The sequence below is a fragment of the Schistocerca gregaria genome, chromosome 3, assembly GCF_023897955.1.
Source record: "Schistocerca gregaria isolate iqSchGreg1 chromosome 3, iqSchGreg1.2, whole genome shotgun sequence".
Classification (NCBI taxonomy): domain Eukaryota; kingdom Metazoa; phylum Arthropoda; class Insecta; order Orthoptera; family Acrididae; genus Schistocerca; species Schistocerca gregaria.
In genome coordinates this window covers 78,886,819-79,030,997 of record NC_064922.1, presented here as the reverse complement: position 1 = coordinate 79,030,997, position 144,179 = coordinate 78,886,819, and the positions used below count along the sequence as shown (strand labels likewise).

At 43.1% G+C, this 144,179-nt stretch overlaps 1 protein-coding gene across 1 annotated transcript; it reads left to right on the top strand.

The window, feature by feature from the left end:
- The first annotated feature begins 62,880 nt into the window (after positions 1-62,880).
- LOC126354205 (trypsin-4-like) lies at positions 62,881-138,037 on the top strand. Its single transcript, XM_050003662.1, has 3 exons — positions 62,881-62,973; positions 63,076-63,369; positions 136,090-138,037. Exons 1-3 carry the CDS (start codon positions 62,881-62,883, stop codon positions 136,465-136,467), a joined length of 765 nt encoding a protein of 254 aa, XP_049859619.1. The 3' UTR covers positions 136,468-138,037.
- The last annotated feature ends 6,142 nt before the right edge of the window (positions 138,038-144,179 follow it).

Here is a 144,179-nt window from a genome sequence, read left to right as displayed (position 1 = left end):
TGATTACGTTTGTGTTGAACGCTCAGGAGGAACGATTACGTTTGTGTGGAATGCACAGGAGGAATGATTACGCTTCTGTTGAATGGTCAAGAGGAACGATTAAATTTGTGTTGAACGCTATGGAGGAACGTTTGGATTTGTATTGAACACTCAAGACGAACGATTATGTTTGTGTTGAACGTTGAAAAGGAACTATTACGTGTGTGATGATCGCTCAAGAATTAGGTTTACGCTTGTGTTGAATGCTCAAGTGAAACAATTACGTTTGTGTTGAATGCTCAGGAGGAACGATTACGTGTGTGATGAATGCCCAAGATGAATATTTATGTTTGTGTGGAATGCTCAAGAGGAACTATTACGTTTGTCTAGAACTCTCAGGAGCTACGGTTACGCTTGTGTTGAATGCTCAAGATCAACGATTACGTTTGTGTAGAACGCTCAAAATGAACGATTGTGTTTGTGTTGAACGCTCAAGAAGAAGGTGTACGCTTGTGTTCAACGCTCAAGAGGAACGATTACGTTTGTGTTGGACACTCAAGAGTAACGATCACTTTTGTGTTGAAAGCTCAAGAGAAAGGTTTACCCTTTTGTTGAACGCTCATAGGGAACAATTACGTTTGTGTTGAACGCTCTACAGGAATGATTACGTTAGTCTTGAACGCTCAGGCAGAATGATTATGCTTGTGTTGAATGCTCAAGAGGAGTGAATACGTTTGTGTTGAATGCCCAAGAGGAAGGTTTATGCTTGTATTGAATGCTCAAGAGGAACTATTACATTTGTGTTGAACGCACTGGCGGAACGATTACTTTTGTATTGAACACTCAATTGGAATGATTACGTATGTGTTGAACGCTCAAGAGGAAGATTTACGGATGTGTTGAATGCTCAAGAGAAACGATTACGTTTGTCTTGAATGCTCAGGAGCAACTGTTACACTTGTGTTGAATGCTCAAGAGGAACGATTACGTATGTGTTGAATGCTCAAGAGGAAGGTTTACGCTTGTGTTGAACGCTTAAGAGGAAGCGTTACGATGTGTTGAACGCTTAGGAGGAACGATTACGTTTGTGTTGAACACTCAAGAGGAAGGTTTGCGCTTGTATTGAACGATCAAGAGGAGCGATTGCGTTTGTGTTGAATACTCAAGGGGAACGATGACATTTGTGTTGAAAGATCAAAAGGTACGATTTCGTTTGTGTTAAACGCTCAAGAGGAAGGTTTACGGTTGTGTTGAATGCTTAAGAGGAACCATTACGTTTCTATTGAACACTGAAGAGGAACGATTATGTATGTGTTGAGCGCTCAAGCGGAAGATGTAGGCTTCTGTTGAATGCTCAAGAGAGACGAATACAATGTGTTGAACGCTCAGGAAGAACGATTACGTTTGTGTTGAAAGTTCAAGAGGAAGGTTTACACTAGTGTTGAACGCTCAAGAGGAAAGTTTACGCTTGTGCTGAATGCTCAAGAGTAACGATTAAGTTTATATTGAACACCCAAGGGGAACGATTACAATTATGTTGATCGTTTAAGAGGAAGGTTTTCGTTTGTGTTGAATGCTCAAGACGAACGATTACGGTTGTGTTGAACACTCATGAAGAACGATAACTTTGTGTGGAATGCTCAAGAGGAACTATTACGATTGTGTTGATCGCTCAAGGGGGAGGTTTACGCTTGTGTTCCACCCCCAAGAGGAACAATTGCGTTTCTGCTGAATGCTCAAGAGTAACGATTACGTTTGTGTTGAAAGCACAAAAGGAAGGTTTACACCTATGTTCAATGGTGCAGAGGAAAGATTACGTTGGTGTACAACGCTCAAGAGGAACGTTTGCGCTTGTGTTGATTGCTCCAGAGGCATGATTACGTTTGTGTTGGATGCTCAGCAGGAACGACTACGTTTGTGTTGAACGCTCAAGAGGAACAATTATGTTTGTATTGAATACTCAAGAGTAACGATTATGTTTGTGTTGAATGCTCAAATAGAACGATTATGTGTGTGTTGAACGCTCAAGAGGAAGATTTACGCTTGTGTTGAATGCTCAAGAGGAACGATTACGTTTCTCTTGAACGCTCAGGAGGAACGTTTACGCTTGTGTTGAATGCTCAAGAGGAGCGATTACGTTTGTGTTGAACCCTCAAGAGGAAGTATTATGCTTGTGTTCAGTGCTCAAGAGGAACGATTACGGTTGTATTGAATGTTTACGTGGAACGACTACGTTTGTGTTGAACGCTCAAGAGAAACCTTTATGCTTGTGTTGAATGTTTAAGAGGAACGATTACGTTTGTGTTGAAAGCTCAAGAGGAACGTTTGCGCTTGTGTTGAACGCCCAGGAGGAAGGATTGTGCTTGTGTTCAGTGCTCTAGAGGAACGATAACGCTTCTGTTGAACACTTAAGAGGAACGATTATATATGTGTTGAATGCTCAAGAAAAACGATTACGTTTGTGTTGAATGCTCAAAACGAACGATTATTTTTGTGTTGAATTCTCGAGAGGAGCGATTACGTTTGTGCTGAACGCTCAATAGGAAGGATTATGCTTGTGTTCAGTGCTCAAGAGGAACGATTACGCTTGTGTTGAACACTAAGGAGGAAAGACTACGTTTGTATTGAACACTCAAGAGGAAGCTTTACACTTTTGTTGAATGCTCAAGAGGAACGATTACGTTTGTGTTGAAACTCAGGAGGAACAATTACATTTGTGTTCATTGCTCAAGAGGAAGGTGTACGCTTGTGTTGAATGCTCAAGGGGAACGATTACATTTGTCTTGAATGCTCAGGAGGAACAGTTATGCTTGTGTTGCATGCTCAAGGAGAACAATTATGTTTGTGTTAAACGCACTGGAGGAGCGCTTACGATTGTATTGAACGCTCAAGAGGAAGGATTACGTTTGTTTTGAACGCTCAGGAGGTTCTATTTAATTTGTGTCGAGCCCCCAATAGGAACGTTTACGTTTGTGTTGAATGCTCAAGAGGAACAATTACGTTTGTATTGAACACTCAATAGGAACGGTTATGTTTGTGTTGAATGCTCAAAAGGAAAAATTACGTTCGTGTTGAATGCTCAGGAGGAACGATTACTTTTGTGTTAAACGCTCAAGAGAAACGATTACTTTTGTGTTGAACGCTCAGGAGGAACTATTACATTTGTGTTGAACCCTCAAGAGGACGGTTTGCGCTAGTGTTGATTGCTCAAGAGGTACGATTACGTTTGTTTTGAACGCACAGGAAGAACGATTACGTTTGTGTTGAACGCTCAATGAAAACAATTATGATTGTATTGAACACTCAAGAGTAACGATTACGATTGTTTGAATGCTCAAAAATAACGGTTACGTTTGTGTTGAACGCTCATGAAGAAGGTTTGCGCTTGTGTTGAACACTCACGAGGAAGGTTTGCACTTGTGTTGAACGCACAAGAGGAGCGATTACGATTGTGTTGAATGCTCAGGAGAAACGATTACGTTTGTAATGAACGCTTAAGAGGAAGGTTTAAGCTTGTGTTGATAGCTAAAGAGGAACAATTACGTTTGTATTGAACACTCAAGAGGAATGTTTACGTTTGTGTTAAATGCTCAAAAGGATCGATTACGTTTGTGTAGAAGGCTCATTATGAATGATAACACTTGTGTTGAACACTCAAGAGAGCCATTACATTCGTGTTGAACGCTCGAAAGGAACGATTACGTTTGTAATGAACGCTCAAGAAAAACGATTACGTTTGTGTTGAACGCTCAAGGGAAAGGTTTACGCTTGTGTTGAATTCTCAAGAGGAACGATCACGTTTGTATTGAATGCTCAATAGGAAAGATTACTTTTGTGTTGTATGCTTAGGTGGAACTATTACTTTTGTGATGACTGCTTAAGAGGAAGGTTTATGCGTGTGTTGAATGCTCAAGAGGAACAATTTCCTTTGTATTGGACACTCGAGAGTAATAATTACGTTTCTGTTGAATGCTAAAAGGAACGATTATACTTGTGATGAACGCTGAAGTGGAAGATTAACGCTTGTGCTGAATGCCCAAGAGGAACGATTACGTTTGTGTTGAATGCTCAAGAGGAACGATTACGTTTGTGTTGAACGCTCAAAAGGAACGATTACGTGTGTTTTGAACACTCAAGAGGAAGATTTGCGCGTGTGTTGAATGCTCAAGAGTAACGATTATGTTTGTATTGAACACTCAAGAGGAAGGATAACGTTTGTGAAGAAAGCTCAAGAGGAACGATTACGTGTGTGTTGAACGCTCAAGAGGAAGATTTACTCTTCTGTTGAATGCTCAACGAGAACGATTACGTTCGTCTTGAACGCTCAGGAGGAACGGTTATGCTTGTGTTGCATGCTCAAGAAGAATGATTATGTTTGTATTGAACATTCAAGAGGAACAATCACGTTTGTGTTGAACGCTCAAGAGGAAGGTTTGCGCTTGTGTTGAACGCTCAAGAGGAACGATTACGTTTATTTTGAACGCTCAGGAGGAACGATTTAGTTTGCGTTGAGCCACCAATAGGAACGATAACGCTTGTGTTGAACACTTAAGAGAACGATTACGTTTGTCTTGACGCTCAAAAAGAACGATTACGTTTGTGTTGATAGCTCATGTGTAAGGTTTACGCTTGTCCTGAATGCTTAGGTGAAACGATAAGGTTTGTATTGCATGGTCAAAAAGAACGATTACGTGTGTGTTGAACTCTCAGGAAGAAGGTTTACACTTGTGCTGAATGCTCAAGAGCAAGGATTACGTTTATGTTGAACGCTCAGGAGGAAAGATTACGTTTGTGTTGAACGCTCAAGGGGAAGGTTTAAGTTTGTGTTGAATGCTCATTAGGAACGGTTACGTTTGTGTTGAACATTAAAGATGAACAATTACTTTTGTATTGAAAGCTCAGGAGGAACGATTACGCTTGTGTTGTATTGAACACTTAAGAGGAACGATTACATTTCTGTTGAACGCTCAGGAGGATGATTTACACTTGTGTTGAATGCTCAAGAGGAACGATTACGTTCGTGTTGAATGAGAGGAACGATTACGTTTGTATTGAACACTCAAGAGGAACGATTTTGTTTTCATTGAATGCTCAAGAGAAAGTATTACACTTGTGTTGAATGCTCAAGAGGAACATTTACGTTTGTGTTGAATGCTCAAGTGGAACGATTACGTTTGTGTTGAATGCACAAGGAGAAGGATTACGCTTTTGTTAAAAGCTCAAGGGGAAAGATTTCATTTATGTTGAACGCTCAAGAGGAACAAATACGTTTGTGTTGAATGGTCAAGGGATACGATTATGTTTGTGTTGACGCTAGTGAGGAATGAATAGAGTTGTGTTGAACGCTTTGGAGAAACGATTACAGTTTTGTTGAACGCTCAGGAGGAACGATTATGTTTGTGTTGAACGCTCAAGAGGAAGGTTAACGATAGTGTTGAATGCTCAAGAGGAACGATTACGATTGTGTTGACGCTCAAGGGGAACGATTACGTATGTGTTGAACGCTAGTGAGGAATGATTAGGTTTGTGTTGAACGCTTTGGAGGAACGATTACGTCTGGTTGAATGCTCAAGAGGAATGATTACATTTGTGCTGAACGCTCAAGAGGAACATTTTCGTTTTATGTTGCACGCTCAAGAGGAAGGAGTACGCTATGTTGAATGCTCATAAGGAACGATTACGTTTGTATTGAACACTCAAGAGAAACGATTACGTTCGCGTTGAATACTAAAGAGGAACGATTATTTTTGTTTTGAATGCTCAAGAGAAACGATTACCTTTGTGCTGAACGCTCAAGAGGAACGATTACGTTTGTGTTGAACGTTCAAGAGGAAGGCTTACGCCTGTTTTGACCGCTACAGAAGAACGGTTATGTGTGTGTTGAAGGTCCAAGAGGAACGATTACGACTGTGTTGAATGCTCAGGAGGAAAGATTACACTTGTGTTGAATGCTCAAGAGGAACGATTACGTTTGATTGATTGCTCAGGAGGAACTATTACGTTTGTATTGAACACTAAATAGGACTGATTACGTTAGTATTGAACGCTCAAGAGGAAGATTTATGCTTGTGTTAAATGCTCAAGAGGAACGATTACGTTTGTGTTGGATACTCATCCGAAACTATTACGTTTGTGTTGAACGCTAAAGAGGAGACACTAAGTTGGCCTTGAACGCTGAAAAGGAAGCTTTATGGTTGTGTTGAATGATCAAGTGGAATGACTACGTTTGTGTTGAACTCTCGGGAGGAACGATTACGTTTTCGTTGAGCACTCAAGACTAACGATTACATTTGTATTGAACGCTCAAGAGGAACGATTACATTTGTGTTGAACGCTGAAGAGGAACGACTATGTACGTGTAGATTGCTCAGGAGGAACCATTACGTTTGTATTGAACACTCAACAGGAACGATTACGTTATTGTTGAACTCTTCAGAGGAAGGTTATACTTGTGTTGAATGCTCAAGTTTGACGATTACGTTTGTATAGAATACTCAAGAGGAGCGATTACACTTGTGTTGAATGCCCAAGTGGAAGTCAGGAGGATCGATTCTGTTTGTTATGAACACTCAAGAGCAACAATTACGTTTGTGTTGACGCACAAGAGGAAGGATTGCGCTTGTGTTGAATGCTCAAGAGGAACGATTACATTTGTGTTGAACGCTCACCAGGAGCGATTACGTTTGGTTTGAACGCTCAGTAGGATTGATAACGTTTGTGTTGAACGCTCAGGAGGAACGATTACACTTGTGTTGAATACTCAAGAGGAACGGTTACGTTTGTGTTGATTGCTCAGGAGTAAGATTACGTTTGTGTTGAACACTTGTGAGGAATGATTAGGGTTGTGTTGAACGCTTTGGAGGAACGACTAAATTTTTGTTGAACGCTCAGGAAGAACGATTATGATTCTGTTGAATGCTGAAGAGGAACGATTACTCTTGTGTTGACGCTCAAGAGAAACGATTATGTATGTGTTGAATGCTCATGTTTAACGAATACGTTTGTATTGAACAATGAAGAGGAACTATTACGTTTGTGTTGAATGCTCAAGAGGAACATTTACGTTTGTGTTGAACGCTCAAGAGGAACGATTACGTTTGTGTTGAATGCACTAGAGGAAGGATTACACTTGTGTTGAACGCTCAAGGGGAAGGATTTAATTTATGTTGAACAATCAATAGGAACGAATATGTTTGTGTTGAACGCTCAATAGGTATGATTACGTTTGTGTTAAACGCTCGTGAGGAATGATTAGGGTTGTGTTGAACGCTTTGGAGGAACGATTATGTATGTGTTGAACGCTCATGAGGAACGATTACATTTGTGTTGAACGCTCAAGAGGAAGGTTTACGCCTGTGTTGAATGCTAAAGAGGAACGATTATGTTAGTGTTAAACGCTCAAGAGGAACGATTACATTTGAGTTGAACCTTCAAGAGGAACAATTACGGTTGTGTTGAATGCTCAAGAGGAACGATTACGTACGAGTTCAGTGCTCAAGGGGAACGACTCTTTTGTGCTGAATGCACAAGAGGAACTATTGCGTTTGTGTTGAAGGCTCAAGAGGAACGATTATGTTTATCTTGAACGCTCAAGGGGAAGGACTAGGCTTCTGTTGAATGCTCAAGAGGAACGATTACGTATGTGTTGAATGCTCAGGAGGAACGATTACACTTGTATTAAATAATCAAGAGTAAGGTTTACGTTTGTGTTGAACGCTCAAGAGGAAGTATTACAATTGTGTTGAATGCTCAAGAGGAGCATTTACGTTTGTGTTGAAAGCTCAAGAGGAACGACTACGTTTGTGTTGAATCCACAAGAAGAAGGATTTCGCTTGTGTTGAAAGCTCAAGGGGAACGATTTCATTTATGTTGAACGCTCAAGAGGAACGAATACGTTTGTGTTGAACGCTCAATAGGTACGATTACGTTTGTGCTAAACGCTCGTGAAGAATGATTAGGGTTGTGTTGAACGCTTTGAAGGATCTTTACGTATGTGTTGAACGCTCAGGAGGAACGATTACGTTTGTGTTAAATGCTCAATAAGAATGATTACGTTTGTGTTGAACCTTTAAGAGGAACGATTACGGTTGTGCTGAATGCTCAAGAGGAACGATTACATTTGTGTTGAACGCTCAATAGGTACGATTACGTTTGTGCTAAACGCTCATGAAGAATGATTAGGGTTGTGTTGAACGCTTTGAAGGATCGCTACGTATGTGTTGAACGCTCAGGAGGAACGATTACGTTTGTGTTAAATGCCCAATAAGAACGATTACATTTCTGTTGAACTTTTAAGAGGAACGATTACGGTTGTGCTGAATGCTCAAGAGGAACGATTACGTTTGAGTTCAATGCTCAAGGTCAACGATTACATTTGTGTTGAACGCTCAAGGGGCACGATTCCATTTATATTGAACACTCAAGAGGAACGAATACATTTGTGTTGAACGCTCAATAGGTACGATTACTTTTGTGTTGAACGCTCGTGAGGAATGATTTGGGTTGTGTTGAACACTTTGGAGGAACGATTACGTATGTGTTGAACGCTCAGGAGGAACGATTACATTTGTGTTGAACGCTCAAGACGAAGGTGTATGCTTGTCTTGAATGCTCAAGAGGAACGATTACGTTTGTGTTGAATGCTCAAGAGGAACGATTCCATTTGTTTTAAACGCTCAAGACGAACGATTACGTTTCTGTTGAACCTTAAAGAGGAACGATTATGCTTGTGTTGAATGCTCAAGGTGAACGATTACATTTGTGTTGAACGCTCAAGTGGCCCGATTCCATTTATATCGAACGCTCAAGAGAAACGAATACATTTGCGTTGAACGCTCAATAGGTACGATTACTTTTGTGTTGAACGCTTGTGAGGAATGATTTGGGTTGTGTTGAACGCTTTGGAGGAACGATTACGTATGTGTTGAACGCTCATGAGGAACGATTACGTTTGTGTTGAACGCTCAAGAGGAAGGTTTACGCCTGTGTTGAATGCTAAAGAGGAACGATTATGTTTGTGTTAAACGCTCAAGAGGAATGATTACATTTGTGTTGAACCTTCAAGAGGAACGATTACAGTTGTGTTGAATGCCCAAGAGGAACGATTACGTTTGAGTTCAGTGCTCAAGGGGAACGACTCTTTTGTGCTGAATGCACAAGAGGAACGATTGCGTTTGTGTTGAAGGCTCAAGAGGAACGATTATGTTTGTCTTGAATGCTCATGGGGAAGGACTAGGCTTCTGTTGAATGCTCAAGAGGAACGATTACGTTTGTGTTGAATGCTCGGGAGGAACGATTACACTTGTATTAAATAATCAAGAGTAAGGTTAAGTTTGTGTTGAACGCTCAAGAGGAAGTATTACAATTGTGTTGAATGCTCAAGAGGAGCATTTACGTTTGTGTTGAAAGCTCAAGAGGAACGATTACGTTTGTGTTGAATCCACAAGAAGAAGGATTTCGCTTGTGTTGAAAGCTCAAGGGGAACAATTTCATTTATGTTGAACACTCAAGAGGAATGAATACGTTTGTGTTGAACGCTCAATAGGTACGATTACGTTTGTGCTAAACGCTCGTGAGGAATGATTAGGGTTGTGTTGAACGCTTTGGAATATCGCTACGTATATGTTGAACGCTCAGGAGGAACGATTACGTTTGTGTTAAACGCTCAATAAGAACGATTACGTTTCTGTTGAACCTTTAAGAGGAACGATTACGGTTGTGCTGAATGCTCAAGAGGAACGATTACGTTTGAGTTCAATGCTCAAGGGGAACGATTAGGTTTGTGTTGAACGCTCAGGAGGAACGATTACGTTTGTGCTGAATGCTCAAGAGGAAGGTATATGCTTGTGTTGAATGCTAAAGAGGAACGATTACGTTTGTGTTGAATGCTCAAGAGGAAAGATTACGTTTGACTTGAACCTTCAAGAGGATTGATTACGCTTGTGTTGAATGCTCTAGAGGAACTATTACGTTTGTGTTGAATGCTCAAGAGGAAAGATTACATTCATGTTGAATGCACAAGATAAACGATTATGTTTGTGATGAACGCTCAAGAGGAAGGATTACGCTTGTGTTGAACACTCAAGAGGAACGATTACGTTTTTTTTTGAACGTTAAGACTAAGGTTTACGCTTGTGTTGAATGCTCAAGAGGAACGATTTCGTTTATGTTGAACGCACAAAAGGAACGAATACATTTCTGTTGAACACTCAAGGGGAATGATTACGTTTATGTTCAACGCTCAAGAGGATCGATTTCGTTTGCGTTGAACGCTGAAGCAGGAGGTTGACACGTGTTGAATGATCAAGAGGAATGATTACGTTTGTGTTGATTGCTCAGAAGGAACGATTACGTTTGTATTGAACAGTCAAGAGGAACGATTACATTTGTGTTGAATGCTCAAGAGGAACGATTACATTTGTGGTGAATGCTGAAGAGGAACGGTTACGAATGTGTTGATTGCTCAGAAGGGACGTTTACGTTTGTATTAACACGCGAGAGGAACGATTACGTTTGTGTTGAACACTCAAGAGGAACTATTACGTTTGTGTTGAATGCACAAGAAGAAGGATTCCACTTGTGTTGAAAGCTCAAGGGGAACGATTTCATTTATGTTGAACGCTCAAGAGGAACGAATATGTTTGTGTTGAATGCTCAATAGGTATGATTACATTTGTGTTAAACAGTCATGAGGAATTATCAGGGTTGTGTTGAACGCTTTGGAGGAAGGATTACATATGTGTTGATCGCTCAATGGGAACGATTACGTTTGTGTTGAACGCTCAAGAGGAAGGTTTACGCTTGTGTTGAATGCTCAAGAGGAATGTTTATGTTTGTGTTAAATGATCAAGAGGAACGATTACGTTGGTGTTGAACCTTCAAGAGGAACGATTACGGTTGTGTTGAATGCTCAAGATGAACGATTATGTTAGTGTTCAGTGCTCAAGGGGAACGATTACGTTTGTGTTGAATGCTCAAGAGGAACGATTAAGTTTGTGTTTAAGGCTCTAGAAGAACGATTATGTTTGTCTTGAGCGCTCAAGATGAAGGATTAGTCTTGTGTTGAATGCTCAAGAGGAACGATTATGTTTGTGTTGAATGCTCAAGAGAAACTATTACGTTTGTATTGAACACTCAAGAGGAACCATTACGTTTCTGTTGAACGCTCAAGAGGAACGATTATGTTTGTCTTCAATGCTCAAGAGGAAGGAATACGCTTGTGTTGAACCTTCAAGAGGAAAGATTACTTTTGTGTTGAATGCTCAAGAGGAATTTTTACGTTTGTGTTCAATGCTCAAGAGGAACCATTACGTTTATGTTGAATGCTCAAGAGGAATGGTTATGTTCTTGGTGAACATTCAAGAGGAACGACTATAATTCTCTTGAACGCTCAAGAGTAAGTTTTATGCTTGTTTTGAATGCTCAATAGGAACGATTATGTTTGTGTTGAATGTGCAGGTAGAACGATTACGTTTGTGTTGATTGCTCAGGAGGAACGATTACGTTTGTATTAGACAGTCAAGAGGAACGATTATGATTGTATTGAAAGCTGAAGAGGAAGTTTCACACTTGTGTTGAATGCTCAGTAGGAACGATTATGTTTCTGTTGAACGCTCAGGAGGAACGATTACGTTTGTGTTGAACGCTCTGGAGGAACGATTACACTTGTATTAAATAATCTAGGGGAAGGATTACGTTTGTGTTGATTGCTCAGGAGGAACGATTACGTTTGCATTGAACACTCAAGACGAACGATTACGTTTGTGTTGAAAGCTCAAGAGGAAGGATTATGCTTGTGTTGAATGCTCAAGAGGAACGGTTACATTTGTATTGAACACTCAAGAGGAACGAGTACGTTTGTGTTGAACTCTCGGGAGGAAAGATTACATTTGTGTTTAACACTCAAGAGGAAGGTTTACGCTTGTGTTGAAGGCTCAAGAGGAATGTTTATGTTTGTGTTAAATGATCAAGAGGAACGATTACGTTGGTGTTGAACCTTCAAGAGGAACAATTACGGTTGTGTTGAATGCTCAAGAGGAACGATTATGTTAGTTTTCAGTGATCAAGGGGAACGATTACGTTTGTGTTCAATGCTCAAGAGGAACGATTTAGTTTGTGTATAAGTCTCTAGAAGAACGATTATGTTTGTCTTGAGCGCTCAAGAGGAAGGATTAGGCTTTTGTTGAATGCTCAAGAGGAACGATTACGTTTGTGCTGAATGCTCAAGAGAAACTATTACGTTTGTATTGAACACTCAAGGGGAACCATAACGTTTCTGTTGAACGCTCAAGAGTAACGATTATGTTTGTCTTCAATGCTCAAGAGGAAGGAATACGCTTGTGTTGAACCTTCAAGAGGAAAGATTACGTTTGTGTTGAATGCTCAAGAGGAATTTTTACGTTTGTGTTCGATGCTCAAGAGGAACCATTACGTTTATGTTGAATGCTCAAGAGGAATGGTTATGTTCATGTTGAACGCTCAAGAGGAACGAGTATAATTCTCTTGAACGCTCAAGAGGAAGTTTTACGCTTGTTTTGAATGCTCAATAGGAACGATTATGTTGTGTTGAATGCGCAGGTAGAATGATTACGTTTGTGTTGATTGCTCAGGAGGAACGATTACGTTTGTATTGGACAGTCAAGAGGAACGTTTATGATTGCATTGAAAGCTCAAGAGGAAGTTTCACACTTGTCTTGAATGCTCAGTAGGAACGATTATGTTTCTGTTGAACGCTCAGGAGGAACGATTACGTTTGTGTTTAACGCTCAGGAGGAATTATTACGTTTGTGTTGAACGCTCAAGAAGACCGATTACGTTTGTGTTGGACGCTCAAGAGGAAGGTTTAAGCTTGTGTTGAATGCTCAAGACTAATAACTACGTTTGTATTGAACGTTCAAGGGGAACGATTACGTTTGTGTTGAATGCTCGGGAGGAACGATTACACTTGTATTAAATAATCAAGAGTAAGGTTAAGTTTGTGTTGAACGCTCAAGAGGAAGTATTACAATTGTGTTGAATGCTCAAGAGGAGCATTTACGTTTGTGTTGAAAGCTCAAGAGGAACGACTACGTTTGTGTTGAATCCACAAGAAGAAGGATTTCGCTTGTGTTGAAAGCTCAAGGGGAACGATTTCATTTATGTTGAACACTCAAGAGGAACGAATACGTTTGTGTTGAACGCTCAATAGGTACGATTACGTTTGTGCTAAACGCTCGTGAGGAATGATTAGGGTTGTGTTGAACGCTTTGGAATATCGCTACGTATATGTTGAACGCTCAGGAGGAACGATTACGTTTGTGTTAAACGCTCAATAAGAACGATTACGTTTCTGTTGAACCTTTAAGAGTAACGATTACGGTTGTGCTGAATGCTCAAGAGGAACGATTACGTTTGAGTTCAATGCTCAAGGGGAACGATTAGGTTTGTGTTGAACGCTCAGGAGGAACGATTACGTTTGTGCTGAATGCTCAAGAGGAAGGTATATGCTTGTGTTGAATGCTAAAGAGGAACGATTACGTTTGTGTTGAATGCTCAAGAGGAAAGATTACGTTTGACTTGAACCTTCAAGAGGATTGATTACGCTTGTGTTGAATGCTCTAGAGGAACTATTACGTTTGTGTTGAATGCTCAAGAGGAAAGATTACATTCATGTTGAATGCACAAGATAAACGATTATGTTTGTGATGAACGCTCAAGAGGAAGGATTACGCTTGTGTTGAACACTCAAGAGGAACGATTACGTTTTTTTTTGAACGTTAAGACTAAGGTTTACGCTTGTGTTGAATGCTCAAGAGGAACGATTTCGTTTATGTTGAACGCACAAAAGGAACGAATACATTTCTGTTGAACACTCAAGGGGAATGATTACGTTTGTGTTCAACGCTCAAGAGGATCGATTTCGTTTGCGTTGAACGCTGAAGCAGGAGGTTGACACGTGTTGAATGATCAAGAGGAATGATTACGTTTGTGTTGATTGCTCAGAAGGAACGATTACGTTTGTATTGAACAGTCAAGAGGAACGATTACATTTGTGTTGAATGCTCAAGAGGAACGATTACATTTGTGGTGAATGCTGAAGAGGAACGGTTACGAATGTGTTGATTGCTCAGAAGGGACGTTTACGTTTGTATTAACACGCGAGAGGAACGATTACGTTTGTGTTGAACACTCAAGAGGAACTATTATGTTTGTGTTGAATGCACAAGAAGAAGGATTCCGCTTGTGTTGAAAGCTCAAGGGGAACGATTTCATTTATGTTGAATGCTCAATAGGTATGATTACATTTGTGTTAAACAGTCATGAGGAATTATCAGGGTTGTGTTGAACGCTTTGGAGGAAGGATTACGTATCTGTTGATCGCTCAATGGGAACGATTACGTTTGTGTTGAACGCTCAAGAGGAAGGTTTACGCTTGTGTTGAATGCTCAAGAGGAATGTTTATGTTTGTGTTAAATGATCAAGAGGAACGATTACGTTGGTGTTGAACCTTCAAGAGGAACGATTACGGTTGTGTTGAATGCTCAAGATGAACGATTATGTTAGTGTTCAGTGCTCAAGGGGAACGATTACGTTAGTGTTGAATGCTCAAGAGGAACGATTAAGTTTGTGTTTAAGGCTCTAGAAGAACGATTATGTTTGTCTTGAGCGCTCAAGATGAAGGATTAGTCTTGTGTTGAATGCTCAAGAGGAACGATTATGTTTGTGTTGAATGCTCAAGAGAAACTATTACGTTTGTATTGAACACTCAAGAGGAACCATTACGTTTCTGTTGAACGCTCAAGAGGAACGATTATGTTTGTCTTCAATGCTCAAGAGGAAGGAATACGCTTGTGTTGAACCTTCAAGAGGAAAGATTACTTTTGTGTTGAATGCTCAAGAGGAATTTTTACGTTTGTGTTCAATGCTCAAGAGGAACCATTACGTTTATGTTGAATGCTCAAGAGGAATGGTTATGTTCTTGGTGAACATTCAAGAGGAACGACTATAATTCTCTTGAACGCTCAATAGTAAGTTTTATGCTTGTTTTGAATGCTCAATAGGAACGATTATGTTTGTGTTGAATGTGCAGGTAGAACGATTACGTTTGTGTTGATTGCTCAGGAGGAACGATTACGTTTGTATTGGACACTTAAGAGGAACGATTATGTTTGTATTCAACGCTCAAGAGGATGTTTCACGCTTGTGTTGAATGCCCAATAAAAACGATTATGTTTGTGTTGAACGCTCAGAAGGAACAATTACGTTTGTGTTGATTGCTCAGGAGGAACGATTACGTTTGTATTAGACAGTCAAGAGGAACGATTATGATTGTATTGAAAGCTGAAGAGGAAGTTTCACACTTGTGTTGAATGCTCAGTAGGAACGATTATGTTTCTGTTGAACGCTCAGGAGGAACGATTACGTTTGTGTTGAACGCTCTGGAGGAACGATTACACTTGTATTAAATAATCTAGGGGAAGGATTACGTTTGTGTTGATTGCTCAGGAGGAACGATTACGTTTGCATTGAACACTCAAGACGAACGATTACGTTTGTGTTGAAAGCTCAAGAGGAAGGATTATGCTTGTGTTGAATGCTCAAGAGGAACGGTTACATTTGTATTGAACACTCAAGAGGAACGAGTACGTTTGTGTTGAACTCTCTGGAGGAAAGATTACATTTGTGTTTAACACTCAAGAGGAAGGTTTACACTTGTGTTGAAGGCTCAAGAGGAATGTTTATGTTTGTGTTAAATGATCAAGAGGAACGATTACGTTGGTGTTGAACCTTCAAGAGGAACGATTACGGTTGTGTTGAATGCTCAAGAGGAACGATTATGTTAGTTTTCAGTGATCAAGGGGAACGATTACGTTTGTGTTCAATGCTCAAGAGGAACGATTTAGTTTGTGTATAAGTCTCTAGAAGAACGATTATGTTTGTCTTGAGCGCTCAAGAGGAAGGATTAGGCTTTTGTTGAATGCTCAAGAGGAACGATTACGTTTGTGTTGAATGCTCAAGAGAAACTATTACGTTTGTATTGAACACTCAAGGGGAACCATTACATTTCTGTTGAACGCTCAAGAGTAACGATTATGTTTGTCTTCAATGCTCAAGAGGAAGGAATACGCTTGTGTTGAACCTTCAAGAGGAAAGATTACGTTTGTGTTGAATGCTCAAGAGGAATTTTTACGTTTGTGTTCGATGCTCAAGAGGAACCATTACGTTTATGTTGAATGCTCAAGAGGAATGGTTACGTTCATGTTGAACGCTCAAGAGGAACGAGTATAATTCTCTTGAACGCTCAAGAGGAAGTTTTACGCTTGTTTTAGAATGCTCAATAGGAACGATTATGTTGTGTTGAATGCGCAGGTAGAATGATTACGTTTGTGTTGATTGCTCAGGAGGAACGATTACGTTTGTATTGGACAGTCAAGAGGAACATTTATGATTGCATTGAAAGCTCAAGAGGAAGTTTCACACTTGTCTTGAATGCTCAGTAGGAACGATTATGTTTCTGTTGAACGCTCAGGAGGAACGATTACGTTTGTGTTTAACGCTCAGGAGGAATTATTACGTTTGTGTTGAACGCTCAAGAAGACCGATTACGTTTGTGTTGGACGCTCAAGAGGAAGGTTTAAGCTTGTGTTGAATGCTCAAGACTAATAACTACGTTTGTATTGAACGTTCAAGGGGAACAATTACGTTTGTGTTCAATGCTCTGAAGGAACGATTACATTTGTATTAAATAATCTAGGGGAAGGATTACATTTGTGTTGATTGCTCAGGAGGAACTATTACGTTTGCATTGAACACTCAAGACGAACGATTACGTTTGTGTTGAAAGCTCAAGAGGAAGGATTATGCTTGTGTTGAATGCTCAAGAGGAACGGTTACATTTGTATCGAACACTCAAGAGGAACGAGTACGTTTGTGTTGAACTCTCGGGAGGTACGATTACGTTTGTGTTTAACACTCAAGATGAAGGTTTACGCTTGTACTAAATGTTCAAGAGGAACGATTACATTTGTATTGAACACTCAAGAGGAACGATTACGTTTGTGTTGAACGCTGAAGAGGAAGGGTTACGCTTGTGTTGAAGGTGCAAGAGGAACGATTATGTTTGTATTGAACGCACACAAGAAGGATTACCTTTGTATTGAACGCTCAAGGGGAACAATTCCATTCATGTTTAACGCTCAAAAGGAACGAATACGTTTGTGTTGCACGCTCAAGGGGAACTATTACATTTGCATTGTATGCTCAAGAGGAATGATTAGGGTTGTGTTGAACGATTTGGAGGAATGGTTACATATGTGTTGAACGCTGAAGAGGAACGATTATGTTTGTGTTGAACACTCAAGAGGAAGGGTTACGCTTGTGATGAATGCTCAAGAGGAACGATTATGTTTGTATTGTACACTCAAGAGGAACGATGTTGTTTGCGTTGTACGCTCAAGAGGAAGTATTACGCTTGTGGTGAATGCTCAAGAGGAACGATTACGTTTGTGTTGAATGCTCAAGAGGAACGATTCCGTTTGTGTTAAACGCTCAAGAGGAACGAATACATTTGCGTTGAACGCTCAATAGGTACGATTACTTTTGTGTTGAACGCTCGTGAGGAATGATTTGGGTTGTGTTGAACGCTTTGGAGGAACGATTACGTATGTGTAGAACACTCAGGAGGAACGATTACATTTGTGTTGAACGCTCAAGACGAAGGTGTATGCTTGTGTTGAATGCTCAAGAGGAACGATTATGTTTGTGTTGAACGCTCAAGAGGAACAATTTTTTTGTTCATCGTTTATGTTCATAATAAAATTTAATTAGGTGCGTATTCTAGACGTACGTTAATCGAAATGATAACAACCGCATTTATCTGGACCGCATGTAGCATCATCATCAGACTGTATGCAGTTGTTGTAATGTCCACCAACATTTTTTTACTTTTTCGTATTTTTCAAGTAATCAAGAGCTTTTTTAAATTCACTTATGTGTTGTGGTCAAACATCGTCTAGGTGGTCTAATAAATATGCAATTTTATTTCATTTAATACATTAAAATTTAATAAAATGCTGCATTATGTTTCTGAACTTGCAATCGTTCGGTTTCCTAGTCATATCTATTGTAAAAAATAAGAAGTCATCATTCCAGCATGTACTGCATATTTCTTTAAACTCATCAAACTTCAAATCACCACCAACGAACTCGCGATAAATGTGATTTATTTGTGTCATCCTGTCTGAAAACATGTCGAAAATTGAGGTTGTCTCTGACTGACTGTTTCGGTATTTTTGAACACGTTTTAGATAAGTAAAAACAGTTTATTCCTGTATGTCTGCCTCTCCTAACGATATCTGGGTTTTTCAAGAATGTAGTCGTCGAAAACAACAACCGAATTGCATTGACACTGATCCAGTGGAAGGATGTCGTCGTTATTCTCGACAATTGTAGATATTTTTTCGGACTGCTGTCGTCTGTCTTCATTTTTTGGCACATTTTTATAAATTGTGAAAATTTTGGCTGATCTAAATTTTTTGAATATGCATACAAATGATTAATTTTTTCAGTTCAGCCATCCTGGAGCTAGAATATAATTCTCGATCAATAACGTAGTCTTTCTATATCTGCTCGGACCAAATATTCCACGTCAAATAGAATTTGGTAAAAGTTTACCATGTTTATTTTTCGACTTCTTTTGAGGATTTCTTACTTTTGCCTCCCAATCAATTTTGCATTAACTCATGTATTTAAAAAATTGATAATAAATGGTTGAATTATTTCAACTGAGCGGTAAGTCATCTGTCCTCAAAAAAAGATTGACTGTATCAATACGAGACAGTCTTATTAAAGTTGCACTGATTGCTTTTTACTCAATTTTTCTAACTCGAGAAATAATAAACTTTACTGCGATGGAGAAACGATAAAAATTACAACTAGTCAGTATAGTTTGAAAAACTTAGAAAAATTTATTCATTCGAAGAAGCCAAATATTCACATCACAGCAGATGTAATTTTAAACAGAGTTATTATCGACAGTGATGTAAAATTGTACATGAGCATAAAAGACAGCATGGAGGTATGCCTGATTTTAATAAGCAAGTTGTTGAAGCTAAACAAAAGGCTGTGGCTAAAGATGGCCCCAAAATTATTCCGTCTGAACTGATCAATATAAATTTGAATCTTGCTGATGGGATGTTTGTAAAGCATACTGATCATTTTCACAGAGATACTAATATTATCGGCTCATTCAAGTCTAATGCAGAATTTGGTGGGCCAGTAATTCACGAACCACGTTTTCCTGTTCATGTTCCAATTTTTGATCCAATTCAGGATTTAGAAATCACTATAACTGATGAAGATGGTAATTTGATTGACTTTAATGGAGGTACTATGACAGATCATTTTGAAATTCTTAAAATATTTCCTTAATAACTCAGAAGCTGCATCATGAATAAAATCGGAAGTTATCAACTCTTCTCATTCCCTGTGAATGAGAAGACTAAAAGTAATTTAAATGTGCCAAATAAAGATACATAAATTGAAATAAATATTGGCTATGGGTAGCTTCATCCGAATCATGCACAACATTATATGAATTTCAGTGATATCGGAACTGATGGCACAGACTACTCAACTTACGGTGGAAAGTACAATGAAAAGTTGATTGACAACTATGTGGCAAAACTGTTTGACTTCGTAACTATAAGGAAGAGGAATAATATTTTGTCCAGAACTGAACATCCTTTCATTTCCTCATCAGTTTTACTGCACCTAACTTCATCTGTTAGTGACAAAATAAGCTTAGGACATTTTTCGAACACTGGAAAAATGGAAAGTAAGAGAAATGAAGCCCTTTATCCGTTGTCAATGCTTGGCGGATTTTTTTTAAAGACTACAACGAAATTATGTGGGAAGGAGATTTAACTGTAATTTTTACGCGTAGCTCAGCTCCCGAAGAAGCAATTCTCCGATAGGCTGACTATAATGAAGCTGGAATTTAAATAAAAGACACTCTTCTAAAAGAAGGAAAAATCGTCTTAGAATCGATGGGAAGTCGTGTTCCTATTGTCAAATACGAACCAAATAACGAGCTCCAACTGCGAGAAAACATTCTGAAAAACTCGAAAGGTCCTTTTTTTTAATGAGATTCAAACTGTCAAAGTCGTTGGCTTATCTGGCAAGAAAAATTTTGAACTTGATATCACAAATTACTGTAGCTCGGTGGAATTCGACATGCCTTACTTCGTTTTCGTCACATTCCAGACAAATCGAAAAAATAATCAGTTAGCTGACTCTTCGTTATTCGATCACGTTAAACTTCAGAGTATATATTTCAAAAATGATCGAAATGAAGTTTTTCCGCATTAGATGTGGAACATGAACCCCCAAATAACTTCCTCAAAGCATGTTAAACTCTACTAAAATCAGATACCGATCTTAGCCCATTTTGTTTTATAACGAATTATCCGATTTATGTCATTAACATGATGCATAGAAGGAACATTGTCACTTCACAGAAGACTACCATGAAAATTTGTGCAACTTTCATCGATAAGCTTCCTAATGACATACTCGTATATGTCGTGATGTGCGTTTTGTTCTTGTGTGTTTTTCGTGTGCGGTGTGTGTGCATCATACTCGTATGTATATTGGTTTCTGAACTGTACATTTGGACTGATATTTTCGTTACATTCAGACTGTGGTTGATCCGTGAATTGTTTCATTGGTGCAGTGACAGACCGTACTGCATCACTAATCAGCTGTTTGTTATTAGTGATGTATTCCACTACGGAGTCGTGCACAATTCTTGGTAAATTTTCACGTATGCATCCATCAAAATGTTTGTCATTGTTTTCTACCCAATCATAAAATTCTTTATTAATATTTTGCAAATGAGCTGTGGCATCAGATTGTAATCTGTCAGTCAGGTGTTGTTCAACATCTTCAAATTTATTCTACACGTGTCAGTAAATTCGTTTCTCAAAGTTGTCATATACTGAAGGATATGTTTGAATTTGTTCAGTAAGAGCTTCAAACGTGACATTAAAGTTCTTACCTTGTGTCTGTAAAAGTGCTACGTCATGTGTAGTCTTTTCTTGTATCGTATTAAGCATAGAAAATTTTGTACTGAGTTCAGTCAACTGGTCAGTGTGGCGTCTGGAAGTTCCATGCGTTTACATAAAGTATTATTACATATCTTGAGTGCTATGAGATCAGAATTAATTTCGTCATTTTCTGTCTTTAAAGTTGCCATAGTTTCTGCGTTTTGTTTCATTAGCATTTGTAGCATGTTGGCAATGTTTACTGTTTGCAAGGTCTCTCCGCGTCATTAGACGTGACGTCATGTATTAACATGGGCTCTGAGTGTGACTGAAATTTTTGTGGTGGATGGCCTATTGTCAAAATTTCCGTTAACACTTCCGTCAATATTTGATGAATCGTCACTACCGGTTGCTGTCGTAAAGTCATTTTCTAATATTTGTCTCGCGTCTGAGTCAGACTGCGTTTGAATAGTATGTCTTTGCTGTACCATCTTTGCGTATTGTTTTCTAGTTATGACCATGCTACACGTAAGATATGTTTCAAGAAAATAAAGTTTGAGACTGGTTTTAAAATAAAATGCAGTTGAATATGAATCGCTCGTAGCAACAATGGTTGTTTGTTAATTTAAAAATGTAAACAGAATATCGGATTATTCTTAATGGCTGCTGGCCATGTTACAACGTATCGTACAGAAGTCGGCCATGTTGTCCACTCGTATATTGGTATTGTTGCAGAATTTATTGTGTAAGGAAAAGTACTGAGAATGAAATTTATCACTGAAAACTGCTACGCGCGAAATAAATACTACAGAATCTACTCAATAGCTAATGCACTGAATTATGCGTCTGGTCAAACCAGTCAATGCATAGATGCTGCATCTTACCTTATTTTGCTGGAAGCTTCGTTGCGTATTCCCGCAATATTTTAGAATTGGAAAATATCTTCAGATTTTTGTTATTTCTCATATATTCACGTCTAGGTCCAGAAAGTTGATTTTTCGCATGAAACAAAGAGAACTATGTAACAAATGACGAAATAACAAGTGCTGTCACGGTCGCCAATATAAAATAAATAAAAAATAAAATAAAATATTAGTTATTGTATATGTATGATAGTGATTGGTTGTAATTAATATTCGCTTATCTGAAACCTGGACGTTTAATTATTTGATATCAGACGCTTGACAATGGCTTTTTCGTAAATACAATGTTATTCGTAGTTGACCGTGAAATGTAACTTAAATAATCGGACTTCGTATTTAAATCGTTTCCAAAGACTGCTGCGGTAGGTGCGGACTCAAAATCTCAATATTAGAATAATTTGCCAGCCATGTTAATACGTCGTACAGAGGTGACTGTCTACTAAACATAAAAATGTTTACACGGTTAGTTAAATCAGATATATTCAACGAATAAGCCTACAGTTAAATAATTCAACTTACTTTCATAAATATAGAATCTTTATAGAGTCGAGTGCCTAGTGAGATTGCAACTTGCAGTGTTCTTATATAACATCAAATATGGCAGTGTGCCAGTTAATAAAAATATACGTGCTTCCCGCACCAGCTGTTGTACAAGACCTGACTTCTTCTTAATGAAACACAAGAGTGTCGTAATTGTATTTTGTTTCATCAGCGGCATAGCGCTGCAGTTCTGTGCCATAGGCTTCATTTATTTGTCAGAGATTAATTATTTAATTAAGATTTCGCGTTTCTGATGAAACTCACGCAGGGCATGCTAATGTGCCTTTATAAGGTCTTCCATCTATTCCAGAGGCAGATGACAAGATGCAGCCAGCAGAAGATGGTTGGACGTCAGAGTATTTGAAGCCGTAGAACAACAGCGGCGTTCAGCGAGAAGTCGCAGACCAAGGGCGGCAGAGCTCGATGGGAGAAGTTGAAAGAAAAAGAGTATCATAAAAGTCCCATTGGGCTCGATTGCGCGCCCGTTTTGCAGTTATTTAATCTCGTTCACCAAGATGATTAATGAGTTAGCTAGATCTGAAAAAAGCGGAAAAGTAGCTGTTTCTTTTGCTAATTAGCTCGGTTTTTGCATTCATTTCCCTCTATTTATTTGGTTAATGCAAGAAAATAAATAGCTGTCCGTAAGAAAATAAATAGGTGAACGGTGGTGAATATTGAGAGTATTTGAGCTGAAAAGTGGGCTAAAGTAGAATATTTTGGGGAACTGGCTCGGTTTCTGGTGAAACCGAAAGTTGTGTCAGAAAGTGAGCTAGTGAGCCAGAATGTCATAAAATGTTCTCTCTTTGATAAACAACCGAAAAATGGATGACGGAATGCTACTATTCATCTTTCTTTATTATTATTTCAATTTCCCACAATGGGGGCGGGCTAGCAGCAGACAAAGTCGCTCTTAGCCAAAGGTTACAAAACACCGTATTTAAAAATTGTTAAAGCATATAAAAGGTTACAATAATAGATGACTTTCCAAAAAATACATAGGTGGATGGAAGTGATGATTTTAATATAAAACAAGTGCCAGTAAATGACAATTCACAAAATACACATTCATGGCAATATTGATAGTGTTTAAAACTCGTTCAACGATTATATATTGAAATACTATGACTCTTGGATGTGAACGTAGATGTGGTGTAAGAGATCACATGGGAAGGAGAGGGCTGGCAGTGGCACAGTCCACCACTCTTCAACCTAATGGCTTTACAAAGAAAGAAGGAGAAGCCTTACATAAAAGAGGGATACAAAAGTAGGATGCAAAAACTGTGTAAATAGAGATGATGGGAGTTAAGATAGACACTAATACGGGGACATGCAGGTGATGACAGGATGCTTATGCTGCAAGAGTCGTATCAGGGGTCCCATGTCACTACAACTGCACATGCCCCACTCCAATACACAACCTCCACCACCTCAAACAATCCCCTGCTGACATGCAGAGTCCACGGATTCATAAGGTTGTCTCCATACCTGTACACTTCTATCCACTTGATACAATTTGAAACCAGACTCGTCCAACCAGACAACGTGTTTCCAGTCATCAACAGTCCAATGTCGGTGTTGATGGCCCAGGAGAGGTGTAAAGCTTTGTGCCATGCAATTATAAAGGGTACACGAGTAGGCCTTTGGCTCCGAAATCCCATTTCGATGATGTTTCGTTGAATGGTCCATGCACGTTCCGTCACTCATGCGCTGCCTATAACACGACAATCAAACTCACTTATATCTTGATAACCTGCCATTGTAGCAACTATAACCGATCTAACAACTGAAGCAGACATGTGTTGTCTTAAAAGAGCGATGACGACCACACCACCGTATTCTGGCTGTTTATGTATCTCTGTATTTGAATACACGTGCCTAACCAGTTTCTTTGGCGCTTCAGTGTATAAAGATATATACCTCCAGCCAAGTCACAGACCCTTGCTAATTCTCTCGAAATCTCATCGCATACCGGCAGCACTGTTGTATTAGTTAGAAGGTTGTCTAGCCCCACCCACCACTGATTAGGTATGGAGCTATCAGAATGAGAAAAATAGCACATCTCATTTTCTGTCCTGCAGGCGCAACACCATGGCTGCGCTGCACTATCTGTCTATCCTGTTCCTATGGTATTTATATAACTGTAATACATTCCTTCCCTGAACATTTTAATATTTCCTCGATCAGTTCATTGGTCAGTGAAGGTATAGCCACAAATTTTCTCACTGCAGTCGCTTCACGAGAGGTATTTGAGAGAGGGTAGCGTGTTTGGGCACAACGATTAAAAGAAGCAGTGAAGAGGTCACTTCTTACCCTCCCTTTCGTCAGAGTATCACTTACCCCCCCATATTTAGGAATCTCCCAGTCTTCCATATATAACGATGTATACGCAACGCCACGTCACATATCCCTGCTAATTCTCTCGAAATCCTGTCACGTTATGACAGCACTGTTCAGTTGTTTAGAAAGCTGTCTAGCCCTCTACCCATTACTGGATATGTAGAGAGTTATCACAACAACAACAACAACCTCAACAAAAGAAAAATAACACGCTAAAATTCGGGTGAAACACACCCAAGATGTGGATGCTCACATCCAGCTAACCACACAACTGAGCAGTGAAAGGCCTCTTCCACTATTTACCTACATTCAGCTCCAATGCCTACCGATCCTCAATTCTCTGCAAATTGTTACAGCTTACCGGTGTAGCAGCCTTGCTAAATACAGAACCCTACATGCATTCAGTGAACCACTACACGGTGTGGACAGTGTCGTAGCAGTATTGCCAGTTTCTACCCTCCTTTTCCAGTCACTTGCCTAACAACTGAGTAAAAATGAATGTTCAATGCAATTGTATCTCCAGTCTTTCTGAGAAATACGTTTAACAGATTGCAAGAAAGAGTTGCACTGACAATAAATACAGTTGTCCTCCATCGCAGAGTGGCGGAATGCTGGAGCGACAGTGTCGCGTCTACTATGGGTTGTCACCAGGCACAGACACGGAGTGTGGCGGCTGCGTCGCTCTAATTTAGACCAACAAGTTGTACTTGGTGCTACTGTCCTTTTGTCTCCTAGTGCTTAGTTGACTATACATACTATTGTGTTGGTGAAGGAGCTTCACCTCAAGGCACGGCAGAGCAGCTGGCCGTTTGAAAAAGCCTTTGTCCTCCTTGTAGGTTGGATGTATGGAGGGTGCGAGGGAGAGAGTTGAGGCACGAGGGGAGGTGAGAGGGCCTCGATTTTTGGCAGTTTCAGAGCGCCTATCGATGAGGACGCACGATCAACTACCGCCCCCTCTGCAGTCTTTTAGGAAGATGGCTCGGGATCACGTGTAGGCTAAGAAAAACAGATTATGTTAGCTAGGGGTGGTAGTGGGCGTGGTCAGGGGTGGGGATGAGCATTGTCAGGGGCATAATTAACTGATCAATTTAATTAATTTGCATATCAGTTTGATATCAGAACTGTGCCGATACCATGACTACCATACTACTAACGTGTTACACGTCTGGAAAAACAGGCCATGTTCAAGCAACTTGCTGCAACGGCACAAAAACGCCAATTTTAGAAACTCCCAGAAAAAAAAACAGGCTCGCGCACATGCTGTGTTTTCAAAATCTTGGGCCTGAGCACTATGCGACTTACCTTCTGAGGTCATCAGTCGCCTAGATCTTAGAACTAATTAAATCTAATTAACCTAAGGACATCATTCACATCCATGCACGAGGCAGGATTCGAACCAGTGACCGTAGCTTCAAAATCTATAACAAATTCTGATAAAAACAAGATTGAGAGTGACCCTCCTTCTCTCCCTAGTGCTGTGCAACGACGTCCTAACAAACCATTAATCTGCTCATCGTGTGAACTCCCAGTTACACACTGGTGCCTCAGTCACTTTGCTTAATCGCGCCACTTACCAACAGTTAGGCTCACGACGCCTTTTCAAATCTAGCAAGCACCTCACTGCTTACAATGGACAGGAAATTCCAGTGCTTGGATAGCGTAGTTTGCCTGCCACTAACAAATCTCACACTAGGACAGCGAATTTTACTGTGTTGAAATCAAGAGACAGTGAGAACATATTCAGTTTAGATACCTCTGACTTTTTGGACTTAGCATCCGAGACAATTACTTTTGAACCAAGTGACAGTGTAGCTAGCTTGCTTAAAGAATTTCCTAAACTATTTTCAAAATCAATTGGAAAAGCTGATAATTCTGTACCACACGTTACATAGAAAGATACTGCACAGCTGAAGTTTTTCCAGCCCTCCCAGTTCCAGTTGCTTTAAGAGACAAAGTAGCCAGTGAATTGAAACAATTGCAAGATAATGGTGTAATAGCTCCCATTCAAGCTAGTCAGTGGGAAAGTCCTCTCGTTTTGTTGTCTAACCCTTCTGATCGCACTCGCATTTGTGTTCAAGTCTATACTCAACCCACAGACAGCAGTTGACACTTAGCCGTTATCTCACCCTGTGGAACTCATGGACAGGCTTGGTGCAGCACGTTACTTTCCTAAGACAGATTCACATGCTGCTTACTTGCAAATTCCATTGGATGAGAAATCACAGAAAGTGTTTGTTATAAATACATACTTACGATTGTTCAGGTATTTGCGTGTGTTCTTCGTCAGTGTTTTTCAAAATTGGCTTGAACAACTAACTGCAAGAGTGCCATTTTGTTCAAAGTACCTTTACGATGTTGTCGTCTCAGGTCGTACACCAGAGGAACACCTTGCCAATTTGCTTACTCATTTTCGAGTGTTGTCAGAAACAAGACTGAAGCGTCATCTAGAAAAGTGTGACTTTTTTTAAAACTGAACTACAGTACTTAGGTCATCTGATAAACAGTCTAGGTGTGCACCCCCTCCAATCTCTTTTGCTTGCAATCCGTGACCTGCCGGCTCCTCGCAATGTGTCTGAACTGGCCGGCCGGAGTGGCCTAGCGGTTCTAGGCACTACAGTCTGGAATCGCGAGACCGCTACGGTCGCAGGTTCGAATCCTGCCTCGGGCATGGATGTGTGTGATGTCCTTAGGTTAGTTAGGTTTAAGTAGGTCTAAGTTCTATGGGATTGATGACCTCAGAAGTTAAGTCCCATAGTGCTCAGAGCCATTTGAACCATTTTGTCTAAACTGCAGGTACTACATTCGGTGCATACCAATGCCGCTCAGATCGCGGCTCCATTGTATCCCTTGCGTCGAAAAAAATATACCTTTTACGTGTCAAGACGCATTTCAGAATCTCAAAAATCCTTTGTTTCATGACATATATTTAGTGCATTTTGATCCTGCCAAGCTGCAAGTCGACGCTGCTTCTTACGGAATCGGCGCTTTGCTTTCGCACAGAATTGGAGACAAGAGAGACCCATTGTTTTTGCCTCAAAGTTGTTAATTCAAACTCAGAGCAATTATTGTCAGACAGAAAAAGAGGTTCTCGCTATTGTGCGTACACAAATTCCATCACTATTTCTAAGGTCGCAAGTTCTTTTTAGTGACAGTTCACAAGCCTTTGCAGTCCTTGTTTGACCTGTCAAAGCCGGTTCCTACACGCACTGCCCAAACTTTGCAACGTTGGGGTTTGCTACTTTCGCAGTATCAGTATGAAACTGTGCACAGACCTACGGCAAAGCATGGCAATGGTATCGCCCTATCTCACTTTCCGATAGGCCCACTCTCTGCCGCGTCTTGTTGCCAAATCGATGAACAGGAATCTGAATTGCTGGAATCGTTTCCCTTTTACTTCAGAAAAATTGCACGGGCCACGGAATCCGACCCAGATCTCAAGATTTCATTGGATTTCATTAGCACATCTCGGATTCGTTCATTGAACAGTATACAGAACGCAGTTTAGCACCGATATTTTGCACGTCACTATAACCTTTCCGCTCAACAGGGTGTAGTTCTAGTTCAAAATGACACTAGACAATCGCGGGTGTTTATTCCCAAGGTGCGATTACTCCATCAAGTGCATTGGGGAATTGTTCGCACTAAACAGTTAGCACGACGGCACTGTACTTGGCATGGCACGGACGCTCATACTGAACAGGCGATGTCACAGTGTCGAGCACGCGTGGCAAACCAATCCGCTCAGCCTCAGACATTTGCAGCTTGGCCTAAGACTAAACCGCCATTGACTTTGCAGGACTATTTTGGAACACCCGTTGACTCATAGTGGTAGACTCTTTTAGCAAATTCCCTTTTGCAGTGAAAATGAACTCTACCACGTCACGTAGCACCATTCGAGCGTTGTCCTCCATATTACGCTTAGGTTTACCGGAAGTATTTGTCCAGGAAAAAGGACCACAGTTCACTTCACGTGATTTTGAACAGTTTTTTGAACTAAATGACATTCCCCATGTAACAAGTGTCGCGTTTCACTCCCAGTCCAACGGAGAAGCAGAAGGCTTCAAACGCAACAGACGGCCGAGCTTCGCACTACCCACTCCTTCTCGACTCCTGTCGCTGCCAGCCTCGAGACTGGGTGGAGCGAGGGCGGCCGCTGGTCCATGGCGGCAGCGGCGTCGTGGCGGCCGGCCAGGCTGGCGCTGTGGCGTGTGGCGCGGCCTCGTCCTGCCCCCAGGCCCCTCAGGATCGTCGCCGGCAGCAGAAGGGTCGTGTGCCTCAATACGCACCTCGCCAGCATCATCGACAGTATTGACATCATCACTCTGTAGTAGTATTAGCAGCATAGATGATCCTGTGGCTGGCAGCAGTTCCACTCCCCCCCTTGTAGTGAAGGACATAATCCTCTGTCACAATACCGTAGCTAGAATACCCGGTGACGCCTTTGAGGAGTGGATCTAGTTCAGAAGGATCGAGAATCCAGCAGGGCGTGCGATCCTGTCTTGCAAACGGAGATCCTCAAAGTAGTCAATGATCCGTAGTATCCCGCCATTCAGTGCAGCAGTGTGCTACTATGCGTCGCACCTCCCCCTTCTCCCCCTTCGAAGTTGCCTCTGGCATTGAAGAGACAAGTTTTCATTATATTTGGAGCGGAAATGGCGCTACAACTGGGAGAACGCCAATCGCCGAGGGGTTTCGTGAATCCACCTTGAATGCTATACAGGTCCAGTTTTCCGAGATGGTTGTGAGAGGGTCAGCTAAAGCACTCCGCCGAATACTACAGATGGACATCCATAAACATGTCTACGATCCGGTAAATGGAGGGTCTAGCTATATCAAGCTCCGTAAGGATATAGCTAATAAGCAGGCATGCATTAATGTCGAAAATAGGAAGGATCAGGCTTACTTTGCTTGGCCTGTGCTGGCTTGAGAGAGAAATTACAACTGTAGGGATCATCCTAAACCTCCCAGGACATACCATGTAGATAATAATATTCGTGGGTGTTATAACTTTGATGGTGTAGAGTTCCCCGTAAAGATCCAGAACATACCTAAATTTGAGGCGCAGCAAGTCAGATGAGCAAGTCAGATGAGCAGAACAACGATATGAAATTACAATGAAATCCAGACCATTAGCTCCTTACAGGCATTGATAAATATCAACGGGGACACTTGAACATATGTGCTCTGACAGGGCCGGCCGCTGTGACCGAGCGGCTCTAGGTGCTTCAGTTCGGAACCTCGCTGCTGCTACGGTCGCAGGTTCGAATCCTGCCTCGCGTATGGATGTGTGTGATGTCCTTAGTTTAGTTAGGTTTAAGAAGTTCTGAGTCTATGGGACTGATGACCTCAGATGTTAAGTCGCATAGTGCTTAGAGCCATTTGCCCTGACCGGGACTCGAACGCAGGATTTCCTTCTTACATGGCAAACGCTCTATCCCACTGACCCATCGAGGACACAGAGGATAGTGCCAGAGATAAGTCCCTGCAGTCGCACTGTCCTCTGTGTTCTTGATGGCTCAGTTGGATATAATGTCTACTAAGTACGCACGAGATCCCGGTTTCGAGTCCTGGTCGGGACACACATTTTCAACTCTCCGCATTGATATTTATCAACGCATGTAAGCAGCTAATGGTCTGTATTTCAGTGTAATTTCATTCTTCGAGAGCTACAAGATCACCAATGGTATCTGTTCTTTCGGACATGTCTGAAAGAACAGATACCATCTGCACATACCACATAGAATAAAGATATTATCGTCGGCCACTCTATTTCTCTTTGCCGGTGAGCGTGAGATGCACTTAAACATGATATTCTTCTCTGAAGGTCATAATTATCATTATGTTCGGACCAAAGACAAGTCCCGTCTTCTCCCGTCCCAGTTCAGTAACCATAAGGATAAACATCCAATCCCAAAGAAAGCAGGTGCTGACAGATGTGAAAATTACCGAACTATCAGTTTAATAAGCCACGGCTGCAAAATACTAACGCGAATTCTTTACAGACGAATGGAAAAACTGGTAGATGCAGACCTCGGGGAGGATCAGTTTGGATTCCGTAGAAATGTTGGAACACGTGAGGCAATACTGACCTTACGACTTATCTTAGAAGAAAGATTAAGAAAAGGCAAACCTACGTTTCTATCATTTGTAGACTTAGAGAAAGCTTTTGACAATGTTGACTGGAATACTCTTTTTCAAATTCTAAAGGTGGCAGGGGTAAAATACAGGGAGCGAAAGGCTATTTATAATTTGTACAGAAACCAGATGGCAGTAATAAGAGTCGAGGGGCATGAAAGGGAAGCAGTGGTTGGGAAAGGAGTGAGACAGGGTTGTAGCCTCTCCCCGATGTTATTCAATCTGTATATTGAGCAAGCAGTAAAGGAAACAAAAGAAAAATTTGGAGTAGGTATTAAAATTCATGGAGACGAAGTAAAAACTTTGAGGTTCGCCGATGACATTGTAATTCTGTCAGAGACGGCAAAGGACTTGGAAGAGCAGTTGAACGGAATGGACAGTGTCTTGAAAGGAGGATATAAGATGAACATTAACAAAAGCAAAACGAGGATAATGGAATGTAGTCAAATTAAATCGGGTGATGCTGAGGGAATTAGATTAGGAAATGAGACACTTAAAGTAGTAAAGGAGTTTTGCTATTTAGGAAGTAAAATAACTGATGATGGTCGAAGTAGAGAGGATATAAAATTTAGACTGGCAATGGCAAGGAAAGCGTTTCTGAAGAAGAGAAATTTGTTAACATCGAATACAGATTTATGTATCAGGAAGTCGTTTCTGAAAGTATTTGTTTGGAGTGTAGCCATGTATGGAAGTGAAACATGGACGATAACTAGTTTGGACAAGAAGAGAATAGAAGCTTTCGAAATGTGGTGCTACAGAAGAATACTGAAGATAAGGTGGATAGATCACGTAACTAATGAGGAGGTACTGAATAGGATTGGGGAGAAGAGAAGTTTGTGGCACAACTTGACTAGAAGAAGGGATCGGTTGGTAGGACATGTTTTGAGGCATCAAGGGATCACAAATTTAGCATTGGAGGGCAGCGTGGAGGGTAAAAATCGTAGAGGGAGACCGAGAGATGAGTACACTAAGCAGATTCAGAAGGATGTAGGTTGCAGTAGGTACTGGGAGATGAAGCAGCTTGCACAGGATAGAGTAGCATGGAGAGCTGCATCAAACCAGTCTCAGGACTGAAGACAACAACAACAACAACAAGGATAAACAGCATATTTGCTTAAGGTGCCTCAATGCCTTTTCCTCAGGCGAGTTATGAGCAGAGCACGTAGTAGATTGCGCTTTTTACATTTGTTATCCTCAGTAGACATTATATGCCTACTGAGGATAACAATCCTCAGTAGATATTTTATGCCTACTGAGGAACAAATGTAAAAAGTTTAAAAATGCTCACCACCAGGAGCGATGCCCGTTTGTAGTGTTCGCCGACTTTGAATGCCGCCTAGCCCCTGTGACCCACTGTGAAATTGAACCCACGACCTCACATACCATCTTTACAGGAAAAACACGTACCATATGCGGCACCGTACCAAATTGTATCGTCCTACGATTCGAGTCTTAAGTGATTCAGAGCTTATGTCGGGCATAATCCTGCGGTTTGACCACTCACTAAGGTGGAAAAACTTTCATACGACGTTGATAAGCTTTACAGAAACAGCGTTCCCATGACCAAGCCGAAGGAGAATAAATATTTGTATGATAACGCCGATGATCGTCGTATTTGTGGGTTGTCGTTAGACAGAAAGGCGGAAACTCCTCGTAGGGATGACTGTTATCCGTTCGGCGGCGCTGCTCACAAATCGCGCACTTTGAAGTACCAGCGACCGGGCATGTACCCGTTTCCTCCCACAATTTAAGTGGGTATGACGCTCGATTCCTTGCTGAGCACTTGGCTGATTTTGGTTGGAAAAAAATCAGGTCAGTGTCTTACCTGAGACCGTCGAGAAATACGTTTCATTCTCCAACCGAATGACGCCAAGAATTACACCCCGCTTCCTTGACACGCTACGTTTTACGCAGGCACCACTTCAGAAACTCGTTGAAACTCTACTTCGTCGGGACATGCATATAACTCGAAAGCTGCATTTCTCGACGAGAAAAAACTTCACGTCGTGACTAGGAATGGGGTTTTCCCATACGAGTATGTACCTAATATGGCAAAACTCAACGAACCAGGCTACCCGACATAACTGTATTCTCCAGCAACCTAAAACGCGATGCCATAATCGATGCAGACTATGAGCATGCATGAATGTCTGGCGGACATTCAACATCTACATTTTAGGAGAGTACGCACGGCTTTACATGTGCACAGACATTTTCGAGGTGTTTTCGAGAAATTCCGGAATCTGTGCATATTCACATAATCTGTAGATCCCGCCTTTTATCACACGACACCTGGATTGTCTTGGGACGCAATGATCAAGAAAACTAAAATGCAGCACGGAATTGGTGACCGATGCTGACATGCTTCCTTTCTTTGAGCGACGGATCCGTGGGGCGTGCCAAGGCAAATATCCCAGCAACGGAAGACAGGTTCAACGTATCCGCTGATTCGAGTTACGTAATGCACTTGGATGCAAATAACATATACGAGCACACCAAGCAGCAATCGCTGCCGATTGATGAGTTTCGATGGGTGCCCGAAGATGAATGCAACAGATTAGAGGGAAAATCATGGGGATATGTTGGCTGATTCTGATGTAGGGTATGTGGTGGAGGCAGAACTCACATACTCTATTAGCTTGAATGCTGCGCACTCCGAATTGCCTCTGTGTCCACGGCAACTAGCTCTGCAAGCAGACTCCACATCAAAGGTGATGACAACACTGGTGAATAAGCAGAGATACATTATTCATCATCGTAATCCCCAACCTAGTGTCTACTTGGTGATGGAGTTGGTTAGAATCACCTGGGCTATCTCCTTCAAGCAGTCCACCTGGATGAAGGTGTATATTGATTTGATTTGAATACTTTTTTATAAATTAATGGATAATTCAATTTTCGGTAAAACAATGGAGAATTTGAAGGCACGAAGTGAGATTTTGATTACAGCCGAATGGGATATGCGTTATGGCGTAAGAAAATGCATTGCCAGACCAAATTTTAAGCCGGTCGCCATATTCACTACGAACTTTGTTGCTGTTTAGATAGCGAAGACTGCAGCAGATTTTACGAAACCTATTTGTGTGGGGATGTGAAACTAGATCTATGCAAACTCCGCATGTACCTCTTTCATTATGAGTTTGTGAAAAATCATTTCACAAATCCTAAACTACATTATATGGATACAGAGAGCTTCATCTGTTGGGTGAATAACTGCCATCCATATAAAGTAAAGAGGTATCACAGTAATTAATTCGACACGTCCGCATGTACGGCCGTGATCCTTATGGTATTGTTCCACGGAACCAGAAGGTTATCGCTCTTGTGAAAGACGAGGCGAATGAACTACCGATTGTGGAGTCTGTAGGTCTAAGATGAAAAACGTATGGATGTTGCACATTGAATGGCGCCACCCAGATGGGGACAAGGGGTGTGCGTCATATGGCATTGACGGCCCTCTCCATCGAAGAGTATTTGCGGTGCCTCTACAGTCATTCTTTTTGGCGCTGCACTGCAGCCGCCACAAATGGGGCGCAAACTAGAATTCGATCGATAGGACACGAGGTGTACACGCTGCTGCAGTCTAAAATCGGCCTGTCGCTCCATCGCGATAAAGGAGTCATTTGTGATGACGGGATTGAAACTCTCCTGTACTCACACTACTCACTTGTAGCGAGAGAAGGAGTGGGGGACTGAGTGAGGGGGGGGGAACGAGTAAGAGAGAGAGAGAGAGAGAGAGAGAGAGAGAGAGAGCGTGAGTGTGTGTGCGTGTGTGGTGTAGATAATTATGCATACCGCGTGTGTGAAAAAATTTTATTACGTTTTAAAAAACAATAAACAAAAAATATATTAATATTTATCAAAAAAGGCATAAACAGAAAAAATACTTGAATATTTATTTATTCATACGCACCATATGTGCAGTCTGTTAATATATATGTATCTATGCACTATGTGCGTATTGTAATTAGAATAGTTTGAAGTTCTCACCTGCCGCTGGGCACCCAAATCAGATTAATTTTGAAGTGTACATATCTATAAAGCTCACAGTGCAACAGAATTATTATTTTTGTAAAAATGTTGGCTATTGGGGCTGCCGAAAATAAGGTTCTAAGTCCATGAAAATTGTTGTACAAGTTAAGCTGTTGGAACTGTGGAATGTAGTTGCAGTAGTAAAAAAGATATCTCCGCATTAGTTTTCAGCGTAGATTTATATATCTGGAAAAATTGTAAACATTTTAATCCAGTGGTACCCAGGAAAAAAAATGTGAAAATACATTCACGACCAGTGTTAGTTTGTGACTTTAAAGTATCTCTGCATTGGAATAGCAGAGTCAGATTCTGCCTCAAGAGCTATTTTGTACCTCAAGAACTGAATATTAATCTCAGGATCTGAATTGTAACCTCAAGAACTGATTTGTATTTGTGTGAACTGAATAAACGAAAAAATTTGTTACTATACGTCTTTGTTGTTGTTATTTACAAAAGCTTCTCCCCTATTGCTTTACGTACGTATAGATCTTTTACCCTGTTGCAAGTAAGGGGAAGAATCCGTAAACAGTATGAATCAAACAGTCTTTGAGACAGAAGTTCGTTGCAATATTACACTCGACTCGGATTGTGCTCACAGGCAGTATGTCCACAGTCCGACGTGACTTGTAAATTTCAATAGGATCGTTCTTCGTTGTGTAACCCAGCAAGTGCGCTATTCACCTTTCTCGTTAAAATCAATCGTAGCTCAATACCTTTACCAGACTATTTTAAGACTTCGTTAAGTGGTCGGTATCGTATGCACCAGGTTCTATTTCCAAAAAGTGTTTTTCGTCATTAATATCCAGATGCAGTTTGTTGTTAGTCTCGGAGATATTTGGTATGCTGTTGTAAGTCTCCAGTCGAATCAATGCAATACTCCCTTCATCAAAGCTCAAATCAATTGACGGGAAGTAATTTGCACATGATACAGATGATCGTTCTTTTCAAGTCAAAATGTACAATATTGCGTCGGAACCTCAACTGATAAAGGAATTTTTAAAGCTCTTCCTTATATATGCTTCTTCTTCTTCTTCTTTGTAAACGTTAAGAGAAACATGATGAATAGATGTCCGCAGAGGTGTGTATTACGCCGGCCGGGGTGGCCGAGAGGCGCTACAGTCTGGAACCACGAGACCGCTACGGTCGCAGGTTTGAATCCTGCCTCGGGCATGGGTGTGTGTTATGTCCTTATGTTAGTTATGTTTAAGTAGTTCTAAGTTCTAGGGGACTGATGACACCAGAAGTTAAGTCCCATAGTGCTCAGAGCCATTTGAACCATTTTTTTATTATTAAAGTCCTGATAGGGCCGAAAATTGTAGAAGACACGTCTTCTGCAAGTGAAGTATCGTCATTCTTTCCCGGTTGCAGGACACCAAATGAGTCGAAATAGTAGACAGTATTTGTATTTTTCATAAATATGACGCCCAGTGGGTGCCGGCGCCTCCAGCAATATATAGATCCACAATACCACGTTCACCAGTTTTCCACATAGTCTTCGGTAATGCATCCCGCATAAACACACCACGGAATTTTAGAATGTTGTATTTTTTCTGAAAACCTTAAAAAGATCAGTAATTGTGAGAGGCCTGTCTAACGGGATTTTTTTTCACTTATGAACAGACGAGCCCTTTCCTCTACGGTTTTCAAGTACAGTCCTATTGCGATAGGTGCGGCTACCATCATGCGGATAATTTTCTTGCTTATTCTTACTGCCCTTGGGAGTTTTGAGTGTTCTTGACCGCCACAGCAATAGTTGCAGCACTAACAGCTAGGGGTCCTACCCTCGAGAGAGCGAAAAGCGCTGGAATGAGGAATGTAAGAAAACCACTAGATGGTATTATCGCCTTCAGGATACAGTTTTTCAGAAAACTTTGCTACCCACCCTTCTTCTTCTTTAGTGCACAACATGCGAATTCATAACTCACTTGAAATTAATCACTCCTAAACCTAACTTAATTTTTCCACGCACGGTTTTATCAGCTGTAAATGCTGCTATGCGTTGATCTATACCAATATCCTTTCTTATGAGTATCGCCTTATCAACTAAAATCCTACCTGAAACGTGGCTACTTGGGAGATCTTTATTTGCAGCGTATGCAATTTCGTGTTCTATACACGCTTCGTCGAGCAGATTACTGCCCTTACCACCTCGTGCCAAGTGTTTTTGAAGCTTCGTCCACAGTAGTTATATACTGGAATGTGTAATTCCTCTGGCAGTTTGTCTAAAGTACCATCACCTCCTCTATTGCGTCTCCAAACAAGCATTTTATACTACTGCGGTGGTTGTGGCTACGCATCCCACTATATAGCAAATCGTTAACATCAATCCAACTGTTCTGTGGAGCAGGAAAACCAAGCCATTTGACTTGAGTTCTATTTCATCTAAGTCTTATGACTCTCTCCACGAGAAACACATCCGGTTCTGAGCTATTCTGCAACTTCTCGGTGTGGAAGAAAACTGCAATTTCTTCTCCTTTACTATCCTTCGAGATATAAGTTCTCGGATTCGTTCTTTGCACCTTTGAAACTCTAAATGCGTCTGTTGACCTGTTTGGTAGGTACGATTCCTCAAATGTTATTTTGTGTTTTGAGATACGTAAGAAATCACCTACATTAAATTTCTGTTTGCGTGGATCCAGTATTTTTATACGATACGTTATCACGAACATCGATGGGTTTAACTAATATTGTGCTATGTTCGGTTCGACTATAATGAGCAGTTAATGCTACGAAGCTATCTGTCCATTTCTATGAGCCGCGAAGATTAAAATGCAACAATATCTGACTTTTTATTGTTCTGTTCAGACGTCCCACTATACTCGGCTTCATGTGGGTGAATGTTGAGCAGTGATATATTCCATACCGCTGCATCAAGGTCCTGAAATACCTATTGTGAGACTGTCGACTGTGATCGGTTTGAAGGTTGTCTGAGCATCGATTCATCCCTGCCTGCCCCAAACGCTCAAACACATCCACAACAATTCTCTCCGTTTTTGTTTTAACACGTAATTGAAGTATGTATCAATAAGGATTAGAATATATTTGAATCCACTATTCTCATGAGGCATCACACATGAACCATGGACCTTGCCGTTGGTGAGGAGAAACTTCTCAAGAGGACATCGTTATCAGGAGAAAGAAAACGCGTTCTACGGATCGGAGCATGGAATGTCAGATCCCTTAATCGGGCAGGTAGATTAGAAAATTTGAAAAGGGAAATGGATACGTTAAACTTAGATATAGTGGGAATTTGTGAAGTTCGGTGGAAGGAGGAACAAGATTTTTGGTCAGGTGTCTACAGGCTTATAAATACAAAATCAAAAACGGGTAATGCAGGAGTAGGTTTAATAATGAATAAAAAAATAGGAGTGCGGGTAAGCTACTACAAACAGCGTAGCGAACGCATTATTGTGGCCAATACAGGCACGAAGCCCACGCCTACTACAGTAGTACAGCTCTGTAGATAACGAAAAAATTGAAGAAATGTATGATGAAATAACAGAAATTATTCAGATAGTGAAGGAAGACGAAAATTTAATAGTAGTGGGTGACTGGAATTCGATAGTAGTAAAAGGGAGAAAAGGAAACGTAATAGGTGAATATGGATTGGTTGCAGGGGCAGATGTGGACTCTGACCACAATCCATTGGTTATGAATTGCAGATTAAAACTGAAGAAACTGCAAAGAGGTGGGAATATAAGGAGATGGGACATGGATAAACTGAAAGAACCAGAGGTTGTACAGAGTTTCAGGGAGAGCATAAAGGAACAACTGACAGGAATGGAGGAAATAAATACAGTGCAAGATGAATGGGTAGCTTTGAGGGATGAAGTAGTGAAGGCAGCAGAGGATAAGGTAGGTAAAAAGACGAGGGCTAGTAGAAATGCTTCGGTAACAGAAGAAATATTGAATTTAATTGATGAAAGGAGAAAATATAAGAATGCAGTAAATGAAACAGGCAAAAAGGAATACAAACGGCTCAAAAATGAGATCGGCAGGAAGTGCAAAATGGCTAAGCAGGCATGGCTAGAGGACAAATGTAACGCTGTAGAAACCTGTACCACTAGGGGTAAGATAGATACTGCTTACAGGAAAATTAAAGAGACCTTTGGAGAAAAGATAACCACTTGCATGAATATCAAGAGCTCAGATGGAAAACCAGTTCTAATTAAAGAAGGGAAAGCAGAAAGGTGGAAGGAGTATATAGAGGGTCTATACAAGGGCGACGTTCTTGAGGAATATTATAGAAATGGAAGAGAATGTAGATGAAGATGAAATGTGAGATACGATACTGCGTGAAGAGTTTAACAGATCACTGAAAGACCTGAGTCGATACAAGACCTAGAGAGTAGACAACTTTCCATTAGAACTACTGACAGCCTTGGAAGCGCCAGTCCTGACAAAACTCTACCATCTAGTGAGCGAAATATATGAGACAATATATGAGACAGGCGAAATACCCTCAGACTTCAAGAAGAATATAATAATTCCAATCCCAAAGAAAGCAGGTGTTGATAGATGCGAAAATAACCCAACTATCAGTTTAATAAGTGACGCCTGCAAGATACTTTAGAGACAAATGGAAAAACTAGTAGAGGCCGACATTGGGGAAGATCAGCTTGGATTTCGTAGAAATATTATAACACGTGAGGCAACACTGACCCTACGACGTATCTTAGAAGCTAGATTAAGGAAAGGCAAACCTACGTTTCTAGCATATGTGAACTGAGAGAAAGCTTTTGACGATGTTGACTGGAATACTCTCTTTCAAATTCTGAAGGTGGCAGGGGTAAAATACAGGGAGCTAAAGGCTTTTTACAATTTGTACAGAAACCAGATAGCAGTTATAAGAGTCGAGAGACATGAAAGGGAAGCAGTGGTTGGGAAGGGAGTGAGACATGGTTGCAGCCTCTCCCCGACGTTATTCAATCTGTATATTGAGCAAGCAGTAAAGGAAACAAAAGAAAAATTCGGAGTAGGTATTAAAATCCATGGAGAAGAATTAAAAACTTTGAGGTTCGCAGATGACATTGCAATTCTGTCAGAAGAGTAGTTGAACGGAATGGATAGTGTCTTGAAAGGAGGATGCAAGATGAATATCAACAAAAGCAAAAATGAAGATAATGGAATGTAGTCGAATTAAGTCGGGTTATGCTGAGGAAATTAGATTAGGAAATGAGACACTTAAAGTAGTAAAGGCCGTTTGCTATTTGGGGAGCAAAATAACTGATTATGGTTATGTAAAATGTAGACTGGCGTTTCTGAAGAAGAGAAATTTGTTAACATCGAGTATAGTTTTAAAGATCAGGAATTCGGTTTTGAAAGTGTTAGTATGGAGTGTACCCATGTATGGAAGTGAAACATGGCCGAGAAATAGTTTGGACAAGAAGAGAATAGAAGCTTTCGAATTGTAGTCCTACAGAAGAATGCTGAAGATTTGTTGAGTAGATCACATAACAGATGAGGAGGTATTGAATAGGATTGGGGAGAAGAGAAGTTTGTGGCACAACTTGACTAGATCTACCTCTACATCTACTTCTATACTCCGCAAGCCACCTGGCGGTATGTGGCGGAGGGTACCCTGAGTACCTCTATCGGTTGTCGCTTCTATTCCAGTCTCGTATTGTACGTGGAAAGAAGGATTGTCGGTATGCTTCTGTGTGGGCTCTAATCTCTTTGATTTTATCCTCATGGTCTCTTCGCGAGATATACGTAGGAGGGAGCGATATACTGCTTGACTCTTCGGTGAAGGTATCTTCTCGAAACTTCAACAAAAGCCCATACCGAGCTACTGAGTATCCCTCCTGCAGTGTCTTCCAGTGGAGTTTATCTATCATCTCCGTAACATTTTCGCGATTACTAAATGATCCTGTAACGAAGCGCGCTGCTCTCCGTTGGATCTTCTCTATCTCTTCTATCAACCCTATCTGGTACGGATCCCACACTGCTGAGCAGTATTCAAGCAGTGGGTGAACAAGCGTACTGTAACATACTTCCTTTGTTTTCGGATTGCATTTACTTAGGATTCTTCCAATGAATCTCAGTCTGGCATCTGCTTTACCGACGATCAACTTGATATGATCATTCCATTTTAAATCACTCCTAATGCGTACTCCCAGATAATTTATGGAATTAACTGATCCCAGTTGCTGACCTGCTATTTTGTAGCTAAATGATAAGGGATCTTTCTTTCTATGTATTCGCAGCACATTACACTTGTCTACATTGAGATTCAATTGCCATTCCCTGCACCATGCGTCAATTCGCTGCAGATCCTCCTGCATTTCAGTACAATTTTCCATTGTTGCAACCTCTCGATACACCACAGCATCATCTGCAAAAAGCCTCAGTGAACTTCCGACGTCATCCACCAGGTCATTTATGTATATTGTGAATAGCAGCGGTCCTACAACACTCCACTGCGGCACACCTGAAATCACTCTTACTTCGGAAGACTTCTCTCCATTGAGAATGACATGCTGCGTTCTGTTATCTAGGAACTCATCAATCCAATCACACAGTTGGTCTGATAGTGCATATGCTCTTACTTTGTTCATTAATCGACTGTGGGGAACTGTATCGAACGCCTTGCGGAAGTCAAGAAACGCGGCATCTACCTGGGAACCCGTGTCTATGGCCCTCTGAGTCTCGTGGACGAATTGTGCGAGCTGGGTTTCACACGATCGTCTTTTTCGAAACCCTTGCTGATTCCTACAGAGTAGATTTCCATAAAAGTTATTATACTCGAACATAATACGTGTTCCAAAATTCTACAACTGATCGACGTTAGAGATATAGGTCTATAGTTCTGCACTTCTGTTCGACGTCCCTTCTTGAAAACGAGGATGACCTGTGTCCTTTTCCAATCCTTTGGAAAGCTACGCCTTTCTAGAGACCTACGGTACACAGCTGCAAGAAGGGGGGCAAGTTCCTTCGCGTACTCTGTGTAAAATCGAACTGGTATCCCATCAGGACCAGCGGCCTTTCCTCTTTTGAACGATTTTAATTGTTTATCTATCCCTCTGACGTCTATTTCGATATCTACCATTTTGTCAACTGTGCGACAATCTAGAGAAGGAAGCACAGTGCAGTCTTCCTCTGTGAAACAGCTTTGGAAAAAGGCATTTAGTATTTCAGCCTTTAGTCTGTCATCCTCTGTTTCAGTACCATTTTGGTCGCAGAGTGTCTGGACATTTTGTTTTGATCCATCTACCGCTTTGACATAGGACCAAAATTTCTTAGGATTTTCTGACAAGTCAGTACATAGAACTTTATTTGCGAATTCGTTGAACGTCTCACGCATGGCCCTCCTCACATTACATTTCGCTTCGCGTAATTTTTGTTAGTTTGCAAGGCGTTGGCTATGTTTATGTTTTCTGTGAAGTTCCCTTGCATCCGCAGCCGTTTTCTAACTCGGTTGTTGTACCACGGTGGCTCTTTTCCATCTCTTACGATCTTGCTTGGCACATACTCATCTAACGCATATTGTACGATGGTTTTGAACTTTGTCCACTGATCCTCAACACTATCTGTACTTACAACAAAGCTTTTTTGTTGAGCCGTCAGGTACTCTGAAATCTGCTTTTTGTCACTTTTGCCAAGCAGAAATATCTTCCTACCTTTTTTTAGTATTTCTATTTACGGCTGAAATCGTCGATGCTGTAACCGCTTTATGATCGCTGATTCCCTGTTCTGCGTTAACTATTTCAAATAGTTCGGGTCTGTTTGTCACCAGGTCTAATATGTTATCGCCACGAGTCGGGTCTCTAACTGCTCAAGGTAGTTTTCAGATAAGTCACTTAAAAAAATTTCACTGGATTCTTTGTCCCTGCCACCGGCATGAACGGTTGAGTCTCCCAGTCTATATCCGGCGAATTAAAATCTCCACCCAGAACTATAACATGGTGAGGAAATCTACTCGAAATATTTTCCAAATTATCCTTCAGGTGCTCAGCTACAACAGCTGCTGAGCCAGGGGGCCTATAGAGACATACAATTACCATGTCTTAGCCTGCTTTAACTGTGACCTTCACCCAAATTATTTCACATTTAGGATCTCCGTCAATTTCCTTCGTTACTATTGCACTTTTTATCGCTATAAACCCGCCTCCCCCTTCACCGTTCAGCCTGTCTCAGCGGTATACATTCCAATCTGATTTTAGGATTTCATTACTGTTCACGTCTGGTTTCAGCCAACTTTCTGTCCCTAGTACTATATAGGCATTGTGACCGTTTATTAATGAGAGCAGTTCTTTGACCTTTCTATACCTATTTCTGGACTGTATTGAAAACAAACACTAGCACTACTGGCACTATGGTTGACTAAAGGGACTCTCTCTGACTGTATTCAAAACAAACACGAAATCTATGGAACACTATTACTAGCACTCGACAACTAAAGCTTCCTAAAAGCTAAAACACACGGAAAAAGAGGTGACAAGTAAGAAAAATACAATTAATACTTAAATTAACGTAGCTCGCTGCACAGCAGACGTGAAGCAAACGGCAGTTACGACGACACTGACGACGAAGGGATCGGAGGGATCGGTTGGTAGGACATGTTCTGAGGCATAAAGGGATCACCAGTTTAGTGTTGGAGGACAGCGTGGACGGTAAAAATCGTAGAGGGAGACCAAGAGATGAATACACTAAGCAGATTCAGAAGGATGTAGGCTGTAGTAGGTAGCGGTAGATGAAGAAGCTTGCACAGGATAGGTTAGCATGGAGAGCTGCATCAAGCCAATCTCAGGACTGAAGACCACAACAACAACATTCTCATGTGAATGTTCCCTCATATCTACAAGACCATCCTAGCACAAGTCATCCAAACCGTTAATTATAACAAGCCTAAGAGGGTATGTTTTGGGTGCTGGTTTTTGCTGTACTCGAAGAACTGTCTCCATACTATTCGATGATACCTCTCTCTTAACTCAGGGATTACTGAAGCAGCCTCATTCGAATGAGCTTTATAACGTGCAGCAGCTGATGCCATGAGCAGAAGCAATTGATCAATTACCTCGTTGGGTTCGTCATAATATACATACTGCGGGATTAGATTGTTCACTGTTTTATGCTCAATGTCAATACCATAGTCGCTGTTGTTGTTGTTGTTGTTTCCAACATCAAGTATTAGTTTTGTAATGGTTTTATATTTCTTGTCGCTCTGGCTTATTGCGACCTTATGTACATCAATCAAATGAAGAATTTCACGGTACATTTCCCTGAACAAATTATGTGTTTTTTTCATGAGTACTAGGAAAACCAGATTCACTAACCCAGGTATTGTCTCAAACCACTTATTACCAATCTGTATTGCATCATCAGTTACATTTATACGCTGAGTACACAGCATGTATGGTCTTCCCCTGCTGACACCAATTGTCCTATCTATCTGGCCAGGGGCGTGACGGATAATGAATTCGTCACATGGTTACACTCCATACAAATAAATCTATACTCTGAAAGGTATGTGCTGAGATTCGATCAGGATAGAGCCAGTGAAAAACGTCGATAGTTCCCAACCACAAGGTTGGACGAGTAGTACATCTTCGAGTAGTAAGATCTTTGACAGCTAACAGAGCTAGGTGCACGCGGTAAAAGTTTTAGTAGTGGTGAGGAGATGCGCACAGACAGCAGACGTGTTCCGAGTCGGAGCTAGATGCCTGCAGGAGGCAGGCGGGTCGTGACAGCATCAAAGTAAGAATTGGCGCTACGCACATAATAAGCTATATATTGAGCGAAACTCGGCACATACGTAGGGAAACTGGAAAGAATAATTAATAAACTAGGTTTTCTTTGGTTAAATAATGTCTAAAAGCTAGATAGAAATCGCATTGTTAATGCAATAAGCGTTTTGTGAAACTTTCTCGTAAATCCATGCTATAGAAGTTTTTTTTTAGTTTTTCACATGTGCCTTAGAAGTTTGAACAATAAATTTTTTTTGATAAAATTAGAGTTTCATCTCACACCTTATGTCGTTCTCCACATCCTCTGCTTGCATTGAACCAAAAGTTACATTAAAGTAAAGTTCCCATGAGTAAAGCTAATAATTTCATTTATCAGAGTAAAGTAATCTCTATGCCATTGCACAGTTGGCAAATTATTCAGATCAGGACAGAATTTTTATTAAGTAACAAACAGGGCCAAAATGAGTAAAGTTATCTAGAATGACAATTTTTACCATTGCACTACGGCTGAGTTGAGTATATGTTTTATTATCAGCTAAACGGGAAGGAGTGCATGAGCTAAATCCACAGACGCAGTCAGATGCAGGTTGGTGACTTTCATTTATTTTTACCACTAAACTTACATGCAGTCAGATGTGTATTTTGAGTATTAATTTTCCAACAATATTTTCGTGCAGTCGGTTTAGTTCAGTTAAATACGCAGTCAGACGCAAGTTTTATTAAAGACTAAAGCAGTCATAAGCAGTTCAGTCTAGTTTAAATAGAGAATTTATATTTACAACACTTTCAACTCGATTTTAACAAATTTCTCTTCTTCAGAAACGCTTTCCTTTTCATTGCCAGTCTACATTTTATATCCTTTCTACTTCGACCATCATCAGTTATTTTGCTCCCCAAATAGGAAAACTCCTTTACTACTTTAAGCGTCTCATTTCCTAATCTAATTCCCGCAGCATCACACGATTTAATTCGACTACATTCCCTTATCCTCGTTTTGCTTTTGTTAATGTTCATCTTATATCCTCCTTTCAAGGCACTGTCCATTCCGTTCAGCTGCTCTTCCAGGTCCTTTGCAGTCTCTGACACAATTACAATGTCATCGGCGAACCTCCAAGTTTTTATTTCTTCTCCATGGATTTTAATATCTACTCCAAACTTTTCTTTTGTTTCCTTTACTGCTTGCTCAATATACAGATTGAATAGCATCGGCGAGAGGCTGCAACCCTGTCTCACTCCCTTCCCAACAACTGCTTCCCTTTCGTGCCTCTCGACTCTTATAATTGCCATCTGGTTTCTGTACAAATTGTAAAAAGCCTTCAGCTCTCTGTATTTTACCCCTGCCACCTTCACAATTTGAAAGAGAGTATTCCGTTCAACATTGTCAAAAGCTTTCTCTCCGTTTACAAATGCTAGAAACGTAGGTTTGCCTTTCCTTAATCTATTTTCTAAGATAAGCCTCAGGGTCAGTATTGTCTCACGTGTTATAACATTTCTACGGAATCCAAACTGATCTTCCCCTAGGTCGGCTTCTACTAGTTTTTCCATTTGTCTGTAAAGAATTCGCGTTAGTATTTTGCAGCCGTGACTTATTAAACTGATAGTCGGGTTATTTTCACATCTGTCAACACCTGCTTTCTTTGGGATTGGAATTATTATATTCTTCTTGAAGCCTGAGGGTATTTCGAATGTCTCATACATCTTGCTCACTAGATGGTAGAGATTTGTTAGGCCTGGCTCTCCCAAGGTTGTCAGTAATTCTAATGTAATGTTGTCCACTCCCAGGACCTTGTTTCAACTCAGGTCTTCCAGTGCTCTGTCAAACTCTTCACTCTCCTATTTCATCTTCATCTACATTCTCTTCCACTTCTATAATATTGTCCTAAAGAACATCGCCCTTGTATAGACCCTCTATATACTCCTTCCATCTTTCTGCTTTCCCTTCTTTACTTAGAACTGGCTTTCCATCTGAGCTCTTGATATTCATGCAAGTGTTTCTCTCTTCTCCAAAGGTCTCTTTAATTTTCCTGTAAGCAGTATCTATCTTACCCCTAGTGGTACACGTTTCTACATCGTTACATTTGTCCTCTAGCCATGCCTGCTTAGCCATTTTGCACTGCCTGTTGGTCTCATATTTGAGAATTTTGTATTCCTTTTTGCCTGTTTCATTTACTGCATTATTATGTTTTCTCCTTTCATCAATTAAATTCAATATTTCTTTTGTTACCCAAGGGTTTCTATTAGCTCTGGTCTTTTTACCTACTTGATCCTCTGCTACCTTCACTATTTCATCTCTCGAAGCTACCCATTCATATTCCACTGTATTTCTTTCTCCCATTCTTGTCAATCGGTCCCTAATGGTCTCAATGAAGCTCTCTACACCCTCTAGTTCATTCAGTTTATCCAGGCGCATCTTCACAAATTCCCACCATTTTGCAGATTCTTCAGTTTTAATCTACAGTTCATAACCAACAGATTGTGATCAGAATCCACATCTGCCCCTGGAAATGTCTTACAATTAAAAACCTGGTTCCTGAATCTCTGTCCTGCCATTACACACGGTGGTCCATTGATCGTGACCAGGCCAAATATCTCACGAAATATGCGTCTAACGAAAAAACTACAAAGAATGAAACTTGGCCAGCTTGAAGGGGGAAACCAGATGGCAATTGCGTTTTTTTAAAAATAGGAACCCCTATTTTTAATTACATATTCGTGTAGTATGTAAATAAATATGAATGTTTTAGTTGGACCACTTTTTTCGCTTTGTGATAGATGGCACTGTAATAATCACAAACATATGACTCAAAATTTAAGACGAACATTTGCTAACAGGTAGGTTTTTAAAGTTACTTTTAAACAGTTTTTTTCGGTTGTTCCAATGTGATACATGTGCCTTTGTGAACTTATTATTTCAAGACGCATGCTGTTACAGCGTGATTACCTGTAAATACCACATTAATGCAATAAAAGCTCAAAATGATGTCCGTCAACCTCACTGCATTAGGCATTACGTGTAACAACATTCCTCTCAACAGCGAGTAGTTCGCCTTCCGTATTGTTCGCACATGCATTGACAATGCGCTGAGTTATATTGACAGGCGTTGTCGGTGGATTACGACAGCAAATATCCTTCAACTTTCCCCACAAAAAGAAAGCCGGGACGTCAGTTCCGGAAAACGTGCGGGCCATGGTATGGTGCTTTGACGACCAATCCAGCTGTCATGAAATATTCTATTCAATATCGCTTCAACCGCACGCGAGCCATGTGTCGGACATCCATTATGTTGGAAGTACATCGCAATTCTGTCATGCAGTGAAACATCTTGTAGTAACATCGGTAGAACATTACGTAGGAAATCAGCATACATTGCACCATTTAGATTGCCATCGATAAAATGGGGGCCAATTATACTTCCTCCGATAACGCCGCACCGTGCATTAACCTGTGAAGGTCGCTGATGCTCAAAAATGGCTCTGAGAACTATCTGAGGTCATCAGTCCCCTAGAACTTAGAACTACGTAAACCTAACTAAGCTAAACACATCACACACATCCATGCCCAAGGCAGGATTCGAACCGGTGACCGTAGCGGTCGCGCGCTTCCAAACATAACCGCCTAGAACCGCACGGCCACACGGTCGCTGGTGTTCCACTTATCGTAGCCATCGTGATCTTTTCGTAGCCCAATAGTGCATATTATGCCGGTTTACATTACCTCTGTTGGTGAATGACGCTTCATCACTAAATAGAACGCGTGCAAAAAATCCGTCATCGTCCCGTAATTTCATTATTATTCATTATTGTTCATTATTAAACCTACTCCTGCATTACCCGTATTTCATTTTGTATTTATAACTCTGTTGTCACCTGACAAGAAGTCTTGTTCCTCCTGCCACCAAACTTCACTAATTCCCACTATATCTAAGTTTAACGTATCCATTTCCCTTTTTAAATTTTCTAACCTACGTGCCCGATTATGGAATCTGACATTCCACGCTTAGTTCCGTAGAACGCCAGTTTTCTTTCTCCTGATAACGACGTCCTCCTGAGTAGTCCCCGCCTGGAGATCCGAATGGGGGAGTATTTTACCTCCGGAATAATTTACTCAAGAGGGCGCCATCATCATTTAACCATACAGTACAGCCGCATGACGGCTGTAGTTTCCCCTTGCTTTCTGCCGTTCGCAGTACCAGCACAGCAAGGCCGTTTTGATTAGTGTTACAAGACCTTAGTCATACCACAATTGGATGGACCTAAAATAATTGCTCTTATATTATGAGGAAGGAGTATCCATTTCTTCTTCTTCTTCTTCTTCAGGTCCTTGTTTGCATCTTACAGGACCAGTTACCAAGAACGAAGTCCTTGTGACGAAGACATTTTACCCTCCCCCCCCCCCCTCCCCCTATGATACTGACTACGTCAAGTACTGGACATATCTAGAAAGATGCCCTTGTAAGGATAATAGTATGTGTAGCCACTGTAGCTCCATCACTTAACAAACCTGAGCTATATTGGCTGCACAGAGAATTCAGCTATATATTTACGCATGAATAGTAACTTCGCCATTCATTTTGACAATGACTGGTGAGGAGGTGTTTGAGGCAATTGTCTCTTGCAGCATGATTATAAGTGCAGCAGTGAAAATAATGATATTAATAATTATAATACTTGCAGTATAATGGGAGAGTTATGATTTAAAACACAAACACAGTTTGAAATTACATTACACATCATTTATTTAAATATCATACACTGGATGCAATATTTCAGAGAAAAACCATTAGACTCTTTAATCATCTTCTTCTATGCATCTGTAGAGTATTTACCAAACAGAGCATTTTGATATGTGATATATTCCGAGCATATCGCCTTCAAACCAATGGGTACCTCACAGTGCTTGGGTTTTTCACATGCACATTTTACATGTTTCTCTTTTGGCTCCGCATTCAAGCACAAACGAAGATACTGCTCAAAATCATCAACATGTACAAACATTGTATGCAGAGTCTTTGCTCGACAACCAACGCTTCTCCAGTGCAAGGCGCACTACAGTATCCACATCGTATAAGTTCATAAATCAGGCATGCCTCAGATAAAAACTCAATTTCACCAAATTTCACACATAGTGCACAGTCATCATACACTGTTGTTATACATGATGTCACACCAGTAAGGCTAACATTCGTGAGGGTACAATATTCTGTAGTCATCTGTTGATTGCTGTAGTCCTCTTCAAATGGTTTGAATGGCTCTAAGCACTATGGGACTTAACATCTGAGGTCATCAGTCTCCTAGATTGGTTCAAATGGGTCTGAGCACTATGGGACTTAACATCTATGGTCATCAGTCCCCTAGAACTTAGAACTACTTAAACCTAACTAACGTAAAGACAGCACACACATCCATGCCCGAGGCAGGATTCGAACCTGCGACCATAGCAGTCGCGCGGTTCTGGACTGAGCGCCTTAACCGCGAGACTCAGTCTCCTGGACTTCGAACTACTTAAACCTAACTAACCTAAGGACATCACACACATATGTACCCAAGGCAGGATTTGAACCTGCGACCATAGCATGTAGTGCTCTTCACGACGTATTTCGTCACAGTCGAACTCAGAAATAGGCTTTTTAACACAGTTCGATGAATTTTCAAGGGGGCCGTTGTGGCCGAGCGGTTCTCGGTGCTTCAATCTGGAACCGAGCGACCGCTACGGTCGCAGGTTCGAATCCTGCCTCAAGCATGGATGTGTGTGATGTGTTTAGCTTAGTTAGGTTTACGTAGTTCTAAGTTCTAGGGGACTGATGACCTCAGATTTTAAGTTCCATAGTGCTCAGAGCCATTTGAACCATTTGATGCATTCCAATTTCTATTTTCAAATGCAAGCACCAGTTATGATGCGTTTCTGTACCACCATTTACACGTTTCATTCCACTTGCAGTTACATTGTTTGTAGAATTGAAATGTATGGGCACACTTGATATGCGCACTCTATCCCTGCACTAGCACAGGGATGTTCTGCTGGAATGGGTTGTGTGTCAGTGACCAGCACTGTCCTTCATCTTGCTGTTATTTATGACCATCAGCGGTATTTGAGGTGTTGAGAGAAGATTGTGTATCCACATCATTGCACAAATCGATGAGTAGGACAGACAATGACAGCTCCTTGCCCTACTCCAACAAATCGGCTTTGTACGCTACAGGTTCCCCTGTGTTCGTTACAGCTTCGGACATACTGGAAATTATTACTGCCACGGGTCCAGAGGTTGGTGCAGGTCTCAATAAGATGGCGGCTGAGGTCACTGCAGGTCTGCATGAGACAGAGGTCGACACGTTGGCGCCCGCCCGTGCAGATTTCGATATGTCGAAGGCCACTGCTGAACAAAGACGAGAAGGAAGTATTACATACAGAACAAGACATGAAAATAATCAATAATAATAATAATGCTATCTAAAAAAAATTGTGATATGGGATACTTGTTGTTGTTGTTGTGGTCTTCAGTCCTGTGCAAGCTTCTTCATCTCCCAGTACCTACTGCAACCTACATCCTTCTGAATCTGCTGGTGTATTCATCTCTTGGTCTCCCTCTACGATTTTTACCCTCCACGTTGCCCTCCAATACTAAATTGGTGATCCCTTGATGCCTCAAAACATGTCCTACCAACCAATCCCTTCTTCTAGTCAAGTTGTGCCACAAACTTCTCTTCTCCCCAATCTTGTCCAACACCTCCTAATTAGTTATGTGATCTACCCCTCTAATCTTCAGCATTCTTCTGTAGCACCACATTTCTATTCTCATCTTCTCTAAACTATTTATCGTCCATATTTCGCTTCCATACATGGATACACCCCATACAAATACTTTCAGAAACGACTTCCTGACACTTAAATCTATGCTCTGTGTTAGCGAATTTCTCTTTTTCAGAAACACTTTCCTTCCCATTGCCAGTCTACTTTTTATATCCTCTATACTTCGACCATCATCAGTAATTTTGCTCCCCGAATAGCAAAACTCCTTTACTACTTTAAGTGTCTCATTTCCTAATGTAATACCCTCAGCATCACCCGACTTAATTCGACTACTTTCCGCCGGCCGCGGTGGTCTCGCGGTTCTAGGCGCGCAGTCCGGAACCTTGCGAATGCTACGGTCGCAGGTTCGAATCCTGCCTCGGGCATGGATGTGTGTGATGTCCTTAGGTTAGTTAGGTTTAAGTAGTTCTAAGTTCTGGGAGACTAATGACCACAGCAGTTGAGTCTCATAGTGCACAGAGACATTTTGACTACTTTCCATCATCCTCGTTTTGCTTTTGTTGATGTTCATCTTATATCCTCCTTTAAAGACACTATCCTTTTCATTCAACTGCTCTTCCAAGTCCTTTGCTGTCTCTGACAGAATTACAATGTCATCGGCGAACCTCAAAGTTTTTATTTCTTCTCCATGGATTTTAATACCTACTCCAAACTTTTCTTTTGTTTCCTTTACTGCTTGCTCAATATACAGATTGAATAGCATCGGCGAGAGGCTGCAACCCTGTCTCACTCCCTTCCCAACAACTGCTTCCCTTTCGTGCCCCTCGACTCTTATAACTGCCATCTGGTTTCTGTACAAATTGTAAAAAGCCTTCAGCTCCCTGTATTTCACCCCTGCCACCTTCACAATTTGAAAGAGAGTATTCCATTCAACATTGTCAAAAGCTTTCTCTCCGTTTACAAGTGCTAGAAATGTAGGTTTGCCTTTCCTTAATGTAGCTTCTAAGATAAGCCGTAGGGTCAGTATTGCTTCACGTGTTCCAATATTTCTACGGAATCCGAACTGATCTTCGCCTAGGTCCGCTTCTACTGGTTTTTCAATTCGTCTGTAAATAATTCGTGTTAGTATTTTGCAGCTGTGCCTTATTAAACTGATAGTTCGGTAATTTTCACATCTGTCAACACTTGCTTTCTTTGGGATTGGAATTATTATATACTTTACTTACTTTTCCGTTTCTTCCTGTTCTGCAGGGCTGTGGAGCACCTCGACTGATGCTGATGCTTCATGCTTCTTCTCCTGCTGCCGCTGCTGCTGCTGTTAGCTGACAGTGAGACTGAGGCTGCAGAGTAGCTGAGCTTGCCCTCTATCCCCTCAGGTGACATCACCAGATACTGCCGGCCTATGGGCTGAAGCCTATCCTGTTACCAGATTCAGGGCTGCTGTTGGTTCCCACCCTTGTTTCTTGACTGTCATCTTGGATTACATCATGGAAGGGGAGAGGGCGAAGGCCGACAGTGCCCTCTGGTGGCGGTGTTGTGAACTAGGCTAGTTGGTCTCCAAACCTCAAGGTGAACAGCTATGGTTCATTGTGGAACAGGGCCAAGCTGATGTGGGGTATTAGGCAGTTTCAGAAAAGGTAGGCAGATCCAGCACAAGCATCTACCAGCACGAGTACTGTAACACATCTTCACGCCATCCCACTGCATTGCCCTTATTTTTCAAAATGGTTTCACCACACACTCATCCATTATCTTTTCTTTCCAGGCATTGTGTAGAAGCCCACAGATACAGTCCTCAGCTGTGTGCATGCCTGTAGTACAATTATTAAGTTCATCCCTGCTCATTACCAGCATTTCCTCCATTGCACACATGGATTCTTACGCCAGAGTGGGTGAACGTCTTGCCTCTTGCACTTTGGAAGACTCAGTTGCAGCAAACACATTTATCAGCATGAGCTACAAAGTGTAACTTAGCCCTATCCTGCTTCATCTTCCTTATTTAATGAAGTGTATTTGTCTTCAGCAAATATCATTGCTTTCCAAACATCTTACAGGTGGCTACTGACACAGTCCTAAGCTGCACGATTACACCTAATATACCCGTTAAACTCCTCCTTCTCCAATACAGGCACCTTGACCACTGAACGGAGTAAACAATTACATCTTTCCTCCCAGACCAGCAATTAGACACAGACAGAGCTAATTTCCCGCCCTTTTCCCCTGGACCGCCATCTTGGATTACATCATGAGAGGGGGAGGGGATGGCCACCAGGTCCCTCTGGTGTTGGTGTTAAAAACTAGTTGGGTTGGAGTCTGGACCTCAAGGTGAACACACTGGGTGGAGCTACTGTCTATGGCAACTCAATTTGTTTAAATAAACAATGCATATAAAACATAGACTTAACATCCATCCTATCCAGCAGCCCAGCATAGACTGAGTCCCTTTGCCACCAATTTCCAGGGCGGCAGGAGAGGAGCAGAATTGAGGGGAGTGGGTTAGGTTAGTGGAGGTAGCCCAAATGACCTACTCTCCCCTACAAACTTTGAACTTTCCTGTATGACGTCACTGGAAAGTTGCCACAGCTATGGCTGCCATCTTGGATCCGCCATCTTGAATAAATTTGGCAACAATGCAGCGTGGGGCCATGCTCGCTTTGCCCTACTACTCCACCCACCCCCAGCTATAAGAAATACGCTCTGAGTAATCAGTTGGCATGGCCAAACAAAATGCACTAACAATTTTAGAAAGAAGGCCATAGGAACGTGGAACACCTAGGCAAGGTACAGGGAAAACACCTTTCACCCTTTAGTTTACACTCTTTATTTAAACAAACCCCAAGATTTCTCAATTTAAAAAAGTTCTCAGTGTTTTAAGAAATATAATTTAAATAAACAGTGCAGCATAACCCACAACCCAACTCAAGTGTTTGAGGAAAGTTCGCAGCAACACAGTTCTTAAGAGAAATATAACCATAAAATTTTACACTTTTCTGTCGGTTAAGAGAAATAATTTAAAAAAAGGTTGTAACCAATTAAGAAAAACAATCATTTAAGAAACACTGCCAACATATGTTTTCGGGGCAAGCTTTGAATTATGTATGATTGCTTTAAAGTAATAAGTCCACATGTTTCAATGACTTAATAGAGGCTTATAATTTCTTCCACTCAAGAGACAACGAGAAAACTCTTGTAGTATTAATCATTTCAATCATTATTGGTCAGCATCCCACGTATCACCATTATTGATCAGTGTCCCTCATACCACTTGTGACTTGTGGCTTTCAGGCATCCTTTGGCATAAAACGGGGGGCTGGAATAATGTGACAAGTTGAACACATCTCTGATTCATACATTCTTTTTCGTTACTTTGCCTGAAACATTAGCAAACATTCCAACCGGTGTTTGACGCAACTATTTTTGTAGCATAATAGTGCATCACCACATTTTGGAATCAATGTGGTTAACTATTTAAATGAAGGGGCTCCCAATGAAATGTATTGGTTGTAGAGGTCCAGAGTTCTAGCATTCACGTTCCCTGGACCTTAATCCATTAGATTTTTATTTGTGGGGACAAAAAAAGGAACAAGTTCATAGCACTCCGCCTATGGGTACACACGACCTAATAAATCCCATGCGTGTCGCTTTGGCAATTACGGATGTAGGTGTGTCGCATTTCGTCTAGCAAAGTGTGATCCAGCGCATGCCGAAGTGTTTGCAAATGAAAGGTGATCTCTTTGTATTTCTTGTCGTACATGCACATGCCAGCTCTGTGAAGATAAGCCTGGACATCAAACATACAGAACGAAATTATTGTGTGTAGCTTAATGTGCAATCTAGTGCAACCTTCCTATCGTGCTTTTTGTACCTCACTGGATACAGACGTTGTTGCTGTATGCACTATCACTTTCTGTTAGTTTTATATGTGTCATGGTCGTTTACGTCTCTAAGAAGTTCATGTTACGTCTTAATGTTCAAATAATGCTAACAATAAAAGAAAGAAAAACGCAATGTATCGTAAAATGGAGGCGTAAACTGGATACAATTTGACACTTTAGCTATAAAGAAACTAATGTTTGGCGTGAAGGTGAGTGGAACACTAACGAATCTGGATATCCATTCCCCATGAGCTAACGTGACAGCTCTAGCACAGTGCAGACTTCATGCTACCTCTTCTTGGCCACACTGTGCACACTTACAGCGTTGTCCGGGCCTGAGTTTTTAGGTCATGTTTCTATTAAACCTGGAGCAGTACTGATAGTACGCTCCATTTCAGCCTTTGAGGATTATTATAGTACAGATTATAGTAGTCTTTGGTAGCACGATGAGAAACTGAGAGTTAAGATCCTGTCACACACTGGTCTCTGGGATATGGAAATGCAAATGAAACATGTTTTCTTCTTTCAGTCACATTTCCTTTATCCTATCTGTTCTTTCTTCTCAAATTAATGAATGGCTGGAAGTGGGTTTGCACAGATAGCAGGCAGTAGAACATTAACAAAAGATATGTAGAAGGTGATGTTGAAATCTGTGTAGAAAATGGTGGTTTGCAAAGAAAAAACAATGGGAAAGACTGAACAAAGAGATTAGCAGAGTCTTTCCCCAATCATCCGTAGTACAGATGGAGGGAGGTCGCTAAGCCAAAGCTCAAATGGGAAAGACTTTGGTCTGGGGATTCGCCATGTTCGTCACTGTGTAGACGGAAGGTCCAGGGTGCAGGTATCTCCACGTCAGGTGTCGAACTGGTAAGAAAATAAGGTAGCAAAATGAGCTACATCATCGTTGATCAGTTTCATAACGTGCTAGTTAAAAACAGTATTGATATTAAAGAGCTTGAAAACGTAATAATTTTTGTTCCTTCTACTGATTAGATCGTTTGAAGTGTACAGCTACAGTATGTGATAAAAAGTATCCGGAGACCTGGCTGAAAATGACTTACAAGGTCGTGACGTCATCTTTCGATAATGCTGGAACTCAATGTGGTGCTGGCCCACCATTAGCCTCGATGAGAACTTCCACTGTCGCAGGCATACGTATAATCAGGTGCTGGAAGGTTGCGAGATGCCGGGGCTAGCAGTGTATTTAACTCTAAATTCTTCTACAATCTTCATATGTAAATGATGCTCGAAGCCCCCAATTTCTAACTGCCACTTTTGCTGTTGCACATGGATTAAGAAAAAATGCGAACTGACTGTAATCGACCCTGCAAGTGGAATAGAAAAGGGTTTCTCATGAGCAATGATTTAATTTGATAGAAATCAATTAAATAAAGGAAAGTTTCATTAACGTAATGAATGAATGGGTTGCTCTACCGATTAACAGAATGAAAGTTCTGGCAAAAATAACAATTTGATTTATTATGACTAAACTCAAAATAATAAACAAAACACATGAAACATTTACAATACTTCAAACTGGATTCTCAAATAAATGCTGTGAAGGTGAAGTTGTTCATAAACTAGGTTATGACATTTATGACGAAGTGGTATGTGGAACCATTGCCTTGCAACTGCTACAGTAGTGAGAACTCAGACAATGAACACCCAAGACAGAACAAAGAAAAGACGAACAGGCGCACACTGCTGAGCTCTGATTATCACCTAGCAAAATTCCCTAATCTGCCGGTGCTGTGGACATACATTACCAAGCTGTCTTCTTAACTGCAAGAACACGATCTAGTGTACCGGAGGCGATAGCTGGTTGCTTCGACGTCCCATCGTGGTGATGATAATGTCGCGAGTATAGCCCGAAGCAAATTCTCCTGGTCTGGTTGTTCCAGACTAAAGACTTCCTAGCAACACAATTGCGCCTCTGAGGTAGATAACTCCGATACAGTCAACATTAGCCAAAACTACTCAATACAGACAACATAGGCCACTTGTACACAGAACGCTCAATTGCCAACTGTACTCGGAAAGTTCCGTTCAAGTCGAAACTTCACCAACTTTGTCAAACAGTTACAATTAAATAAAAGTATATTAGACAGCTAATGGAAGGCAGGGTGTCCAGAGCAGCGCGAGCTCAGTCTTGTAACCTACTCCGACAGCGGTTACTGCATCGATGATTTCAGCCGTAAATAGAAATATTAAAAAAGGTAGGAAGATTTTTCTGTTTAGCAAAAGTGACAAAAAGCAGATTACAGAGTACCTGACGGATCAACACAAAAGTTTTGTCTCATGTACAGATAGTGTTGAGGATCAGTGGACAAAGTTCAAAACCATCGTACAATATGCGTTAGATGAGTATGTGCCAAGCAAGATCGTAAGAGATGGGAAAGAGCCACCGTGGTACAACAACCGAGTTAGAAAACTGCTGCGGAAGCAAAGGGAACTTCACAGCAGACATAAACATAGCCAAAGCCTTGCACACAAACAAAAATTACGCGAAGCGAAACGTAGTGTGAGGAGGGCTATGCGAGAGGCTTTCAATGAATTCGAAAGTAAAGTTCTATGTACTGACTTGGCAGAAAATCCTAAGAAATTTTGGTCCTATGTCAAAGCGGTAGGTGGATCAAAACAAAGTGTCCAGACACTCTGTGACCAAAATGGTACTGAAACAGAGGATGACAGACTAAAGGCCGAAATACTAAATGTCTTCTTCCAAAGCTGTTTCACAGAGGAAGACTGCACTGTGCTTCCTTCTCTAGATTGTCGCACAGTTGACAAAATGGTAGATATCGAAATAGACGTCAGAGGGATAGATAAACAATTAAAATCGTTCAAAAGAGGAAAGGCCGCTGGTCCTGATGGGATACCAGTTCGATTTTACACAGAGTACGCGAAGGAACTTGTCCCCCTTCTTGCAGCAGTGTACCGTAGGTCTCTAGAAGAGCGAAGCGTTCCAAAGGATTGGAAAAGGGCACAGGTCATCCCCGTTTTCAAGAAGGGACGTCAAACAGATGTGCAGAACTATAGACTTATATCTCTAACGTCGATCAGTTGTAGAATTTGGGAACACGTATTATGTTCGAGTATAATGTCTTTTCTGGAGACTAGAAATCTACTCTGTAGGAATCAGCATGGGTTTCGAAAAAGACGGTCGTGTGAAACCCAGCTCGCGCTATTCGTCCACGAGACTCAGAGGGCCTTAGACACGGGTTCACAGGTAGATTCCGTGTTTCTTGACTTCCTCAAGGCGTTTGACACAGTTCCCCACAGTCGTTTAATGAACAAAGTAAGAGCATACGGACTATCAGATCAATTGTGTGATTGGATTGAGGAGTTCCTAGATAACAGAACGCAGCATGTCATTCTCAATGGAGAGGAGTCTTCCGAAGTAAGAGTGATTTCAGGTGTGCCGCAGAGGAGTGTCATAGGACCGTTGGTATTCACAATATACATAAATGACCTGGTGGATGACGTCGGAAGTTCATTGAGGCTTTTTGCAGATGATGCTGTGGTGTATCGAGAGGTTGCAACAATGGAAAATTGTACTGAAATGCAGGAGGATCTGCAGCGAATTGACGCATGGTGCAGGGAATGGCAATTGAATCTCAGTGTAGACAAGTGTAATGTGATGCGAATACATAGAAAGACAGGTCCCTTATCATTTAGCTACAAAATAGCAGGTCAGCAACTGGAAGCAGTTAATTCCATAAATTATCTGGGAGTACGCATTAGGAGTGATTTCAAATGGAATGATCATATAAAGTTGATCGCCGGTAAAGCAGATGCCAGACTGAGATTCATTGGAAGAATCCTAAGGAAATGCAATCCGACAACAAAGGAAGTAGGTTACAGTACGCTTGTTCGCCCACTGCTTGAATACTGCTCAGCAGTGTTGGATCCGTACCAGATAGGGTTGATAGAAGAGATAGAGAAGATCCAACGGAGAGCAGCGCGCTTCGTTACAGGATCATTTAGTAATCGCGAAAACGTTACGGAGATGATAGATAAACTCCAGTGGAAGACTCTGCAGGAGAGACGCTCAGTAGCTCGGTACGGGCTTTTGTTAAAGTTTCGAGAAGATACCTTCACCGAAGAGTCAAGCAGTATATTGCTCCCTCCTACGTATATCTCGCGAAGAGACCATGAGGATAAAATCAGAGAGATTAGAGCCCACACAGAAGCATACCGACAATCCTTCTTTCCACGTACAATACGAGACTGGAATAGAAGGGAGAACCGATAGAGGTACTCAGGGTACCCTCCGCCACACACCGTCAGGTGGCTTGCGGAGTATGGATGTAGATGTAGATGTAGACTGAAAGGTGAGAGCCGACCCTCTCAAGAGCACCCGTACAAACCAATCACAGAGCATTTCCACCCCCACGACAGTAGTCGTGGTTAAACGTTCCCATCAGCAACTCGAAAACCGGCGGAAAATTCCACTCTATTGCCGAAGCACTACCATTGCCCGCCAAGATTGCCTGGGAACACAAGTCATTCCCACGCCTCACTGGTAGCCCGCCAGAAAGTGTTTTCACTATGTTTCTGCGAAGTAACGGAATCTCTAGTCCAGCCGCCTCTTCTGGCCCCTCCGGGCGTATTGCTCCCGCTCTTATGACAATGTCGGAGTCTGGAAAGCATCCACTCGACTCCCTCACACCCATCGGCTTAACCCTTTCAAGATCAGCAGAACTCGTCTGTCACCGGACCACCCGGGTGACGAGAGACGCTGCGTGGGATGTCCGTGTGTGAAGAAATAGCAACTTTTCACCGCATGCAATTAGAGAGGAAAATCAAATTACTCAGAGTAAAATAGAAATATGAGAGGGGGCTCATGCCACCTCTCAAGGTTTCTTGAGGAATGGCAGCCCATTGTTCATGGAGTGCTGCACTCAGGAGAGGTATTGATGATGGTCGATGAGGTCTGGCACAAAGTCGGCTTTCCAAAACATCCCAAAGGTGTTCCATAGGATTCAAGTCAGAACCACGTTCAGGCCAGTCCATTACAGGGATGTTATTGTCGTGTAACCATTCCGCCACAGGCTGTGCTTTATGAACAGGTGCTCGATCGTGTTGAAAGTTGCACTCGCCATCCCCGAATTGCTCTTCAACAGTAGAAAGCAGGAAGGTACTTAAAACATCAATATAGGCCTGTGCTGTGATAGTTCCATGCAAAACGACAAAGGGTGGAAGCCCCCTCCATGAAAAACACGACCACACCATAACACCACCACCTCCCAATTTTACTGTTGGCACTACACACAGTGGCAGATGACGTTCGCTGCGCATTCGCCATACCCACACCTTGTCATCGGATCGCCACGTTGTGCACGGTGATTCTTCATTCCACACAACATTTCTCCACTATTCACTCGTCCAATGTTTACGCTCCTTACACCAAGCGTAGCGTCGTTTGGCATTTACAGGCGTGATGTGTGGCTTATGAGCAACCGTTCGACCATGAAATCCAAGTTTTCTCACCACCCGCCTAACTGTCATAGTACTTACAGTGGACCCTGATTTAGTTTGGAATTCCTGTGTGATGATCTGGATAGATGTCTGCCTATTATACATTACGACCCTCTTCAACTGTCGACGGTCTCTGTCAGTCAACAGACGAGGTCAGCCTGTACGCTATTGTGCTGTACGTATCCCTTCACGTTTCGACGTCACTTTCACATCGGAAACAGTGGACCTAGGGATGTTTAGGAGTGCGGAAATCTCGCGTACAGGTGTATGATACAAGTGAAACCCAATCACCTGACCACGTTCGAAGTCGAGTTCTGCAAAGCGCCCCATTCTGCTCTCTCACGATGTCTAATGACTACTGAGGTCGCTGATATGGAGAACCTGGCAGTAGCTGGCAGCACACTGAACCTAATATGAAAAACGTATGTTTTTGGGTCAGTCCTGATACTTTTGATCACAGTGTAAGAGTGGTGCTGGCCTTCAGGAAATCTTTGTTTACATGCTTCCCCGTAAGGAGAGGGCGTAAAATGATTAATTTTCATGTACGGTTTTATAAAGTTTTTGGTTGGGTTTGACGATCTTTTCTTTTTATACTAGTACTGAGCCCACTCTGCGCCAAACTCTGTGAGTGACTCAAGAACTTGGATTCACGGTTCCTTGCTTCATAACCGCCTCTAAATGTCTGCTATATGCGTGTTTGCGGGAAAGGAAATCTGAGAATTTAACGCGGTTAAGTCTGGTATTTCAAGAGTTCTTCTCTGTAACCTGAGATTGCATAACGGTTTGTACCACATACCAGTAAGAAACATTAAATCCTAGAACTTGGTGTGATCTATTAAGAATCTTTGCTGCACTAACTATTTAATGAAATTTAAACTATCGTGAGATATTTCTCTGGAAATAATGTAGGAAGTGTTTTCTTTGACCTAGGAGGGATGCGTGTTCGCCTCATGTGTCATCAAAGTGGTCATTGTTGGTTAACGTATTTCTTTAGCGGCTTAGAACAGTTGCGACAGGTAACAGGAACCTAGTGAAATTCATTTAACTGCCTTATCATGATTATTTTGGGTGTGTTCATGGTGATGAGTGTTGGCGCCACAGAGCTACCCACGTGTGGTTACGAATGCCTCGTGCACTATACAGAGGCTTAAGAGTTGGTATGGTTATGCTGAGCAGTGGCTTGCCAAGCTCAGCGGATAAATATATTGCAGTGCGAGTGTATTTCCGACTTACAATGTAATGCTCCTTGAGACATGCGTGCACATCCAAAGACATACGTTAGTAGACAAACAGTTGAAGACATATGGAAATTTGGGTTGGCTGTGAGTCAGGGAGCCAAATGGTAAGGCGACCATTCGTAATAACAGGGAAAGCGGTCGTTATTTCACTACGCAGTTCACGGTTGTCCATATTCGCAACAGCAAATACATTTCCTCGAACAGTATAAGACGTCAGACCTGGTCATTTCTTTAATTTGTTTACAAAGAGAATACTCTATGCACAGTCTCAGGTATGGCGGCAGCTGCAGTAATTTGATCAGTTCCGCTACTGTGTCTTAATTTTAAGGGTGCAGAATTCGCCACATTGAGTGCACATATTAACACTATTTACGTGAATCAGATGCAGCACTATTCAATGAATTCTTATCAAGTGGTGGGTAGGAATTACGAATCCAAATCTCTATTAAAAAACGAAAAATAGGAGAGAGAGAAAGAAAAGGAAAGAAATTTTGAAAATACTCAGCATTTAGCCATGTTTACACGTCAATATATGATAGGAATGTAAATTGATATATCCTAAATCATTTCATTTGTGGAACCGAAAAATAACTACCTAACCGAGCGAGCTTTGTCCCACTGGCACGCTGTACTTGAAAGTAAAAGCACTCTATGACTGAGGTTCCTCGTTTAATGCCATTGAAACCCATCCCCACAGGCTCGGAAATTGTAGGGCATAAAGTTTTAAACTGAAAGTACAAGCAGTAAAAGTCAAGTCTTGCGGCACGGCACTTTATAGCGCAGCCAGAGAAATATAAATCTTTCACAGAGATGTGCAGCCATTTGGTAACATATTTTCCTAGTAATATGACATAAAGCGATAGTGAAGGGAGAAGCAGATCCGGAGACAATGGGAGGTAAAAGCTTACGGCCGGCAGACGAGCGCTGGCCTGCCCCCGAGATGCGCCGCACCGTGCCGTGCCTGGCGGCCGCCGCCGCCGCCGCGCTCTGCTTCGCCGCCTCCGCCGCCCCCGCCGCCCCCGCCGCCCCCGGCGCGCCGAGGCACTGGGCGCCCGCGCGCCGCCGCCGGCTGGTGGGGGGCGAGGAGGCGGACGTGGCGGCGGTGCCGTGGGTGGCGGCGCTACACCACCGCCGCCAGCACCTGTGCGCCGGCTCCATCGTGGGCGCGCGCTTCGTGCTGACGTCGGCGCAGTGCGCGCAGCGGTCGTCGCCCGGCAGCCTGGCGGTGCGCGTCGGCTCGTCGCTGCGCGGGTCGGGCGGCCAGGTGTGCCACGCGGCCGACATCACCTCCCACGAGAGCTACCGGCCCTGGTCCTGGGACTACGACATCTCCGTCGTGCGGCTCGACGCCGACATCGCGTTCGACAACAACAAGAAGGTACTCCTCCGTCACCTTTCCCGGTGCTCAAACTGTCTACTTTTAGAGGAGACTCGGACGCGTATCCTTTTCTCGATTCCTTCCGCTCTGGCGATATGGCACGGGGCACAGTAAGGTCGCCAGAATGCACCGATGCACCGGACGTACTGGAACTCCACCGACAAACGTTCGGATGTCGTTCGTAGATACCTTCTGTATATTTAGGTATAAATGTCTCCGGCAGCACGTTACAGTGTAACAATACGAGACTTACCTGAAAATTTCAGTGAATGCTCTCAAAAAATAAAGGAAACAAGAATCGCAAATAAAATACATTTCTTGGCCTTAGAGGTAATCACATTATCTGTGACACAGTTCTAACATTAGTCGAAAGGCTGTTGGAAATTATCAGTAAATACTTCTTGGGGATCCCTTAATGCACAGTGGCTACACATCGTCAGATATCCGCATCGTTACAGGAGGTGAGACCTGGTTCTACCGGAAAGGGACTGTCAGTCAGTGGCATAGTACTCATCTGGCAGAAATTCGTGTAGGATCGAGCCCTTGCAGTCGAAAAAGGCGGTCAACGTCGTCTTAATCTTGGATTTTTTTCAGTTTTTTTTTTTTTTTGGGGGGGGGGGGATCAGGGATGATAATGAAAACTATGTTGCTGACTCTGACTCGGTCTACAGATCGTGTTAGTAGCATCAGTTAACATTTCCTCTATGTAGCAGATATCTGACAACATGTTACCACAACACGTCGAGCAGTTTCACCAGAAGCATTTAGTGACAGTACCCAACAGCTTTTCAACTAATTTCAGATGCCTGATGTGCGTTTTAGTTAATAATGATTACTTTGAATGACGGTAAAGGTCTATTGTTTGTAACTCTTGTTTTCATTATTATTGCGACCATCCACCGAACATTTCAGATACACCTTGTATAATACGATTCGTTCAATTTGTTACTTCTGTCAAATTAGTTTCTGTGAAATTGCTTTCACAAAATGTACAGCAAAAGAAAAAAAAGATTAATGCAACATCACACACAAGGAAACAAAATTAATTTGACCTCATCTTTTAAGCAGAAAAAAGCGCACCAGCAGTTATCGCCTCGGTAACCCGTCTAGTGTTAAAATTTGGGTCATAATTCTTAGAGTGCTCAGTCACGAGCTTCAGAACGTACACATTCCAAAAACGTCCACGCCCTGCTGTGATTCACACTTCCCCATGGCAGCTGCTTGCTGCCTGAGCATCAAGGACTGTACAGTGGAGTGAGTAAGAGGTTTGTGGGATCCTATTTCGACATTGCCAATATAATCTCTTTGCTTTCAACATTTTTATGCTAAAATTCAAAAATGCAGCCTAAATAAGTGAAAAGAATGAGAGCCTCATTAAAGAAGTAACATAGTGCTATTAAGATCACTGTAGTGCGACTTTTTCTTTGGATTTTAAAGTTGGCACTGTTAAAGTGAAGCGCATTTTCAGGGTCACAATCTTCAACGTTGTTGGCATTATTAAGCTGTAAATCGAAAATTATTACAATCATTTCATTATATTTCGTGGACTGCTTAGATATATCCTTCTTACTCGTAATTTGAGGCATATACATATTTGCGGTTTGTCGATACGAATATTTTCTTAAAATGATATTCAAAACATATGTTCATTAGATTGACGTATTACATACTCAAATTACTTAGTATTTTTCACACAAAATAATATGTCTTCTCGAACAAGGTTCAAAACGGATTAACCACATGTGTCCACTGCCCGTTCTCTTCCCTTGCCTTCAACAACCCATAAACTGTACACTACTTTGCACTTGGGCTTTAGGTAGCTGCAGTGGGGCAGAACGACTGACGTGCAACTGGCGCACGTGAAATTTTAAATGCTGTGCTTTCAGAAGGTCACAACCGCTTACTGTCTGAATCGTGACCTGTATCTCCAATCTTTTTCCGAATACACCTCTTTTACTTGTGATATTCGAACAGTTTATCCGCTATTACAGGCTGAAATTCATTGGAAAACTCAGTCTTTCTCTTCTCACATTCTCTCTACCGACTCCAGATTCTCATGTAATTCTTTCTTCTATTCCTTCTCCCACTACCACATTCCAGTCTCTTGTGATGTTTAGATATCATCACCTTTCACATACTGAATTACCCTTCCGATATCGTGAAATATTTTCTCTACCTCTTCATCTTCTACTTGTGACGTCGGCATGTATATCTAAAGTGTTATTGTTGGCGTTGGTTTGTTATCGATTATGATGAGTACAATCCTATCACATGCTATCTCTAAATTAATTGTCTGCCCTACTTTACTATTCATAAACAATCTTACTCCTGTTGCACCATTTTCTGCTGCTGTTGATACCCGTAGATGTCATAAAAATGTTGTTGTTGTCCTTGTTGTTGTCTTCAGTCCAGAGAGTGATTTGATCCAGCTCTCCATGCTGCCTGCCCTCGGGAAAAATAACGGCTGTAATTTCCCCTTGCTTTCAGTCATTCGCAGTACCAGCACACCAAGCAGCATAAAAATCTATGCATTTAAATATATATGTATGTATGTACATATGTATATATGTATATTATCTATCCCCTCGTAAACCAGTGGACCGATTTCAACGTGACTTGGAACACATATCATTCTCTACTTGCCTGGAAAGGAGATGGTTGTGAAAAAGAAGTGTAGCCCACGACGCGCAAATATTCAGACTTTATTCATCCATTATTTGAGACTGACAACACTTAGTTTCATACGACAGACTTAACACATAATTTCATACCTTTACAAAACTTTTTCTCGTTAACGAAATGTTGAAAGAAAAAACTTTATCGTTAATACATTGTCACTGTTCATGCCTGCAAAACTGTCGCATGATCCATGCCGTTTAAATTTATTATTTCTTTGATACTAACTCTGTTCGCAACATATCAAGCAGGTAGTATCCAAATACGCCGCTGAAGCTACCTACAAAATTATATTATTACATGAAGGATATCTGAGGTATGGCCTCATAAACAATGAGCTGGGAGAAAAGAAAACTGTAGAGATACGAATGAGGTACGTGTACAAATCTGTGCAAAATATGTTAAATATGTGTGGAATATATGTGACAAGTGCACATATGGCCAAAGCCGCTGTAAAAACTTGGTATACATATTACTTATGGTATCTGAAAAGAAATACTGTGGGATACAAACTGTCAACCTACTGGGGTGGGGGTGATAATGTGGAGAGAGAATGGGGTTGGAGGAACAAACAGACAGAGAGAGAGGGTGAAGGACGGTATTGACACAGATATGGTGAAAGTGGAGGTGGACAGAGGTAGGAGTGGATGGGAAATGGACTCAGAGAGGGAAGAGGAGGGGATGTAGAGGGGGAAACAGATGGGGTGAGAAAGAATTAGATGGGGCAAAAGAGGGTGGAAAGGAGATTGACAAAGGGGGAGGGAGCATTGGACAGAAGGGGTTGGAGCTGGTGGACAGAGAGGGAGTGGGGAGGAGTAGATGGACAGAGAGAGGGCAAGAGGAGGTGCACTGCTAGAACTGCATACCTGAGTAGTTCGGCTATTTACCCTACAGAAGGGTCCAGAAGAATGATTACTCTCTTTGATAGTCAATATTAATGGAACAACATGACATTCCGTTACAATTCTTGTTCAAGGGGAAAGTTATTCTTTCAAAGTGATTCCCATCAACAGCCAAATAACGTCGATGCCACTGAACTGTTTCCTGAACTACGGCTGTCAGTGTTGCCAGTGACGAGCGCACAGGACGCCTCGACGGTTTCTTGTAGCTACTTCAGTGTAGCTGGCTTCTGTTAGTACACCTCATTTTTCAAGGCACCCTGTAGGTCAAGAGGTGTGAGGTCTGGAGACTGGTGGGTAGTCAACAGCTCCTCTTCGACCTATCCATCTTCCAGGTTGATTTTAGTGCAATAGGCTCTGACATCTCTGTGGTAGTAAGGTGGAGCGCCATCTAGTTGTAGATAAAATCTTTCATTTCCAAACACCTCTCGGATGGTAGGTAGTACCGATGTTTGCAGCATATGAAGATGCAGCACACCACCTGGAAAATTAACATGTTTGTCCACGTGAATGTGAGGTTTTTCAGGAGCACACTTTATTCATTTATTGCGGTTTCCAATACCGATCAGTTCGAATTGTGCTTCGTAAGGCCAGATAGCCATCCCAGAAAACCGTTCATCAACGCACAGCGTGCCCGCGAACCACTATTAGTACTGCATCCTTCGATCCTGGCCGTCTTCGTTCATACCGTGCAGCTGTCTTGGAATGTGTACACTTTCCACTTTGCATCCTTCATAATTCGTCCTGTACTTGATCAGCTTACCTCCCTTTCAAGTTTTTGAGCTGTTCTAGTAAAATGTTGCAATACAGTAGTTCTGGAAGTTGGACTTGATGTTTTTGATCTGCCAGACCATCCTTTCCTTACGCACACCCCGAACAGTACCGTTGTCCTCAAGTTTATACCGAATATGATAAATTGTTGTACGTGTGGTGGCTGAGCTTCTTACAAATTACGCCATTACTGTTGCATCTCCATCATGATTTCGTACTTTCAGTACTACTTTAATACGACATTGCGTTTCTCAAACGATAGTCTTACTTTGAGCAGCGAACGTTCGAGGAGTTCGTAACGCGTGCTCCATTCTCTGTCACCGCCTGCCATCATGGCATGGGATCTGAAGATGACCGCTAAGTGACTGAAACCGATAACCACAAAAATAAAGGTTTCTTGCAGTTGAGACTTTATATTCAGTTTAAAGTACTAATAAAACTGCTGTCCTCCTCGAGAAATGTTCTCAAGAACTGCAATCTTACTTCATTCACTGCTGCATTGTCTTCGAGCTTTTGGAGCCGAAGGCCCACTTGTATAGCCTTGATGACTGCACGACACAAAGCTTTACGCCTCGCCTGGGCCCGTCAGCACCGACAATAGCATTTTGATGACTGGAAACATGATGCCTGGTCGGACGAGTCTCGTTTCAAATTGTATCGAGCATATGGACGTGTATGTGTATGGAGACAACCTCATAAATCCATGGAACTTGCATGTCAGCAGGGACTGTTCAAGCTGGTGGAGACTCTGTAATGGTGTCGGGCATGTACAGTTAGAGTGATATGGGACTCCTGATACGTCTAGGTATGATTCTGACAGGTGAGACGTGCGTAAGCATCCGGTCTGATCATCCGCATTCATTCACGTCCATTGTGCATTCCGACGGACTTGGGCAATTCCAGCAGGACAAAGTGACACCACACACGTTCAGAATTGCTAAAGAGTAGCTCCAGGAACACTCGTCTGAGTTTAAACACTCCCCAGACACGAGCATTATTGAGCATACCTCGGATGCCTTCAGAAGAGATCTCCACCCCCTCGTACTCTTACGGATTTATGGACAGCCCTGCAGGATTCATGGTGTCAGTTCCCTCCAGCACTATTTCAGACGTTAGTCGAGTCCATACCCTGTCCTGCTGCGGCACTTCTGTGTGCTCCCGGGGGCCCTACACGATTTTAGGCAGATGTACCAGATTCTTTGGCTCCTCAGTGTACAATGTATGTACCGCTACTGTTGTTACAAAATTTGAGAAGTGGTGGAGCACAAGATCGAAATATGAACGGCTGGAGTTCGGGTAACTGACTGTACCGTTTTCAGAGGATCTGACCTGGCACTTGCCTTAAGCGATTTAGGGAAATCACGGTAAACCTACACCGGTTGACGTTTTCGCTTAAGATTTGTTGTGCTGTTGCTGATACTGAAGTGACAGTCGCTGTTGTCAAAGTTCAAGAAACTTTGGATCCATTGTACCAGCACTGAGTCTCAAGGTATCAATAAAATAAGGGAAGTTCTGGTTGCCACTATTCTTTCATAACTTGTACGAAAGCATACACCATACAAAGAGCAGGCGTTTAGTTACATACTGAACGAAAACCGAACAGTCTCAAAACAATATGACAACACATTAAGAACACTTCAAATGGCAAAGAACAAGTGCTGCAACTGTGTGGAGACTGGCTCTTCTACGCCCATCCGACGTGATGCACAAGTCCCACAGTATTAGTGCATTTTGTTAGTGCAGGTTGCCTACATTAGGGGCAGGTAAGCAGGAGCAAACCTATTGCGCTCCTTCGATTGACAGATCATTAACCTATTGTTCTCCTAAAGTCTTTCGTTTTGATTGACAGGTCCTTAACCTATTGTTGCCCCATCCCTCACCCTCCTCTCTTACACCTAACCCTCCTTCCCTCCATCTCGCCAAAACAAGCACACTTTTGGTATGAAGGGGTTATTTCAACAGTGGTACAAGTCCATTTTTATTCATTTTTAGATATAGTGTCCTAAAGTTAAATGAGCGCTGACAAATGTGCAGTTCAGATACCAGAAATATTCAAGCATATGGCTTCTTGCTAGAGATAAACCTTTTCTTTCTGTTTGCTTGGATCATTAATTTCAGAAGCATTCTAGGCAGAAAAGTGGAGGTAATGGACTTCTACCACTATTGAAATAAGTCCTTCATATGTTTCATTGACAACTAAATGAAATTGATCAATTAATTAGCCCCTCTCCCTCTAGTAACCCCTCTTCCCTCCCCTCCCCCTCCCAGAAATTGGTGGGGATAAGACACAGTTGATCAGCCATTTGGAGGGAATTCGATTGCAGTCTACGAAATATTGTTTAAACAATTTAGACTATGGATGGAATATTGTATAATTATTTATAGTAGTGTATGGAATATATTTTATTTATCTTGCTAAAGAATTTGTCAAGAAATTAATCATAACATATGGAATATTGTTTAAACAATTCAGAGAATGTGTGGAATATTGTTTACTTAAACAATTTATAGGATTATAAGCAGCATATGAAATACAGTTTATTTATTTATTTAAAGAATTTTTCAGGAAATCGATCATGACCCACCTCTCCACCACGCCTTCGCCCTCGCTGGTAGAGGTACAGGTTCACTTTCTGGTCTGAGTTATTCGAATAGCCCCATGTCACATTTTGTTGACTAATTAAATTCATCAATTAACTAACATGTCCCTCTCTGGTGAAACACCAATATGTCCCCCCTCTACCCACCCCACACCTACCAGGAAACTGGTGGCTCTGAGGTGGACAGGGAGGATCCCATGAATGGAAATTCAAGGGTAAATTGTCTATTTGTCAAAAATTGTGCTTGCAGGGTTCGGATTTCTCTTGCTCATCATTCTTTGCTGTTTCGAAAGATGCAGGTCTTGTAAGAAGTAATTAAATCGGTCACCATTTCTTCACCATGAAAATTACACAGTTAAAAACCTTTCGATAGCGAAGCATGCACCGCCTGCCATCCCCGAACCACTGGATTGCACAGAACACCACCGCAACCGCTGCCAGCAGCCGGGGTGCACGTGCTGTCCCTGAAAAGTGACGACACTGCACTCAGCTGCCAAGCCGTCCTGGGTACCCGTTTGGGGTCTGAAAGCTTGAGGCGGTGGCACCTCTTTCATACTTGACACCAGAGAAATACCTGTCGAATCACTTGCTTACCTAGGCACTGTTGCAGGTGCGATGACACATAGCTTTTGTACCTGCACTCCAGCGAGATGTTCACATAGCGGCTCACCCTCAGCGAGATGTTCGCGTAGCGGCTCTCATTCGCAGGTGCAACTAAAAGGTTGTGAGTGTTACACTGACGTCACATGTCAATGTAAATAACAGCCAAATCTCCCTCTGGACACGCTATAGAAATCTTTTCCAATGCTCCCCAGGAAAACACAGGATGCATTCTTCGTAGTGAACCTAATGGGACAGTCTATCCAATACATATCAGTCCCATCCTGGAAATCCAAAAGTGTCATTGTTGTAGGAGCTTTCGTGATGTCTCAGTTTCTCTGCTTGGAAATTCTTATCCTAAAAGGAACTGTTTACGAAAATAGTCCAGAATAACATCGAATGCATTCTTCCTGATGGTCCTAACGGGACGGCCCGTCCGTCAAGTCACGTACTGAATTTAACTGTGAAACTGTTGCTGCTACCAGAATAGGAACACTGTCTGCCATTATTTTCTATAGTCGCTAGTTTCAGTGGCAAAACTATGTGGTGCGGATCGCCAAGCACGCACCGTGCCGAAGTGCAGCGCAGACGGAGGAAACAACCGCCGTAACGCTGAATATGACTGCAGCTGCAGACGTGCGAGTGAGCCACAGAGAGGCTCTGGAGGATCTGGGTGTTAGGGGTTCGAATCCTACTCCCAGCCCAAACATCGTCATATTCTATCTTCTCAAACTTCTACAGATTATACTCGGGACACAAGCGGTCCCGAACGCAACTCAACGCTAACTGGGTAATAGTTTTCTATTCACCTGCCCAGGGGGAGGTGCGAGCCAAATCGACATTAGCTGGAAGTTTTCTAGGCCTCTCTGAACTGGTGTACAAAGGATGGGCAAGCCCCAGCTAGAAACAGAGGCGTTTGCTGTTTCCGGTCCCGACCTTCTTGCTGGCTGCTGTGCTTTCTACAGCCATCTTCAGACTCACACGCTCACACTAATATTGGGAACCAGACACATATTTATCAATGTAACTACAATTAAAGAGGATTGTTGCTGTAGTCTGACATCGAGAAATGTCACCCCTGGTCCTGGAACGTTTGTTTTCCACTCAGCGCTTCCAGAGGGTACTGCATTGTGCCAAAACTCTCTCAAACAAGTGTTATAAAGCACAGGCGTGATAATTAACAACACTTCCCAAGGACTAAAGAGTTCAAAGACATCGCCAGTGGCGGTTGTTGTGCTGGAATCTATGTCGAAGTCGATAGTGCAACTAGGAAGACAAGAGAATATGCTTTGGCTTGCCGATGAGGTTCGTTTTGTTACAGCTGTATCGCCCGTTCTGTTTGCACACTATAGCAGCTTCGGTTGAGCCGTTGCATTATTATAGTGTGCAAGCGTTTACGAAATGAATCTATCACCCCTTACGTTGGAATATACTCGTCAATGCGTTGAAATCACAAATCAACACGTGAAATTTACCCTTCCCTTATCATCATCATTTATTTAAGACTGATTATGCCTTTCAGCGTTCTGTCTGGAGCATAGCCCCCTTATAAAATTCCTCTATGATCCCCTATTCAGTGCTAACATTGGTGCCTCTTCTGATGTTAAACCTATTACTTCAAAATCATTCTTAACCGAATCCAGGTGCCTTCTCCTTGGTTTATCCCGACTCCTCCTACCCTCTACTGCCGAACCCATGAGTCTCTTGGATATCCTTGCTTCTCCCATGCGTGTAACATGACCCCACCATCTAAGCCTGTTCGCTCTGACTGCTACATCTATAGAGTTCATTCCCAGTTTTCCTTTGATTTCCTCATTGTGGACACCCTCCTGCCACTGTTCCCATCTACTAGTACCTGCAGTCATCCTAGCTACTTTCATATCCGTAACCTCAACGTTGTTGATAAGGTAACCTGAATCCACCCAGCTTTCGCTACCATACAACAAAGTTGGTCGAAAGATTGAACGGTGTACAGATAACAGTCTTGGTACTGACTTCCTTCTTTCAGAAGAGAGTAGATCGTACCTGAGCGCTCACTGCATTAGCTTTGCTACACCTCGCTTCCAGTTCTTTCACTATGTTGCCATCCTGTGAGAATATGCATCCTAAGTATTTGAAACCGTCCACCTGTTCTAACTTTGTTCCTCCTTTTTGCCACTAAATCCGTTTATATTTCTTTCCCACTGACATTACTTTTGTTTTGGAGATGCTGATCTTCATACCATAATCCTTACATTTCTGATCTAGCTCTGAAATATTACTTTGCAAACTTTCAATCGAATATGCCATCACAACTAAGTCATCTGCATATGCAAGACTGCTTATTTTGTGTTCACATATCTTAATCTCACCCCGCCAGTCTATTGTTTTCAACATATGATCCATAAATAATATGAACAACAGTGGAGACAGGTTGCAGTCTTGTCTTACCCCTGAAACTACTCTGAACCATGATCTCAATTTACCGTTAACTCTAACTGCTGCCTGACTATCCATGTAAAGACCTTTAATTGCTTGCAAAAGTTTGCCTCCTATTCCATAATCTCGTAGAACAGACAATAACTTCCTCCTAGGAATCCGGTCATACGTCTTTTCTAGATCTATAAAGCATAGATACAATGCCCAGTTCCATTCATAACACTTCTCCATTATTTGCCGTGAGGTAACGATCTGGTCCTGACAACCTCTAAGAGGCCTAAACCCACACTGATTTTCATCCAATTAGTCCTCAACTAATACTCGCACTTTCCTTTCAACAATACCTGAGAAGATTTTACCCACAACGCTGATTAAAGAGACACCTCTGTAGTTGTTACAATCTTTTCTGTTTCCATGTTTGAAGATTGGTGTGATTACTGTTTTTGTCCAGTCTGATGGAACCTGTCCCGACTCCCAGGCCATTTCAATTATCCTGTGTAGCCATTTAAGACCTGCCATTCCACTGTATTTGATGAGTTCCGACTTAATTTCATCCACCCCAGCTGCTTTATTGTACTGCAATCTATTGACCATTTTCTCCACTTCCTCAAATGTGGTCCTATTTCCATCATCATTGCTATCCCATTCTACCTCGAAATCTGAAACATTACTGATCGTATTTTCACCTACATTGAGCAACTCTTCAAAATATTCCCTCCATCTGCCCAAGGCATCCACAGGATTCACCACCTTCTCTTATGACTAGACATTATTTCTTTCTTTCTTTTTTTTTTTGAGCTGTTGTCTGATTACGTCCTACAAATGTCTGGTGTTATTTTGTAACATAAGCCACGTTCAAGTAGCAGCATAACATTTCTTTCAATTATAGATACGTAATAAAAATTTATGAGACCTTCCCACTCGCCCCAGCTGGGTGTCGTCTTAACACTGCAAAAGAGTCTGCCGCCAACACATACCTGTCGATGGATAAAGGATGTAATTACAATTTAAAAAAGCCCTAGCGTCTTTTCCGTTTACCGATTTCACCACTTCCAAGACACCTTGTCGTATTTTCGATACTTGCAAACCAAGCCAACATACAGTGGTGTCTTTTATATATTTAGACCGCCAAGTCGGGGTTTGTGTCAGTACGTTTCATGAATAGCAACCACCACCCTGGTCACACAAATTTCCCCTGACTAAGAAATCATTGTGAATGCAGTATGTACTAGAGTATGTGCATTCGGAGCATTCGGAACACTTTGGAGCAGGAAGAGGATCATCGCCTGACTCGAATGCGCGGCACCACACACATGTACCGCCATCAGTTTCGGTGTATTGTGTCAGGTGTATAGCTGTAAAGATCAATAGTAATAACGTCTGTTCTGTAGCCAAGTAAGATGCTATTACTTTTAAATGACCTATTTCTTTACTTCATGGTTTCTATAATGATGAGCCGGCCGGAGTGGCCGAGCGGTTCTAGGCGCTACAGTCTGGAACCGCGCGACCGCTACGGTCGCAGGTTCGAATCCTGCCTCGAACATGGATGTGTGTGATGTCCTTCGGTTAGTCAGGTTTAAGTAGTTCTAAGTTCTAGGGGACTGATGACCTAAGCAGTTAAGTCACATAGTGCTCAGAGCCATTTGAACCACATAATGATGAGTGTAGACATAATATTTAAATATATGGCATAACGGAATATGTCGAAATAATAGAGACATTTTCAGCAAGCGCTGCCAAACCAAGGTCTTTTAAGAATGTGAAGTGTGCTAAGACAAGGAGTGCAAAGTGATTAACACATTTCGATGATTTATTTCACTGGGATGATCCTGACATACCCTATAAAAATATGGTGATGTCGCTTTGATTATTCGACCATCATCTACGTGACGGGGAAAGAGGAGATCTTATGGATATGTCAAAACTTCAATTTTGCTGCCATTCAAGGCCTGGAATTCTACGGGAGTCCTGCTCTCTATCGAGTCAAGAAGAAGAAGAAGATGATGATGATGAAGAAGATGTGTGAAAATAGAGTAACTTACGCCATAACGCCCACCCCATTCGGTTCTAATCAAAATTTCACGTAGTTCCCTCATATTCTCCATTGTTTTACTGAAAATTGAATTATCCATTAATTTGTAATGTATGAATGCAGAGTCTCGCGGCGATAACATTGAATAAAATGTTCTCGGGTTTCCAACAGCGTCAATTGGTTAAAACTATTTATGTAAAAATCTTTCTCAAAGTCACACGTCGCAGAAGCTCTGTCTCGTGCTCAAATCAATATTTCCCTTCAACCAGGGGGACTGCTTGAAGGATGTAGTCCGGGTGATTCTAACCAGATCCACACTCAAACTGAGACACTGGTGGAGATTACGATAGTGAATAATGTATCTCCACTTATCCCCCAGCTTTTTCACCAGTTTTGGAGTGGAGCCTGCTTGGGGAACTAGTTAGTCGGGACACAGCGGCAACTTGGCGTGTGCATCATGCAAACTAATAGGGTATGGGAGTCGTGCCTCCGCCACGTTCCCTACGTCAGTCCCCCCATGATTTCTCCACCTACTCCCTTTTATTCGTCTTCGGGCACCCATCGAAGCTCACCAATCGGCAGTGACTGCTGCATGGGGTGCCAGTACGAGTTATTCACGTTCGGGTACATTATGTAACTCGAATCAAGGGATGCGTTGCACATGTCATTCATCCGCGGTTTATTTGCCTTCGTGTGCCTATGGACACATTGGCAAAGTCTCCTACGGATCCCTCGCTCAAAGAAAGGAATCATGTCTGCATTGGTCAATAACTCGATGCTGCCCTTGGTTTTCTTTATCATTGCGACCGAAGACAACCCAGGTGTTGTGTAATAAAAGGTAGGATCCAGAGAATATGTGGTCATGCATAGATTCTGGAATTTTTCGAAAACATCAGTAAGGAATAGCACGTCTGTGCCCATGTAAAGCCATGCATACTCTCCTAATTTTGAGATGTTGAATTCCCACCAGATATTCACAGCATGCTCGTATTCTGGATCCATTAAGGCATCGCCTGTGAGGTTGCTGGAGAATGCAGTTATGTCAGGTAGCCTGGTTTCGTTGAGTTTTGCCATACTATCCACATGCTCATATAGGAAAACCACCTTCCTAGTCTAATAGATTGCTCTTCCAGGGACCTGGTATGTGTCATTAGTCTTATTGAGGAAAGCAAATTCATAAATTTTAAAAATGCTCACCACCATGAGCGATACCTGTTTGTAGCGTACGGCAACTTTGAATGCCTTCTCGCTCTTGTGACCCACTTTAAAGGTGACCCTACAGCCACACGTACCAGTGTTATGGAAAAACATGTGCCATATGTGGCAGTGTACCAAATTTTATTGTCCTATGGTTCCAGTCTTATCCGCTACAAATCGTATGTTGGGGGTAATGCTGTGGTTTGGCTGGTCACTGAGCTCCAAAAACTGTCGCGGTAGGTTGATAAGATTTACAGCAACAATGTTCCTAAGACCAAATCAAAGGAAACTGAAGATTTGTATAATAATGCGGTTGATGTCATATTCGTGAGTTGCCATTAGAAAAGCGGAAACTCCTCCTAGGGACTACTGTCAGCTTACGGGGAAGTTCCGTGGTGCAGCTCACAATACGTGCAGTGTCCAGTACTAGCTACCGAGGCACATACCAGTTTTCTTCCATAATTTAAGAAAGTATGACGCTCAGTTTCTAGTTGAGCACTTGGCTGAGTTTGGTTGGGAGAAAAATCAGGTCAGTGTTCTACCTGACAGCTACAAGAAATACATTTCACTCTCCAAACGAATGACACTATGAATTATGCTCCACTTCCTTGACACGTTACGTTTTATGCAGGGGCAACTTGAGAAACTCATTGAAACTCTACCTCGGGAGGATATGCGTATCACTCGAGCTGCATTTCCCGACGAGGAAACGTTTCAACTTGTGACTAGGAAGGGGGTTTTCCCAAACGAGTATGTGGATAGTATGGCAAAACTCAACGAAACCACACTACCCGACATAAACTATACTTTCCAGCAACCTTACGGGCGGTGCCATAACGCATGCAGAATATGAGCATGCTATGTACACTCCTGGAAATTGAAATAAGAACACCGTGAATTCGTTGTCCCAGGAAGGGGAAACTTTATTGACACATTCCTGGGGTCAGATACATCACATGATCACACTGACAGAACCACAGGCACATAGACACAGGCAACAGAGCATGCACAATGTCGGCACTAGTACAGTGTATATCCACCTTTCGCAGCAATGCAGGCTGCTATTCTCCCATGGAGACGATCGTAGAGATGCTCGATGTAGTCCTGTGGAACGGCTTGCCATGCCATTTCCACCTGGCGCCTCAGTTGGACCAGCGTTCGTGCTGGACGTGCAGACCGCGTGAGACGACGCTTCATCCAGTCCCAAACATTCTCAATGGGGGACAGTTCCGGAGATCTTGCTGGCCATGGTAGTTGACTTACACCTTCTAGAGCACGTTGGGTGGCACGGGATACATGCGGACGTGCATTGACCTGTTGGAACAGCAAGTTCACTTGCCGGTCTAGGAATGGTAGAACGATGGGTTCGATGACGGTTTGGATGTACCGTGTACTATTCAGTGTCCCCTCGACGATCACCAGAGGTGTACGGCTAATGTAGGAGATCGCTCCCCACACCATGATGCCGGGTGTTGGCCCTGTGTGCCTCGGTCGTATGCAGTCCTGATTGTGGCGCTCACCTGCACGGCGCCAAACACGCATACGACCATCATTGGCACCAAGGCAGAAGCGACTCTCATCGCTGAAGACGACACGTCTCCATTCGTCCCTCCATTCACGCCTGTCGCGACACCACTGGAGGCGGGCTGCACGATGTTGGGGCGTGAGCGGAAGACGGCCTAACGGTGTGCGGGACCGTAGCCCAGCTTCATGGAGACGGTTGCGAATGGTCCTCGCCGATACCCCAGGAGCAACAGAGTCCCTAATATGCCGGGAAGTGGCGGTGCGGTCCCCTACGGCACTGCGTAGGATCCTACGGTCTTGGCGTGCATCCGTGCGTCGCTGCGGTCCGGTCCCAGGTCGACGGGCACGTGCACCTTCCGCCGACCACTGGCGACAACATCGATGTACTGTGGAGACCTCACGCCCCACGTGTTGAGCAATTCGGCGGTACGTCCACCCGGCCTCCCGCATGCCCACTATACGCCCTCGCTCAAAGTCCGTCAACTGCACATACGGTTCACGTCCACGCTGTCGCGGCATGCTACCATTGTTAAAGACTGCGATGGAGCTCCGTATGCCACGGCAAACTGGCTGACACTGGCGGCGGCGGTGCACAAATGCTGCGCAGCTAGCGCCATTCGACGGCCAACACCGCGGTTCCTGGTGTGTCCGCTGTGCCGTGCGTGTTATCATTGCTTGTACAGCCCTCTCGCAGTGTCCGGAGCTAGTATGGTGGGTCTGACACACCGGTGTCAATGTGTCCTTTTTTTCATTTCCAGGAGTGTATATCTGCCAGAAATTCAGCACCTCCACTTTAGGAGAGGACGCTCAGCTTTACATGGACACAGAGAAATTCGAAAGTCTATGCATGACCACATATTGTCTGGATTCCACCTTTTATTAAACGGCCCCTGGATTGTCTTTGGGACGCGATGATCAAGAAAATGAAGTGCAGCTTTGAATTATTAACCGAGGCTGCCATGCTTCTTTTATTTGAGCGAAGGATCCGTGGGGGACCTTGTCAATATGTCCATAGGCACGCGAAGACAAGTAACCCGTGGTTGAGTGACATGGTCAGCGCATCCCTTGATTCGAGTTACATAATGTAGCTGGACGTGAATAACTCGTACGGGCAGGCCATGCAGCAGTCTCGGCCGACTGGTGGGATTCGATGGGTGCCCGAAGGCAAACGAAAGGGAGTAGGTGGAGAAGTCATGGGGTGTACAGCAACTGACTGTGACGTAGGGCATGTGGCAGAGGTACAACTCCCATACCCTATTAGTTTTGCATGATGCACACGCCAAGTTGCCGCTGTGTCCAGAGCAACTAGTTCCGCAAGCGCGCTCCACTCCAGCACTGATGACAACGTTGGGGGTTAAGCGAAGATACGTTATTCACTATCGGAATCTCCAGCAGTCTCTCAGTTTGGGTATGGAGCTGGTTAGAATTACCCAGGCTATCTCCTTCAAGCAGTTGCCCTGGTGGAAGGAATATATTGATTTGAACACAAGACAGAGCTTCTGCGACATGTGACTTTGAGAAAGATTTTTATAAATTTATTGGTAATGCAATTTTCGGTAAAACAGTGGAGTATCTGAGGGAACTACGTGAAATTTTGATTAGAACCGAATGGGATGGGCGTTATGGCGTAAGAAAATGCATTGCGAGATCAAATTTCAAGCGGGTCACAATGTTCGAGAACTGCTGCTGTGGAGGTGACGAAGGCTGCAGTAGAGTTTAAGGAACCTATGTATGTGTGTATGAGCATACCAGACCTGTCCAGACTCCACGTGTATCGCTTTGATTATGATTTGCGAAAACTCATTTCGCAGACCCTAAACTACTTTAAACGATGCAGACAGCTTCATCTATTGGGTGAAGAACGGCGATCCATGTGAAGGTACCACGGTAATGAACTCGACACGACCTCATGCACGGCCGATAATCATTATGGTATGAGGGTTGGAACTTAAATAGTGGTAACTATTTATTCACACGTGTTTGTATCTGTGACTGTCCTTCAACGTAGGCACCAGCGTGGTGCAGAAACCGTCGCCAGCGATGTGCGATGTGTAGCATACCATTAACAGAGCCTGTTCTGTTGATGGTGCGAATGGAACGGTCTACTGCCTGGAGAATCTCTGGAACAGTTCTGAAGCGAATGCCACGAAGTGGTTCCTTTCCTTTATCTTCGGAAAAAAATCGAGGTCGCAAGGACATAAATCGGGGGAGTATGGTGGAAGGTACAATCCCACCGACCGAATAGAGCAGCGACAGCTTACATTGTATGCGCCAATGCATTGTCGTGCAAAGTGATGGATGGGGTATGATATGTCTAGCTTGAAGGGGGAAACCAGATGGCGCTGTGGTTGGCCCACTACATGACGCTGCCATAGGTCAAACGGATATTAAGTGCGGTTTTCTTTTTTTATTGAGATTCCCCATTTCTTATTATATATTCGTGTAGAACGTAAAGAAATGTGCATGTTTCAGTTGGACCACTTCTTTCGCTTTGTGATAGATGGCACTGTAATAGTCACAAACATATGGCTCACCATTTTAGACGAACAGTTGGTAACAGGTAGGTTTCTTGAATTAAAGTACAGAACGTAGCTATATTTGATCATTTTATTTCGGTTGTTCCAATGTGATACATGTAACTTGTGAACTTATCATTTCTGAGAACGCATGCTGTTATAGCGTGATTACCTGTAAATACCACATTAATGCAATAAATGCTCAAAATGATGTCCAACCTCAATGCATTTGGCAATACGTGTAACGAAATTCCTCGAAACAGCGAGTAGTTCGTCTTCCGTACTCTTCGCACATTCATTGACAACGAGCTGACGCATGTTGTAAGGCGTCGTCGGTGGATCACGATAGCAAGTATCCAACATTCCCCAGAAAAAGAAATCCGGGACGTCAGATCCGGAGAACGTGCGGGCCATGGTATGATGCTTCGACGACCAATCCACCTGTCATGAAATATGCTATTCAATACCGCTTCAACAGCACGCGAGCTATGTGCCGGACATCCATCATGTTGGAAGTGCATCGACATTCTGTCATGGAGTGAAACATCTTGTAGTAACATCGGTAAAGCATTACGTAGGAAATAAGCATACATTGCACCATTTAGATTGCCATTGATAAAATGGGGGCCAATTATTCTTTCTCCGATAATGCCGCACCATACATTAACCCGCCATGGTCGCTGATGCTCCACTTGTCGTAGGCATCGTGGATTTTCCGTTGCCCAATAGTGCATATTATGCCGGTTTACGTTACCGCTGTTGGTGAATGACGTTTCGTCGCTAAATAGAACGCGTGGAAAAAATCTGTCATCGTCCCGTTATTTCTCTCGTGCCCAGTGGCAGAACTGTACATGACGTTCAGAGTCGACGCCATGCAACTCCTGGTGCATAGAAATATGGTACGGGTGAAATCGATGTTGATGCAGCAAACTCAACACCGACGATTCTCGAGCAATTTGTCTGCTTCTGATGTGCGGATCAGCCGCAACAGCAGCTAAAACACCTACTTGGGCATCGTCATTTGTTGCAGGTTGTGGTTGACGTTTCACATGTGGCTGAACACTCCCTGTTTCCTTAAATAACGTAACTATCCGGCGAACGGTCCGGACACTTGGATGATGTCCAGAATACCGAGCAGCGTACATAGCACACGCCCGTTGGGCTTTTTGAACACAATAGCCATACATAAACACGGTTGCGACCTTTTCTGCAATTGGTAAACGGTCCATTTTAACACGGGTAATGTTTCACGAAGCAAATACCGTCCGCACTGGCGGAATTTTACCTGATACCACGTTCTTTACGTTTGTGATTATTGCAGCACTATCTATCACAAAGCGGAGAAAGTGGTCTATTCATATTTCTTTACGCACTACACGAATATGTAATAAAAATGGGGGTTCCTATTGAAAACAACACAGTTGATATCCGTTTGACCTATGGCAGCTCCATCTAGCGCTCCAACCATAGCCCCTTCAAGCTAGACGAGTTTCGTTCTTTGTAGTTTTTTCGTTTGAGGCTTATTACGTGAGATGTTTGTCCTAGTCACTATCAATGGACCACTCTGTATACCCACGATGTGCGTCTTGTAAATTGAATAGTTTTTAAAATTTTTGGATGTACAGTGCGCCAGTTATGCAAAACACCGGTTTTACGAGTTTCCAGCACCTCTGTGCCACCATCAGTTGGTTTCTCTTTTATTTAATCTTTACACTCGGTTTTCATGGTTTTTCAGGACCAGTTAAGTATTATTTATCACAGGCAGCCTGTCATGTATTTGTGTGGCAAGCTCTTTTATCTCGGAATCCTGATGAGATGTGAAACACATGTAAATATAACACATATTTTGACAAATATGGTCATAAAAGCACTTTACACTTCACCAAAACACACTGTAATTGTGTGTTATTGAGGGTAAAGACTAAATAAAACAGAAACCCACTGATGATGTCACAGAGGTGCTAAAACATGTTTGGGAAGTCGAAAAACCGGTGTTTTGCATAACTGGCGGCCCCAACAAAAATGGTTCAAGTGGCTCTGAGCACTATGGGACTTCGCTGCTGAGGTCATCAGTCCCCTAGAACTTAGAACTACTTAAACCTAGCTAGCCTAAGGACATCACACACATCCATGCCCGAGGCAGGATTCGAACCTGCTACCGTAGCGGTCGCGCGGTACCAGACTGTAGCGCCTAGAACCGCTCGGCCACTCCGGCCGGCGCGGACCCTACATCCAACAATTTTAACTGCATACACAGTAAACAAAAGGAGCTGCAAATCCAAATGTTGTTGTTGTGGTCTTCAGTCCTGAGACTGGTTTGATGCAGCTCTCCATGCTACTCTATCCTGTGCAAGCTCCTTCATCTCCCAGTACCTACTACAACCCACATCCTTCTGAATCTGCTTAGTGTAGCCATCTCTTGGTCTCCCTCTACGATTTTTACCCTCCACGCTGCCCTCCAATACTAAATTGGTGATCCCTTCATGCCTCAGAACATGTCCTACCAACCGATCCCTTCTTCTAGTCAAGTTGTCTCACAAATTCCTCTTCTCTCCAATTCTATTCAATACCTCCTCATTAGTTATGTGATCTACCCATCTACAGCACTCTTCTGTAGCACCACATTTCGAAGCTTCTATTCTTGTCCAAACTATTTAGCGTCCACGTTTCACTTCCATACCTCGCTACATTCCATACAAATACTTTCAGAAACGACTTCCTGACACTTAAATCTATACGCGATGTTAACAAATCTCTCTTCTTCAGAAAAGCTTTCCTTGCCATTGCCAGTCTACGTTTTAGATTCCTCTCTACTTCGACCATCAACAGTTATTTTGCTCCCTAAATAGAAGAACTCATTTACTACTTTAAGCGTCTCATTTCCTAATTCCCGCAGCATCAACCGATTTAATTTGACTACATTCCATCATCCTCGTTTTGCTTTTGTTGATGTTCATATTATATCCTCCCTTCAAGACACTGTCCATTCCGTTCAGCTGCTCTTCGAGGTCCTTTGCAGTCTCTGACACAATGACAATGTCATCGGCAATCCTCAAAGTTTATATTTCTTCTCCATGGATTTTAACTCCTACTCCCACTCTTTCTTTTGTGTCCTTTCCTGCTTGCTCAATATACAGATTGAATAGCATCGGGGATAGGCTACAACCCTGTCATACTCCCATACCAGCCACTGCTTCCCTTTCACGTCCCTCGACTCCTATAATTGCCATCTGGTTTTTGTACAAATTGTAAATAGCCTTTCGCTCCCTGTATTTTTCCCCTGACATCTTCATGATTTGTAAGAGAGTATTTCAGTCAACATTGTCAAAAGCTGATTGCACGGTAATTTTCACATCTGTCAACACCTGATTTCTTTGGGAATGGAATTATTATATTCTTCTTGAAGTCTGAGGGTATTTCGCTTGTCTCATACATCTTGCTTATTAGATGGTAGAGTTTTGTTAGGCCTGGCTCCCCCAAGGCTGTCAGTAAGACCTATGGAATGCTGTCTACTCCCTGGGCCTTGTTTCGACTCAGGTCTTTCATTGCTCTGTCAAACTCTTCACGTAGTATCATATCTCTTATTTCAATCCAAATGTTGAATAGTTTCTTAGTTTTTCACCTGCCGCTAACCAATCAAGTCATTATATATATATATATATATATCAGAATTGTTATTGTAAAAATCGTTCCTGTTGGGGCTGTTGAAATTAGATCCTAAGTGTGCACAGTCCATCAAAATTATTGTGAAAGCTATGCTTCTGGGACTGTGCAATTAGTTGTAGTAAAGAACGTATCTCCGCATTAGTTTTTATGGTGGATTAATAAAAAAAAGTTTGCGACCAGTGTTAGTGTTGTAGCGTGGAAGTTAAATGTATCTCTGGTTTGAAACAGCAGAGTCAGTCAAGAATACTATGTTGCATCTCAAAAACTGCATTGCACCACAAGAATTATATTGCGATCTGAGTAACGAAGGAAACAACCTTTGTGGTTGTTATTGACAAAAAATTAGAAAAAAACCTATCCCCTATTGCATTGCAGGCCACAAAAGACATTTTTTTGAAGATGAGTGCTAGTAAGGATGTGAAGTTTAAGATGAAAGATAACAAAATATATAGAATAATTGCATGGAATTACGCCTATCGTGCAGCACGAATTGGGTTACGGGAGTAGGAGGACCGCGACAAAGTCCACTTTCAAAAATATGCAGCAAACGTGTCTAAAATTACATCTTCAGTGCTTGAAGAAAACCAAAAACAAAGTATCGGGAATGAGGGAACAGGGTTAAAAAAAGAACACAGAGGTTAAGAGGTGAAAGATCATATATTTCTCAAAGTAATTTTACATTTTCGTAAGCAGACACAGAAACACTATTTTCACACATCTCCTTCTTCTTCTTTTTGATTCGATGGAGAATAGGACATCCGTAGATTTACAGGCCTTGAGAAGCCACAAACTTTAAGATTCGACGCATCCACAATATCTTCTGTTTCCCCGCGAATCAGTAGTCCTCAAGGTTAATTGTAGTAACATATTGAGGAAGTAAGAGCTCTAGAATATTTTTCCTAATGCGTGGATACAGTTCTGTCCAGAGTTGTGCAGTCACGAGCCCCCTTTAATAGTGATAACTAGAGCATGACCATACTTTGCACAGTACGCTCACTACCACTCCTCAGTTTCACTATTATTCGCAGACAGCCTGCATACACTTAATGACGATAGATTCATAGTGATTATTCCGTTATATACGTATGGTGCGCTGAAAGGGACAAACAGAATTCTACTGTGCACTTGCAATAAAGCATTCTTTGCATTCAAGCCTATAGGAGATTTCTAAATAATATGGTACTTCTTTCTGAAATTTCACCTTCTGCACACTCATGTTATTGGATCTAAACAGGCCTGTATCATCAAGATGCTGTTTCTCGCACATATAACAAAAAAAAGTCGCTCTAACAGGCTCTTTTGTTTTTTCATAACAAACTGCCATCTGCAACAACAGATCTGTCAGGCGGTGATCCTCTCCCTGGAACTTAGCAACAGGAACTTAAAGCTGTACTTAAACTACAAAAGGTTTGCGGTTTCTCCACCCATCTGCTCGGCCCCTAAAAATTACCTCCGAAATCACGTACTCTAGTACATATTGCATTCACAATGATTTCTTAGTCAGGGGAAATTTGTGTGCTCTGGCTGGTGGTCGCTATGCAGGGAACGTACAGGCACAAACCACGACTTGGCGGTCTGGATATATAAAAGATACCACTGTGTGTTGACTGGAATTACAAGTATCGAGGCGCCCGGTATGGCCGTACGGTTCAAAGTGCTTAAGTTTGGAACCGCGTGACTGCTACGGTCGCAGGTTCGAATCCTGCCTCGGGCATGGATGTGTGTGATGTCCTTAGGTTAGTTAGGTTTAATTAGCTCTAAGTTCTAGGCGACTAATGACCACAGAAGTTAAGTCGCATAGTGCTCAGAGCCATTTTAACCATTTTACAAGTATCGAAAATACGACAAGGCGTCGTGGAAGTGGTGAAATCGATAAATCGAAAAGACGCCAGGGGCTTTTTAAATTGTAATTACATCCTTTATCCATTGACGAATATGTGATGGCGGCAAGCTCTTTTGCAGTGCGAAGACGACACCCAGCTGGGGCGAGTGTGGAGGTGTCTTAACTTTTAACACATTGAGGAGTATATTCCAAAGTAAGGAGTTACAGTAATGCAAGGGCTCAACTGGGCCTGTTGTAGTATACAAACAGGACGGGCAATAGAGCCGTAACAAAACGTCCCCTCATCCGCAACCCAAAGCATATCCGCACGTATTCCTTGTTGCACTATCCGACATAGATTACTGTACACCAACCCCTAACTGCGATGTCTTTGAACTCTTTCGTCCTTGGGAAGCGTTGTTAATTATCACGCCTGTGCTTTATAACACTTGTTTGAGAGAGTTTTGGCACAATGCAGTACCCTCTGGAAGCGCTGAGTGGAAAACAAACGTCGAATAATTTCCTGCAAGTGAAGAAAATGGTTTTGTGTCCTATCATGACGGAGGTAGAGATTCAGCACATCTTTAGCCGTAAGGCGAGTAAAAGAATTTCTTCTTGTATTTTTTTAACGTGGAAATTTACGTACACTATAGATATTGAGATTCGTTCCAGGACCAGGGGTGACATTTCTCGATGTCAGACTACAGCAACAATCCTGTTTAATTGTAGTTACATTGATAAATATGTGTCTGGTTCCCAATATTAGTGTGAGCGTGTGAGTCTGAAGATGGCTGTAGAAAGCACAGCAGCCAGCAAGAAGGTCGGGACCGGAAACAGCAAACGCCTCTGTTTCTAGCTGGGGCTTGCCCATCCTTTGTACACCAGTTCAGAGAGGCCGAGAAAACTTCCAGCTAATGTTGATTTGGCTCGCACCTCCTCCTGGGCAGGTGAATAGTGAACTATTACCCAGTTAGCGTTGAGTTGCGTTCGGGACCGCTTGTGTCCCGTGTATAATCTGCAGAAATTTGAGAAGATAGAATATGACGAGTGTTTGGGCTGGGAGTAGGATTCGAATCCCTAACACCCAGATCCTCCAGAGCCTCTCTGCTGCTCACTCGCACGTCTGCAGCTGCAATCATATTCAGCGTTACGGCTGATATTTCCTCCGTCTGCGCTGCACTTCGACACTGTGCGTGCTTGTAATGTGTTTAACTATATGTAGCCCACCAACTGTCAGTACAATATGGCGATCTGCACCACATAATTTTGCCACCGAAACTAGCGACTATAGAAAATAATGGCAGTCAGTGTTCCTATTCTGGTAGCAGCAGCAGTTTCACAGTTAAATTCAGTACGTGACTTGACGGACGGGCCGTCCCGTTAGGACCATCAGGAAGAATGCATTCGATGTTATTCTGGACAATTTTCATAAACAGGTCGTGTTAGCAGACAAACGGAGACATCCCAAAAGCTCCTACAACAATGAAAGTAACTGTAAACTTTTTTGGTGACCCTAAGATTTCCAAGATGGGATTGATATGTATTGGATAGACTGTTCCATTAGATTCGCTAGGAAGAATGCATCCTGTTTTTTCTTGGAGAGCATTGAAATAGATTTCTATAGCTTGTCCAGAGGGAGATTTGGCTGTTATTTACATTGACATGTGACGTCAGTGTAACACTCACAACCTTTTACCTGCACCTGCGAATGTGAGCCGCTATGCAAACATCTCGCTGAGGGTGAGCCGCTACGTGAACATCTCGCTGGAGTGCAGGTACAAAAGCTATGTGTCATCGCGCCAGCAACGGTGCCTACGTAAGCAAGTGTTTCGACAGGTATTTCTCAGGTGCAAGTATGAAAGTGATGCCTTGCACTGGTGGCCTCATGCTTGCAGGACCCAAGTGGACACCTACTCATGGCTTGGCAGCTGACTTCCGCTGCCGGTGCACCCCGACTCCTGGCAGCGTGCGCCATGGCGGGCAGTGCGGTACAGTGGGCAGTGGTCAGCGGGCAGTGGGCGCCTTGCAGTAGAAAGAGTTTTCGTTGTGTGCTTACATGTCATAGGTGTTTCATGGTGTTATTCCTTGTGCGATCAGAATGAAACAGAAAAGTGATCCATTTATTTACATCTTACAAGACCCGTATCTTTCGAAACAGGAGAGAACGATGAGAAAGATAAATCCAACTCTCACAAACTGATTTTTTTTTTTTTTGTAAATAAAGGATCTACCCTTGAATTTCAATTTGGGAGATCCTTACAATCCACCACAGAGCCACCAAATTCCAGGTAGGCGAGGGGTGGGGAGAGGGGAGAGGGATTGGTGTTTAACCAGACGGGGAGGTGTTGGTTAATTGATCAATTTAATTAATTAGTCAATCAAATTGATAAGAGTAGGAGGGGGATATTCTAATCTCAGACCTGAAAGTGTACCTGTACCAGCGACGATAGGGAGGGAAAGGGAGGGGTGCGAGGGGGATCGAGATCGATTTCCTGAAAAAGTCTTTAAATAAACAAATGAACTCTATTCTACTCACTGCCTTGAAACCTATAAATTGTGTAAACAAACAATATTCCACACATTGTATAAACAGTTTAAACAATATTCCATATGCTGTGATCGACTTGCTGACAAATTGTTTAACTAAATAAATAAACTATATTCCATACACTTTCATAAGTATATTAACAATGTCCCATACATTGTCTAAATTGTTTTAATAATATTTCATACATCGCAAGCGAATTCTGTCCAAATGGCCGAACAACTGAGTCTTTTTCCCTCCAGTTTCTGGGAGGAGGGAGGGGAGGGAAGGTATGTTACCAGACTGGGAGGCGTTAAGTAATCAATCGAATTGATATCAAATGTGTGCTTGTTTTGGCGAGGGGGACGGAAGGAGGCTCGGGGTTTCCTTAGGGGTTTGTGGAGGGCCGACCTGTCAGTCAAAAGGAATAATCTTAGCAGACCAACATGTTAAAGGAGAACCATTGGTTTGTTCCTGAGTGCTTACCTGCCCGTGATGTAGGCAACTCGAACTAACAAAACGCAATGATGTCCTTGTCGCCCTACTGCTTGCCAGCTGTGCTGACTGGTCTGGTAGAGACTTGCAGCCTCTTTAAGTCAATGCTGGTATCGACACGTGGCGATCTTAAATTAATATTCTTTTAGTGTGGATAACTCACGTGTCACCTCGCTATTTTCACTTTTCATTTTGAGAATTAAGGTGAAAACATGCCTAAATTCGAATTAGCTATGAGAGTCGAGGTTTGTGATCGGTGACTTTCCCGGCGTATGTGTTGTTTCCAGGGCTCTCGGGCGTCCAGCGGGATGCGATCCCCGAAGTGCCACGATATTTCGGCGAACAACCTTTCCGCCATCATCAGGTGGTTCTGATGGAATGGTCTGTCAGTCTTATTTATGTCCGTCAGTCGAGCTTCCGATTGCCGAAGTCGAACCTCCGGTTGAGGCCGCCGACATTCCGTTTGCGAGCGCCGATCCATTTCATCGCTCACCCCGGCTTCGCGCCGGGTGCCGGAAGAGGCAGAATCCCTCGGAGTGTCCTCTGCGGCCGTCGTAGAAGGCTCTCGTGTCCGCTTGTGGCGTGACTCACGCACGCACACTTGTACTGTGACTGCCGAAGTGTGCGGACGCTCTGTGCCGAAGCTGCCGTGGCTAACCTCTCGCTCGTCATTTTGTAGCGATTGGTTGCGCGGGATCACGCATTTGGCTTCTCGCCTTGCTTGTTCTCCCTAACCAGCGTTTCTCTCTTTCTTTCAAAGTCGACATTAGCCTGCAAGGGCCTTTAGGGACTCGTGTGGCAAAATCCACGTGGCGTGACCCCACTATCTGAGAAAGCAAAAAACTGTCGTGTCTTTCTAAAGCGGGAAAGCTGTGGTGTTGGGAGATCACACCGACTACGGTGACGAAAACGCCCCGCCGCCCGCCGCCGATTACCGTCCGGTGGAGTGAGGGCTATAGCGAGCTCCGAGAGAAGATCTACTCCGTCGCAAAACCGCGGAAGATGATAGCGGGGACAGACACTTACGAGGTCAGAGCAGAGTGCATAGAGGACCACGCGCAACTCGTGCAGCTCTGTGAGACCGAGAAGTGGAACTGCTTCACGCAGAGCACGGAGCACTTGAAGCAGCTGAAGGTCGTTTTTCGCCACCTGCTGCCGAAGATGGAACCGGCGTTCCTACAGCGCAGCTGGGGAAACTCGGCTTCCAGACCCGCCACGTCGGCCCGATGAGGTCGCCCAGGACCCACGCGGACGTGCCCTCGTTCCTTGTGGTTTTATTCGACAGTGTCAACAACCGGAAAATTTTTCGGGTCGAAAACATTGCCGACTTCGACGTGAAAGTCGAGTCAATCCGCGGAAGACGAGCCAGGTGCTTCAACTGCCAGCGCACGGACCCCGTGGCATTGTTTTGCAGGATGCCTGTGCGCTGGTGCGAGTGCATCGAGGAGCATCCGTGGCGGGACTGCCCCGAGAAGAAGGAAGACCGCCGACGTGCTGCAACTGTAGCGGGGGACACGTCGCCTGTTACCGGGGATGAGCGGGAAGCGCGCCAGCCGCGTAAACCCACCGAGAGGCCACGGCCGGGAGAAGCCAGACTTAAAACGGATAACGACCGTATTTATGGGTTAACCATTTGCCCGCTCAACGCTGGGGGGTCACTACCCCCAGCAGGGCGAGTTTCGCCAATTTCTACGGGGCGAGGCGGTCGACTTTGCCTCGTGCAGGAGACCTTCCTCAAACCCGGGGTCGACCTGCGAGCAGCAAACCTTTGCTGCTACCGAGATGACAGAGCCACCCACAGGTGCGGCACTGCTATCCACGTGAATAAGCCACTGCGCCACCACCGAGTTCGACTGCCGGCGCTCGACGCGCTGGAGGCCACAGGAGTGGCCGTCGACACCACCGCCGGAAAGACTCTTTTCGTGTCGGTGCACCGGCAGCCTGGCAGGCCGCTAGACGGAACCGACTTCGACGCCCTGCAGTCGCTGGAGGGGCGAGCTTTCATTGCCGGGGATTTCGATGCGAAACACACCGAGTGGACTTCGCGAACTGTGAGCCGCAGCGGGCGCCGCCTCTCCCGCGTTGTTGACCGCGACGGCGCGATCGCCGTGGGGCCGTCTGACCCTGCAATCTTCCCTGCACGGAGGCAACCGGACGTGCTAGATATTGCTCTTCTGAAGGGCATCGGGCATTTCGCAACCGCCGAGACGTGCAACGTCCTTTCTTCCGACCACGTACCGGTCATTTTTGGCCACGACGTGGTCGGAGCTTCTCTTCCAGAGAGCCATCCGAGCAACCGCTGGCTCGACGCCGAGTGCTTTAGAACTGCTCGAGGGCGCACCAACCCCGCTGACGTAGGGGCAGACGCCGCCCTAGCATTCTTCACCCGAAGAATACTCCGAGCAGCGGAGGAAGCCACACCGAGACAATGTCGAGAACCACGAGACTTCTCGCGACAGCTACCGCGACCTATACTGGACGCGATCACCGAGAGGAACCGACTGTTTCGTGAATGGCAGCTCACTCCCCAACCAGACACGAGGCACCGCTTAAACCGCACGAGACGGGAAATTACGGCAGCAGTCGAGCAACACCGGAACCAGGAATGGGAAGACATTGTTCCTACCCTCAATCCTGAGGATGGCAGTGCAAGGAGGGTGGTAAAGTCCTTTCTACGCCGGCGACAGCTAATACCGCCTTTACAGGTCGACTTCGCCAGCGACCCCGACGCGAAATCCGGCGTCCTGGCTGACGCATTTGCAGCGAACTTCACACCGGTGGTCGACGTCATCGACGACGACCACATACGGCGGGTCCACGAGCAACTACAAACCTCCCGCGCAGCAAGGGAGGACGGCGGCGTTATCGAGCCGATAACGGAGGAGGAAGTTGCTGTGCAGCTTCACTCGCTGAACCCCAAGAAGGCTGGAGGCAGCGATGGCGTCACAAACCTCCTGCTGAAGAACATTCCGCCGGGATTACACCGGCAACTTGCCGATGTTTTCAAAGAGATTCTCCGATCAGGTGTCTACCCCTCTGCGTGGAAACACGCGGAGGTCGTGGCCATTCTGAAATCCGACAAGGGCTATCCATATTATTCCTAATGTTCCTAGCTGATTTAGTAGAATCTTATGGGGAGCAGTACCAAAGCGCTTAGAAAGATCTATAAATATGCCTAAGACAGATCTTTGTCGACAGCATCAAGTACAACTTTTGTGATTTCTACTGATGCTGATTCCATACATCTACCACTTCGAATACCAAACTTCGATTCACTTTGAAGTGATTCATTAGTCTGGCTTCCATAACTGATTCTATTGTTTTTTAGAATAGTGACCTCAGGGAAATGAATGGGTAATTTTCTATGTCTTCCGCATTACCTTTCTTTAGCAAAGATACTGCTCTTATGTGTTTCAGATAATGTGGAAATTTGTGATGTGAAGGATACATTTATTATGTTTGTTAAGGGAGGCTGTGTACTCTTTGTGCATTGTATCACTACTTCATCTAAGCCTACTGACTTTTTTGTTTTTTACTTTATGTGCAGGTTTACTGATGTCATGCTCTGTGGCTGGTATTAACACAACTGTATTGAGTGCATATTTATTTACTGGTATTAGAAAATTTTTACTGCAACTTCTGTGCTATAATTGAAAAATGCTCAATTTTCGTAGTTTGCTTGGTGGTGTGGATGATTTACTGCTTCATCCGACTCCCTTATCAGTGCATTATTATGTCTTTGTTTGTCTCTCCCTGTTTCCGTTTTAAGTCATCCAGGCCGCTTTCCTTCATCAAATAATTTTTGCAGCAATCAGTACCTTACTATAAATTTTATTGTACGTATGATGGAATTTGAGAACTCTGACTAGTTATGGCTCTTTTTTTATCGAACTGATGCACGTAAGGGTCTGAAAGGACTTCTTAATACCTGCCGTTATCCATTTGCTTTAGCAAGATACTGATATTGATGTGGGTACTTTTGGAAATATCTTTTCCTTTAAATAATTTTGAGAATTTAAAGAATTTAACATTTATACTGGTTTCTCTGTGCACTTTACCCCAGAATCTTGGTTTTTTTTCATTTCTGATAAATGTATTTTGTAGGACTGCAGTGTAGGGAATTTTTTCATGGCCGATTTTACTGTTATTATTTGGCATAAACGGAGTGATAGGGTAAGATCCTTTAGAACTACCTGACAATTTTCCCTGTCCATATTCGTGACCACATGGACAATTACTGCTGCAGTCATTGTAGTAACCTTTCTTGCACTATTGCAACAGTGACATGCAAAAACTCTGAAGGAGATTTATGAGGGTGCTACTAGTTTCATTTATGATATTTGTGTTTCCAGGCAAAATTATGCTGAGTTTTATACTTGGGACTTTATCTAGAACTTGTTTTAATTTACTGAAAAAGTGTCAGTACTACCATTGGGAGATCGCGAGATACATGCAAAATCGTTAATTTATAGGTATTGTCAGTTCCTATAATTCAAAGTGTTTGGCTTCAATCACTGTTTTAAACCCATGCCTTGAATTGAGCTGTGTTCCTATTCTGATAAAAATGTAAGAGCCTCCGCGCTTTTAAGTATTCGTACAATAAGAGTGTTTTTTAATAAAATAGTAATACTTCATGTTGTGTTTCTGTATCTCTACAGGAATGCTTAGTCACGCAAACTAATGTGCAACTGAAGGATTGGATACAGGTGCAGATCTTTTTTGATAATGTTTCTACACGACGATCTATTCATTTCCATTTGCACAGATAAACGACGTCGGTATGTCAGCAGACTTTCGTCCAGGTTTGCCTTCACTTGAGCAATATTTCCGGTGTTGGATTCTTTTCGTATAGTTACGATTTTCAATCTCTACAGAGCCAGTTTCGCGCTATTTCGCCACTAAGTTTTGCATTGTAGACTTTGCTGTAGGTTTCTCCAAACACTTCCAGCGTTAAGCTCTGATGCAAACAGTTTCGAGCAGGTGTCTCGCTTGGCACTGGACAAGGAACACGTGCTGTTTTACAGCGACCGTCATTTTGTGTCGCATTCACTACTGAAGTCTGCTGCTCCCACGCACTCAAACGTAACGACACAGCGACGTAGCTCTAATCTGGACGGGACATGCGGCAGAGGCACGAGGTTGCTGCAACGAAATCGTGGCTGTCAGCATTTCCAGCGCAGGGCCATTTTCCTGTTGACCAATGAGATTCAGCTCCACGCGTCGCTCTGTTAAACGTTTTCCGGGCCTGCTTTATTTCATCCGCCCCGCATTTTCTCCTGGCAGAGCTTCTCGCGTCTCAGATCCGTACTTCATCACTCTTAACCGTCATTGCCCGTAACTCCATCTAGTATCTGACACGACAACTTCGAAAGCGGTCTATTTTCCGTTCTCTCCCTCTCGCCACCTAGCACTCACTCTATCCTGTTTCCTGGTCTCTTTCACCGTTTTTAAGATCACGATTCCTGTGCAAGAGGAACGAATCTCGAATCGGGAATATACGCTCCTAGCCATAAAAATTCCTACCCCAGGAATGACAGCAAATAACGAATTTTACGTGTTGCCTGTTTACAGTTTAGTTGAAAAACATGTGGAACAATTTTTAAGCGATTTTGGGGTGTTAAGTTGGCGAAATTCCGTAAACAAGGCTATTTGACACCTCTAACCAGCTAGAAATCGAGTCGAACTGAGCTTGGATGACGTCATTTCATGCTGTTTCTGTTCCATGTCAGAAAACATCACTCACAATGGCAGGCGAGCTGTAACACGTCGGTCTCTCGCCGACCGATGACCAGGTGTTTCCACTCAGCAAAAGATGTGGAGGACGAGCTGCTCAGGGCAACAGTCGAACACCCTCTCTGTATCGGGGCAGCACTGGACAACATGTGCTATATATGGTCTTGCTTCACCTTGTTGAAAGGTAACGTCGCAAAGGTACTGAAGATAGAAGCAACCATCAGCCTTAGCACATATGAAGAGTAACGCACTCTGTTGAAAATAATTGGTTATGGGAACCAAGGGTCATCGTGTTTTACACCCTAAAACACTCAAGCTAGATTTTGGGTCCTATAATGATGACGAATGCAATATGGCAACTTTCATCCAGCTCGGGATCAGCATGCGTAGAAGCATCCCCCTTGACGCTGCACAGCGAACGGGGTCTCATCTGATCCAGCGTTTCGACTGGGTGCACCACTGTTGACTTGGTACCCTCTGCTGCCACATCAAGGGAAATGGAACAATGGACACTGTGCTGACAGTCCTTGCTGCTCCAGACGTCGTCAAGGTATTCGTGAGGATTCTTGCCTTGCTGAAGTAATGTGCCTCTTTTCTCAGGCGCCAGTGGCGGGGGATCACTGGGATCGTACACGGCGCTTAGAGTGTCCCTCCTGAAACCAATTTACGTGGTGAGACTAGAGGACCCTGCACAGCCAAGTGCCTCTCCTCTCGGGAGCTAGTCGCGTGGGATAATTTGGATTGCATATAGTAGTAAGGCCCTCCCCAACTCCATCGATTCCATACTCGCTTGGCGGTCGTGCAATCCCAACCGTCACGAACAGCAACATCTCCGCTCCACAATTAGCAACCAGCCCGACGGGTCGCGATCCTGCCGCTGTCGAATTCCGACACCTGGTGGTACAGGTTTCCCCTTCTTACACGAAGTGTAACACAATCTTCTCAAAAACAAATAACATCCTAGTGCGATTTCTAACTGAGAATGTCCCCATGTAATCTTTTATTATATGTACAGTTTTGATGATGTTAATCCTATTACTTTTTTCGGTACCACTGAAATGCTAATCATTTGCTGATCAAAGCGTGTAATACATGATGCTAATTTGACGTTCGTTGCAAGCCCTCTTCATTGTGTTACAATTTATTTACTACTATCATTGTCCCATTTTCTCGCACATGTCAGCTTCGTTGCAACCAGCTGCTAAAGCGACTAGAATCTGTTTTGCCTCATATTCCTTCAGTATTTTTCCTTTTGTTTAGTAACGTCTGAGTTTAACATATTTAACCCAAGTAGGTATTCTAAAGCAGATAGCAATCCATCCGTATCCGAAAGTGTAATCGCCAAACTGACTGCCGCCCTCCGTACAGGGGTGTGGCCTGGTATGCCGTTTCTTTCCGTAGCAATGCCCCTTTGGTTGTCATCTGCGGTACCCTTACAGCACAGAAGTGTTGTTAGGATCTTCAGTCCTGAGACTGGTTTGATGCACTTATCCATGCTACTCTATCCTGTGCAAGCTGCTTCATCTCCCAGTACCTACTGCAACCTACATCCTTCTGAATCTGCTTAGTGTATTCATCTCTTGGTCTCCCTCTACCATTTTTACCTTCCACGTTGCCCTCCAAAACTAAATTTGTGATCCCTTGACGCCTCAGAACATGCCCTACAAACCGATCCCTTCTTATAGTCAAGTTGTGCCAGAAACTCCTCTTCTCCCCAATTCTGTTGAATACCTCCTTATTAGTTATGTGATCTACCCATCTAATCTTCAGCATTCTTCTGTAGCACCACCTTTCGAAAGTTTCTATTCTCTTCTTGTCTAAACTATTTATCGTCCATGTTTCACTTCCATAGATGGCTACACTACATACAAATACTTTCAGAAACGACTTCCTGACACTTAAATCAATACTCGACGTTAACAAATTTCTCTCCTTCCCTAACCTAATTCCCTCAGCATCACCCGACTTAGTTCGACCACATTCCATTAACGTCGTTTTGCTTTCGTTGATGTTCATCTTATATCCTCCTTTCAAGCCACTGTCCATTCCGTTCAACTACTCTTCCAAGTCCTTTGTTGTCTCTGACAGAATTACAATGTCATCAGCGAACCTCAAAGTTTTTATTTCTTCTCCATGGATTTTAATGCCTACTGCGAATTTTTCTTTTGTTTCCTTTACTGCTTGCTCAATATACAGATTGAATAACATTGGATAGAGGCTACAGACCTGTCTCACTCCCTTCCCAACCACTGCTTCCCTTTCACGTCCCTCGACTGCCTTCTGGTTTCTGTACAAACTGTAAATAGCCTTTCGCTCCCTGTACTCTACCCCTGACACCTTCAGAATTTGAAATAGAGTATTCCAGTCAACATTGTCAAAAACTTTCTCTAAGTCTACAAATGCTAGGAACGTTGGTTTGCCTTTACTTAATATTTCTTCTAAGTCGTAGGATCAGTATTGCCTCATGTGTTCCAACATTTCTACGGAATCCAAACTGATCTTCCCCGAAGTCGGCTTGTACCAGTTTTTCCATCCGTCTGTAAAGAATTCGAGTTAGTATTTTGCAGCTGTGACTTATTAAACTGATTGTTCGGTAATTTTCACATCTATCAACACGTGCTTTCTTTGGAATTGGAATTATTATATTCTTCTTGAAGTTTGAGGGTATTTCGCCTGTCTCACACATCTTGCTCACCATATCGTATTGTCAGGACTGGCTCTCCCAAGGCCGTCAGTAGTTCCAATGGAGTGTTGTCTACTCCCGGGGCCATGTTTCGACTCAGGTCTGTCAGTGCTCTGTCAAACTCTTCACGCAGTATCGTATCTTCCATTTCATCTTCATCTACATCCTCTTCCACTTCCATAATATTCTCCTCAAGTACATCACCCTTGTGTAGACCCTCTATATACTTCCTCCACCTTTCTACATCTACATCTACATGACTACTCTGCAATTGACATTTAAGTGCTTAGCAGAGGGTTCATCGAACCACAATCATACCATTCTCTACCATTCCACTCCCTAACAGCGCGCGGGAAAAACGAACACCTAAACCTTTCTGTTAGAGCTCTGATTTCTCGTATTTTATTTTGATGATCATTCCTACCTATGTAGGTTGGGCTCAACAAAATATTTTCGCATTCGGAAGAGAAAGTTGGTGACTGAAATTTCGTAAAAAGATCTCGCCGCGACGAAAAACGTCTTTGCTGTTATGACTTCCATCCCAATTCGCGTATCATATCTGTCACACTCTCTCCCCTATTACGTGATAATACAAAACGAGCTGCCATTTTTTGCACCCTTTCGATGTCCTTTGTCAGTCTCACAAACAGAGGACGAACGAGTGTAGTGTAAGCTGTCTCTTTAGTGGACTTGTTGCATCTTCTAAGTGTCCTGCCAATGAAACGCAACCTTTGGCTCGCCTTGCCCACATTATTATCTATGTGGTCTTTCCAACTGAAGTTGTTCGTAATTTTAACAACCAGGTACTTAGTTGAATTGAAAGCCTTGAGAATTGTACTGTTTATCGAGTAATCGAATTCCAACGGATTTCTTTTGGAACTCATGTGGATCACCTCAGACTTTTAGTTATTTAGCGTCAACTGCCACCTGACACACCATACAGCAATCTTTTCTAAATCGCTTTGCAACTGATACTGGTCTTCGGATGACCTTACTAGACGGTAAATTACAGCATCATCTGCGAACAATCTAAGAGAACTGCTCAGATTGTCACCCAGGTCATTTATGTAGATCAGCAACAGAAGAGGTCCCAGGACGCTTCCTTGGCGAACACCTTATATCACTTCAGTTTTACTCGATGATTTGCCGTCTATTACTACGAACTGCGACCTTCCTGACAGGAAATCACGAATCCAGTCGCACAACTGAGACGATACCCCATAGGCCCGCAGCTTGATTAGAAGTCGCTTGTGAGGAACGGTGTCAAAAGCTTTCTGGAAATCTAGAAATACGGAATCAACTTGAGATCCCCTGTCGATAGCGGCCATTACTTCGTGCGAATAAAGAGCTAGCTGTGTTGCACAAGAGCGATGTTTTCTGAAGCCATGATGATTACGTGTCAATAGATCGTTCCCTTCTAGGTGATTCATAATGTTTGAATACAGTATATGCTCCAAAACCCTACTGCAAACCGACGTCAATGATATAGGTCTGTAGTTAGATGGATTACTCCTACTACCCTTCTTGAACACTGGTGCGACCTGCGCAATTTTCCAGTCTGTAGGTACAGATCTATCGGTGAGCGAGCGGTTGTATATGAGTGCTAAGTAGGGAGCTATTGTATCAGCGTAATCTGAAAGGAACCTAATCGGTATACAATCTGGACCTGAAGACTAGCCCGTATCAAGCGATTTGACTTGCTTCGCAACCCCTAAGGTATTTACTTCTAAGAAACTCATGCTACCAGCTGTTTGTGTTTCAAATTCTGGAATATTCCATTCGTCTTCCTTGGTGAAAGAATTTCGGAAAACTGCGTTCAATAACTCCGCTTTAGCGGCACAGTCGTCGGTAACAGTACCATCGGCACTGCGCAGCGAAGGTATTGACTGCGTCTTGCCGCTTGTGTACTTTATATACGACCAGAATTTCTTCGGATTTTCTACCAGATTTCGAGACAATGTTTCGTTGTGGAACCTATTAAAGGCATCTCGCATTGAAGTCCGTGCCAACTTTCGCGCGTCTGTAAATTTTAGTCAATCTTCGGGATTTCGCGTTCTTCTGAACTTCGCATTCTTTTTCCGTTGCCTCTGCAACAGCGTTCGGATCTGTTTTGTGTATCACGGGGGATCCGTTCCATCTCTTACCAATTTATGAGGTATGAATCTCTCAGTTGCTGTTGCTACTATATCTTTCAATTTGAACCACATCTCGTCTACATTTGCATAGTCATTTCGGAAGGAATGGAGATTGTCTCTTAGGAAGACTTCTAGTGACACTTTATCAGCTGTTTTAAATAAAATTATTTTGCGTTTGTTTCTGGTGGATTTGGAAGAAACGGTATTGAGCCTAGCTACAACGACCTTGTGATCACTAATCCCTGTATCAGTCATGATGCTCTCTATCAGCTCTGGATTGTTTGTGGCTAAGAGGTGAAGTATGTTTTCGCAACCATTTACAATTCGCGTTGTTCGTGGACTAACTGCTCGAAATAATTTTCGGAGAAAGCATTTAGGACAATCTCGGAAGATGTTTTCTGCCTACCACGGGTTATGAACAAGTATTTTTGCCAACATATCGAGGGAAGGTTGAAGTCCCCACCAACTATAACCGTATGAGTGGGGTATTTATTTGTTACGAGACTCAAATTTTCTCTGAACTGTCTCGCAACTATATCTTCGGAGTCTGGGAGTCGGTAGAAGGAGCCAATTATTAACTTAATTCGGCTGTTAAGTATAACCTCCACCCATACCAATTCGCACGGAGTATCTACTTCGACTTCACTACAAGATAAACCACTACTGACAGACACAAACACTCCACCACCAATTCTGCCTAATCTATCTTTCCTGAACACCGTCTGAGACTTCGTAACAATTTCTGCAGAACTTATTTCAGGCTTTAGCCAGCTTTCTGTACCTATAACGATTTAAGCTTCTGTGCTTTCTATTAGCGCTTGAAGCTCAGGGACTCTCCCAGCACAACTACAACAATTTACAACTACAATTCCGACTGTTCCTTGATCCAGTCACGTCCTGTATTTACCATGCACCCTTTCAGATTGCAGCCCACCCCGTACTTTCCCGAGGCCTTCTAACCTAAAAAACCGCCCAGTCCAAGTCACACTGCCTCCGCTACCCGTGTAGCCGCCAGCTGAGTGTAGTGAACTCCTGATCTATTCAGCGGAACCCGAAACCCCACCACCCTATGGCGCAAGTCAAGGAATCTGCAGCCAACACAGTCGCAAAACCGTCTGAGCCTCTGATTCAGACCCTCCACCCGGCTGTGCACCAAAGGTCCGCAGTCGGTTCTGTCGACGATGCTGCAGATGGTGAGCTCTGCCTTCATCTCGTAAGCAAGACCGGCAGCCTTCACCAAATCAGACAGCCACTGGAATCCAGAGAGAATTTCCTCAGATCCAAAGCGACACACGTCATTAGTGCCGACATGTGCCACCACCTGCAGCTGGCTGCACCCTGTGCTCTTCATGGCATCCGGAAGGATCCTTTCCACATTAGGAATGACTCCTCCCGGAACGCCCACAGAGTGCACACTGGATTTCTTCGCCTCTTTAGCCGCCATATCCCTAAGAGGCCCCATTACGCGCCTAACATTGGAGCTCCCAACTACCAATAAGCCCACCCTCTGAGATTGCCCGGACCTTGAAGGCTGAGAATGATCCTCTGAAACAGGGCAGGCAGCTGCATCTGGCTCAGCCAGAGACAGTGCCTGAAACCTGTTTGTCAGACGCACCGGGGATGCTTTCTGATCAGCCTCCGGGGACATCTTTCGTTGCCTGCCACGCCTTGGAACGACCTCCCAATCAACCACAGGCGAGGGCTCAGCCCCACTGCGGGCAGCAACCGGGGCAACCACAGCGGCAGGCCGGTCTGGGGACAGACGGGACGAGGTTGACATCCCCGTGATACCCAAGTCCGGCTCCCCACAGTGGTGCCCACTGGCAACAGCCTCGATCTGCACGACCGAAGTCAGCGCCGCTTGCAGCTGTGAGCGAAAGGATGCCAACTCAGCCCTCATCCGAACACAGCTATCGCAGTCCCTGGGCATTCTAATCGATGTTGAACAACAGTTACTGAAACACGATTCTGTGCCTAGATGACGCAAAAAAACACGCAAAGAATGTATTAACTAACCTGTACAAATGCCTAACGACTGCGCTACAATCTGCCTGAATTTGCGATTACAGTAACTAAAACTCGAAATTACACCTCCTATACGAAACTCACACGCAATTTAAGTGAGAATCTACGAAGTAAACACTAAAGCGCGATGCTACAACTCTCAAATACTAAAATACGCCCGAAATTTATGAATTAAACACTGCAAGTACCAAAAACACCCAAACAAATTAAGAATTAAACTATGTAACAAATGAGTGAGCTAGGACTATACTACTTGTTGCTGCAGCTGCTTATCCACCGGCGGCAGGGAGCATACTGATTTCCCTTCTTTGCTTAGAACTGGGTTTCCATCTGAGCTCTTGATATTCATACAAGTGGTTCTCTTTTCTCCAAAGGTACCTTTAATTTTCCTGTAGGGTGTCTCTATCTTACCCCTAGTGAGATAAGCCTCTAAATCCTTACATTTGTCCTCTAGCCATCACTGCTTAGCCATTTTGCACTTCCTGTCGATCTCATTTTTGAGACGTCTGTATTCCTTTTTGTCTGCTTCATTTACTGCATTTTTATATTTTCTGCTTTCATCAATTAAGTTCAATATTTCTTATGTTACCCAAAGAGTTCTACTTGCCCTCGTCTTTTTACCTACTTGATCCTCTGGTGCCTTCACTACTTCATCCCTCAGAGCTACCCATTCTTCTTCTGCTGTACTTCTTTCCCCCATTCCTGTCAATTGTTACCTTATGCTCTCCCTGAAACTCTGTACAATCTCTGGTTCTTTCAGTTTATCCAGGTCCCAACTCCTTAAATTCCCACAGCACAGCAGCAAGTCAACGATATTCTACAACCCCTTTTGTTACAATTCATGACAAGCCATTCTGAATTACATATCAGCAAAATAATGTCCACCCGCACACGGCAACAGATTCTAGTGCTTGTCTTCTTGCTTACCAAACCCTATCTTGGCCAGCAGCATCGGCGAATCTCTCCCCAACTGACAACGTTTGAAGCATTATGGGCGGGGTCCTCCAACCAGTTGTGGATTTTAACGATCTAACGCTCCAACTGAACAGAATTTGGCATGATATTCGTCAGAAGGACATCCAGAAACTCTGTGAATCAACGCCAAGCCGAATAACTGCTTGTATAAGGACCAGAGGTGGACCAACATGTTATTGCCTTGTCGATTTGGGTATATCATCCTATTTTTCTGAAACTGTTGACATTTGTTTGTCTTGAGCATCGCACCTACCGATTTCCGTCCCATTCGGATAATTCCTTCGTTGTGTGTCATTTTCTTCTGTTTTTCTTTTCTTGCATTGGAGTGTATTTAAATAGTAACTTAGGGCGTTCAAGTAGGCGTACCAGCGTACTGCGAGTGCACACAAGAGCAAGCAAGCGCTCGCAGCTGGTCGCGTCCTCACTAAGTGGGAGCTCTCGTGCTGCTGCACAACTGTTGACACTTGGTTCGTCATCATCTCTGACCACACGCCTCGAAACGGTAGGAGTCTGACAGTGACACTTCAGTAAGCATCCCTTACAGTTCTAAGTCATTGGTGTTAATGTCTCTACCATCTAGTTGAGCCTTAGACAATTTTATATTTCGTGTTGGTCATTTCGTTCCTCGAATCGGAATCTACAGCCGCTACTTCCTGGTTTGGACCACCTAAAAGTTGAAGCACTTCTCATCATCAACAAAAACTGTTAAATCTGAAGTTTTTCAAAAAGTGTCACTTACAATATATTAAACATAATACCATAGCATTCCCTTGTGCTAGTTTTGTACTTAGTAAATATAGTAATACAACAAAATATTAAAGTTGTAGAAAATATAAAAAGATAATATCAGAAATGGTTTCATATAGAATACATGAAAATGTACTTGCATTCGGAAATGAGTGAACCCAAATTCGCGATACCTAACATCAAGGTGCAATAATTATTCAAATTTATAAATCTGAACGAAATTTCCTAGTCGCCTTTCTATCAAGATATTCCAGCCTGTGAGCAGTTCTTACCAGTATCAGCAGTACAGCTCGCCAAAACCGGCACTCGCACGAGCCTGCAAGCAGCCAACGTCGACCAGTCAGAGGTCGGTGCGCTGGCTCTCGTGATGGCAGTCCGGTACCAGCTCTGCCATCCGACTTGTCAATCGAATCCCCCTCTCACTTCTCCCACAAGTGCTCTCATTTTTCTCCCTACCCCTCTGCTGTATCTCTTCCCCGTGTTTACTCTGCTCGTTTCCGTGCCCGAGTGGACGTCGTGAGGTTTTCGCTTGTGATCCCGTCACTTCTTGCGTGTCGCCGTGTGTGTCCGTCCTTCCCCGTTCGTCCGTCTCGCTCCCGATCGGTCCCGCCGCTCTGTACTAAAGGGAGACGGCGTGCTTGAGACGTAGGTGGCGTTGTGCCATCTCACTGGTCAACACTCATAATATCTGACGTGCCAGATACTGCTCTGCACGTTCGGAAAGACTCCCGAACCTGCTATTCCGCGCAGTGACGTCAGAAACTCGGCACTCTCAACGCTCAACGTTCGGATGCATGCACGGTCCGTGTGCCGACGGCTTAAGGAGAGGTGGGCTACAGAGTGGTGCAGCGACAGCCGTCGTAGGGAAGCTGGACAGTGTGAACGAGGAAGAGGCGGCGTGGGGGCCGCGGTAGAGGCGCGCCCCGCACGGCCGCTGGCGGCGCCTCGGGGAACTCGCCACTCCGCCGTCGACTTAAAGGTGCCAGCACGGTGATTTCGATAAGCGAAACCGCAGCTGTTGCACGTTTTTGCGTCTGGATCACCATTCCATCCCCACACAAAGCTAAACGAAGCTAGTACTTTCGATATTAGGAACGGGATTGTTTGACCTCGCAGCAGGTCAAACTTAAAAACGAGGTTGCTCGATTTGTAAGCAACTGAGGCCTTATATAAAACGTTTATTAAACAAGCAACAAAGTAATTTTGCTTGGTGACAAACAGTTGCATAAAATCATTAGTATTAACGATTAAAACTTTGTGGAGGTCCCAAGTTTCAAAATGTTAAGAAATTGTAATGGGCGTCGGTCATTAAAAACAGACGGTGTAGATAGTCACTAAAATTTTGTTTGTAAAAGAACTTCACATCACAGTTCCAAGTTTGTAATGAGAAACAAGCAAACATTCGGCGATTTAAGTTGAACTTTGAGTGGTATCCAATTACACAATCTTTTGAAATCCAAAACTCTACTCAGATCGCCACTCCGAGAGGAAATCAGAATCGTTAGTACTCGAGAACAGATAAAATACGTGTGCTCAAAGAAATATCGAAAACAATAAACGCAATGGTTGCCCGAGTTACACCTGACCCTATCTTTACCCAAGTGTTTCAGAGACTCGCATTCGGGAAAATGACCTCGGCTCTGCCACACGTGGTTGAGGCAAAACGTGTCAGACAGTTACTTGTAGAATCCACCAGGGTGCCCAGGCTCGTGTCAAGTTAGTTTAACGCATACAATTATAACAGGCTTCTACACCAAAGAGAAAACAACAATCAGTTTACACATAACAATAAATTAACCAATTATCTACCAATTCGACTGATCTCTCTAGATACGCACGCAGAAGGCTCCATTGCAAGAATTTGACACTTAAGTAAATCACGATTGCATTACTTAAAACCTCAGTACCAAGACAGCGAGTGAACAAATATTCGTAGTTCAGTGCTCAGAGAGCCTATGCTGGTAGCTACGCATTTGGTAAACAATGTGAAATTGCACACTTCAGTTTAAACGCACAAATGACGGCGTACAGTTTGTTGTTGACATGCCACTTAACTCCGTAACCGCGAAGCCGTATTAAGAATGCAGGCAGTCGAAGCGTCCGGCGGGTTCTCGCCGTTAATCAGACGGCGGCCTCCCCCTCCCGGCAGGGCCCGATCTACGCGGTCCACTTTTCCGCAGTCACAGTCGCCCCGTAACCCCCCTGGTGCTGTTCTCGCATTTACCGACGCGGTCGGATGTCGTGGCCTATCGCGTCGGATCGGCCTCCGGTTCCACTTGCTGTCAGCCGGAGATCTAAACTCTCTGCGTGAGCGATACTGACCCGGAGAAGAATCGATGTGAATCTATCAAAACTTTGGATGCAGCTGCCACATAGCGTTCCCACACAAACACCTGATAACGGTAAGTTTTGTACGAACGCCGCGCGGGATTACCCGAGCCGTCTTGGGCGCTGTAGTCCCAGACTGTGCGGCTGGTCCCGGCAGAGGTTCGAGTCCTCCCTCGGGTATGGGTATGTGTGTTTGTCCTTAGGCTAATTTAGGTTAAGTAGTGTGTATGCTTAGGGACTGATGACCTTAGCAGTTAAGACTTGACACTTTTTTTTCTACGAACGCCCGCTACCGTCTTACATCTAGAAGGACTCCATCGAAAGCTTTCTTTACGCCTGGAAAACAGCTTGTAAAAGAACTCCTTTCGCCTTGACAAGACATAACTTTGAGTTCTCGCCAGGGATCGTTTTGTCGGTACTGGAGCAGACGCAGTTCTCCATTCGATTAGACGGAATACTACCAGCCAGATGGACACCTTTTCGCACAATACCGGACTGGTGACAGAACCAGTGATTAGTACTGTATCACAAATAATTTAATTACACCGTTTTAAAGACCAATAAAAGGATTTTCGGGGGCACATACAGTGCGTAGTAGATTATTTACAGATTACTCCATATATTTCAAAGAGTCACATTCTCCGGAGGTGGTCAATCGCAACTCCCAAAAGCAAAAACATAAAATAGAGGGAAACTAACGACAGAGGAAGTTTCTTCACCAGAGCCGCCGAGTACTTACTAGCAGAAAGTTCAATAATAGCTGCCGCATTCCAGATCTTTATCACATTTCCATAATTACGAGCAATGAGCTCGTTGGAAACCGCACCATGCTGAATACATTTACGTTAGTTACACTGAAAGTTTACCGCTTGTGTTGCCTAGAAAACCTTTGGATTTAATGTCGCTGAACGTTCTATAAAGAAACCATCACTTCTCACCCTTCACTGCATAGCGCCGTATCTGTTCTCGATTCTTCTATGCAAGTTCATCAGTTCCCCGTCCGCGAGGGGAATCCTTGCAGTGCCGCCTAATCGCGTATCAACATCCGTGGCATGTGTGGGTAAAATTCTCTGGGTTGGCTCTCGTGCGCAGCGGATAACGCGCAACGATAGGAAGATAGATAAAAATACACAGATGGAAAAAAAATCGCGTGGCGTGTTTCTACATGTGAAAGATGATGTCTACTCCGATTTCGCGCCAGTCACACAAGAGTAGCGTTAATAGCGCCGCTATGGCGATTAAGATCAGGTCTGCTTTATATAAATGCTGTAACAGTCGGAAGCGTTAGTTACCTTTGAGACTGTACATGGTGGTTTCACGTTTGTCAAGACTACCTAAGGTGACAAAGACGTCATCATCAGCATCTCAATGAGTTTGAACGAGGTCGTGTACTAGGGTACCAGAAGCAGGAAGATCCTTCTGCGATATTTCAGAAGGGCTTGGCAGTAATGTACCCACTGCACACACTTGCTGGAAGCGGTGGTCACGAGAATGTACGCTCACAAGACCGGACTCCGGACGGCCACGTGGCACTACCGCGAGGGTGAACTGCTGTGTTCGGTGGTATGGCTCTGGCGCAGCAACAATTTGAGCAGCAGTTGGCACCACTGTGACGCAAAGAACTGTCACAAAACGGTTGCTTCGAGGACAGCTCCGAGGCAGATGCCATGTAGCGCGCGTTCCTCCTACCCAAACCACCGCCATTTGCGACTTCAAAGGTCTGTTGTGTTTTCTGGTGAAAGCTGCCAGTGATGGCCGTGTCTGGTTATAAGGACGCCTGAAACCAACCTGCCTGCGTGCTGGACACACTGGACTTATACCTGGGGCTATGATATCGGATGCGATTTCGTATGACAGCAGGAGCACTCTCTTGTTTGTCCCACACACAATGACTGCAAATCCGTGCGTCAATATGGCAATTCGACCTGCTGCGTTGCCATTCATGAACAGCATTCAGGGGATGTTTTCCAAGAGGATAACTCACACCCACACACCGCTGTTGTAACATAACATGCTCTGCAGAGTATCGACATGTCGCTTTGGCCTGCTCGATCACCAGATATGTCTTCAGTCGACCACATATAGGACATCATTGGACGACAACTCCAGGGTCATCCACACCCAGAGTCCCTGTATTGACTGTCCAAGCGCAGAAAGCACGGAACTCCAGCCCACAAACTGACACCCGTCTTCTGTACAACGCAATGCCTTAACGTTTGTATGCTTGGATTCAACACTCTGGCAGTTAGACGAGTTATAAGTGCATCAGTATTTCACATCTGCAGTGGCTTATCTCACACTTACATTATCTGTGAGCTTAGAATGCTAATCACTTAAAAATGTGACCTACACAAATGTTTATTACTCTACATTAATTACTTCTTGGCGTTGCCACTTTTTCCCGTCAGTGTATGTTATGACCAGGGGGACAGGGGTGTGAAGGCAGCAATTATCCATGTAATCACAGACATCTGAATTTATTAAATAAACCTTTGGAGTCAGAATGAGATTTTCAATCTGCAGCGGAGTGTGCGCTGATATGAAACCTCCTGGCAGATTAAAACTGTGTGCCCGACCGAGACTCGAACTCGGGACCTTTGCCTTTCGCGGGCAAGTGCTCTACCAACTGAGCTACCGAAGCACGACTCACGCCCGGTACTCACAGCTTGGCATTGCTAAGTCATGTCTCCACAATATCCTTTCTTTCAGGAGTACTAGTTCTGTAAGGTTCGCAGAAGAGCTTCTGTAAAGTTTGGAAGGTAGGAGACGAGATACTGGCAGAAATAAAGCTGTGAGTACCGGCTCTGAGTCGTGCTTAGGTAGCTCAGTTGGTAGAGCACTTGCTCCCGAAAGCAAAGGACCCGAGTTCGAGTCTCGGTCGGGCACACAGTTTTAATCTGCCAGGAAGTTTCAAACCTTTAGAGAGCTTATAGAAGAGTCTTACAAACGTCAGCATGTTTAACTAATAAGAATGTAATTACACATAAACCATTCATTTTTTGTTGTGGAAAAAATATCAGTAATCCTTAATATTGGTTTGAATATCAAAGTTCATTTCACACTGTAAGAAAATATAACCAGTGCACATACAAAGTGGAAACATCGATGACTGAGGTCCTTTTAGCGCATCTCGGGATTTCCTCCAGCAGACACGGATTTTTCTCTTGATACATGCGTTCAACAGTGGCAACAAGTAATTACAAATTTCTGCTACAATAAGTTTTTGCCTGTTCTGGAATTTGTTAGGAGCACTGCTAATTGGTGTATCGTATATGACCTGTCATACTTCGCAAAGTTCTCTTTTGATTATGCTGAAATTCCTGTCACAAGGGAGAAAGGAATGTATCCCGACAGGGAAATAATGTTCAGTTCTCTATGATTGCAATCAGTCACCACACAAATTTTGTTCTGTCCACCACAGTTCAGGGACCGATGGAGGAGTGGACTGCAGACACTTACAGAAGAAAGTTCATACTTAGTTGGGCCGCTGTTTTCCGTTGCCTTCATGATATGTATATCTGCATCATTTTTTTACTGTCATAAATACAAAATATATCAGCAATCAGCTTCGCAGATAAAATGTTTCCTGGACAGGAATCTGTAGAATTGGGGCTTTTGGATGTACCCAAAACAGCGAGAACACGGGGCTCGTCTATTCTTCTAAATGTTTACTGTAACATTTTTGGGCCTTCCTTGTGAACCATTAACTATCCAGCGGTTCATCACTTTGCAACATCGTTTAGGTGACAGGTTCTCATGTTCAACTTCAGGTTTCACATGTGCAGTAGCAGTCTGTTTGACGGCCTCCGAAATGCCAAATGAAATTTTCCTTGGAAAATGTTGTCTGATGTGACCTTTTTATGGGGATCTTTCTCCTTTAAACCACTTAATACATCACTAGAATGATTACTCAAGCAGCGGAATATTTTATATCCTTGAGAGCACAATGAATTTCTTTTAGCGGAAAAACATTCAATATGTTGCTTCTTGTTTCTGCTGGAAGGGCTCCTTTGACATGCTAAAAGAGCTTCAGTCACTCACTGAAGTCTTTACAGCACATAACACGGTTTGTGTAGCATCTTTCCTACCCTAATCAAGCATCTGACAGACTGCTTCCTAGCATTAAAAGATGTGACTGTCTTTCAGCATTGTTTGAATCTGTTTAGCTCCATTTTGGACATTTTCTTATGTGTTTTCAGTTTTTCAGGTAGAAACGCATCCAACGCCGCTAACAGTTACCAAGGTGGAATTCCACTCCACCAATTCGCCTTATCAGCAGTCTGTGAAGTGTCCACTAGAAGTGAGCGCCGCAAAGTCTTCAAAAAAAGTGAGAGGATGTCGTGGGCACGTAGCACGCTCCACTACGTGATCGCTTCTTAAGAAGCTCCACCCAGTAGCAGATCGGCCATCACTCCCTCCCTGCGTGATCCGTGTTTGGCTATCACTTTTCAGTAGTTGCTTGTACGGGGTTATGCAGAAGACGACTGTATAAAAATTACCAGACATACAAAAAATAGATACATGCCAGTGGACAGAGCATCTCATATCACAGGTGCTCAATATGCCAACATCTGTGATACGTTAGGCTTCAGTCTCATGTTGAAACTTTTGTCATATACATCCCGTACATGCAGGCTAACGGTCGCAGAAGTTCTCACGCCAGACGCCAAGGCGTACTCCCGCCGAAAGACACAGAATTGGTTGGCTGAATTTTAGACGGAGGAGGGGTCACAATCTGTTGTACAAGTTTCTACAAAACTGAGTACGAGCTGAAGGCAGTTGGCTGACTGTTTCATAACGCGTAGAGTGTGAGGTATTCCGTTTGTGGCGGTCGCGGTGACTGGCCGCTGAAGTGGCGAGGACTTCTCTACACTGGCTACCAAGCAGCGAGGGGTCTCTCCGCCCGGTGTCGGTAGGACACGTACCGCTGGAGAGCGTTTTGAGAGGCGTCAGTCAACAGTCTCGCCAGCAGACTCGAAAGTGCTGATTTCGCCGCTAGGGATGGCGTCATTAGTTTCTCTGTCAGCAGAGATACGAATCCGCGCTTCTTTGTGGAAATTGAAGCAATACGAGTGCTTTCCTATGACGTCACATTTGCGTCACGGCTCTGCTCCTGGTTTATTCGTAATTCTTGATTCGTGTCCGGCTTTGGCCCTAGGTGTTGCCAGACGCTACCTCACGTCCCGTGTGTAGTCGGAGTTTTCAACCGTGCAACGCGCACCGTCTACACGACCGCCGGCAGCAGTCGGCCGAGCACTGCTGCAGAATTGCTCTTTGCAGCACTAAATTCGGTGATCTTCGAACCACGGCTCGGTAGATAGGGAATCAGCAACAGTAGATGTGTTAAGTTCCGTTTCTGTGATCACAGAGCCCTTTACTGGCAGCTGCAGTCGGGACGGAGGTTTTCTGAACTTCGATGCTAATCAATATCAATGATTTGGTGTTTCTGTCGCATAAATGGGGGCGCGATTTCGAGTCACATGATGTTTTTCCATTCTCAACCATAGATTAAAGAGTAGGAGTTAACGTTCTGTGTCTATACTTGTTCATTTTGCACTTGTTTCTTTGAGATTTTTTTTTATAATTAACGTGTTATCGATACCCAACTGTTCTACTCTACCAAGGATTGGACTCCAGTCACTGATACCGGTCAAGTTAGAGTGAAGTATTGTCCCAGCTTGGTGAATTAACCCAAACATTAGCCCGTTTGCAAGTTGTCAGTGGCACGTCTAATTTAATTCACTTTTAGGCGTGACTACACCGTTGCGAACATAACATTGACATCCACCACACATACAGACATCCAATTAGAGGGGGTAGAGCCGTAAACGAAGTCTCCACTCTTTTCCTGTAATTGTAGCATAAGGCATTGTTGTGTCCATGTACACAAATCCTGTCACAATTTCTATGCAAAGTCGTCCACTTCACGTTAATCCCGAATGTGTTTCACAGTCTCTAGTGGATATCCTCTCCGTGAAACTTTGCTTCGTCACAGAAAACCAACAACAGTGAAAAACCATTTTCTTCCAGTAGCCATTGCAAGTCGTTGCAAAAGAGAGAGCAACGTCGATTGCGTCGAATAGTCAGTGCGTACAGATACAACCACTACAGCTTCACCCACGGGCTTTACCGTGGAATCAGGATATAGAGTTCTCTGCTCGCACGTATCGTCGCCTTCTAGAGACCCTTGACGAATGACTGCCACATACAGTATGTGATCAAACGTATCCGGACGCCTGGCTGAAAATGACTTCAAAGTTCGTGGCGCCCTCCATCGGTGATGCTGGAATTCAATATCGTGTTGGCCCACCTTTAGGCTTGACGGCAGATTCCACTCTCGCAGGCATAGGTTCAATCGGTTGCTGGAAGGTTTTTTGGGGAATGGCAGACCTTTGTTCACGGAGTGCTACACTGATGAGAGGTATCGATTTCGGTCAGTGAGGCCTGGCGCAAAGTCGGCTTTCCAAAACATCCCAAAGGTGTTCTATAGTATTCAGCTCAGGACTATGTGCAGGCCAGTTCATTACAGGGATGTTACTGTCGTGTAACCACTCTGCCATAGGCCGTACATTTTGAACAGGTGTTGAAGGATGCGATCTCCATCTCCGAATTGCTCTTGAGCAGTTGGAAGCAAGAAGGTCCTTAAAACATTAATGTATGCCTGTACAGTGATAGTGCCATGCAAAACAACAAGGGGTGTAAGCCCCTCCACGAGAAACACGACCACACCATAACACCACCGACTCCGAATTTTACTGTTGGCAATAACACTCTGGCAGATGACGTTCACCGGGAATTTCCCCTACCCACACCCTGACATCGGATCGCCACATTGTGTACCGTGATTAGTCACTCCACACTACATTTTGCCACTGTTCAATCGTCCAATGTTTATGTTCCTTACACCAAGAGGGGCGTCGTTTGGCATTTGCTGGCACGATGTGTGGCTTATGAGCAGCTACTCGACCATGAAATCTAAGTTTTCTCGCCTCTCGTCTAATGTCATAGTAACTGCAGTGGATCCTGATTTCGTTTGGAATTCCTGTGTGATGATCTGGATAGATGTCTGCCTATTGCAAAAAATGGTTCAAATGGCGCTGAGCACTACGGGACTTAACATCTGAGGTCATGAGTCCCCTAGAACTTAGAACTACTTAAAACTACCACACATCCATGCCCGAGGCACTCCGGACATACCGGCCGGCGCCTATTGCACATTACCACCCTCTTCAACTGTCGGCGGCCTCTTTCAGTCAACAGACGAGTTCGGCCTGTACGCTTTTGTGTCGTACGTGTCCCTTCACGTTTCCGCTTCACTATCACATCGCAAATAGTGGAGCTAGGGATGTGTAGGAGTGTGGAAATCTCGCGTTCAGACGTATGACACAAGTGATACCCAATCACCTGACCACGTTCGATGTCTGAGTTTCGCGGAGCGCCCCATTCTGCTCTCTCACGATGTCTAATGACTACTGAGGTCGCTGATATGGATTACCTGGCAGTAGTTGGCAGCAAAATGTACCTAATTTGAAAAATGTATGTTTTTTGGGGCGTCCGGATACCTTTGATCACATAGTGTAGCTCCACTACCTCTTACAACGGTGTCGGTCGCACCACATAAGCAGCCAGTTCCACGGAATGGGTTGAACCAGCCATGCATTCCGAGGAATTTGTGTTTTATGGACATTAGGCCATACTCCAAGACAGAATTTTCTGCCTACCATTTCGTCGTTCAATGCTAGAGACATCATAAGAGACTTCAACGACTCAGAAAGCACTAATAGTTTCAAACAAGTTCAGCAAGTCGAACTATTTACATTTATCCTCCAAATGGCCGGCAGGTGACATCGTCAGAACCGTACCAGAGATTGCGGAGTCGATTATGTTGCGGGGAGGACTTGGCGCTCTTTCTTTTATTTGAGACTAAGACACACAACTCGAGTAATTTCAGTTCGCCTCCTTTTCTGTTAAAGTTGTTTTTGCGCTTGTGAATTTCTATGGCCTCTTTCATCCTGGCATCGTGGTGATTAGATCGTGATAAAGTCATACTCAGAGAAACAAATCTGGTACTTCCCCGGTCCCAGTGCATCATCTGCTTGTTTACTTACGTTGCCAACAGATAATTGTCCTTCTGTCCCCTAAGGCGGGTGTTTATGTTTCTTTTTATACTTCCTATGTACACTTGACTGCAGCTGCAAGGGATTTTATATATTCTTGCTGCGACAAGAAGTGGTGTATGTCCGTTGCAGTGTTCAAATATTCGCAGACCATTCTTGTTGGTTTAAACATTGTATCAATACCGCGTTTTCAGAGTAATCTGCAGCTGCAATCTGTGACACTTTTTTGCAGATGGAATAAATACTTTCCCTTCAGTTGGCTATTTTTCATTAGAAGCTGCAGACCTTTTAGGGTGCTGTGCCCTATTCACCTCTCAGAGTCCTCAGTGACCGAACTCGTGCTCCAAGTACTGTGGTTCACATACTCGTTTATCCTGGCCTACAAGTCTTTTAATAACTCCTCTTTTGTGCTGACATGGTGACTGAAATTTCTGTGAAGCTGGACTTTCTTCAGATTTTACGCACTACATTTCCGTCAGATTCCCTAAGTGCCTGTACAATCAAAAATGAAATTTGACGTTTTTTGCTCCTTTTCCATAGTGAAATTTGCAACAGAATTAAAATCGTGCACAAAAAGCCATATAACGCATGTATCATCAGTGTACCGAAATCAGCATGTTAATTTCTTCTTCACAGTCTAAAGGTCTGGTCTCTCAATATCTTTCATATAAAAATTCACTACAACTGTCCTCAGCCATCAGTCTGCCCACAGAAATTCTGTCCCACTGAAAGTAAATTTATGTTAGAAAATGTTTAAAGAGATCTGCTACATCTTTTATGAAAGTACTTCCCAACTGTGGCATCACGTCATTAAGAGGAAATATAGTAGACAGTGATTCAACATCAAAACTGACTACAGTATCACTTGGAATCAACCTGAAGGATATTGCTCTGCTGGAAGAATTATAATGTCTTTACAGGACTTAAATCTTTGAGAAATATTTTAAAAGGTAGGAAGATTTTTCTGTTTAGCAAAAGTGACAAAAGGCAGATTACAAAGTACCTGATGGCTCAACATAAAAGTTTTGTCTCAAGTACAGATAGTGTTGAGGATCAGTGGACAAAGTTCAAAACCATCGTACAATATGCGTTAGATGAGTATGTGCCAAGCAAGATTGTAAGAGATGGAAAAGAGCCACCGTGGTACAACAAACGAGTTAGAAAACTGCTGCGGAAGCAAAGGGAACTTCACAGCAAACATAAACATAGCCAAAGCCGTGCAGACAAACAAAAATTACGCGAAGCGAAATGTAGTGTGAGGAGGGCTATGCGAGAGGCGTTCAATGAATTCGAAAGTAAAGTTATATGCACTGACTTGGCAGAAAATCCTAAGAAATTTTGGTCCTATGTCAAAGCTGTAGGTGGATCAAAACAAAATGTCCAGACACTGTGACGAAAATGGTACTGAAACAGAGGAAATACTAAATGTCTTTATCCAAAGCTGTTTCACAGAGGAAGAGTGCACTGTAGTTCCTTCTCTAGATTGTCGCACAGATGACAAAATGGTACATATCGAAATAGACGACAGAGGGATAGAGAAACAATTAGAATCGCTCAAAGGAGGAAAGGCCGCTGGTCCTGATGGGATACCAGTTCGATTTTACACAGAGTACGTGAAGGAACTTGCCCCCCTTCTTGCAGCGGTGTACCGTAGGTCTCTAGAAGAGCGAAGCGTTCCAAAGGATTGGAAAAGGGCACAGGTCATCCCCGTTTTCAAGAAGGGACATCGAACAGATGTGCAGAACTATAGACCTATATCTCTAACGTCGATCAGTTGTAGAATTTGGGAACACGTATTATGTTCGAGTATAATGTCTTTTCTGGAGACTAGAAATCTACTCTGTAGGAATCAGCATGGATTTCGAAAAAGACGGTCGTGTGAAACCCGGCTCGCGCTATTCGTCCACGAGACTCAGAGGGCCTTAGACACGGGTTCACATGTAGATGCCGTGTTTCTTGACTTCCGCAAGGCGTTTCATACAGTTCCCCGCAGTCGTTTAATGAACAAAGTAAGAGCATACGGACTATCAGACCAATTGTGTGATTGGATTGAGGAGTTCGGTACGGGCTCTTGTTAAAGTTTCGAGAACATACCTTCACCGAAGAGTCAAGCAGAATATTGCTCCCTCCTACGTATATCTCGCGAAGAGACCATGAGGATAAAATCAGTGAGATTAGAGCCCACACAGAAGCATACCGACAATCCTTCTTTCCACGAACAATACGAGACTGGAATAGAAGGGAGAACCGATAGAGGTACTCAGTGTACCCTCCGCCACACACCGTCAGGTGGCTTGCGGAGTATGGATGTAGATGTAGATGTAGAGCTGCTGTCTCACCATTCGTTAAGTTACTGCTAAATGGCTTTCTCCTACGCAGTATCCTGTCTGATTCCACATGTATTTCATCTGCCACTGGTTTAGGTTAAAATAGATTCCCGGTTTGATATTAGCAGCAATCTCTCTCGTCTGTTGCTATTCTAGAAAGTACAACTGCATAGTTTCCTCCTTTTGGCAAGTAGATCTATTTCATTCTTAGGTAGCGCCGTATTAGGCCTGTTAATAACAATATGACTCTTACCTGAAGTTAGGAAACTTACTCTCTTCTTTTGCAATTGATCTAATTTCTCCTTATGTCTATTAACTGATACTGGAGAAGCTACTTTCATGGTTAAGAACGTTAAAGCTATCTATTTTGTCCCAGATATCGCCACAGAACTTATTACTAAGGAAAATGTATTGCTCCACTTACGTCGGACAGTTAATAACGTCACTGTCGAACTAGCGCTGACTCTGTGTGATCGTAGATCCGACACGTAGTTGCCGAAGCGAAGTTTCCCTTCACGCTCAAAAAATTCGGCGTTATTGAAGTGTCTCTGCATCGTAGAACTAAGTAAAAGGGATTTCTTCTTCCCTGTGCCTTCCTAAAGCGTAACTTTTCTTGGTAAGTCCTCCGCATAAAGAAGAAACGCTTCAGATGCCGAAGAAAAGACCCTCATACGGTTGATACTTTCGTCATAAGGCCTAGTGGGAAAAAAGGACTCTAAATGTTTATATATTTTCCGTGATATTAATGATGTTATAAAGCTCACTATGCAAAAGGAGCAAGAGGGTTAAATTTTATTTTCATTTTCATCCCTTCACAGAAATGCCAGTCATCATCCTAAGCACAAAAGAGAAGTTATCAAAGTATTGGCGGGCAATTTTAAAAGAATATGTAAGCCACAGTACTTGGAGAACGAACTCGAACGCTTACATTCTCTGATGATGTCTGCGTCATTAGACAGAGACTTGCTCCTCAAGACACAGCACAGTGACCGTAAAACGAAAATCACCGGTAATGCAAGTACTGTGTCGCCTGGTACAGCTTTTACCTGATATTTGGTAGTTGCTGAACCATCACAACATACCGAATTTTACGAACTCTAAGACACTACAGACTATAAGGTCGACCTTAATTTTTAAGAATTTTTTTTAAATCATATTTTTACAATTTTTATTATTAGATTGCAAGGCCAGACTATAAAAAATTCTTAGTTTATAAAATCAAACTACCTTTAAAATCCCTGAAAACCGTCATGCTAACTTTATTCTTCTCCTCCTTCTTCTTCTTATTCGTCATCATTGTCCACTTCATATATATGATGGTCTTCACTGCCATCGAGAGCGTTACTTATGCCGCATTGCTTGAAAGATTTAACAACAATGTCTTCTCTTATTGTGGATCACAACTGCTATACCCACTGACACACTTATTTGATTGTAGGTTGTCTTAAGCCTCCCATCGGTGTGAATTCATGTTGGGTTACATCCATCATCAATTTTTTCCATTCCTCTCTCATATACATTTTAAATGGTTTATTTATCGAGGCCACAAGAGGTTACAATTGTGAAGCAAGTCCTCCCAGAATAACAGCAAGCTTTTCATTTCCCTGTGATAGTTTCTCTTTCACAGAATTTTGCAGATAGCTACTAATCTGATCTAGCACAAGACTAAAGGAAAACAGTGTGGTGCATTTTTTCATGTCCACTTGTTTTTATAGTTACAATATATTAAAACGATATTTGCTACTCACTATATAGCAAAGATGCTGAGTCGCAGATAGGCACAACAAAAAGACTGTCAGAAAGTGAGCTTTCGGCCAACAAGCCCTTCTTCGAAATTAAACAAGATACACACTCAATCTCATGCAAACTCACACACACAAGACGACAGCCTCTGGAAGCTGAAGCAAGACCTCAAAGAAAGGCAACTAGGTGCTGGGGTTAAGGAGGAGGCTGGGGCAGATGCGGGTAGGGGACGGAAAGTGCTGTTTTAGGGAGCATACAGGGAAGGGCGGAGAGAGGCAGCTAGCTATGGCCAGGAGGTTAGACGGAGGGCAGGGACGAGGGGAGGTTGCGGAAAAGGAGAGAAGTAAAAAGATTGTGAGTGCTTTGGTCGAATGGAGGGCCGTGTAGTGCTGGATTGGGAACAGGGAAGGGGCTAGATGGGTAAGGATAATGACTAACTAAGGTTGAGCCCAAGAGGGTTATTGGAATATAGGATATATTGCAGGGAGTGTTCTCACCTGCGCAATTCTGAAGAGCTGGCATTGCTGGGAAGGATACAGATGGCACAGGCTGTGAAGCAGTCACTGAAATGAAAAATATCGTGTTGGGCGATTTGCTCAGCAATGGGGTGGTCCAGCTGTTTCCTGAAAACAGTTTATCGGTGCCCATTCGTGCACACAGACAGCTTCTTGGTTGTCATGCCCAGATGGAATACAACACAGTGATAGCAGCTTGCTTGTAGGTCACATAACTGGTTTCACATGTAGCCCTTCCTTCTAGGAGATAGGTGGTGTTTGTGACAGGACTGGAGTACGTGGCGGTGGCAGGATGTACAGGAGAGGTCTACGACAGGGATATGAGCCATGAGGCAAGAAATTGGTAGCAGGGGTTATGTATTGGCGATGATATTGTATAGGTTCGGTGGGTGGCGCAATACCATTGAGGGCGGGGTGGGAACGGTAGTGGGTAGGGCATTTCTCACTTCAGGGTACTGCAAGAGGTCGTCGAAACTCTGGCAGATAATGTAATTCAGTTTCTCCAGTCCTGGAGGGGGGAGGGGGAGCGGGTTACTTGGCCACTGTGTCCAGACAGTGAGACTTTGGGGGGTGATGGGTGACTGGGAAGATAAGGCATGAGAGATCTGTTTTTGTAGAAGATTAGGAGGGTAATTACATTCTGTGAAGGCCTCAATCAGACCTTAGGTATATTTTGAGAGGGACTGTTTATCACTACAGATGCGACAGGCATAGGTAGCTAGGCTTTATGGAAGACACTTCTTGGTATGGAATGAGTGTCAACTGTCGAAGTGGAGGTATTTCTGGTAGGTTTGATATGGACACAGGTATTGATGAAGACATCTTTGAGGTGTAGGTCAACATCGAGGAAGGTAGCTTGCTAGGTTGAGTAAGATCAGGTGAAGCAAATGGGGGAAAAGGTTTTGAGGTTCTGGAGAAATGTGAATAGGGTGTCCTCACCTTCAATCCAGGAAGCAAAGATGTCACCAATGAATCTGGACCGGGTCAGGGGGTTTGGGATCCTGGGTGTTTAGCAATTATTCCCCTAGATGGGTCATGAATAGGTTGGGGTAGAACGGTGCCATGAAGGTACCCATAGCTGTATCCTGTATCTGTAGGCAATGCCCTCAAAGGAGAAGTAATTGTGGGTGAGGACGCAGTAGATGATGGCGACTTGGAAGGAGGTTGTTGGTCTGTAATCTGTTGGCTGTTCGGAAAAGCAACGTTCAGTAACAGTAAGGCCATTCTGATTAGTGATGTTAGTGTAAAGGGAGGTGGTATCAATAGTGATGAGCAGGGCACCCTGTGGTAAAGGAACGGGAGCTGTGGAGAGTTCGTGGGGGAAATGGTTTGTACCATTAATTTAGGAGGATAGGTTGTGGGTAGTAGACTGAAGGTGTTGGTCTATGACAGCAGAGATTCTCTCAGTGGGAGCACACTAAGTGGACACAGAGGAGCCTCCTGCATAGGTGTATGCATAAATCGTCACCAATGAACCGTGGCCAAGAAACAGCTGGACCATCCCATTGCTGACCATGCTGCCCAACATAACTCTTCATTTCCATGATTGCTTCACAGTCTCTGCCTATCTGGATCCTTCCCAGCAACACCTGCTTTTCTGAATTGCACAGGTGGGAACACTCCTTGAATATATATCCTATTTTCCTGTAACCCTCCTTTCCTTAACCTTCAGTAGTCATTGTCTTTACCCATCTTATCCCTTACCTCTTCCCGTTCCAGTACTACACAGCCCTCCGTTCGACCAATGCGCCATCATTCTTTTTACTTCTCTCCTTTCCCGCAACCCCCTTCCTTCCACCCTCCGTCTAACCTCCTGGCTGCAACTAGCTGAAGCACTCTCTCTCCACCTCGTTCCTGTATGGTCCCACAAGCAGCACTTTCCGTCCCCTACCCCTCCCCACCCCAGCCTCCTCCTTGTCCCCAGCACCCAGCTGCCTTTCCTATGACGTGCTTCTGCCCACAGTCTGGCTTCAGCTGCCAGAGACTGTGGTCGTGCGTGTGTGTGTTTTTGTTGGCTACAAGTTCACTTTCCCACAGTCTTTTTCTAGTGTTGTCTCTAACTCAACATGTCTGCTACATGGTGAGTAGCAAATATCCTTCTCATAATACTGTTACATTCCATCCTGGATTTAAAAAAAAAATGGTTCAAATGGCTCTGAGCACTATGGGACTTAACATCTGTGGTCATCAGTCCCCTAGCACTTTTAACTGCTTAAACGTAACTAACCTAAGGACATCACACACATCCATGCCCGAGGCAGGATTCGAACCTGTGACCGTAGCAGTCACGCAGTTCCGGACTGAGCGCCTAGAACCGCGAGACCACCGCGGCCGGCCCTGGATTTTCCATAGTTTTTATAGTTAAGGTTTTAGCACCTTTCACGGCAAAAGTCCAGTTACTCGGCAAACCAAATGTCAGAGGAGTTTCGTCCATATTCGCTATTTAGTTTAGTTCCACACTGATATTGGCTCTGAGCACTATGGGACTCAACATCTTAGGTCATAAGTCCCCTAGAACTTAGAACTACTTAAACCTAACTAACCTAAAGACATCACACACACCCATGCTCGAGGCAGGATTCGAACCTGCGACCTTAGCAACCCCGCGGTTCCGGACTGCACACTGATTTTCTTTCGTTGTTGATTAATAAGGCGATGGAGAGATAACAATTTTCTTCAGACTCTTGTGGCATTTTCTGAGATATTTTGGTGTGTGTTCACATACTAAGTCCACGATACTTCATAAACCTGTAGCACCAACCAGCTCCACCCTTAGGGTCTGTTATGCCCAACTGTACCTCTTAACTTACGCATGTGTACTTGATCATTTTGTGTTAATTCGAATTCCGCTTTGGCGGTGTCCTAGAATCCAATTCAGTAGTCATCTCCCAGCTTTGGCCACTTATTCATCAGTCGCACATTTTGTCTTCCTCAATGTTTTTCAGTTTTTCTTTAGTAGTCTGCCAATTCCGAATTGTTTTCTTTTGTTGGTGGTGGGCCGAAATGCCGCTCAGCTGCTCTGTTCGTACGTTCTTCTGCAGATGCTGTTGTGCATCATATGAATACTTTTAATTTTTGTCCGTTACAAAACAAGATATTGTATTGTTACCGATAACATAAATCACTTTCAATTCAAGTTCATTGGCGCTCCAGACTGCAAAGAAGCATCATAGATTAGACTGTGTTCCGGATTCGTCTTGGCGGCCTTGGCGGGAGACACTGTTAGCAAGCTTGTGAAATCCCGCAACTCACATTTGTTGCATCGGTGCACTGCTCCTGCCAGTTGAATCCAATAGAGATAGGTTTCCTGCGGCATCGGATACATGGCCATAGACTGCCATAATTTTAAATCAAACATTGGACACTTTTATAATAATTTCGAGTGTAATATGCACCTGAATTTTGGAAGCCTTTTTTTTAGGAAAAATGTGCGTCTTATAGTCCATAAAACACAGTATTCACATTTAGCGGATTCCAGTACACAAAACGCATTCATTGCTCCACTGTACGCCATTTTCTGACATCTGATCCCTTGTCAAACAATCTGCGGCTATGCTACGGGAGGGATGCTCTATCTACGCATACACCTAGGTGACAAAAGTTACACATACTGTATAATGACGGCGGTGGTGGCGCGTATACAGGGTATAAAAGAGCAGTGCATCGGCGGAGGTGTCATCTGTACACAGGTGATTCACGGGAAAAGGTTTCCGATTTGAATATGGCCCCACCACGGGAATTAACAGACTTTGAACACGGAATTGCAGTTGGGGCCAGATGCGTGGGACATTCCATTTTGGAAATCATTAGGCAAGAGTGTCAGAGTGTACAGAGAATACTACACCTCGGGAATTACCTCTCAGCACGGACAACGCAGTGGCCAACAGACTCCACTTAACGACCGAGAGCAGCAGCGTTTTCATAGAGTTGTCAGGGCCAATATACAAGCAACACTGCGTGAAATAACCACAGAAATTAATGTGGGACGTACGACAAACGTATCCGTTGGAACAGTGCAGCGAAATTTGGCGCTAATGGGCTACGGTAGCAGACCCCTGTCACAAGTGCATTTGCTAACAGCACGCCATCGCCTCAATTCCTCTCCTCAGTTCATGACTATAGACGACTGCTGACCATGGGTGGTTAGACGAGTCCCGATTTCAGTTGGTAAGAGGTGACGGTAAGGTTCCAATGGCCCAATTATCAACAAGGCATTGTGCAAGCTGATGGTGGCGTCATTATGGTGTGCGCTGTGCTTACATGGAATGGACTGGGTCCTCTGGTCAAACTAAACCGATCATTGAGTGGAAATGATTATGTTCCGATACTTGGAGAACATATTCAGCCAAACAACGATGAAATCTTTATGGATTACAATCTGCCGTGTCACCAAGCCACAACTGTTCGCGACTGGTTTAAAGAACATTGGACAATTCGATCGGATGATTTGGCTACTCAGATCTCCCGACATGAATCTCATGTATAGGGCATAAATGAGACGTCAAGTTGTGAACAAAATCCTGGAGAGGCAGATCTTTCGCAATTACGGACGGCTATAGATGCAGCATCTCTCAATGTTTCTACAGGGGCTTCCAACGACTTGTGAATCCATGCCACGTAGAGTTGCTGCACTAGGCCGCGCGAAAGGACCTCCGACACGATACTGATAGAATGGATACCCCACGACGTTTCTCACCTCAATGTATATGTCTTTTTCTGAACGTCATGAGGTTCTGTTCCAAGGCTGTACAGTCCAGAATCGGTATGCCAATCACGCAAAATTGCTGTGAACATCGAGGCAACGTTTCCACCGACGCACCTTATTGAAAATACCGTTTTGTTGAAACACCGTGTCCTGCTGAGTCAACAAGTCCTTGACTGGTTGCTCCACATCCTCGTCCGACAGCAATCGTAGACCCTCGAAGGCTTTTTTTTTAAGCTTCCGAAGACGTGATAATCGCATAGGGAGAGATCAGCACCATAGGGTTGGTATTACAGTGTCTCCGACTTCAGTTAACGTAACTTCAGCGTTAAAGCAATTGCGATACTGGGACGTGCTTTACCATGAAGCAGCAGTAACTCTTGGCACACAATATTCCACAATGGCGGTTTTCCGCAGACATGCTGCCCGATACATATTCTTCAGTCTCTGATTAGTGTCTGCTGGTGTATGTCCTCAGGCAGCCAAGAAAAGAATAACAGCATGTTGCATATACGTTGCATATACGTTGCAGCAACGCCCTCAGACAACAGTTTTAAGGGACCCCTTATAGCTTTTGCACAGTCGACTTCTAAACCTCCTGGCCGTACCTATGAATAACATTATATTAAATTCCTTCTTAATTCTTTCTGCCACTTGTCTCTTAAAAATTTTAATTCCAACTGTTGTGATTTTAAAAAATATAGTAACAATGGTTTTATTTATCGGAAAATTATTTGCTTGGAATGTATAATTTAAATGTTCTTTGCAAGCAAATGAAAAGGCTTCGTTTAACAGAAAATTAAATTTTACTTTACAGCGTAGAAGTGGGAGATCAGTTAATTTGATTAATATTTATCTACTACAAAGAAAAGAACGTGTGTTACCTAAATTTTTATGTAGCCCCTTTTACAGTACACTGTTCACCCAGATCATTATGACCACCGACTTGCCATCAATATAAACCACGCGATAGCACCGTCACCTGCCGAGGAATGACTGCTAGACAGACACACACACGGTACACGTGGTATCAGCGAGCTCACTGCCCATGTGTAGAATGGCGAAGGCGTGCGCTCTATCTCAGTTCGGTCGAGGGCAGATTGTGATGCCCTGGAGGCTCAGCACGAGCATTTCAGTATCTGCACGGCTTTCACAAGCTGCGACATTGTCGCGAATAAAACAGTGACCCGAATGTAGAATAAATTTCCTTTACTTTACGTCCATGGTCACAAACTGTTTGTCAACAGATACCGGTTTCAGTCTATAACGACCATCTACAGATCTGTTTTATAAAAACAATGTCCTAATGTACTGCTGCCATAGTGGCATAGTCAAATGTTAAAAGCAAAATCAGTACCAGCATCGTTGTCAGCAGCAAACTCAAAACTCGGAATTTATTGGAATTAGGTGACTCGTGTGTGCCGACGTGGTGCTAACTCCTTCCAGCGACCTATCAAAACCTCATTACTCCCATGCCACGACGTGTCGCCACTGTTATCTGTCTCAAAGGTGGACATACCGGCTATTAGATAGGTGCTCATAATGTCCTGGCTGGCCGCATACTCTTATACTATTTGAATATCACAGTCACCGTAGATTTGTAGAGCTGAAAGCGAAAAACTGTGGAACTCCAAGGTTTTCTTTTGCTCAGAGCCAGAATTGCTTTTAATCTCTCTAGACATCTGTAACTTAAGCTCTTTTGGTGAAGATTTACAACATGCAAGCTGGAGACCACAGAGGTAGGTACAATGTAGTGCCCTCCAGTGAACACTCAACGGTGGTTTCCGATTAAGAAAAGGCTTTAGTAGCTAAATACAGTTCCATTGAAAAGGAATCCAGTTCATTGGAACTGGACTGTGTGGAGGTTCCAACCGGTAATCAGTCTTTATTGGGGCCGGCAGTCCAGATGAGCTTGTACAGATCCTTACACATTCCAGAAATCTTCAAAAACCGATACTTTTTCTCACCATTTCACGCAAGTTCTTTATTTGAACCTTTTCTTATCATCCAAGAATATTAATCTTCTTTTTTACTACATGGTGGTTAGTGGGTTTGATTTGGACATCTTTGAGGTGGAGGTCAACATCTAGAAAGGTGTCTTGTTGGGTTGAGTAGGACCAGGTGAAGCAAATGGGGGAGAAGTTGTTGAGGTTCTGGAGGAATGTGGATGGGGTGTATTCACCTTCGATCCAGACAGAAAACATTTCATCAATGAATCTGAACCAGGTGAGGAGTTTAGGATTCTGGGTTATAGGAAGGATTCCTCTAGTTAGCCCATGAATAGGTTGGCATAGGATGGTGCCATGCAGGTGCCTAAAGCCATACCTCGAATTTCTTTGTAGGTAATGTTTCAAAGGACAAGTAATTGTGAGTGAGGATATAGTTGGTCATGACGGCTAGGAAGGAGGTTGTTGCTTTGGAATTCGTTGGGCATTGGGAAAGGCAGTGTTCAATAGCGGTAAGGTCATGGGCATTAGGAATGTTATTGTACAGGGAGGTGGCATCAATAGTGACAATCGGGGCACCATGTGGTAAAGGGACAGGAACTGTGGAAAGTCAGGGGAGGAAACGGTTGGTATCTTTTATATAGGAGGGTACGTTCTGGGTAATAGGTTGAAGATGTTGGTCTACGAGAGGAGATATTTTCTCTGTGGGGGCACAGTAACAAGCCACAATGGGGCATCCTGGGTGGTTGGGTTTATGGACTTTAGGAAGCATGTAGAAGGTAGGAGTGCAGGGAGTGATAGGGGTGAGTAGAGAGATAGACTCTATGAAGAGGTTCTGAGATGCACCTGGAGATTCTGGAGATCCTGCTGGATTACTGGAATGGGGTAACTGTGGCAAGGGCTGTAGGAGAAAGTATCTGACAGCTGGTGGAGTCCTTTCGCCATGTAATCCTGTTGTTGTTGTTGTCTTCAGTCCTGAGTCTGGTTTGATGCAACTCTCCATGCTACTCTGTCCTGTGCTAGCTTCTTCATCTCCCAGTAACTACTGCAACCTACATCCTTCTGAATCTGCTTAGTGTATTAATCTCTTGGTGTCCCACTACGATTTTTACCCTCCACGCTGCCCTCCAGTATTAATTGGTGATCCCTTGATGCCTCAAAACATGTCCTACCAACCGATCCCTTCTTCTGGCCAGGTTGTGCCACAAAATTCTCTTCTCCCCAATCCTATTCAATACTTCCTCATTAGTTATGTGATCTACCCATCTAATCTTCAGCATTCTTCTGTAGCACCACATTTCGTAAGCTTCTATTCTCTTCTTGTCCAACCTAGTTATAGTTCATGTTTCACTTCCATACATGGCTACACTCCATACAAATACTTTCAGAAACGACTTCCTGACACTTAAATCTATATTCGATGTTAACAAATTTCTCTTCTTCAGAAACGCGTTCCTTGCCATTGCCAGTCTACATTTAGATCCTCTCTACTTCGAACATCATCAGTTATTTTACTTCCTAAATAGCAAAACTCCTTTACTACTTTAAGCGTCTCATTTCCTAATCTAATTCCCTCAGCATCACCCAATTTAATTTGACTACAGTCCATTATCCTCGTTTTGCTTTTGTTGATGTTCATCTTATATCCTCGTTTCAAGACACTGTCCATTCTGTTCAATGCTCTTCCAGGTCCTTTGCTGTCTCCGACAGAATTACAACATCGGCGAACCTCAAAGTTTTTACTTCATCTCCATGACTTTTAATACCTACTCTGAATTTTTCTTTTGTTTCCTTTACTGTTTGCTCAATATATAGATTGAATAACATCGGGGAGAGACTACAACCCTGTCTCACTCCTTTCCCAACCACTGCTTCCCTTTCATGCCCCTCTACTCTTATAACTGCCATCTGGTATCTGTACAAATTGTAAATAGCCTTTCGCTCCCTGTATTTTACCCCTGCCACCTTCAGAATTTGAAACAGAGTATTCCAGTCAACATTGTCAAAAGTTTTTTCCAAGTCTACAAATGCTAAAACGTAGGTTTGCCTTTTCTCAATCTTTCTTCTAAGATAAGTCGTAAGGTCATTATTGCCTCATGGGTTCCAACATTTTTACGGAATCCAAACTGATCCTCCCTGAGGTCCGCATCTACCAGTATTTCCATTCGTCTGTAAAGAATTCGCGTTAGTATTTTGCAGCTGTGACTTATTAAACTGATAGTTCGATTATTTTCACATCTGTGAGCACCTGCTTTCTTTGGGATTGGAATTATTATATTCTTCTTGAAATCTGAGGGTATTTCGCCTGTCTCATACATCTTGCTCACCAGCTGGTAGAGTTTTGTCATGACTGGCTCTCCTAAGGCCGTCAGTAGTTCTAATGGAATGTTGTCTACTCCCACGGCCTAGTTTGGACTCAGGTCTTTCAGTGCTCTGTCAAACTCTTCACGCAGTATCTTATCTCCCATTTCGTCTTCATCTACATCCTCTTCCATTTCCATAATATTGTCCTCAAGTACCTCGCCCCTGTATAAACCCTCTATATACTCCTTCCACCTTTCTGCCTTCCCTTCTTTGCTTAGAACTGGGTTGCCATCTGAGCTCTTGATATTCATACAAGTGGTTCTCTTCTCTCCAAAGGTCTCTTTAATTTTCCTGTAGGCAGTATCTATCTTACCCCTAGTGAGATAAGCTTCTCCATCCTTACATTTGTCCTCTAGCTATTCCTGCTTAGCCATTTTGCACTTCCTGTCGATCTCATTTTTGAGACGTTTGTATTCCTTTTCGCCTGCTTCATTTACTGCATTTTTATATTTTCTCCTTTCATCAGTTAAATTCAATATTTGTTCTGTTACCCAAGGATTTCTACTAGCCCTCGTCCTTTTACCTACTTGATCGTCTGCTGCCTTCACTACTTCATCTCTCAGAGCTACCCATTCTTATTCTACTGTATTTCTTTCCCCCATTCTTGTACAACCTCTGGTTTAGTCAGTTTATCCAGGTCTCATCTACTTAAATTCCCACTTTTTTGCAGTTTCCTCAGTTTTAATCTACAGTTCATAACCAATAGATTGTGGTCAGAGTCCACATCACCCCCTGGAATCTAGAGTTCATAACCAATAGATTGTGGTCAGAGTCCACATCACCCCCTGGAAATGTCCTACAATTTAAAACCTGATTCCTAAATCTCTGTCTTACCATTATATAATCTATCTGATACCTTTTAGTATCTCCAGGATTCTTCCATGTATACAACTTGCTTTTATGATTCTTGAACCATGTGTTAGCTATGATTAAGTTATGCTCTGTGCAAAATTCTAGCAGGCGGATTCCTCTTTCATTTCTTAGCCCCAAACCTTATTCGCACACTATTTTTCCTTCTCTCCCTTTTCCTACTGACGAATTCCAGTCACCCATGACTATTAAATTTTCGTCTCCCTTCACTACCTGAATAATTTCTTTTATGTCATCATACATTTCATCAATTTCTTCATCATCTGTAGAGCTAGTTGGCATATAAACTTGTACTACTGTAGTAGGCATGGGCTTTGTGTCTATCTTGGTCACAATAATGCGTTCACTATGCTGTTTGTAGTAGCTTACCCGCACTCCTATTTTTTTAGTCATTATTAAACTTACTCCTGCATTACCCCTATTTGATTTTGCATTTATAACCCTGTATTCGCCTGACCAAAAGTCTTTTTCCTCCTGCCACCGATCTTCACTAATTCCCACTATATCTAACTTCAACCTATCCATTTCCCTTTTTAAATTTTCTAACCTACCTGCCCGATTAAGGGATCTGACTTTCCACGCTCTGATCCGTAGAACGCCAGTTTTCTTTCTCCTGATAACGACATCCTCTTGAGTAGTCCCCGCCCAGAGATCCGAATGGGGGACTATTTTACCTCCGGAATATTTTACCCAAGAGGATGCCATCATCATTTAATCATACAGTAAAGCTGCATGTCCTCGGGAAAAATTACGGCTGTAGTTTCCCCTTGCTTTCAGCCGTTCGCAGTACCAGCACAGCAAGGCCGTTTTGGTTAATGTTACAAGGCCAGATCAGTAAATCATCCAGACAGTTGCCCCTGCAACTACTGAAAAGGCTGCTGCCCCTCTTCATGAACCATATGTTTGTCTGGCCCCTCAACAGATATCCCTCCGTTGTGGTTGCACCTACGGTACGGCCATCTGTATCGCTGAGGCACACAGGCCTCCCCACCAACGGCAAGGTCCATGGTTCATGGGGGGCATGTAATCCTAGCAGTTCAAAACAACATATGTTGAGCCTTTGTCCACAGATAGGATTATAGTGTCAGGATCAGTTTTTAGATGGTGGACAGCAATTCTTTCTGCAGATGTAAGGCATTACCTACAGAAAAATCTGAGGTACAGCTATAGGCACCTGCATGTCATCATCCTATGCCAATCTGTTCATGAGCCATCTAGAGGAATCGTTCCTAAAAAACCCAGAATCCAAAACCCCTCACCTGGTTCAGATTCACTGATGACATCTTTGCTATCTGGATCGAAGGTGAGGACACCTTATCCGGATTCCACCAGAACCTCAACTTCTCCCCCAATTGTTTCACCTGCTCCTACTCAACCGAACAAGCCAACTTCCTAGATATTGTCCTCCACCTCAAAGATGGCTACATCAGTACGTCCATCCATATCAAACCTACTAACCACTTCAACAGCTTCCACCTGTTTCATAGCACGAAGTCCCTTCTGTACAGCCTAGCCACCTGTGGTCGTAACATCTGAGATGACGAGCAGTCCCTCTCGAAATATACAAAAGGTCTCACTGAAGCCTTCACTGGTTGCAATTATCCACCCAACCTTGTACAAAAACAAATCCCCTATGCCATATCTTTCCAGTCTCCCACCAGATCGCAAAGTCCCACCATCTGGCCACAGAGCAGCATTCCACTCATTACTCAGTATCACCCAGGACACTCTTCTCTGGGATTTCGATTACTTCTCGTCGTTCCCTGAAATTAGAGATATCCTGCCCACTATCCTGTCCCACCCTTCCCACAGTGGTATTCCACATCCACCGAACGTACACAACATACTCGTCCATCCTTACATAATCCCTGCTCCCAATCCCTTACCTCATGGCCCATGCCCCTGTAATAGGACAAGGTGTAAGACCTGTCCCATACATCCTCCAGCCACCACCTAATTCTGTCTGGTCACAAACATCACCTATCCCATCGAAGGCAAGGCTATCTGTGAAACCAGTCATTTGGTTTACAAGCTGTAACCACTGTGCTACATTCTGTGTAGACATCACAACCAACAAGCTCTCTGTCCACATGAATGGCCACTAGCAAACTGTGGCCAGGAAACAAGTGGACCACCATGCTGCTGAACACGCTGCCAAACATGATATCTTTTATTTCAATGACTGCTTCACAGCCTGTGCCTTCCCATGAACACCAGCTTTTGTGAATTGCGTAGATGGGAACTTTCCCTGCAGTACATCCTACGTTCCCGTAACCCTCCTGGCCTCAACCTTTGTTAGTCACTGTCCTCAGCCATCCAGCCCCCTGTTCCCATTCCAGCACTATACAGCCTTCATTTGGCACCCACAACTAGTCATTTTATTTCTCTCCTTTCCCGCTACTTCTCACCCTCCCCATCCCTAACTCTTCCCTGCCCTCTGTCTAGCCTGCAACACTTCACTGTCCGCCACCCCCACCATACCATCGCTCCCACTCCATGCCCCAGCCTCTTCTTTATTCCCACCCAGTGGCCACTCACATCCTGCACTGGTGCTGCAGCTCACAGTGTGGTTTCAGTAGCCTGAGACAGCAGCCTTTGTGTGAGTGTGTGCGCCTATGTGTGTCTATTGTTGTCGAAAGCTTCAATGACCGAAAGCTTTAATTGTGACAGTCTTTTTGTTGTGCCTATCTGCGACTCATCATCTGCACTACTGCACTATATGGTGTGTAGCAACTTTCCTTCTCATAATACTGTTATTTTCTGATTAGCTTAGACAGCACGTGCCCTAGGCTAGCCACTCTCCTGGAGCACTGTTAGGCTCCCTTGAGGGCCCGCACGCGACGCTACGAGGAGAAAATCGATTGTTCTCAACAACAGTACGGCTACTCGATCGCTTTTTCGTCCAATCGGCTTTCAGTTGAACGAGAGAGGCGCGTGGCCACGAGACCCATTTTCAAGTCGAAATACCAAGTTGCAAATATTTTATATTTCATTCGTTGCCTACTTTTGGGCTGAGACCCATTTTCAAATCAACATAATAAAGTCGAAAATGGCATTCCTGAAGATGCCAAAAAATGTGTAATGTACATTTACACATCTGTATGCACTGTAACTGCATTAGACATTTTTTGATATCATTGGAATTGCCATTTTCGATTTTATTATGTAGATTTGAAAATGGGTCTCAGCCCAACAGTAGTCACCGAATGAAATATAAAATCTTTGCCACTTGGACTTATTTTTCGTTCTAATGATTAAGAGAAGTTGCTGCTCCAAGTTCCTCCAGAATGCTGAAAGTTCGTAAGGAATGCAAACAGTGGCAAGAATTTGTCAGTATTTCTTTCTTCTTTACTTATCCCTAAAGGAAAGCCCTTGCTCAACTTGTCCTCTCAACAGAGCTTTATTAATTACGTGTTAACTGCATCTGGAACAGTTTAATGTACTCCATCTATTTATCAGTTTTAGATCGTGAGAGGAAGAAAAATTAGGCTTTCAGTACAAGTACATAATGAAACGAATGTATATATTGCTTGTTTTAATTTTGAGGTATCCATTGAGATGTCCGACAAGAATAGGAGCTGAAGTAATGAATTAAAATTTGTACCACTGCCAGCACATGAACCCGACTCTCCTATTTAATACGCATATGTGCTGTCGACCACCTTAGCAGCACATCCGACATAGACGCATGTACTACCCTAGTGTGATGAGTATGGGACCAAACTGCTGAGGTCATCGGTCCCTAGGCTTACACACTACTTTATCTGACTTAACACACACCCCCATGCCCAAGGGAGGATTCGAACGTCCGACGAGGGGGGGGGGGGGGGGGGGGGAGCCGTACGAACCGTGGAAAGACGCCCCAGACCGCGCGGCTACTTTTAAGGCTTTCGTGGCTATATGTTAAGACATTACATGTCGGCTTCTGTCTCGGGTTCTTCGACCGATGTTTGTTTCATAATTTTTCTGACGTTTCGCGGGCACAAGTTGCTGGCATTGCCAAAACTTCGACCTCCAGTGCTGGTGGCGGACTGCAGAGGAGCTCGCGGCCGCAGATTATCCGTACCCGGCGCGCTAACTTCCGAGGGCTCTGCCGTGGCCATTTCTTCTGAGGATCTTCCTTTACTACCTACCTAGTATAGCCGTACAAATGTGCAAACATGACAACAGCTTCAATAAGAAAGAAGAAAGCCTCAAGTTGAACGGATCCTGGATGCCCGTGATGCAGCAAACGACTCTTGCAAGTAGCAAGCTAACAACTGCAACGGAAACGATAACAGAAAGGCCCGTGGACGTCGACGCGCCAGGCACATATAATTTGTGGCCGCAGGCTCGACTCCAGTCCCCACCAACAATAGAGGGTGAAGCCTTCTACAATGCCAGCCATTCGTGCTGACGAAAAAAAAAATATCGAATAAACGTCGGCCGAGCAACCTGGGAGAAGAAGACAGTAGGCAGTTTGTATCATCATCATCATCATCATTTAAGACTGATTATGCCTTTCAGCGTTCAGTCTGGAGCATAGCCCTCTTATAAAATTCCTCCATGTTCCCCTATTCAGTGCTAACGTTGGTGCCTCTTCTGATGTTAGACCAATTACTTCAAAATCATTTTTAACCGATTCCAGGTACCTTCTCCTTGGTTTACCCCGACTCCTCCTACCCTCTACTGCCGAACCCATGAGTCTCTTGGGTAACCTTGCTTCTCCCATGCATGTAACATGACCCCACCATCTAAGCCTGTTCGCCCTGACTGCTACATCTATAGAGTTCATTCCCAGTTTTCCTTTGATTTCCTCATTGTGGACACCCTCCTGCCATTGTTCCCATCTACTAGTACCTGCAGTCATACTGGCTACTTTCATATCCGTAACCTCAACCTTGTTGATAAGGTAACTTGAATCCACCCAGCTTTCGCTCCCATACAACAAAGTTGGTCGAAAGATTGAACGGTGTACAGATAACAGTCTTGGTACTGACTTCCTTCTTTCAGAAGAGAGTAGATCGTAGCTGAGCGCTCACTGCATTACCTTTGCTACACCTCGCTTCCAGTTCTTTCACTATGTTGCCATCCTGTGAGAGTATGCATCCTAAGCACTTGAAACCGTCCACCTGTTCTAACTTTGTTCCTCCTATTTGGCACTCAATCCGTTTATATTTCTTTCCCACTGACATTACTTTCGTTTTGAAGATGCAAATCTTCATACCATAGTCCTTACATTTCTGATCTAGCTCTGAAATATTACTTTGCAAACTTTCAATCGAATCTGCCATCACAACTAAGTCATCCGCATATGCAAGACTGCTTATTTTGTGTTCACATATCTTAATCTCACCCAGCCAGTCTATTGTTTTCAACATATGATCCATAAATAATATGAACAATAGTGGAGACAGGTTGCATCCTTGTCTTACCCCTGAAACTACTCTGAACCATGAACGCAATTTACCGTCAACTCTAACTGCTGCATGACTATCCATGTAAAGACCTTTAATTGCTTGCAAAAGTTTGCCTCCTATTCCATAATCTCGTAGAACAGACAATAACTTCCTCCTAGGAACCCGGTCATACGTCTTTTCTAGATCTATAAAGCATAGATACAATTCCCTGTCCCACTCATAACACTTCTCCATTATTTGCTGTAAGCTAAAGATCTGGTCCTGACAACCTCTAAGAGGCCTAAACCCACACTGATTTTCATCCAATTGGTCCTCAACTAATACTCGCACTCTCCTTTCAACAATACCTGAGAATATTTTACCCACCTCGCTGATTAAAGAGATACCTCTGTAGTTGTTACAATCTTTTCTGTTTCCATGTTTAAAGATTGGTGTGATTACTGCTTTTGTCCAGTCTGATGGAACTTTTCCCGACTCCCAGGCCATTTCAATTATCCTGTGTAGCCATTTAAGATCTGCCATTCCACTGTATTTGATGAGTCCTGACTTAATTTCATCCATCCCAGCTGCTTTATTGCACTGCAATCTATTGGCCATTTTCTCCACTTCCTCAAATGTGATCCTATTTCCATCATCATTGCTATCCCATTCTACCTCGAAATCTGAAACATTACTGATCGTATTTTCACCTACATTGAGCAACTCTTCAAAATATTCCCTCCATCTGCCCAAGGCATCCACAGGATTCACCAGCAGTTTTCCTGACCTGTCCAAAATACTTGTCATTTCCTTCTTACCTCCCTTTCGAAGACTGCTAATTACACTCCAGAACGGTTTTCCAGCAGCTTGACCCATAGTCTCCAACCTGTTTTCAAAGTCTTCCCAAGATTTCTTCTTGGATGCTGCAATTATCGGTTTGGCATTGTTTCTTTCTTCAACATAACTTTCTCTGTCTACCTGAGGTCTCGTATGTAGCCATTTTTGATACGCCTTCTTTTTTCTTTTACAGGTTTCCTTGACTGTGTCATTCCACAAAGCTGTTTGCTTCATCCTACTTTTACACGCTACTGTTCCAAGACATTCTTTAGCCACTTCTAGTACTGTGTCCCTGTACGTTGTCCATTCCTTTTCCAATGACTGTAATTGACTACATTCAACAAACTGGTACCTTTCTGAGATCGCTGTCACTTACTTGTGCCTAATTTCCTTATCCTGAAGTCTCTCCACTCTTATCCTCCTACATCTGGACCTGACCTCCTGTACTTTCGGTCTCACAATCCCAATTTCACTGCAGATTAAATAATGATCAGTGTCATCAAAGAATCCCCTGAATACATGTGTGTCCCTCACAGCCTTCCTGAATTCCTGATCTGTTATTATATAGTCAATGACAGATTTGGTTCCCCTGCCTTCCCAAGTATACCGGTGAATGTTCTTATGTTTAAAAAAGGAGTTTGTGATTACTAACCCATACTGGCACAGAAATCCAGGAGTTGTTTCCTGTTCCTGTTGGCCTCTATATCCTCTCCAAATTTAGCCATAACCTTTTTATACCCTTCTGTTCGATTTCCAATCCTTGCATTAAAATCACTCATGAGCAGAACACTGTCCTTGTCCTTTACTCTAACAACTACATCACTAAGTGCCTAATAAAAACTATCCATCTTATCTTGATCTGTCCCTTCACAATGCGAATATACTGACACAATCCTAATTTTCTTGCTAGACACTGTCAAATCTATCCTCATCAGTCGTTCGTTTACATACCTTATTGCAATTACCCTGGGTTCCAATTCTTTCCTGATGTAAAGCCCTACACCCCATTGTGCTATTCCTGCTTTGACTCCTGACAAGTAGACCTTGTATTCTCCCACTTCCTCTTCTTTCTGATCCCTTAACCGAATGTCACTAACAGCTAAAACGTCCAGCCCCATCTAACTTGGAGCCTCTGCCAGCTCTGCCTTCTTCCCTGAGTAGCCCCCATTGATATTAATAGCTCTCCATCTCATTACTATTTGTTTGCCAAGTCGTATCTTAGGAGTCCCTGGTTTGTCAGTTAGAGGTGGGACTCCATCACCTCCAAAGGTCCGAGGAACTAACCGGTGGATTTGGTAGTCTTTGCCGTATGAGCACAAAGGTGACCACGGCTCAGAATACGTCTGAGATGCCCAGCCTTCTTCCAAAGTAACTGGTATCCCGACTGTCAGGACCACTTACTTGGCCACTCATACTTTGCCCATGGTTCATGAACTAGGACATGACTACAGGAACGCACACCATGAACCACAGGCAGTTTTTTAAAGAATAAATAACTCGGTCAGCCAGCAGACTGTTTTGATTTCGCCACAGCTGTAACCTCGCTGTTTGGCAGGCAGTGTCACTGGCGACGCAGGAGCCGGCCGCGGGCAGCACGGCGCGCGTCGCCGGCTGGGGGCTGCAGGCTCGCGGGGGCGTCACCTCCCTGAAGCTGCGTGCCGCCACTCTGCACATCTTCGACCGCGAACCGTGCAACGCCAAATACAACGTGGCACTCAGCGAGGTCCTGCTGTGTGCTGGGGCAGAGGGCGTCGACGCGTGCGTCGGTGACGGCGGTGGCCCGCTCGTGGACACTGAGACCAAGCAGCAGGTGGGCGTGGTGCTGTGGGAGCACGACTGCGCCCAGCCCAGGCACTACGAGCAGGACTTCCGCATGCCGTACACCAGCGTGGCTGGCCTCCGCTCCTGGATCAAGAATAAGACCGGCATCTAGCACACACGACAACCGTTCTTAACTTTACCACTCCTGCTCTCTTATACATTGTGCACTCACACCTGCAGATTAGTCATTGAACATCGGTGTTTACATACGCATATTTAAATTAGACTAGTAGCTGTACGTTCAATAACATGATAGCATTAAACAGTAAGAGTAATGTAGAGTTTGTAAAATCCACTCAGCCATAGTGAGTATGCATCTCCCTAGGGCTCAATGCAGTCTGGTGCGAACTATAGAGAATAACATGTGCAGAGCAGAAAAATCAACGAGATGCAAGTACCACTATCAGTTTTGACTCTGTCACTTAACCATTTGCTGTATTAGAGACTAAACTCAGTTCTTTTCTGTTATTCATTTCCTTGTCATCATTTCGTTCAGCAAATAATTAGTTTCTAAATTCTAATTCTGTGTTGCACATTCCTGTAGCTACATTTGTTTTAAAGGGTTCAATTACCTATTCAGTTTATAAAGCATTATATCAGAAATTACCCAGCATAATAATTGTAAAAATAATACATCAGTAGGAAGGCTATAAGCATTTGAGGCCAAGAATGTGCTTTGGCCAGTCCTCGGATTGGGGCAGCTGAAGGCAATGCCACAGCTGCAGCAATGACGGCAGTGGCAGAACGCTTCATCGGCATTCGTAGAACCTGTCAGCTTCTTCAGTATTCATAGAACAAACGCAGTTCTGTCAGAAACTGGAGAACCTATGCAGTTCTGTTCATCAGACAGACAAATGTATTTTTCCCTCCCCATCATGGCCTAGTATATTACCACTATAAAAAATGAAACAATAAATCAGTATAAAGTATATTTGGTGACAATAACCTGTCTTTGATTCGATCTCTGTACACATTTGGTTCAACACAAAGTGGACCCTTAAAGTGACTACCACAGCCTCATTTCATGGCTAAATTTTCTGTATTATTTAGCAAAATACCTAAAGATATTGGTATTGTTGGTATAGCTTGCAGGTTCAGGTTCACCTGGCACCAAAACTACTGTGGTTCGATTTTTGAACCCACTTAGTGGAAGGCACAATGGAAACTCTAAGTGCTGCATTGTTATTGCCATATATAAATTGGGTATATTATCTATCAAAATACGTAAAGATATTGGCACTGCTGGTTTAACTTGCAGGCTAAAACAAAATTGGAGATACAACTAGTATCTACTTGATACAAAGCACAGTGGACCCTCAAATTAAGAGTCACAATGTTATTTTCAGATTTATATGGTTTTTATTATAATCAAAATGTCGAAAGATATTGGTACTACTGGTGTAAGGTACAGCTTAAAGTAGACTTGGCACACAGAATACGATTGTGGTTCGATTTTGTACCCATCTGGTGCAAAGTACAATGGACCCTCAAAACAACTGCCATGATGTCATTTACACATCTACATTGTCTGTGCTCTGAAAATACATAAAGAGTTCTTCTACAACAGTACAAAACACATTTGGTTCACTTATTGGCACCACTGGTTGTACTAAGGTATGATTGGATCCAGTAATTTTAGAAATACAATAAATGTACATTGTCAAATCCTTTCATATATCGAATTGGTTTGTTGTAAACTTTCTGCCATATCCTCTTACCATTTATCTCCTCTTTGTTGTGCCGTTCTTCTACCTGAGATCTTTAAGGAGTTTTAATTTTGCATTATATTTCCTTCATAGTGCTATTGTTAAGACACTACATTCTAGCGGAACTTCGGTACAGAACTTTACATTTACTACTTTAGCAAATGGATAATACTTAACCATAGACATTATGTCAGTTATAAATTCTGAAACGACTTTTCAGTCGTTAGACCATAAAGTTTTTAACAAGGTCTAAAGGGAAATGCGTATTTATAATAAATTGTTTCACGTTTCCTGTAATTTAATACCATCTTAGATCCTTTGTTTCCTGCGATTACATAAACAGACCGACACTTTCCATTGGTATTTATAGTAAATGCTGACCCGGATTTTTCCATAGACTGTATTTAAAGCAACATATTTGCAAGCTGCAGTCAAGACATTAACAAAATGCCAAAGGTAATGTTAATCAGAACACTGGGAGGAGTTATGGTCTAAATAGCAATTGATAGATTCATTCTATAAATCATACGACAAAAGATGGCTAAAGAAACGCCACACAATTTTTTTATCTGACAAACGCTTTCAAAAATATGCGGTCTATGGTTAACAAAGTGATCAGCTGCGGATCAACACACCACACTAACCACAACTACTAGCTTTATCTGACTTCATAAATGTGAATCCGTGGTATGGCCTAAACACTACACTACTATCAAGCGTCTGTCCTCTACTATTCCATAAAGAAAAATATGGTTCCAACTATAAGGGCGCTGAGAAGCATATATTGCAGCCCCACGCCGTAGCGGCGAATATTTTACCCTTCTACAGGTGAGGGAGGCAAAGGATGACGCGGTCGCCGACTGGAGTCACCAACAGCGACAATCCGATATTAACGGCGCGCGCGCGGAAAATATGCAAATACGCGGTCTCGGGTTCGGCTGATTCGGAACACAGGTACTTCTCTATGAGCCTCTGAATCCCCAGTGGATTCCATTGTGCAGGTGGACCCGTTTGCTGGTCTGCCAAGCCAATTTGACTCTGTGACACGACTGTGCATTACTGAACATGTCAAATGTTTAGACAGCTGACTCAAATAAGTGTGTGTGATGCAAGACGCAGTACCTCTGACGGTTCAGATGGTGACCGGAACAGGCTCTAAGTGGCACACTAGCAAAGGATACAAGTTTCGCCATTTAGGTAAAGACTTGCTGTTCTTTACTAGAGAAGTGGCAGTACAAGAGTCTTTCTCTATTGCTTTCCTATCCAGCTTGGTAGCATAGCACATTTACATGCTTAGACTACACCCACTTGCCATGCCACTACCTGAATTTACTGTATTATTATTAGACCATGCGGCATCGGACTTCGGGGAAACGGCTCTCGCGTGTAATAGGTTTGAATAGACACCCTATGGTGATCCAACTACTACACGGAATTATCGGAATAAATAATGATAATGGCGTGTAACTTATTTTTATGTCTATATTTGATTATTAGTAGCACTGATAATCTCTTTGAAGTGACTGAACAGGAAGAACTTAATTCTGTATATTTGATATTGCCTAGCAGGAGGACATTATTCATTTGAAACAATACTATAGCCTGAAATCGTTTCACAAGACATAAACACACATGATAAACACTTGAACTTCCTTTAGGTTAATGTAAACTACACAAATTGTAATTACTGAATTTAGTGTTATTGAGCTAGCGTTGTGCTGAAGGCACAATGTGTACTGTGGTCACAGCAATTTCCTTGAACGCTTAATTAAAGAACAATAGAGATCAGCTTGTCGATATATTTACTGAAAACGCTAATTGAGAATCACGTTGCTCGGATGGAACGGAGTAATTTTTGACTATGGCAGTCTACTGAAAAGCCACCACATCGAGTTGGATAGTAACTAAAGTGGCATAGTATCTAGCATCTCCCATCCGTTGCATGAAGCGACGTCTTCCGGCAATTTCAGCGTTAATTCCGACTATTTTCTCTTGTTATATAGCTACGCTGATACTCACGCACCATAACTTTTCACTGATGTTGCAGCACATAGAAATCACTGGATATTGGGTAATAATTGGCTATTTCCCTTAAGTAATTGATTACACTCGGGGAATGCAATTTAAACCACAAAATTACTATTTCCTCCAAACTTTACACTGTAGACAACTTGGTTTGACTATTACACAAACTGATTCACAAAATATAAATGTACTGGTAATGGCATCGTTATAACAAACACTGTTCATAATAATACTCTTGTAAGATAACTTCTAGTTCCCTGCTACCGAAGTGAGCTCACCAACAGACCTCATCAGTTATTGAGATCACAATATGCCGTTGGATGCGGCTACTGGTCCCTTCACACCTCACCGTTGGCACAAGCAACTCGTCGCAATGAACATAGCATTGCAACATGCCTTGCCATGTACCTCAGAGCAGGAAACCGCACTATTTTGCCGCTCACAGCCCATCTCCGTCGAAATACCGCGTCTTAAAAGCCTTAGTGTCGATTTAGCTTGTAGCCATATGATCAACGAAGTCCACATCTGTTTTCAGCTCACTTCTAAATGGTCTGTTAGCAACGTTACCGTAGCATGCACCGGCAGTCACTTTTATGCCACTTGACACTTGTTGTGCCTCAGAGCTACGCCAACTTACTTACCACCAATATTACGTGCCAACCTGTACACTGTTCTCATTCTCAGGGATTCCCCCCACACCTAAACATTATTTTACATTACACCAAGTTCTCTATTTACACTTAAACGCACAATAGCACTACAATAATCAATAACAGTCATTGTCATATATTAAAGTAATATTACATTTATATTTTTACTACTTGTAACAATATTATTTAGTTTAATTCTTTTTTTATTTCTCTGTCAGAGTGCAGCATTAGCCAGATACTGTCTTCCGCATATAGTTCTTTAATTTCGCTGCCACCAGATGCAAGAACTTACACTTTGCCTTCGATTCTGGTCCACAGATGGCATAAGCGTCCTCTTTCCCACGAGTTTACACCATGTCTTTGCTAAAAGCATGACTTGGATGGAAGCACAGTCCTCCATAAAAAGATCGTTATTTCCCCTGCTGTGTCCATTTCAAAGTTTCCAAAGAACTGCCATGAACTCGATAGAAGCCTCATGCCTTCACAAATATGTTTCGTAGTAGAGTCTGGGCGCCTGGGTGCCACTGCCCAGTCCCACAGAAATTCGCAGAAACTCGCAGGCATCTCATCAGCTTTCTACCTAACAAGGGCCCATCCTCTGCTTTATTGCCAGTCATCAGTTTGTACAAACCTCTGCCCATAGCTGTAGTGACTCCTCTGTGCTAATCAGCCTACCTGGGCGCGGCCGCCGACCAATGGGTGCCACCCAATGTGTCTGCACAATGAGACCGAGGGACTTGGCTGTCTGCAACCGTTTTCACCCATATTTCGCAGAAAAAACTCCCCTTGGCTCTCAGCCGTCGTATGCTTTTACTGTAGTCAGTTAACATGGCACCCTCTTCCTTTGACGCAGGTAAATTTTTCCACCCTCTTCCTTTGATCGCAGGTTAAGCTTACTGCTATGTCTTCACTAGAGCACACAAGTAAGTACTGCCAACCATTTCATAATATGAATGAAGTCAGATTGTATCAAGGAATTAGGTCATGTTCCCTAAGAACATTAAGCAGCATGACACTTTATCAAAAGTGAGAGTGTCATGCAGTCTCTCACAACCTCCCTGTTCCTCTCAGTTTTTTTTTTTTTTTTGGATTGCCACACTTTAAAATAAGTTAGTGTGGCACCGAACAGAACAAATTGTGACACTTCAGTTGGGTCATTATCAAAGAAATAAACATGAATGTTCACCATAAACTCCAGGACAATGGTATACCTGTCTTTCCCACAATCAACCAGGGGTCATACATACACTGTGTGCTGCATGCCTACAAAATTAAAGTGCGAAATAAAAATGTGATTGGCATACCATTGAGTCATATTCTTGTAGATCCAGACTTTGATGACAATTACTAAGCAGTTACAGGGTCATGCAACATTTATCTACTCATTCATTCTGAAATTGGGGCTAGAGAAGGTTATTTCCCTAGTCAGAATATAATATTGTTGTTTTGAGGATTCTCTGCCCTATAGAAAATTACTGACCATCTTGGACGATGTAGTAGTCAGTAATGCGTTATCATTGTTGAAGACCTTCATGGGATGAGCCTGGCAGCATATGGACACAGGTTTGAGGTGAGTCTCCACCTGCCGTCAGTGTCTGAGTCATCCCGTATCTCCAGAGACGTACGTACCTCCATTCAGCGCTCCGCACCTTCGTCCCTGTGGCGCGCACTCGCCCTTCCATTCAGCCGCAAGCAGTGGCGAAAGTGCTCACGTGCTGCCAGGGCACCAGCCCTTTGTTAACAGCTCGTTGCTTGCAGAGGCTCGTCCATTTGTGTGTCTATTCATACAGCTCGACCAGTTGCCGTACTGTCACTATGTGGGTCACCGCTGCCATCAGAGAGTTGCTCCCCCTGCATCTCACAGGCCTGGTGGACGACCTCAACTGCCGCTCCAGTCCCTGGCGCCCCGTCTGCTCAGCTGCTATGGCCGCCGCAGTGTGAGCGGCCTCTCCAACTGCCATCCACTCAGCTCCCATAGTCCGCGCAATGCTTACATGTGGGCTTAGTGCCATATTTTTACAATTATGTTCACAGGATAAATACAGAGATAATTATAACAGAATTGTAAGGGATTGCTTTAAATGATTACTTGAAGAAACTAAAAAATATAAAATTGTTTGCAGAGTTCTTTTGACAAAAAGTAAAATAGATTCTATTATACAATTACTCTTTGATTGCATTTGATAGCATTACAGCAATAATTTTAAATGGTTAGTTTTCAGTGTCTAAATCTTTAAAACTAAAGGAGAGGTGAGGTGTTGTAATGTACGATAGTGTAGTGTTAATTTCTCACAACCTTTCATGCAACTCAAAGTACTAAGCCAGATTTATGTATTCACTTCAGTCACTCTCACACCATCTAAGTCTACTGCCTATTCATGCAACTCAACAACTTTAAACTATATATGAACGACTGACGGTACTACTTCCCCATTATTTAGTCATTATGGTGGCACTGACGCTGGTGTATGGCATGAATCTCAATGCATGTCGCTGTCACCAGTCTGTGTTATGTGGGAAAAACAATTCTGCTACGAAATTCTCTTTTTGCTGAAACTGACACAAAAATTTTGTAGGTTGGTGTAACAATTATCCACTCCAGCTGCTGAAAAAACATAAAAAGAGCACAAGGTATTATCGACATTTGACTGCAAAGCTACATTTCTTCCATACTTCTCTTTCTCACCAATTGATAGTGTGGCTCGCTCACTCTGCAAAAACATACCAAAGAGAATTGCACATTCTGTCTCAAGCCACATAGTACAAACTATAACCCAAGATCTACCAATCAGGCGCTCGAGAGCCCCTCGTGAAAGATCACACGAATGTCATCGCACAATAGAGCAGAAAACCAAATACAGAGAGCACAAGCGAATAACCACAGTGAACAAAAATAGCATAAGTCGTCATAGGTCAACTCGAATAAAATATCCCATTCGCGACAAACATCGCACCAAAGGCGACATCCATAGACGAAACAACATCACAAATACATCGCGCCACTGGTGATGCCAATAATCAGCCTACACCGAAGACACACTACACTCGGCAATGGAGACTAAACAATGTCGAAAACACACAATAAAGTCAACACTCCTCTCAGGTGGACAATACACAATCATCCTGCAAAATACCTCCTTGGGTCTCGCAAACTAATCTCAATGGCGCCCCTCTCACACACTGAGCTACGAATTGCATACCATATTGTACAAGGGCGTTTACGGTGATCCGCACAAAATAAACTGAAGAAAATTGATTGTAGCTGGACTCCAAGATGTTATGAGAAGAATTCCATCCCCAATACCCATGAACTTGTTTCGAACTCGAAGACATAAAATTCTTTTGTTGTTTGTGACACCTGATTGTCTCTTGTACCATGCAAACTGCTATGAAAACATATTAACTCACGAGAAATGGGACTCAAGTAAACAATGTACTCATTG

Coding starts and splice junctions, on each gene's coding strand:
- LOC126354205 (XM_050003662.1), top strand. CDS start 62,881: ATGGGAGGTAAAAGCTTACGGCCGGCAGACGAGCGCTGGCCTGCCCCC. Junction 62,974..63,075: donor TGGCGGCCGCCGCCGCCGCC/GCGCTCTGCTTC, acceptor GTGGGGGGCGAG/GAGGCGGACGTGGCGGCGGT. Junction 63,370..136,089: donor CGTTCGACAACAACAAGAAG/GTACTCCTCCGT, acceptor GCTGTTTGGCAG/GCAGTGTCACTGGCGACGCA.